General features: G+C 42.3%; 1 protein-coding gene across 1 annotated transcript; it reads left to right on the top strand.

Annotated features, from left to right (window-relative positions):
* The first annotated feature begins 30197 nt into the window (after positions 1 to 30197).
* LOC121715654 (GDNF family receptor alpha-2-like) lies at positions 30198 to 127095 on the top strand. Its single transcript, XM_042101530.1, has 10 exons — positions 30198 to 30364; positions 37806 to 37831; positions 40635 to 40964; positions 68810 to 68878; positions 87717 to 88101; positions 107026 to 107135; positions 107872 to 108012; positions 110632 to 110810; positions 124075 to 124113; positions 126802 to 127095. The coding sequence occupies exons 1-10, from the start codon at positions 30198 to 30200 to the stop codon at positions 126910 to 126912; spliced, it is 1557 nt and encodes a 518-aa protein (XP_041957464.1). The 3' UTR covers positions 126913 to 127095.
* The last annotated feature ends 17084 nt before the right edge of the window (positions 127096 to 144179 follow it).

Raw genomic sequence — 144179 nt, 5'->3', positions numbered from 1 at the left:
CAAAATAGGAGAATGGAAATTAGAGTACACATTATTTGCAGAGGATCCTGCTAAAACGGCAATTCGAGTCAGCAATCAATGTGACTGATGGCGTGACTAGATGGGCTGAAATCACATGGACACGCAGAGACCCGTTGTGTCTAAAGAGAGTGCATGAAGGGCGCGGCGTTGGCCTGAAGGAGACTTGAGTCTGCCAGTGATGATGGACCGCTCCGTTTGACCTGCGAGAAGGAAGGAGTGGTTAGACAGGCGACATGTAGCATCGTCATCGGTAAAAGAACCGCCAACGGCTACGTTGGTAGTCGTGATCAACGAACTTCCAGCATAGGCCACCACTTAAACCACAACTAGCGAAATGTAAAATTGCCGACATAATCATGAACAGCCGGTAACCATTAACACCAATATATGGAGTGCTGAAGCGACCCACTGGTGGGCAGTGAGCAAAGTGAGGCCGGCCATAGAATTCCTAGGAACCCAATACACGATACAGAATCAGAAAATACATTTTAAACATACAAAAGACGCTAGAAGGATATGTTACATACACAAATGACACAGCTTCTTAATTAAAAGCTCAACCATGTGGGCATGAGCCCACACTGGTGTCAGCTCATGAACACTGACATAATACGGGCATTGAAAAGAAAACACCTATTATTGCCTAGATAATAGCTTGTGTGACATACTGGCAATTGATGACCATGGGCCGGCGTGCCGTCATTTTGGTTCGAGCTTTGGTGTAAGACCCCCCAAAATTGAGAACCCAGATAGCCGAGAACGTCGGGGACGTCACGGCATACCTGGGACATGACAGATCAGCGGTAGCTTAGAGTAGTTTGAGCAACGGCAAGTGCATGCAGAGAATCACCCGAGGAAGGCCGTGTAGACTTCCTACCAGAAGGTATGGGACGCAATCCCAGATGATTAAACGAATGCAACGATGAACTGGCTTCCCGCAGCCATGCACAAGGAGTGATACCTGAACCGAAGGTCCAGCAGACGAGTAGCCTAGCCTAAGCCTATGCAGCCCAACGAGCAGCGAGGCAAATTAAGAGGCTACACAAAAAGACAACTGGTTTGACGACGCTCAACCAAGGTAGACATCGAGATAACCACAGTGAGTGTAGAACATCAATTAAACAGGTCTTAATACAGGGTTGGGTTCAACGGCAGCGTGGTGCAGGCCAGCAATTTACAGCACAAATCGCAAGGATTATAAAATCAGCAGGAATTATGTAAGGAGGCTTAAGTGAAAGTTAAACCGTGTCAGACAAGTCAGTTTGTTTGCTGCCCGCCGAATATCGTTGGCAAGCAGGTTGCATGACTGTGGGTAGAGTGTAGCCCAGCTCGAGGAGCTTGGGAAGAGAGAGCACGATAACCTTACCAACCAGACACTGAAGCTTGAGAAATTGTTGCCGAAAACGACATGGGCCTGCAACAGAGTTGCGCGAGGACGGCGATCGTAGGTTATCGTGAATTGAAGGCTGCAACAGCGTGAGCGTGACTGGCTCCGATATGCAGAGATTAGCGATGAAGCGACATGCAGTGGCCCTGACTGAAGGACGCACAGGTCTGAACAGCGCAGCAAACGAGCGCGGTAGGATTGTAACAAGTAACGCCACTGAGGGCAGAAGGGGGAATGTAAAAATGCAGAGAGCCCAGGTCCACGCGGAAGCCTGAGCTAGGACGTCAAAGTCAGCGTACTGAGAAGCAGAAGCAGTGTTAGGTGGAACATATTTAAGGAGCCCACTGAATTCCTATAGGCTAGCGTTGATTGAATGAGTGAATGATCAGATTGCGGGGCTTTCCCGAAAGTAGGCAGTTAAGATTGGCTCTGTGTAAGCATGGGAGGAGTAAGGCTACACTACGAGTCTTCCTAGTAGAACTTTCGCTGAAGCTATCATAGCTGAATGCATAGCACAGTGCTTTCATGTTGTTTCAAGATTTTCAGCTAAAAAAGGAGTCAGCTGCAGAAGAGAGAGACAAAAAGAAAAAGAAAAAAGACAAAAACAAACACGATAAAAGAGAAGAAAGAGAAGAAGCAGGGGGGGGGGGGCGTCATCAGAATCCCCTGATGGTTTTCAGGCATAGACACCCCGCCTCATACCCACGGTTACATACAGTCTCATACAGTACGATAGCCCTGTAATTAAGACTGAATGGAAATTAAGCAGCAGTAACATATTTGATGTTTTAAATGAATGTGGGAGGAGAAGGCCTGGGGATCACTATGCTGCTACTCTGCACTGCTCAGTATTTATACACTGTTCTCCACATACTTACATACACACATACGTTGTGTGCGTTTAGGTGGATGTTTTGGTTTGTATGAGGAGAGAAAACAGAATAACTCTCACTAATTCATTACAAGACACTGCAGGGTTCTGGAATCACACTTTCTTACACAGATTCTATTGTGACGCTGACAAAGTCACATTTTGCTGCAGGCTCTGTAAAGATAACTCTAAAAACGAATCTGTAATTAATTGCATGTTATGTTACTGGGGTGTGTTAGTTCATTTATTTATTTTATAGAGCAGAAATAGCTTAAATCAAAGACTTTGAGTTTTCAGAAGGTTACTGATAAATTACAATTATTCTTGGCATATGTTGACTGGAGAGCACCCGTTTTCTTTTCATTGGACACTTAGTACAAATGAGCATATAGTTTCAGAAGCATCTGAAGAGAAAAGTTTTAGTCTTCCTCCAAGGGTCCAAGGGGGTCAAATTCATACAACAGTGCAGGTAAAGACCATGACTGTCCAGTCCCAGTGGGAGTGGGAGTGGGCTTGACGTGCCGCCAACGCATCCTCTCCTCTCCTCAATCCTCTCTGCTTCAGCTGCTCCAGCACTGTCTTTAAAGGTGTCTCTAATCCAATACACTTGTTTTTGTGAAACTCAGTGAACTGTTCCACCCTTCCACTCCATACCTTGGTGCACATTCTTTGTGTCTGCACTCTGCACAGTCCTGGCTCTGTCGAAGAGAAACAAAGACACAGACCAAGCCATGCACAGTTTCAGGCAACCAACACCTTGCTTCCGGAGTACGGAAGGGAATCGTACAGTTTGATAGGCTAAATGGACTGCTTTTCTACTCCTTGGAGCACTCAAAATGCTTTACAATTTTAATACCTCGCATTCACTCAACATACATTCTTTGGTAACACTTTACTTGACAGTATCGACATAAGAGTGACATGACACTGTTATGAACACATGACACTGTCATGACACATGAACCCTAATCCTAACCCTTACCCTAAACCTAACCCTAATCCTAACCCTAACATGTTATGACAAAAACCGAATAACACTTAATGAAATGTTCATGACTTGTTTATGACATTCATGACAGTGTCATGTCACTCTTATGTCGATGTCTACTGTCAACTAAAGTGTAACCCATTCTTTTACCAGTGTCGGAGGCTGCCATGCAAGATACCAACCTGCATATCGGGAGCAATTTGTGGTTCACTAGCTTGCTCAAGGCTCAAGGACACTTTGAAAAGGTCAGGAAGAGCCAGGCTTATACCAACAACCTACTGGTTGCCCAACAACTTCTTTGCCTCCATCGTCCCCATGAGCGATGAACTGAAACAACCTTCTGCCCGAAATACGGACTGCACCTTTGTATATCTGACTACAGAAACTCCCCCTGTGCTCTCTGGGACAAGGGCTTGGCTGAGGGGAGTCGCTCAAAGGCCGCAGGAGGTGCCAGCAGCTCCACAGTTCACCAGTGACTCCCATGTTCACTACAGTACTTACTCACTTACAGATAAATTGGCTGGAACGCACTGTGGGTATAAGACCGCAGACCACGGCCCCGGAGCAATCTATCACTCTGTCTGGCTGGTAGTAAAAATGTGCACCATGACAGAGCCAGATGTCAAAATGTGAACGTGCGCCCTGCCCCCATTCTTCCAGTCCCGATCAAAACCCCCAAGGAAGCCAATAAAAGCATGTAGAAGGCACGTGCATACATACAAACAACGAAACAAACACATTCATGGATCAATAAATAATAGTGTTATGTGGCTTTGGTGACAGTGTTCCTAAAAATACACCCTGCGGACCACTTGCAATGTAATGTGTTGAGCACCACTCACTATGCTGTAGCGATTAGCGTTTTGACTGCAATATGCTACTTGCAGATGTGATTGTTTGCTTTCAAAACAAATCCCCCAAAATATCTAAATATTTTTCAACACCCATTTTTTCATGACAATCATTGCATTCCACACCAACTGTTGCACAGTAAGAAATACAGAAAGCTTTTATGAGCGTTGAGCTTTGACTTTGCCCCTACACTCGGGTCATTGCGATCCTCTGTAATAATTGCAAACCTAATCCTGTCGAGCGAAATCCACTCATCTGGGCATGGTGTGAATAACGTTTTTTTGAGTGAAATTAAAAAAATATTACATTTTTGAGTGAAAAGTAGCCAAAAAAAGTAGAACAGAAATGGCGCAATGAAGTTTGTCATTGCCAGGATTTCAGATGGGTGAGCAGCTGAGAGTCAAGCAAGACTGAGCGGCTGCAATCTAGGAGAAGTGAGATTGGGAGGTGGGGGGCAAAGGATGGATAGATAGATAGATAGATAGATAGATAGATACTTTATTGATCCCCAGGGGAAATTCAAGGTCTCAGCAGCATACATACAAGACAAACACATTCTTTAACAGCAGAAGAGTAATTAAAGTATATAATATAAAAACACAACTAAGCAGTAAGGACAGTAGAAGATAAAGAATATGCTAAATATACTAAATACAAATTATACTAACACTTAATACAATATATAAAAATATACTAAAATACAAATAACAAAATTACAAATTATACTAACACTTAATCTAAATCAATTCTAAAAACAGTATCCACATAGTGGTGATTGATAAATCAGAGGCGCTTGCAATGACTGAGGCAGGGACTGAGCCTGTGATTCTCTGTGCATAGTAAGGTATGGTAAGGTGCTCTAAGGTGCTCTGTGTGAATGAGTGTCATGGTGGTAGTGCAATGGTGATAGTGGTCATGGTGATGAATGCAAATGAGTAAGTCAACAGTGCAACAATGCAGAAATAAAGTAAAGTAAAGTCTATATATCTATATATTTAACTATTTAAGAAATTGTATAAGTGTTGCCACAGTTTGGCTGTGGCATGGAGGGGGGGGGGTTATGCATATGTGCTAATGTGCTAATATAGCACGCAAACAGTGAGGAATAAAGACAGTGGTACAAGTGGCTAGTGGACAGACAGTACCAAACATGGAGGGGATGAAGAGGCAGACAGACTATGCAGACAGACATATACTATACAGGATATACTATGCAATGGCTCTGGAGCTGCAGCACTTTGGTTAGCCCGCAGGGATTAGGGTCAGCTCGGGACGCACTGCCTCGTCCTATGCAGTCAACAGGTGAGCCGGTACATATCAGGACTCTGGACTGTAATTTCTTCGGAGCAGGTTATGTACTCTAGTGGAAATATCATTTAATACACCACCCCCAACCAACACACACACACACACACACACACACCTCCCCCAGATAGCGGAAGACTCCGGAGAACGCCTGTCCTCGATGCTGTGCAGATCCGTGTCGGCTCTGTGGCAGTTCCGTTCCTCAGTGATCTGCCGTCTGGGCCTCAAATCTTGCCTGTATCTTATTACCCCCGTCCCCTCCCAACTGCCCTCTAAACACTATTTTGCACATGCATATTACCATGAAAATGTAGAGGAGGCAGGGGCTCATTGCGGGCCAAAATATAGGCCAGTGAATGTGGACGGAGCATTGTGTGTTTGTGTGTGTGTGTGTGTGTGTGTGTGTGTTTGTGTGTGTGTGTGTGTGTGTGTGTCCAGCAGTGACATGCATTATGCAGTAGCAATGCAAGAAACAGGGCCAAGCACGCAGGCATTTACATGTCTTTAGATCTCGTTAACGCCAGTCAGTGAACAATGCACGTAATCCCACGCAGGCGTGCTATGCATTCTATTACATGAAAAGCCTACCCCCCCCCCACCCCCACCCCCCCACACACACCAAACAACATTGGATCTGAGAGAGAAAATTACAAACATCCACAGTGAACAATAGGGAGACGCCAGAGAAGCAGCTTGCACAGCAGTCTTACAATCTGTTGTTTGTATCTATACTTGGGACAAGCTCTCTGCGTAATGATGTATAATGAAAGAAGAGCATGCTTGCACAGGAGAGAGAAAATAATCAGTTTATATTATGATAATATTGACACGGTCTATTCTGACAAACAGCAATCTACTTTCCGCAAAAAAAGAAGCATCTGCTAGCAGCCACATGAGTTGTCCTCGCTGTTTTTCCTGCAGTAGTGTAGTCAGTAATGAGGCAGTAAGATGTAGTCTAGGACTTGCATAAACAAAAGCTCAGCTTATGTTACGCTTGCCCAGCAGGTGGTTCAGCTTTTGATTCAGAAACGCAGAGGCGGTAAGCCTAGCCTCTTTGCACCCGACCCCACCAGACTCTTAGAGCCAGACTCATGGGGCTAGGCTGCTGAGGCGCTTTGTCAGTTGTAATTGCATTAAGGAGAAATTCGATGAAACAACGCGGTTTGCTCCAGAGGAGGGTATTGATCAGGTTGTAGAACCAGGAAACATACCAACTGCATAGACATGAAGTGGTACTTCCTTAAAATAAGCTTTGTGTGTGCTGTCTGTCCACACCCTATAGTAGAGAGAGAAACAGTGTGGAAGATGAAAAACTGAGAGAGAGAGAGACAGAGAGAGAGAGAGAGACAGAGAGATACTGATACTGGACCCAATCAATCCTTATAGTTTCAATATAAATATTGTAAGTGTGCATGACTTAACTACTAATGAAATAACTACAGCAGAAGTAGAGAAGTGCCCTAAGACACACATCACTATTACTGTAATTCAGTTAAGTCAGCTAATTTGAAGGAAAGGATCATTTACTGTAATACATTCTGATAGTTTCACAGAGACTTCAAGTTCCTTTCTGTCTGCTGTCCACTGGAACACAAGACTTTTCCTGAGATTACCTCAGAATAAACCATAAAACATGGGTTTCAAATAACAAAATATTGCTTTGGATATCTCACTAAAGCAGCCTGACAATTTGCAAAACAAACTACATAATGTGCAAATATATATTTAATCCACAAAGAGTATTCTTTTCACCTATTTCTCCTACGGTCTCCTGACTTTCCTAAGAACCCAGCTAGAGTATCACAGGGGCTAAGGTTGCAGAGGATGGCTGTTTCCATGTACCATATTGCCACCTTCCTTCCCCCTCTGCTGTCAGTCAAGGGGTCTGATTCATACAGTCTGCGTAATTCAAGTCTCAGAGTGTTGTTGTTGTCTGTCACATTATCAATATCTGTCAGTCATTTTGACGTGTGGGAGGTGAGTACCCTCATTAGGCTGAATGTATCAGGGCATTTCTTTCTCCTTTTTTTTTTTGCCAAACCGTACACCAGGACACATAAACACATTCATAAGCAAACAAATGCAAATATACATTTGACCCTATTTGTTCAGGGAACTTGAAAGTAACCTTTTAAAAGGTCAGGAATATACACTGTCTGACACAACTCTCTTGCTTGGAGAGTGTCCAGGTTACATTTTGTATTCATGTCCACCACCTAGAGATGATTTTGTACTGGAGTAGGGTAAATATCTACTGATCTGTATTTTGCCACTGGTTAGATATCTTTATATTTGTGTCATAATCGCTCGAATGGTTGATTAGGTTACTTCTGTGAATTGAACCAGAGATGGTTTGATTGAACTAAGATTGCTTATATTACATCATTAGTGGTTGTGATTGGCTGAGTGACATTCTAATGAGAACCATTTATTTGATGGCAGCATTCTAACCTTATAACAGTAATCATCGCTCCACTTTATGAAGCATTTTGTTCTGTAAATAAGCAACCACAGCTCATCTCAAGCTCATCTCATCTTGCTTGCTGGACCGGGAGTCAGGTAGAGCAGCTGGGTCAGGACAATTCTCTTACTGTAACAGAGACATCTCCTTTATGCATGCACTACTTTACAGGTAACAACTAGGTGGCTGAAATAAGATGCCTTAGCAGTCTTACACCTGCTACAAATATGTTTCCTCTGAAATGTAATCTGTTACATTAACAGATTTTGTAAGAATTATATTCAGTGCTAAAAACTTGAAAACTTGGCTTGACTGTAATTTAATTGTAAGGGTATGCTTGAGGGCTTGGTTTGGCCTATATGGTGGATGGATAGATTAGATTACATTACATTACATTTAGCAGACACTTCTTGACCAAAGTGACTTACATATGTCAGCTATATTAGGCTACAAGGGATCACATTGTCCCCAGAGCAACTTGGGGTTAAGTGCCTTACTCAAGGGCACAACGGTGGAAGCCAGGAATTGAACAACTACTTTCAGGCTACTGCACGCTAGCTACTTAACCACTACACTACCACCGCCCCCGGATGGATGGATAGATAGATAGATAGATAGATAGATAGATAGATAGATAGATAGATAGACAGACAGATGGATAGATACTGTAGGTTCTGTATTTTTTCTATGTGGGTTTTTCACTAGAAAGCAGGTATTTTCTAGCTTCCTGTTCCAGGTTTCCTGGCCAAAACAGTCTCTCCTCCAGGATCACTGCCAGTCTGACGCCACTTCAAATGGCCGGATGGAAGTTGAGGTCTGCAATTGGCACGCTCCACTCCCGCACAGCATATGCAATCACTCTCTGCCAGAATCCACAGTGTCAGATGTTCACACTTTGTGTTCCTGTGTGCTAACTCTGTCGCCTAGATCGATCCAGCACTGATGGTTTAATGGGCAAGCTCTCACGCGTAACCTCAACACAAGGCTCATGTTTCAGGGAAAAATGTGATTATGCTGACCGCAGGATGGGCCCATCCTTGTGCTCACCTTTGGAGAAGTGGTGTCTGTGCAACACCCTTTGCCCCCTCCCCTCCCCACCCCACATCTCTCTACTCCCCAGCCTTCCTTCTCTTTTGTTTACCATCAGCTTAGAAGAGACCGGAACACAGCAAAGTGAAACTGGCAGCCTACCTGGGACAGGCTGTTCCTGTGTTAAAATGATAATTGTTTTATCTGAAATTGAATTATGGGGGATTTTATTATTTTATTTTTTTCTCTTTTTCTTTTCTACTTAGCTTAAATGCTTTCCGTCAGTCCTGTTATGCCCTATACATTTCATTCGTCAAAATGTTGTGCGTTGATAGCACCTCTTGATGCAAAGTATACATCATGTGATGCAAACTCGGGTAATCAGCTGCGTACAAAGTGCTGAAAGAAAAAAAAAAACACATCACCATTTAATTTTCTTTAATTAATTTAAAAATCTAGATTTCTTTTTGTCTTGATGTATCGTTATTGACTTATCAACTGATATATTGTGCTATTTAAAACTATTTCCTCTTAAAGTCACTCAAACATTTTATAAGTATCACTTGTCATGTCTTATAGGTTTGAGTGATGCGATGACACCCTCATTCCGATGAAATAAAAGCCTTGTTGAACATGAAGAGCAGTTCTCTCTCCCAAGCCAAGATTTCAAGTTAAAGATCCATTCCCATTCTCTATTATGGATACATCAACATGGACACATGTTGAGAAGCCTTTCTGAAAGTGAACATTCTGTGTTCTGACATTCTGAGTGCATTCTGACCAGCATGTAGAGACAAAGAATCACCATCATCTCTTCACCCGTGAGTAATGCAGAGAGCATTTGCATAATGCATTTGTTTGTCTGTATTTATGTGTGTGTGTGTGTGTGTGTGTGTGTGTGTGTGTGTGTGTGTGTGTGTGTCTGTTTGTGTGTATATTGGTGTGTGTGTGTGTGTGTGTGTGTGTGTGAGAATTGTGAGAGTTGCAATCATGTCAGTTTGGACAGATAAACATGCCAAACATAGTCTCTCAAAAGATGAGCCAGTTTCTTAGTGATGTATCAATCAAACAAATACATGCAAGCACAAACATATTTTAAAGAAAAAATATGTTATTCTACTACTCTTTCTTTTCATTTGAAGGCGTGTTGGACTGGCACAACATGTTGGTTATGTTGCCAATGGCAGAAATTTGTTCACTCTAGTGACCTGCAATTTTTCAGCACCATGGATAGCTATTATTCAGCACGCAGTAGCAGTCTGGTAAGGACAGCTATGGAAATAGAACAATGATTGGTTAAAGCCATCTGTATTTAATATGTTTGTTAGAACCATTTGGGTCACATTTTATACTTTCTTTTTTATACTTATATAAACTTATATATACGTATATATACTTATATGTATACTAGTTAATTAGTGAAACAACAGGGAACTTCAGACAGAGAACACAGTATTATCTGCTTGCAGCCTGCCCAGTTTCCTGATATCGGCCTGCACATAAAGCATAAATGGAGATGGCTCAGCAGTCTGTAGTAGATATAGTTTGCTAATGAATAGTGGGAGATAAGCTCCAAAATCTCTTTTCTCACCAACGAACAAGGTGACTTTGTGCTCAATTTCTACATTACCTCATCCAGATAAAAAAAAAACAATCCAAACTCCACAACTCTCTAAGTGGAGCCATGTCATTGCATTGGTTGGGTTTGGGCAAAATGATAACTTCCTTTTTTCACCACCTAAGCGGTATTGGTTTGCCAGAAATGTGGTGGACCAAGGTCTTCTCAATCGAGAGTTTCCAGACAGCAGTACCTGCCAGAAGCCAGATGAGATGTTCTAAGTCAGTGTCAGACCAGTCATCTGGCACTCTGGACATCAGCCCATGGTTGGCTTCCTCTCTTGTTTCATCTTCTCTTAGTCCTCCTCTCTCTTCATTTCTTTTTCCTCCCTTTATCTCTCTCTCTCTCTCTCTTCATTTCTTTTTCCTCTCTCTCTCTCTCTCTTTCCCTTGGCATCTCTGTTTTCAATCTCATTCTCTGTTTTCCCTTCTCCCCCTTTCTCTCTGTCTATCTCTCACTTCTGACTACCCTCCCTCTCCTCTGTCTCTCTCTCTCTCTCTCTTCCTGTTTCTCTGCTCATGCCCCCCCCCCCCCCCCTAAGCCCTGGACTCATTCCCTGTGTTCCAGCGTGAGTCTCCGCCATCGGTGTTAGACGACCTTCATGGCGGCCTCCAGCCCAGAGTTTCCCTCTGCTCTCTTCCTCCTAAAACCCACTGCGTTTCATCCACTCCGCTCCAGAGCTGTGACAACAAGCACAACCACAACATCGGCTTGTCTCTCCATCGCCAGCTGGCTGGCATACCCCGGGTCTTATACAAACATCATCAGAGAGAGATTAATGGAGGACCCGTCAAAGACGTACAGCAGACATTCATATTTTATGGGAGTGGAATGTGTGAAGTGTTGGTGGCGGTGACGCAGAGCGGCATTGTGGGATGTGGCGGTGAAGGGTGAGGGGTGATGAGGAGTTAGTCGGTTAGTGGGGAATGAGATATGACACATATGGTGTGGGGGATGCACACAGCCACAGAGCTGTCGGTGATGGATTGCGTTGTGCTGTCGGCTCTGACCTTACTGTTGACAATGAACACCTGCTTAAAAAGAGACTCTCTCTCTTTCTCTCTCTCTCTCTCTCCTGCAGCTGGGGAATTCCTGACACGGTTGTCTTTTATGACACTCTCTGCTGCATCTTGCGCTGTGTGAGGATGTTGACAGGTGGCTGGGGGTAGGCCTACTCGTCCCTTTCCAGAGTTTACATAATCCACTAACTGCAAGACAGAATGTGTCATATTCAGTGCTTAATCGTGGTGCTCTCTCACACATACATAGGGGCCTGAGGTCAGGGTCATAACCAGAGCGATTCTAAGATCAGACCTTTGGGGGGGGCTCAGGATCTGTCTGAATGTCAGATGCTAAATAACAAGTTGTACACGTAGACACCCACATGAGAAAATTTCAATCACACCATTTTTCATTCGGTTGTATTTAGCTTTTTGGTTCTGAATGTGAACAAATTTTGCAGGTTTGAACCTTGGTTCATGCTACGGCCGTGGGAAGAGCCTGAGTGACTGAGGTGAAAGCAGCTCCTCTTTTTCCCATTCTGTTTCTCTCCATGTCTTCAATGTGTCAAAAACCATATGATTTATGATGTTATTATTTTTAACTAAGTACTTTACTTTGTTTCATATGATCTATTTATATTAGGTAAATGTTATAGAATCTGTGACAACCCCAAAATGTCAAACATACTTGCTGTGGAGGGGAAAACATTTTATTGTTTTTTCTAACGTGCCAATCATCCAGTAAGGACAACAAAACTTAATCCTGCTAAAATGTTTTAAATTTGATTTATCCATTGGAAAAAAAACAATAGTTTTTCTCGGACGTCTAAAATCCATTACCCTCCCATCAAAACAACAACAAAAAATGTATTGAATAAGACTAAACACTCCCATTTGCTCCCTACTGAAAGCCTCTGTTAACTAATGGAAATGTAATTTGTCTTTTTTTCTGCCGCGCATTAAGTGCTGAGTTCCCTTCTGAATAGAAAGCATCTGATGTTATACAATGCGCCTCATTACTCCGAAGGGTTACAGACCATTCTCCAGCTATGGAACACACTTCCGTCCATTTCTGTTGATGACAGCCATTCTCACCTGCTGACAAATCAGACAGCTGCCACCTTCTTCCCATTTCAGTAACACTTTGGTAGAGACAGTTGACATCAGGTCTTTGCATGAAAATTAATGTAATGATATTACGTCCAGACATACAGTATGCTCATGCTAGAGTAAAATGCAAAAACTTGGGGGTAAGTTTCAAATGAATGGACAGCTAAGGATTCAAAATGAAGATAACTATGATGTGCTGATTGTACTTAAATGAGTAGGTTGATAGTAAAGAGGCTACATGCCTTAATGAGAGAGACAGAGAGAGAGAGAGAGAGAGAGAGAGAGAAAGAGAGAGAGAGTCAGGGAAGTATACCATAATAGAAACATTGCATAAAGAAAATACAGATAAATGAATAAACACTTTACTTGACAGTATCGACATAAGAGTGACATGACACTGTCCCGATACTTCATCACACGTGAATTTTTTTTTCAACATTTGGTGTATTTCTGCTTCAATTTGTGCAAAACTATGGCCCGCATCGCTTCCGCGTTATGGAGGAAATGCACGCCTTCTTCGTGTGTTTCTCGCGTGTTTCTCCTGTGCTTCCTGAACATTTTGAAAAAAAAGGTTGAGCTTGAATCGAAGCTCTGGGTGTCTGCCAACTAGTGGTGGAGAGTACAAATGAGATTTGTCACCGTACATGGATCTATCGTCTGTTTTAATCAGTGACGTTGTTTGTCGCAATTTTGCGACTTTGGCGGGTAAAGGGTTAAGATCGAAGTCAGCACTTTATATAAACTTCCTGGGTTTTTACCTGACTTTTTCAAGTTGGCCGAGAGAGATCCTCCGAGATTCGAACCCAAACAACGAATCTTCACGGAGATGCTGGAGGAAGAAACATCGCGGAAAACGGGCCGGTGTCTGAAACAGACTAAGGACTAGTGCACACCGACCACCCTTGCTTAGTGTGCTCCTAACAAACAGGGTTCGTACATTTTGAAAAAAACCTGGGAAAGTTATTGGAATTTGAAAATTGCAATTTCCAGGCCTGGAAAAGTTTTGGAAAATGAAAAACACCCCGAAAGGTTTGGAAAAGTCATGGAAATTTGCGTGACCCGTTGCAATTCAACTGAGAAATGTATTGCGTTTTGGCAGATCATGTCGCATTAGGGGTTTGCACGGCGTGTCATCAGATTTGGACGTTGCCATATTGGAGATACTCGCCTCATTAGAAAGCACTGAAGTAAATCCCTAACATCATCAAGGAAAATGGTTAATTATTGCCGTGTTTTAGGTCGTACCAATAGGTCAGACTGAGAAAAACATCTGGTGTAGGTATCAACTTCCAAAAGTTATTAGAAAACCAGGGAGAAAGGAGAATAATGCCAGAAGTTATCAGAGGAAGGGGGGCGCTTGTGGTTGAACTTGGTACTTCGTCTCCCTCACCCAACTCATATGGATCTGCGCTGCCAATAAACTGTAATTTCTCGAAACATCGTGCATTTTCTTGTGGTCCAAGTCCTGCCCTATATGCCTTTGCATCTTAGCCGCATTTTGATGAACTTTTTTGTTGTTTAGACATGGCTACAATCACGTAAGATATCCAAAGTGCATAATACTCCATTGTACTTCATTCACCGAGTATCGCCAATATGGCCGCACGTGCTGGCTTACCATGGTTACCGGCCAGAACGTGACGTCCGTGTAAACCCCTAATAGCCTACTTCCTTGTGTCTGTCTCGCGGAGACCAGAGATCGGCCTTTTCTAAAAGGAGTTACTCTGTAACGCATTCGACTCGCTTTATCCATTGCCGTAGAACACACAAACAAACTGTGGAAGGAAGTAGGGAGTGGGCGGAAAGCCTAATTGTCTTCGGTTGCATTTTTAAATTCGACGTTGTAGGCCTATATATGTGCTATGCCAGGAAAAAAGGCTATTCATTTAATCACGTCTAGCTTTACTTGGATAAATAAAACAGTTTTTTTTGTTATAATTGTCAGCTTACGTTTGGTGCATTAGCCTTTTAATCCGTTGTTTAGTCATGCAAGGACCGACAATATTTTAGTCAATGTCATGCACACCGATGTTGCCTATTCCATGTTGTTTGCATTGAGATTATCTATTTTGTGAAGATTCAGAAACGTGGATGAGTTGCCGTCAGCATGCATGTCATGAAATGTCAGTAGTGAGTGTGCCAACAAATTATGTAGGCGCAGGTTTGCAGCTGGATGGCATTTTGCTTTCGGGGCCCTGTTACTTCAGCATTGCATCTTACTAGCCAGTGTGTGCGGCGCTACAAAGCTGTGTGAATTAAACACGCAAGTGGTCATGATGAACTGACAGAGTTAAAGAAGAGCTGATTAGTAATTGATCAGGCTATTACATTAATCAGGATTTCAATGTGTGGAGGGTATTTGTCTACAGTAGGCGATCACATAAAGTTAAATGCACAACTTTGCTTAATGTAGGTCTGAAATAGGCTATAGCCTTACGTGCCTGCTGGTGTGTCAGTGTTGGCCTACATTTTGTATGTATTAGAAATACATAGATAAACCTTCATTTTAATTCAAATTTCCCAAGGACTGTTTCGAAAGAATGGATTTCTATTTCCGTAGGATAGTTGATGTTTTAGGGAATATAAGGTCATGGAAATTTGTCAAAAAATCATGGAAAAGTCATGGAAAAGTCATGGGAATTCTCTGGTGGAAATGTGTATGAACCCTGAACAAATGTTCAATCCTTGGACAACAAGCTTGATGACATCATGGCCCGAGTTTGCTTCCAGAGGGATGTAAGAGACTGCAACATAATGTGTTTCACGGAGACCTGGTTAACTTCAGAGGTCCCGGACCATGCGATTCCACCAGATGACACATTCTCCATCTTTCGGGCGGACAGGACAGAAGAGTCAGGAAAGTCCAAAGGAGAAGGTGTGAGCTTCATGACTAACAGCTGGTGTAATCCAAGAAATAAATCCATCACGTCGCGCTTCTGCTCAGCTGATCTGGAACATCTGGCGATTCTGTGCCGTCCATTCTACCTGCCCCGTAAGTTTTCTGCTATAATCACCATTGCAGTCTACATCCCACCACAGGCAGATACAGTCACTGCTCTGTCAGCTCTTCATGACACAATAATCAGACACCTTGCAGTGCATCCAACACATCTCCTGTCCAACTAGGGGTGAAAACACACTGGACCACTGCTACTCTCCATTTAAAGATGGATACAAAGCCACCCGTGTCCCAGCGTTTGGGAAGTCCGACCACGCTGCCATCCTTCTTCTCCCGAAGTATTAAACAACGTCTAAAGCAGGAAGCTCCGGCTGTGAGAGAAGTGAGACGGTGGACTGACGCAATCAAAGGTCAAGACGCGTTGATGTTGACTAGGACATGTTCAGGATGAGCTCTGACAACATCGATGAGTTCACCGATATTGTGACAAGTTTCATTTCGCAGCTGGCTGATGAAATTAACCCCAAGGTAACTGAAAGTGTACCCAAATCAAAAACCTTGGGTTGATAGATCTATCCGAGAGGCTTTGAACGCACGAACATCTGCATACAACAATGGCCTGTCATCTGGTGACATGACATCCTACAAAGTGGCCTCCTACCAACTGCGTAAAGCAGTGAAAGCGGCGAAGAAGCGGTACAGAGAGAAGGTGGAGACGCACTTAGGAAATCGCGACATCAGGAGTGTCTGGCAGGGACTGAAGTTGATGACTGACTACAGAGGATGATTGGCCACCTCGACAGGTGTGGACCCTACACTGGTAAATGACTTGAACTTATTTTACGCACGCTTTGAGGTCAGTGACGAACATTCTCACAACTACACTCTTAGCCCTGCAGCCAGCTTTAACAACGGTGCTACGTGGGATCTGCCCGAAGACCAGTCAATCTCCGTCTCTGAGCATGACGTGAGAAGAGCACTTAGAGGAGTGAACAGCAGAAAGGCCCCTGGCCCAGATGGCATTCCTGGGCGGTTGTTAAAATCATGTGCTGACCAGCTTGCACCAGTGTTAACAACAATCTTCAATCTGTCTCTGTAGTTCCTAGGTGCCTAAAAAGATCCACCATTATTCCTGTGCCCAAGAAGACCAACCCAGTCAGCTTAAATGATTACCGCACTATAGTCTTGACGTCAGTGGTGATTGAATGTTTTGAGAGACTGGTAAAAGATTTTATATGCTCATCAACACCTGGGGCCTCATTTATAAAAGTGTTGCGTAGAAATCATACTTCATTTGCTCTTAGATCATTTCTGAAATGATTGTACGTGTGATTCAGAGAAAACGAACCTATGCACAAAAAAACGTGCGTACGCCACCCTTCCAGATGTGCCCATTATAAATCACAAATTAACATCAACTTGTGCGCAGCCGGATGGTTTTAGGTCTCCGCCTTGTAAACACCCCCTCATCAATATAATTAGCATATGTTTTAATGAAATCAATGGCCTAAAAGCTGTAGCCTATGTAAAATTATATATTGAAAACATTAGTATAGGCCTAGCCTATGCCATTTGATGTTAACTAGCCTATATGCGTCAGTTCGAATAGCTTAAATTATGTTTTTTTCCAGCGAAGCTTTCTGGAAAGAGATCGTATGCATTATGTCCATTGTCCTCTGCTCGCTTTCATTCCTTTTGCTTGCAGTAATGTGAATAAACAACATTTAGTATGTTTAGGCCTACTTTGTAGAAAAAAAATTGGGTAGGCCTACCTTATGAAGGAAAGACCTCTAGGCCTACAGCATAATCCTATACTTATGGTACAGTAGGCTACTGTACGTTTCCAATATGACCCAGGGTAATATGCTGATTTAGCCTACAAAACAGAGGACTAAATTATAAGCGTGATATGTCATGTAGGCTTAACGTTTCTTTTAGGATAGGCTATGTTTTCGCCGGTCATTATTAATTCATTCTGCATATCTTTGCTATTGTTTTCTTTCAATAATGTCCAATGGCTTAAACATTGTCCTTTATTGTTTGCTTAAAGCCTACCTTTATATTTTAGCCTACATTGTCCAACTCACGTATTGTCATCTGATCTTGGGCACTGCCAGTCAAAAAAAGCAGGTGCGCGCTCTGCACCTCTTTACGCAACTCCGACGCAACACTAAATATGAAGATGCCCTGCTTTCAGAGGATAACTTCCGCCCCTTGGTTGTGTAGGCTATATATGATATAAAATATCTATAGCCTACATTGTATAGCTTACATTCAAATATTACCTTTCTGTTACGGAGCTGGGAATAGGCCTATGAGCGCTGCGCTAAGTGGGCTGTAGTTCTCATTAGCAGTTTTATGCCAAACCATGAAACATTAAGCTGCGTCCAAAAACGTCTTTAAAAATCTTCTGATATTGATCATGCATATGGCAAAGAAAGACATGAGATCGTCGGTCTTGGAATTTTGAAAATGCATCGCACTTAGACCTCAGATTACTTGCAGTACCCCGGCATTACCACAAGGAAATGGTCGTACGTCAAGTTTGAACCTGACGTGGAGATAAGCACTTTTCCACGTCAAAGACGGTTTTTATAAATCTGAGCGTTGGCATGGATTTGAGCATACGCACGGTCTAAGATCGTCATGTGCGTAAGAACACTTTATAAATGAGGCCCCTGGCTCATTAGACCCCCATCAGTGTGCCTATCGACCCAATAGGAGTACTGATGACGCCATATCCCATGTTCTCCACACCACTCTCTCCCACCTGGACAAAGGAAAGGGGAATTACGCACGCCTGCTGTTCATTGACTATAGCTCAGCCTTCAACACCATTGTGCCAAACATTTTAGTCACCAAGCTCAAACATCTAGGACTTAATACATCTCTCTGCTCCTGGGTTCTCAGATTTTTGATGGACAGGCCACAGGCGGTGAAGATTGGGCTGTATGTCAAATACAGTCTCCCTCAACATTGGTGCCCCCAATGATGTTTTAAAGTCCCCTGCTTTATTCCCTATACACCCATGATTGTACAGCCATTTACAGCTCCAACTCCATTGTCAAATTAGCGGATGACTCAGTAGTGACTCATCTCCAACAACGATAAGACAGCCTACCTTAATGAAATTAAGATGCTGACATCATAGTGCAATGACAACAGCCTTGTACTAAACATTGCCAAAACCAAGGAATTGGTGCTTGACTTCAGAAAGGAAAAGCAGAGGCTACATCACACACCACTGAACATCCATGGCGCCCTGGTGGAGACAGTGAGCCACTTTAAATATCTTGGAGTAGTCATCTCTGAGGACCTTTCATGGACATCACACATCTCCAACCAAGTGAAAAAAGCAAGACAGCTTTGTACCATCTTAGAAAGCTGAACAAATTCAGAATATCGAAATAGCTGCAGAAAACATTCTACTCAGCAACAATATAGTCTGTTATTTCTGGAAATATCACAACCTGGTACGGAAATAGCAACTTTCAGGGTAAGAAGGCCTTGCATAGAGTTATCAGGTGTGCAGAGAAAATCACCAGCACTGCACTTCCTGGACTTCAGGACATCTACACTACTGTAGGCGCTGCCTGTTAAGGGCCAGGAGGATTTTAAAGGACTGCCATCACCCTGGCCATAAAATGTTTCAATGGTTGCCGGCTTCGATCTCAAAAGGCCAGAACAGAAAGACTAAGAAGAAGTTTTTTCCCCCAAGCCATACGGACAATGAATGCATAATTCCCCCCTCTTCATAATCTTTTTAAATTTTATTTTATTTAATCACCACCCCCCTTCTGTTTTCTATCTTCTTACTTTTCTATTATTATTAAACTTTGCACAGCTGGGAGTTGCAGTCGCAATCCCCATTTCACTGCTTTTTGTTCCACAAATTATGCATGTGACAAATACATTCTTGAATCTTGAATCTTGAATGTTTACACACAGTTAAAAATGGTTTGTTCATAGAAAACACGCATATCTATATTATATTTTTGAATTGACTGCTGTAATAACCACTGGGCAGAGATAGTGTAGTGGATAAGGAGCCGGGTTAGCATGCAGTAACCCATAAAGTTGGGGGTTCAAGCCCTGGACTCCACCAATGTGCCCTTGCCCTTTAATTTCATTGACATGTGTAAGTCGCTTTGGGTGAAAGTGTCTGCTAAATGAATAAATGCAAATGTAAACTTTCTAACTCATTTGTAAATGTGTTGCCAGGCATAAAACATCCTCACTTTAGAGGAGCTCAATATCATTAACTAACCACTTGTAACTCCTGAATTAATCATAAATTATAGTATTAGGAAGTAGTTTATAAAATATGTATCCTCACCCTAACTAATAATTAGTACATGTGTATGTAACAACTGTTAAAAAATGGAAATATTACTTCATCAAAAACATATTATTGCATCATTTATTAAGTATTAACAATAATGTATAAAAATATTTTAGATATAGGCTTATTTACTACCATTATAACTGTGTGAACAAATGCTTTACTGATGATAAATTATGAACAATAAATTACTAATGATGAACAAACCATTAACTAATAAGTAACAAAGGCTTAATAAATGATGAATTGTGTGTAGTTATTATAAAGTGTTACCCAATATGTTTCCCCATGCACAGCCATGTTCCATATTGAGCTGATTAAAGAGGGCCCTCTGGTGCGGCAACCACAAGTGAGCCGCTCTGTCAGGAACACCACGGCACACTGCTGTCACTCACGCTTGGAGCGTTTCAAGAGTTTGCTTATCTTTTTATTTCAATATGTTTTTATTTTATTTATTTTTTATCACACACAGCTACAGATTGTTTGACTGATTGTATCTGCTTCCTCTCTTCTGATGAAAGCTGTGGGAGGCACTGGATGAGGTAGAGGGCGTATATGGTGAATGACTGTTGTGTGTGTGTGTGTGTGTGTGTGTGTGTGTGTGTGTGTGTGTGTGTGTGTGTGCGTGTGTGTGTGTGTGTTTGTGTGTGTGTGTGTGTTTGTGTTTGTGTGTGTGCGTGTGTGTGTTTGTGTGTGTGTGTGTTTGTGTGTGTTTGTGTATGTGTGTGCGTGTGCGTGCGTGCGTGCGTGCGTGCGTGCGTGCGTGCGTGCGTGAGTGTGTGTGTGTGTGTGTGTATTTGTGTGTGTGTGTGTGTGCGTGTGAGTGCGTGCGTGCATGCGTGTGTGAGTGTGTGCGTGTGTGAACGCACGCTGGCTTTTTTGTGTGCCTGTGTGTGCTGGGGAATTGTTTGGTACGTTAGATCACAAGATCTGCCCGATAAACAGCAGCAGACACCTCATTCATCTCTGGGCCAGGCCAAGGAAAAGAAGCCCCAGAGCTCCACTTGAGGAGCACATACTTCTCCTCAACATTCTCTTTGTGAATCTCATAAAAAAGAGAGGATGTGTCAGAAGCAGGGGAGACATTAAGCAACATGACCCCCAACAACCTGGGTTGGTTCCTCTCTAGAATGAGTATTGTGAGAATATATGCAAAGTAACCTTAGCCCTAGACTAATAAAATATGAAACATTCACCAGGACACAAATATGTAAGCTGTAATTTAATGAACTTCAAACAACCATCACATCACATTTGTTCAGCTCAATCAACAATAATTGACAAATGATTGATCCTTTTTTTAACAAGCTCAACTGTCACACTGAACACCAGATCAATAGTGCAACAATCAATAGAACATGGAGAAGGGGACATGTTGTTTACAACTGAGACTGAAAAAAAACCCGGAAACAACACACACTGATTTATGCCTCATAACTAAGCCTATTGAGTTCCATTCACCATTATTGCGCTATTGTTATATTTCTATATGTTGCCATTGTACAGACCCAATGGTAAGGCTTTATTGCCATGGCAATGTTTGTAAATACAGTACCAAGGCCAGATGGATGTTTTGACAGATAGACTCAGTCCCGCGCTGGCTCTCCCTGCCTCTGGTGACTTTGCTCTGAAGGACAGGCATCAAGGGCTGCTATGGCTTCAGACTTGTGTGATTGAGCAGCCGAATGCTAACAAGCCCAGCTCGAGACCTCAGGAACACCCTCAAACACACTTGAATAGATAAACAACCTGTTATGGTTCATTGCCATTTTATTTCATGTGTCGGTGGTGATTATATGTCTTATTTATTGTACTGTTATCTCACAACTTTTTTCATATTGCTTTTATCAAGACTATGAATGCATAAATTAATAAATGAATGAATGAATGTAGCAATTAGTGAACAAATAAACAAACAAGCAAATAAATACATAAATAGTGAGTTTAAAAAACAGTGTGATTAAACTCAAAATTCCCCTTTTTTGTTTTGTTTTATGCTTGAACATCTCCTCAGAAGAGAGAGGATGCCTGAGGCCATCTTGTTCTAGTGGAAATTGAATCCCACTGTGTGAATTATTGGGAGGTTATTGGATGCCAACCCATAAATCCATGAAAGAAGTCCTAAGAATGCACAAGGAGAGAGAGGGTAAAAAAAAACAAAAAAATGAGAAAAGAATTTGTGCCATGTGTAAAATAAACAGACATGTTTCAAATATTTAAGACCTCAGGTCTCTTGTCCAAACTACCTCAGAAAAGTTTGCAAAGCACAGGTAAGAACAGAAGAATTGCACTCTGAAAGTTCTCTTTTGCCTGTTCTACTCCAGGGCATGTAGATCTGCAATGTCACAGTGATAAAGTAAAAGAGAAAAAAAAAAACATCTCTCCTTATCATTGTTTTTCTCCCCTTCTGTCGGGCCTTTTCATTTGTGTATTCTCGTCTGATCTGATAGCCAGCAAACCCTTTTTGGTCAGACACATCATCTGCTCAGAAGCCGGCATCTCTTCCAGCATGGATTAGGGCCTTATCATAACTTCCAAACTTGCATGTTATTTTGATGACAAACAACCCCCCACCCCCCTTAGGTTTGGCTTTCCAGGTCATTCTTTTATGCATGTCTGTGGGTGGGGGTTGGGCTGTCCCCATAGTCTCTGCTCGGATTAATGGTGCCCTGACTCGCTTGATTCCAGGAGGGAGAGCCTTGCCTAGACCCGAGCTTTGCAGTGCCGGAGCTTACATTTATTATCACAGGGTGTACTCTCTGTTCCGCGGTCTGTCTCTCCGGCTCTGGTTTTATGCTCGTCTAATGAAAGGTTAAAATCACAGCTGGCTCAGTAAGAGCAGCTCTTAATTTAGGTTTGTGACTGGCGTAAACATGAACAAACGTGTGATAAAAAATGAGTGGGGTCTGGGACCTTCTGGATATTAGGAAACGTGTGTAAAGGAATAATAATAATTTCAAAATCTGCAGGTGTGCTGTGTGTGTGTGTGCGTGTGTGCATGTGCGCGTGTGCGTGTGTGTGTGTGTGTGTGTGTGATTGAGTGTGTTTTTGTAGTTCTCCTTGACTTACACATGCATTGCATGCCGATGTAAATGGGTTTGTTTGCAGTATGTGTGTGGTCTGTGTGACTGTGTGTATGTCTGTGTGTGTGTGTGTGTGTGTGTGTGTGTGTGTGTGTGTGCACGTGTCTGTGTGTGCACACGTGTGTAATTGTTCATATTTGCATGCTAAAACAGCCAACGGTAATTAGCCATTGTTTTTCAGCGCCTATATCTCCCATGGGTTTTTCTATGGGAAATATCTTGAATGAAAATAGAATCTCCTCTCCATTCCTCCACTATATCTCACGGCAGTTCAGGGACAACATCAGCCAACCATGTTTCCCTCATTGCGTGCAATTAAGTTCTGTTTGTTCAGCCGTGGTTTTTAACGACCCAGCTTTATTCTGGTAATGACGCACAGCTTAGAGGGCCGCTTCGTTGTTACAAGTATTAAAGAATACATCTCGATTAGGCGTCGCTTCACATGCACACTGGCCTCTTTTTTCTTCTCCGCTCTAATCATAATGATATTATAATGAGCCCCTGTATGATGCAGAACATCTGTTTTGTCAACACTTTATTCCCTTTCTGATATAATTCTTCGGGAAATCACCCTCCCACTTAATAAAGACACAATCAACGTTGACAACGTTAATGCAAAACATCCTCAATCATATACAGGGGCTACAGTGACCTCTTCTCTGCCCACTGGCCATGAAAGGGTAAGTGTGATGATCCTTCAAAGAGAGCTGGGATAACTCTAATAACCATTTTACCGCTGTTGACACCCTGGCATAATTAAGGTGTATGTAACACAAGCCTTCACTGAGTGGCTGAAACATTGGAATGATGCTGGTCTAATGTATCCTTACCAGAGCCTCTCACTTTAAACGTGTCAAACAGTACATCAGCATAGGGGTCATATAACGTGCTCATAATAGGACATAATTGCTGGCAATTACAAGGTCCATTATAGGAAATAATGAAGTCCATTCATCATCATTTCAGACAGATTTGAATGGAAGGGATTTAAGAATTGTCACATATGGTTAAAGCCACAGCCTTTATTACTCAATACTAGTGGCTCATATTTGGCTCTACAGTCTCTTTCTCTCCCTCTCTTTCCCTCACTGCTCGTATAAAAATGAGATCTACCCAGCTACCAATGTTTTTTTATGCATTACTGTGGAAGCGCACACAAAGACACACACACACACACACACACACCTATATACACACACATGTACACGAATTCTGCTAAATATTACTATTTCACTTGTTTAAAGTTGACTCCAACAACCATGGCTCTCTCTTACAGTATTATTTGTTGTATTTGTCAACACAATAGCACTTCTATAGTAAGCCCAACCCACCCCAAACACTCATGTTGTCTACACACATGCCCTCTAGCTATCAACACTCTCAATAACAAACTCAGTCATCCTTAACAAATACACACACACACACACACACATACACACACACACACACACACACACACACACACACACACACACACACACACACAAAAACACACACACACACACACATTTGCCTTTGCTGTGTTGTCCTGCACGAGGTCACTCAGGAGCTCATTAATTAGCTGGGGCCTTCAGAGGCACATTGATTTGCCTTTTATTGTGATGAATTATCCGTGTGGCCTGTTGGTGTCACACTGTCACGCTCATCTGCCTGTCACACACACACACACACACACACACACACACACACACACACACATACACACACACACACACACACACACAGACACACACACACACACACACACACACACACACACACACACACACACACACACACACATATATGCATGCACATATATGTACACTTTGGTTGCACTGATTACACTGATTGCATGCATACATAAATATACTTTACACGATGTGTGTGGTTTCACTACGTATTGATGATGTCCAATGGCTCTCTGGCCTGTGTTTCCAAGGGGATTGAGGGACTAACGACTCACAGGATTGCATCTCTCAAATACTGCAGTAGCCAGTGTGTTATGAGCTGCGCGGCGGTCATATAGGTTTAGTCAGATTTTTTTTTTCTTTTTCGCATGTCCAAATTTCTGTCAAGGATTCCCGGGACACTGTAAGACCGGGGTACACGAAACTTGGTGGGCATGTAACCCCACATGGATAGCATGGAACCATCATTTTTCGTTTTGATCTGTGGCCCCCCCGCTGGACTGGACCCCCCAAAAGGAGGGTAGGGCAGACACAGTTTTCTGTGAATATCTCGAGAACCGTAGGGTTTAGGAGGACCATTTTTTTTGTATGTTGATCTCAAGGGGCCATGTCAACCCATTCCATAACCACTCATTTCATGTATAGCGCCACCTAGTTAAACACAAAAAAGTAAAAATGAGGTGTTGTAATCGCAGGTATCTGTGACCTAACATAGTCAAAACTGCACGAAATTGGAAGTGTATGATCATTATGACACCCTTTGAATGCACGCCAAGTTTCGTGGAATTCCGTTCATGGGGGGCCACACAATAAATTAATTTATGTTACTATACACCAACTGGCCTGTAGGTGGCCGGAGACAGTTTTCTGTGAATATCTCGAGAACCGTAGGGCCTAGGAGGTCCACCTTTTTTTGTATGTAGGTCTTAAGGGGGCATGTCAACCCATCCCATTACCACTTATTTCATGTATAGCGCCACCTAGTTAAAAATTAAAAAGCAAAAAATTAGGTGTTTTCATCACAATATCTCTGGCTGACATGGTCAAAACTGCACGAAATTGAAAGTGTAGGATCATTATGACACCTTCCGAATGCATGCCAAGTTTTCTGAACTTTCGTTCATGGGGGGCCTTACAATAAAATAATTTATGTGTACATTTAGTGAACATACACCAACAAGGATTCCCGGGATACTGAAAGACCGGAGTACACGAAACTTGGTGGGCATGTAACCCCACATGGATAGCATGGAACCGTCGTTTTTCGTTTTGATCTTTAGCCCCCCCACTGGACTGGACCCCCCTGAAAGGAGGGTAGGGCAGACACAGTTTTCTGTGAATATCTTGAGAACCGTAGGGCCTAGGATGACCAATTTTTTCCGTATGTTTGCCTCTAGGGGTCATGTTAACCCATCCCATGTGCACACATGTGCATAAACAGATACACACGCACACACATACATTCACAGTAATCATACGTATGACACATACTCACACAGTAGACAAATGTACGCATGCATGCATAATGCACAAACACTTATACACAGACAAACACACAAGCACGCACACACACACACACACCCACACACATAAACATAAACGTGTGCACGCACACATGCACACAATTCAAGAATTTCTCAGAATTATGAACAGGCAAGATGGGGGTGGGGTTGTATAAAATTAATTTTACATGTGAAATCTATGAACTAATCATGTTTTGGTACTTGTTGTCTAGCAGATACCAGTGAGAATTGAGTGTGGATAATGCAATTTAGTGAGACAGTTAGAATCATATAGGCCTTTCAGCGTGATTTATTTTTGCGAAAAAAATGTGCTGGACTGGGCTGCGGTCATATTTTGTACCGCTCTGCGGTACATCTAGTTGTAGCTAGAGTTGGTGTATCCACAGAGGTGTACAAGAATAGTATACTACTACTACTGATATACCAGAATAATGAACATATGTGTTCTAATTTTGTGACATCTTTATATTGATGTAAAGAGCACAGAACTAGAGAAGAGCAACAAGTAAAGGCCGTCACACACGGTCGACGACAGTCGAACGTGACGGTGGAATTCCGGTAATCGCTTTACTACACACACTGCTGGCAACACGATCACCCATTGATTCAGTGGAGATACACTGACCAGACAGCTGTGTTCTATTATGACGTATCAGAATCGCCCTGAGAAATAGAAAGGGGCCGATTAGAGTGACGTGGCGGCGGCGGTCGCCCCGTCGTTCCGTGTGTGTTGCCCCATTCACTTCAACAGCTTCTATTACATTTGGCCAGTCGTCTGTTAGAAATCACCGTTGCGTTGCTGGCCGTGTGTAGGACTTTTGAAACAGAGGTCTGGGAATCGCGTGTGAAGTACATGTACAGTTTGCGATGCATCAGTAAGCAACATTAGTGGTTGACGGTACATGATTACTGGTTATCATATGGTTATTAAATTCAGATCAGATATTAAATTCTGATCTAATGTCAATTGCATTAACATTGTGCCCCTAACCTCTCTTATGTATGAGGTAATCAAAGACATTTAGTTCATTGCGACAGTAAATGCAGTGAGCTACTGTTATGGAAACGCCATGCCAAACATGACCTCATATTCCTCTCAAGCTGTCACAACTCTGCTGAGTTTATTGGGCATTCATTCATTTAAAATGAAAATATGAAATGATCAATCATCCTCCATATCTTACACAAGTGTGTGTGTATACTATATGTTTGTATGCTCCTACTCACACCCACGTGTGTGTGTGTCTGTGTGTGTGTGTGTGTCTATGTGTGTACATGTGCTACGTACGCACTCACTGTCCCTGTAAACCTGTCTGAATCCTGCAGAAGTGTAGGTGATAAATGAAGGTTAAATGATAGCTCATCTCTCTCACAGCTGTCACGCACGCTGGATGTCATTCACGGCGCCTCACTGATGGGTGGTGAAATGAGCTGCATCATTAGGGGAGTGTAAGTCTGTGATGCTTTTCCCCTCATTTCCATGAAAAAATCGTTTTTTATTTCTCTCAGCCCATGCTGACGTTTGGCATTTCACTTGGTGTGTGTATCTGTGTGTATTTGTGTATATGTCTCTCTCTCTTTGTGTGTGTGTGTGTGTGTGTGTGTGTGTGTGTTTCTGTCGTCATCTGAGCTAACAGCTTACTATTGTGGCTGATATCTGTTGTGATGATACACCGTGGAGCTTGCCTCAGCATCTGTGGTCGTGCATAAGCGCTGAGGTAGATCATCCATCAAAGCCCCATTGATTCAGATAGCATTTTATTAGCAAACGATAAGAGTCATGTTTCTTCATTGATAAAGACATCATAGCGAGCAAGCGAGACTTTGATCAGCTGTCAGATATCATGGGTAATGTGATAATGATCAAAGCCTGATCCCAGCGCAGGTCAAAGGCTTGCCTTGGCAAGTGCGAGGAGCAATGCCAGTATGCCTGGGGCAAGTTTAAAGTGGGACAATGCAGGTAGCAGCGGCTCTTAGAGCAACGACTGTCACCGTTCAATAGGTTCTCTGCAGATAAAAAGGAATCGAGGAAAGAGAGAGAGAGTCAAAGACTTTGGGTCAGGTGAGAACTCTGAAGTTCTTCCAACTTTTGTCTGGGGTGCTGTTAGAACTGTGAACTGATTGCAAAATGGATAGTTCTTCTGGTCCTTGAATATGATTGACTGAGTCACGTTTGAAAAATTATGTTCTCTAAGTGCTTGATGCTTAAATATAATATAGGATCCCCCCATAATAACAATGGTGGTAAATATGTTCTATGGGGACCCCCTGTCAGTGCATGGGCATTGGAATCCTCCTAGTCCCCCCGCCACCCCCCACATCCTACAGGGCCAGATGTGAACAGGCATTTAGGGATAGAAGGAACATTTCCTCTAAGAAGGAAAATGTCCACACATATAAATAGTTGTTACCAATTTAACACAGTGAGGAATAGAGGGTTAATATAAAAGTGTATATAAAAAAATGTTATGTAACATTAAGGATAAACCAAGTGGAGTTTGTAGGGGCTTGTGTGGCCGATGCTAGTTATAAAGTAGGCGGTATCAGTCAAATGAAATGCTTTATTTGGGTTGGTGGAAGAGGTGGAGAGGAAATTCCTCATCTAGGAAAAGCATAACACATGTCTATATTCTTGGGCACAGTGGAGTCCTATTGCACAAGTAAGTTGGTCTGGGCTTCCACATGTAAACACTGTGCTCTGAGTTTGTTGCTCCAGGTTTTTGGCAAGATGGGATTGTTTACACCATTATCCATGAAACGGCAGCGCTGAAACTCCACACTTTGAGTTGAGTGTACAACGTCCTACGGTCCATTACAGGATCTATTCTGCTGTTCATGAGGAACAACAGGAAATGAAGCAGAACAGTGAAACACAAAACAGAAAGAGAAAATAAACACAATTAGCAAGTTGCTGTAAGAGGACCTCTGTTAAGAGGCCTCTGTTTGAAAGGCGACCTTAAGATGGAAAAACAGACTAGATAAATAGGTGACGCTCCCTTGGGCCACGGAGTGGAACCTCTCGCCCACACATTCACAAAACTCAGGATCTCCAGGAACACTCGAGGGACTACTGAGAAAACAGACACAAGTCGGATCACACAAAACACACGCGCACGACACGCGCGCACGCACACACACACACACACACACACACACACACACACACACACAGACAAACAAACTAACTATATATGCAGAAGAATACACTGAGCCTCAGGATGTCATGCTGGAAGTTGTGCAGGGTAGAGCATGACAGTGATACTGCCCCTAGACATGCTGGCTTTACTATCCTCACACACACACGCACATACCACACACAAACACACACACCCACACACACACACACACACACATATGCAGACACATACGCCATCACACACAACATCACACCATCGTGATCACTCTCACTCTGAAACATTCAATCATTTTCAGCAAATAACCTATTTAAGGTGACATATAATTCTGTGTGGGGATGGGAAAATGAAATGGAAATGATCAAGAGACAGTCACCCAGAGAAGAGAGAGAGAGAGAGAGAGAGAGAGAGAGAGAGAGAGAGAGAGAGAGAGAGAGATAGATTTGTCCATCATCTAACCAACTCTTTTTGATTTGGTCTGTGCACACGTCTTTACCCTGGATAACCTCAGCTACTTGTTGCGACCAATGCAATGCAAAAATGGCAAAGCATCAAGTACTCCACCCACAGGAAAAGCAAAACAAAAATAACAAATAAAAAATGAATGCGAGGAGGATATTTAAACACTAATGTCATTACGGTGACTACAGAGCTTAATCACATGCAACCCCCTGAGACAGCAGTTCCTCTCATTTAACCCCCCCCCCCCACACACACACACACCCCACCACCACCAAACAAACAAACACACACACAGACACACACACACACACCACCACCACCATCCACCCACACCCACACCCACGCACACACACACACAAACACACAGATATAACCCCTGGGGGCCTACATCAGCACAGTTTCATATATCTGATGTTATCCAGTCTGATAGTGGAGTACGCGATGTGCTGCAGACTGGGGCTCTGGCTCTGCTGCATGGGCCCTGGGGCCCCAGGGGCTGATCCCCGACAGGGAGCCCAAAACAGCCCTGCTGGCCGGGCCAGTGGGCCGGGAGGATGGGGGGCGGTGGGCCCGAGTGACTTTGTCAGCAGTTATCAGCAGATATCAAAGTGACGTCTGATGCCCTGGAACAACATGGGGCCAATAACACCACCCTCTCAACCACACACACACACACACACACACACACACACACACACACAAACACAAACACACACACCCATTCCATGCCCTGCCTCTGACCCCATGGCTGGCAAGGCAGGGTTGATGATGAAGGGATTTTGGTGTGCCAAATCCTTCACCTTAAGTGAACACTAGAGGAGGAAGAGGTCAGTTCTGCTATACAGTGATATGTATAACTTACAAACAAACAAACACACAAACAAACAAACATACACACAAACAAACACACAAACAAGCAAACACACAAACAAACAAACACACAAACAAGGAGGGAAATGTGTTTTTGGGATGCTGTTGTTTGTTTGTTTTTCAGAGATTGTGATGTGTTTGACAAGATAAGGGAACTCAATTACGTCATCAAATATGTCCAGGTTTGAGACAATCTGCAATGCAAATAAATAAATGATATTAGATTAGTGGACAATACTGTAAAAAGCACACTCTATGAGATTGATCACTGACATTGGCAACGCACGCACGTTCACACACACACACACACACACACACACACACACACACACACACACACACACACACACACATACAAATAAATAAACAAACAAATACACTTACTCTAGAGACAAACTCCACTCCTGGACTCCTCCACAGTGCTTGTCATTGTGAATCAGGCTGCTACTTTTCTGACTGGCTGGAAAAATTTACATTAACAGGAACAATGCATGACTCAGATCACTAGACAAGCAGTCAGGCGCACTGGAACGGAAACTCCATTTTGCCTGTTGGAGCCAGTGTGCGCATCTGTGTGTGTGTGTGTGTGTGTGTGTGTGTGTGTGTGTGTGTGTGTGTGTGTGTGTGTATGTGTGTATGTGTGTATGATATGGTGTGTGTGTGTGTGTGTGTGTGTGTTTGTTTGTACAGTATGTTTGTGGCTCGTGTGTGTCTGTGTGTGGCTTTTGCATGTGTGTTTATGTATGTGTGTGTGTGTGTGTGTGTGTGTGTGTGTGTGTGTGTGTATATTTGTGTGTGATTTCTCATGCTGTTTAAAATAGGTTTCCCCAACAACCTCATCATTAAGGAAGGAAGATAACTGACAGAATAAAACACAAAAACAGTGAAAGAATGGCTCATCACTCTGTATCAAAGAATAGATTTTGTCACTTTATCATTCCTGTCAACATAAAGTACAGTAGTAGCCACAGAATACTGGCTCAGTTAAATGAAACATACTGTAATACTACAAGCTCTCTGACAAGTAAGATAATTCTCCATGCAAGAGTACGTTCTCTTCAGTCAAGAGTTAGACTGCAACAGGTCAATGCCTTCCTTGAATTGATCCAAAGTCTGTTTCGGCTGCAACAAAATGGACTCCAACACTGCTGCAGCTTTGCCTATGAAATCACATGGGAATATATTAGAGACTGGGGTTCTGTTAGTTTTAACTGAAGTCTAAGCATGCATTATGAATAACTACACGAAATTATTCACCACAACTAAGAGAGCTTGTCTGCTCACTGCAAGTGCCGCACTCTAACACAGACTCACCAGAAGTGACACACACACTGTCTGCACTTGTCAGGATATTTGATCAAAAGATATAACTTGCTGTTTGGCTTTCTGTGCATGTTAACTCTCTTTCTGCATCTCGCTCTCTCTCTCTCTCTCTGTCTCTCTCCCTCTCTCTGTCAACTTGACATTTGTTTTATTCTGGCAGTCATGATAATCAGGGCACTGACTTCTTCCAGGAATCTACTGAGGCTCTGAACTTTGAATCAATAGCAGCGTCTTAGACATGCTCTTTATGATCCAACACACTTTACGTTAAGCAGAAGGGTAAAGGGGTTCTTTGACTGGTCCCTACAAAATTGAGAAGTCCTTGCTGTCGGATCTGATTCACTGGCAAAATGCCCCGCTGTGCAGGTACAAAGTCTGTGCATATGTACACACACACACACACACACACACACACACACACACACACAGAAAGAGACAGACTCACACACACACACACACACACACACAGAGAGACAGACACACACACACACACACACACACACACACACACACACTGATTCCCTCTTACCTCTCTGAGACCATATGGGGAAATTTTAAGCATTTCAGATGAACAAAAAATTAGGCAGCGATATAGTTTTATGACAGTGAGAGGAGATGAAAACTACATGGAGTTCTATATTCAGTACAGGATTGTCTTTGCTCGTGTGGATAGAGATGAAATACAAAAAAAGGGGGTGGGGGGTATGGAGATGGAGAGAGCAAGAGAAAGTGATAGAGAGAGAGAGAGAGAGAGAGAGAGAGAGAGAGAGAGAGAGAGAGAGAGAGAGAGAGAGAGAGATGATTTGTTGAGTGGATACTTTTCTGTTCTGGAAGAGAGGTTTTTCAAGTACTATTATTTATCCCAATTAATAAATACTATTATAAATCAACACAGCTCACTGTCTCTGTCTATCCAGTGCTGCTCCTGCCTTGGTGGCATCAAAAACATTGGCCTATCCCAGGCCTGTTTCCATTGCTCCGGAGATGATAGATAACTCCATTTTGACACAGCACAAAGTGAAGAGACTTCCTGCTGTTTTGATTTACGGTAATACAATTCCCTCCCTTTTGAATGAATGATGCTGCAGAAAGGATTATGAAATTATATGATGAATTAGGCCAGAGCTGAGCTCTGTCTGCCCTGATGGGCCATCCATTTAGGAGCGACGTTGCCGTGGAACATCCATCGCGGCAGCATTACCGCTGCCAACCACACCCTCGCAGAGTTCATGAAGTTCAGCTTTGCTTCTCTTTAAGCTCAATTACAGCCAAGCATATCGTCCAAATCAGTATAGAAGCAAGTAAACAAATAACACAAACAAGCATATCAATTAACTACTTAAGAATATGTGTTATTATTTGCTAATGACTTATTTATGAATTCGATAGAGTTGATAATAATGAGTGCGGTCATTAGTCGGGGATGATGATAATTATGAAAATCGGGATGATATAATGAGTGATGATGATGATGGTGATGATGAGGAACACAAATCTGACAGAACACAGAAGATGGACAGGCACGGAAGCCCTGGAGACGAGAGACGAGAGAAAGCGAGGGGAAGCGAGAGGGGGGAAATGAGAGACTAGTGAATGGAGATCCCAGAATAGGCTTGAGAAACAAGATCTGCTCATTTGTCTGACTGCTGACATTAGACGAGGTGATCTGCTGCTGAGGATAGAGAGAGCTCGGGCGGAGCGCCGAAGCCGCAGCTTTAGACAGGACGGAGAAAGAGAGCGCTCTAAATATAGCCCACGGTACTCCACGTTCCGCATGGCCCAGACACAGACACTTTGGTTCTCTGATGTTGCAGTGTACATCACTAATGTGCACACTGAGCCCCCCCCCCCCTCTGTCTTTCTCTCTCTCTCCCTCTCTCTCTCTTTCGCGTGCTCAAAGATATGCCATTGAGCAAAATGAGAAATATTAAGTATGTTCTGCTGGGGTTATCTTTATGCTAAAACGCTCTTTTGCTCTCATCAATTTACTGTGCAGGCAGTCAGAACGAGTATGGCTGTAGGATATTTTGTGAATTTATTCAGACTTTTCCACCCCCACTGCACACACACACGCACGCACGCACGCACGCACGCACGCACACACACACACACACACACACACACAAATATACATACACCCCCATCGTAAAACGTGCTACAATTTAACTAATGTGACTCTGTTTCCCGAGGCCTGCGTTTCAGCACCATCATAGTTTGCGCTCATTCCCTGGAAGATCTGGTGCTCAAGGATCTGATCTGGATGCTATTTTTGGACGTATAATAAGCCGCCATGGTAGCGGCCCCCTGCCCCACAAGTCTAAATTTGGCCCGGGTGCGTTTTTTAAATCCAGCAGATGCTGCAAGGCACCACACTGGCTAAACTCTCCTGCTGCCATACCATGCAGACGGGGCAACAAAAAAAAATCCACCTCCAAAATCCAAACCCCCCTTCCTCCTCCCCAACCCACTCCTACCTCTCCTCTCCCCCAGTCTGCCCTCCACCCTACCACCCCCGTACTCCAGCCAAGGTCAGACTCAGACAGACAGCAGGCACATATGTGTGGTGTGCAGATCGAGAGAGAGAGAGAGAGAGAGAGAGAGAGAGAGAGAGAGAGAGAGAGAGAGAGAGAGAGAGAGAGAGGGAGCTGCAGAGGCTGAGTGAAAAGTTGTTGCAGGCCTCCATGGAAGCTTTGCGGTACTACACCACTGTCACACTTGAGAAACACTGAGATTAAATTGGGAGGCGGTGGGTGTGGTGGTGGTGGAGTGGGCCGGGGGTGTTGACATCCATCTCGTCTGCCATGGTCAAGCAAAGAACAGTTGTCTCTCTGGGAGGAATGCACTCTTGGTTAATTAAACTCTTCCTCTCTTACTCCCTTTTTCATTCTCTCTCCCTCTGTCTGTCTCTCTCTCTCTCTCTTCCTGTCTCCCTTCCCATGAACAATAAAGTCTGTCAGGTTTTTAACATGCTCTCCACACCCTACAATGCCACGTGGTCTTTCTAACGCCCCCCTCTCAGATCCCTCTCTGTCTTCCAGCCCCATTGTCTCACAGTGGGGGTGCTGGCTCATAGATTTATGTGGAGCCTGGCATTCAGACAGGCAGCCGCTCAGACGCCCCACTGCTGGGTGCACGCTGGCAGACCCCAGCGCATTCTGACATGAGAGCCACTCTAGGTATGACTGATGCTTCCAACGGGCGCCTGCCACTGCTCCTGCATGCTGTAATGTGTAACATTATCTAGCCAATACAGTCTTTCTCCATAATGCATATGCCCAAAGCACCTTATGTGGCCATGAGGACTGCAGTGAAAGGGGGTAGGGGGGTGCCCTCAAAAGCGTGCACATTCATGTTCACTATCCTGCACAGAAAAAAAGTTTGTTGCTGGAAAATGCTTGCATCAGTTTCATCCTTATTGTTATGTTTTTACTGAACCTCCTGAGCAGAACTTTAGCGAGTATAGGGATACCCTCTACTACAAGGCCACAAGCTAACTTAAACGACAAGATCTGCTAAATATGCCTACAAAACATGTTCTTATTTTTTCCACAGATGGTAAAGAACCACGTGACTGACACCACTGATAGCCAATGAACTATGGACGTAGCTTACAGTACATACCATACATATATGTTCTGAATTCAGTAAACTCAAGGATCCGTTTTCTTTCCTATCAAACGCAAATTATAATGCATTCACTATACCTCTGGAAAAATCTCTAGCTTTTTCTCTTGTCCAACTTGCTCCCGAACAAGACCACAACCTGGTGTACTTAGCCCCGCGTCACGGCGCACAATATGACTAATTTCGCCGCTGACACTAAAAAGTCAGAGAACCCGCTCAAGCCTGGTGAGTAGTGGCCATTGCCGCGGGCTCCCCTTCGTCAGACCGCCGATGACAAATGGCTGAGGGACGTGTGTCTTCTATCGGCGTATGGAGACGCATATAAACCACATCAATATTGCCGTACTTTCTGCTGTGGTCCAGTGCAGACGTGGCGAGGGTCGCAAGTGTCTCATTGCATCTCAATCACGGATGTTAAACATAATGTAACTAACACCCACGAATAATTTGCCTGCCATTTAAAAGCAGGACAAGCTTTTGAATGTGCTTGTAAAGGACAATTCATGGTTAATGTGCATGACCACAACAGTGTTACACACTTTCATTTAATGCACAGCGTGTCTATATGAATTAGTTTCTTTTGAAATAGAAATAGAAAGCCAGATGTTGTGGAAGTTTCAAATGTTCTATACGCTTCCCATGAATAGACTACATTCTGTCCACTTCTGCGTTAAAACATCTTGTAAATTCGGTAAGTAGGCTATGTATTTGTAAACTATACAACATAGACCATTTTGCACAGTACCATACCCTACGCACACCCTCCACTTAAATCTCGCATGTGGTGTGTAATGCCAAGATAGCTTAAAAGTATACTCCTTCCCAAGCGCAACCCACCAACAGCTATCTGCACTCCATAAACAGACTCGCTTTTTAATCAGTTTAACGGTCACCAGATAGAAGATCTCCATTGGAAATTTAGTCGGGTAACGCAGTTCTTATTTGTTTATTAACCCTTTTCAATTAACTCATCCGCTGCCAAATCATTGTATGGGATGCCCGCTTGCAGCGTTTCAACCTTTCACAGGCGCACCCCATACAGGAAACTGTTCCGCTAAATCGTGCACGCCCTCAGTGATCACTGGCTAAAACGCACCACTCTCCTACCCGTGCAAAGTTGACCGTCGTTGGAATATCTGCGGGGGAATTTAACGGAAGTCGTTGGATGTGGTGGAATATCACCTTGGACCGCGACGCAGCCCCGGATCACTGAGCGGCACATGTGAACGCTGCGTCTTCGCTTGCGTTCTGTTGATACGGCAACCGCATTTGGAAAGATGAGTCTGTCAGCACGGCATCCAGAATAACGTTACAGCAACGTTTCAACTTTTGGGTTGAATTCCTGTATCTCATTTTGGAATTTAGAAAGTTTTGATTACCTTTTAAGACAGTGGATGATTTATGTTTGGTGTTTGGCAAGGTTTGGAGTTATGCTTGGATATTTTACAATTCAATGCGTCGAGACCACCTTGGAGGGCTAACGAGCAACAAGGGAAAGAAATAAATTTGTTTGGACGGAAGAAATTGCATTGGAGCAGCATTATTTTCAGCTCCTTAAGGATACCTTGTTAGATTTACCAGGATGTATTTCTATATGTACGGTTTACTGCTGTTGTTTGGTAAGTAAAGTTTCCCATTCCCTTCTCCTTTTCACCGATACATCGAATTAAATGTAATGGAATGTAGTTTCCAAATGGAAGCTAAAACGGGTTCTATTTTTAAATCATATGTGGATGTATTTCATTCTTTATTTTAATATATCTGTTTATAAAGGTGACATGAAATACACATGTTTGCTACTAACATAGACGTGTTCACAAAGCTTTCTGTTTTGTTTGGTCTGATGGTTATTTTAAACAGTTTCTAAGTGATTGCCTTTTGTTATATTTCTGTGTAGGACAACGAGTTGATTGACTGTACATGCCAGTGCTCAAAGTCACATTATATGTGCGGACATCAAATTATGCAAGAGAATGGATTGAGCGCAGTGCCTCTAGCAATTCTGTATATTCACAGATACACGTAGAGATGTTCATCTGCATTTCCTCAACAAAATCACAAATCTCTTGCCTTTTGAAGGTCTCTGGTTGATTTTGTTGTTTTTTTATGTTGGTGTCTTTAAATACGATTCCTTCAAACACAGTGTGATTGGTTAAAGTTAATGATCTGGAATGATGTCAGGGCAGTCAGATAGTTGTTCTCAGGAACTGAGCGAAGGTGAAAACCTTCAAGGTCACAGGCACTGCGCACCGGCAGAGGTAAGACTTCGAAAGTCTCAAGACATAGACCTTACTGCATTATCTCGGTCAATGGCATAGCCCCACAAAATAAACACAAAATACATTTGCACCCTCTCTCTCTCTCTCTCTCTCTCTCTCTGACTGCTTTGCATACAACACAGCAGCCTATATAATTTCACCAGTTCTGAGTTCGACTCAGTGTTTTGCAATTTAGTGTTTTTTTTGTATTGTACCCATACACAGTGAGCTAATAAAGCCACGAAAGAAAGTGTACGACAATGAACAAGATAATATGCACGTTTGGATAGTGTGGCTAGCAGTTTTTTCAATTCAGAGTTGGTGTAAGGGTCATGAGTTTGGTCTCGCACGGGTTCATGCTGTTTACTCGAGCCCGCTTTAGCCACGAGTCCACTCATACCTGTAGGTGTCACTGGTGACCAGCCCCACACGTCTAGTCTTGTTCAGTCTAGAATTTAGACAACAATCCTACTTAGCTACTGATGAGCTGCTTATGTTCTTCCTAAACAATTTAAAACGCTTGTTTGGAGTTTTCAGAATAAATCATTTTGTATGGGGCATGTTGTCTAGTCTTGAACCTGACATTCAATCAATCTTAATTAATAATTAATCGTGTTGTACTTTTGACAGCACATTCCTTGTTTGTTTACTCAAACCTGGTCAATAAAGCTGATTCGGATTCGGATTAAACACTTTATAATTGGGTTTTCAAAATTATGCTTCAATTGCAACAGCTTTAAGTAAATCCTTTTCTGACTAAATTGACAGCCATTTCTGGCATTTAATTCCGCATTTGAAGAAACCACGTCGTAATGACATTGCATCATCTGCCACATACATCAGTTTGGCCCTTTCCAAATTAATCCTGATATAGTCCCCCACTGAAATGATTTGTAGCATTGGAAACAAATCTCTTTTCTACAATCTTAGACTGCAGTCTACCAATGTCTGTCTTTAACATAGATTATTTGCTCTGTCAGTCTGGGCCATGAATGGGGGAAAGACATGGCACAAAAGTTTCGTATTTTGGGGTGAGAGTGTGTCACTTTCTAAGACAGAACACAACTACAATGGCTCAGTTCATCTATGCCACTTCCTATACCCCAGTTTGACATAGCCTATCTGACATTTGGCTCATGGGGCACCGTTCTCTGCCACTCTGAGACTGTGAGCTATGCACTGGGCCATCATTAAAAAGCCAGGCTTACTCATGCAAGCGATTCTCAGCCAACAGATTACACAAATGAGCTGTTCTTCTCTGCCGGAGAGAGAGAAAAAACCTGGCATATAACAGTGAGATAGCTGTAGTTCTAGTCACTGATGAGACAGACACACCCGCTCGACTTCCTGGATTTGGTTTAAGCGACAAACGAGAGAATGTCTGTTTTTAGCTCAATGAGAGCTCAGAGTGTTGTTGTTTTGCTGGTTTGTCTGTTTGTCTGTCCATATATTGCGTAGTGCCTGTGATATTTGACATTGTTGTACATGTCTGCACGTCCTGCAATGTAAAGTGTAAATGTTAATCAGGTTTCTAGGATAAGTATACTTGCGTATACAGGGAATTTGGTCTCTGCATTTATCCCATCCGTGATTTAGTGTACACACAGTGAGGTGAAGCACACACTAACCCGGAGCAGTGAGCTGCCTTGCTGCAGCAGTGCTCGGGGGGAGGTGAGGGGTTAGGTGCCTTGCTCAAGGGCACTTCAGCCATTCCTACTGGTCGGGGATCGAACAAGCAACCCTTGCCATTTGAAGCCCGATGCCCTAACCAGTAGGCCACGACTGCCCAACACAGTGTGATGATGATCACAAATAATACCTACAGTGGACCATTTCCTTTAGCTTAGGGTTTATTTCATATGAAGCCAGTAGCAGTCTATTAGGAACCCATCCTCGCTGGCTCGTTTAATTCTGTGATTTACTCCATCTTATATTTTATACATTTCCAGCATTCCACAAGAGAAATAGGATAAGATATGTAAAGAAATAGAGCTTTAATCTTGCTGTTTTGGGAGTGTTGGTATGGTATGGCATACCCATCGTGATTTGAATAGTGGTCTGTCTTGTTTTTGCATGTTTGGTTATGCCCATTTTATGGCTGAACTATTTTTCTTGATGATGGCATGCTAAACAGTTGACGTAACACATTTCAATTTTCTCCTCTTTCTCCGTCCTCTTGTCTTCCCCCTCTCTTATCTCGCCTGCCTTTACCTCTCCACTCCCCCCTTCACATTTCACTTATTCCTGCCATTACCTCAACTGTCATGTCCTGTCTCTTCCTCCACCCATCATGTCTTTCTGTACCTCCATCCCACCACCCTCCTCTTCCCTCTCTCTTCTACTTCACTGTACCTTTCTTACCATTCTCTCTTCTCCCCTGTTCTCTTGACCCCCTCTGTGCTCATCTTGTCTCATCCCTGTCCCATCCCCTCTGCTCCTCTCTCTCCTCCATTTTTACTCCTTACCTCTCTACTCCTCTTATGTCTGTTCCATCCCCTCTTTTTTCTTTATCAATCTCTCTTGCACGTGCCATGTCCTTCCTATATTCCATCTTCTCTCTCTCTCTCTCTGCTTCACTCCTTCTCTCATCCTCTACCTCATCTGCTCTATTGGCATCTTCTCTCCTCTTTTTAATCATCATCTCTCCTTTCCTCTCCTGTCTTCATTCCTGTCCTCTTATCCCCTCTGCTGACCTCTTCCCCTCTCCCTCTCTCCTCTCCTCCTCCTTTCACCTTCCTCCTCGCCTTCTCCCTCTCTCCTCTCCTCCTCCTCTTCCTCCTCCTCCTCCTCCTCCTCCTCTCAGACAAAGTAGTGTTTTCCTCTGCTAGCTCCTCTGGCCTGCCGGTGCCCGTCGTCCAGGGCCTCGGCGTGGATGGGGACACTCCGGTGGACTGCCTCAAGGCCAACGACATGTGCAACACCAACCCGCAGTGCAGCTCCAGCTACCGCGTCATGCGCCAGTGCCTGGTGGGCCGCGACCGCACCAGCATGCTGGCCAACAAGCAGGAGTGCCAGTCCGCCATGGAGGTGCTGCATGACAGCGCCCTCTACAGCTGCCGCTGCAAGCGGGGCATGAAGAAGGAGCTGCAGTGCCTGCAGAGCTACTGGAGCATCCACATGGGCCAGAGCGAAGGTGAGCTGACGTCTTGTGCTGATGGAGGACGTTGGAGGTCTGTCCTTTACCCATAATGCTTTTCTGTGCCTTGTGGGTGTGGTGAAATGTTGATTAGCTTGCTTTGGATAAAAGCATCTGTTAGACATCAGTTACCTTTCACTCTCTTTTTCGATGTCTCGTCTCTGGTCTGCTCCTTTTTTCATGCTGTGGTGAGACACATCCGTGTCTCTGGTGTTCGACCTCTGTTGCTAATTTAACCACAACCTAGTGGCCCAGCTCAAAATGGCTGCGTTTGACCTTTCGGCCTCCCGCCTCCCGAGCTGAAAGCCGCCCTGCTCTCTTCTGAACAAGCTGAAGCCTGCTCATCTCCCCTGTCTGTGTGTGACACACACACACACACACACACACACACACACACACACACACACACACACATAATAATTGGCAGCCAGGTTTCCCCGTTTCTTTTGATGCTCTTTGGCTTGTTTAGATGGCCCAGACACACTATGTCCAAACTGCGTACATCTGGTAGAGCTACGCATCTCTTTTCTCATGGTGGTGGAGGGAGAGAGCACAAAGGAAAACAGCCGTGAGAAAGGGGCAGCAGCAAGCAGACTGATCTTGCTCAGTCCAGCAGATATGTAGGGCAATAGATCGATTGGACGGCCTATTGATTTTCAAGTTGTTGTTCTGTTGACCATAGTTAGACAAAGTAAATCATGGATACTGTGACAGCAAGATGAGGGGAAAGAGATTACGGATACATAAAGACTACACATGTGTTCATAAACCTGTGCCTGGGAGATGAATAGTTTCGTAAGAGCTTTGATACCTGCAAGATTAGTGCATAAATCTGATTTGAGAGTGCCCTTAACTTGTGCCCTGGACAAGTGGAGCATGCATTTCTAACATCAAACCACACAATGTTAATGGATGAGTTTTGTTTATTATTTATTAATAATTTCGCTAATGAGTCCTCTTGTTATAAAATAACATCTGATGTTTGAGTCCAGTGAAGTGGTTGCTATCGGTAATGTAAGAAAAGTAAGAACTAGATAAGTGCCTCACACAAATCAATGAGTTACACTTGAATGCTGTGGTTTTAAAATGCACAAATCCACATAAGTGAACATATTGAGTGGAAAGTATCACCTTTCCTGGCATACAGGCAGATGGTTTGACATGCGTTTAGAAAAATCGACATAACATGTTTGTTAGCCTGTGTATACTGTGCAATATTTGTGCGATACCTGCATCTTGGATTATTGCTCTCTTTGCAGTAGTGGCATGGCCAGAGGATGCAGTCTCATGTCCTAGTTTAGTATTGGTTGGAACGAAGGCTCTCTTATCGCTCTCTTTCTTGCTGAGTTACTTGTTCTTCTGTGTCTTCAGGCTATTTTTAAAGCCCTCTGCACAGACCAGTCAGAACAGAAGTGTTTGTTCTAAAAAAGATTTAATGAGAGCATAAAAAAAAAGCCGACATCTGCACCTCATAAGTCCTTTTAGGGGATGAGATTTGCTCAGTTTTTAGATGTATTATCTTGCTGCTAATCCATCCCTCTTGGGCATCTGCTGTTGTAAGCAGTCCTCGGACGTGGTTCAGATCTGGGCCACTTTCAGGCCATGCGTTCACCGGATCCTCTCAGATGTCGAGTCGCTCGTTGGCTGTCAGGGACACGTTGCTTAACCTAGATAAGGTGCTGGCCTTTGTGGTGTTGTGAACAGAGCGGTGTTGAGCACAACATGTTGCAACAGTCTCGTCTCTCAGCCTCCGCTTGCAGAATAGCGGTGGGTCTGAAGCCTTGACACAAAGTAATTGCCTCTCTCGATTTCTACTACAATGGACCGACAAAACACAACGGCATGGCCTGGTTTAGGAACAATATTAGTTTTCAGTCAAACAGCCACAAAACAACTCCTCAAGACTGCCGCTGGCTGAAAGCACCGGATACGAGTCAGTGTGGTTCTGAAAGCCTGCAATTCTCAAACCCTGTTCTCTACCCAGCACTGGCTAGACACTCCCACTCACAGGAAATTATGTAATACACAAACAGTCATGTATTTGCTCTCATTTTATTGTATTGTGGTGTTAGGCTGTGCTTTTGTGGTGCCAATTGCAAACCTGGTGATGCATTATAGTCAGGACTTACAGTTCTCTGGCACTGTTCTAGAATTTAAACATGGCGTTTAAGATTTGGAAGTGGATAATCATATCTAAAGGCTTCGAAAATTACTGATAACTTCAGGCACAGAAATTGTCCTAGCTATCAGCCCTTTGATGATGTGTTCTCAATACTTTGCTTCCTGATGTTACATGTAAGCAGAAATTCAGATATAAATCAGGTAGCTAATGAAAGAATACTGATCTGTAGGCCTAATGCTTTCATACATTCCTAGAGACACACACTTTATAAATATATATTTAATTTTTCTCTCTCTCTTTTGTTAGAACATTTAATAACTTAATTTAATTTATTTATGTATAAAGACAACACACATTCATTAAAAAAAAATTGTAAATCTACCAGTGTTAGTCAGCAGGCTAATTTTCAACTGCAATACCTTTTACCTAGACATTCTAGAAAGACTAGTTCGATTTGACATACCCATCAAATACAAACACTTTGTGGGTGATCTGCCTCAGATACACAGGACACATCTAAAACCTTTTACAGCTGCCTTGGCTTAAACAACAGTAGGGATCTGTAGAACATTTTGAGCTTCCCAGCTAAGATTACGAACAGATGTGTGAGTTTACTCTAACGCTCAATATGTCTAACGGATTTATGAGGATGTTTTGTTTGGAGGCCGGAGGTGCAGTTCAAAATGTCATATTGGACGTAAAATGACACTTTTGTTTGTTGAAGAAGTTTGGGATGTTTAGAGAAGTTAGTTAAAGACTGAGCTAAGCATTACACAGAGAATGGATAACACATGCAGAGACTCAAGAGCATTGAAATTAAAGTCACAGAAAGGCATTATACTGTATACTTAAGAGAGGCATTGATTAAGTACAGAACATCGAGTTCCCTCACTTGTTATAGTCATTGTAAATGTCTTTATGAAGTATGTACCCTTGAAGTTGATTGGTATAGCAGAGTATTCATAATGTGGTTCTTTTCAGTGAAGGCCACTGATTTTGATGCCTGTGGTTGAAGTGATGTCGGTCTCCATGGCTACATCATCACCTCTAACAGGACCATCTGGAAAGAAAGGGCCTTTGGAAAACATACGGTCATGGTCACATTCCCCTCAGGCCCCAAGCTCATCTCATGACCTCCTGACGTTAGTCCTCTATGAAGACAGCCTCCGCACACTCGCACGCACACACACACACACACACACACCGATCATAATCATTCAGTGGATGAGAAAGAGTGTTTCAGAACTCTGACTGATGATGTATGAGGGAGTGTATATCAAAGGACTCTCCCCCCCAGATTCTCATTTCATGTCAAACTGTCTCCTAGATACCCATTCTTATTCTTCTTTCTCTCAGTCATAACTGTTGAACTCGCGGCATGTTTCAGTAGAAACAGCATTATTAAACAAATACACATAATACAATTCACTGTAGCTTGTATTTCTGGACTTTGTTGGAAATTAATTGATTGGAATTGATTCAGATTCAGAACCCGGTCTTGTATTTGCAAGTATATGCGTTTAGTTGATTATTCATCAGGAGGAAACGAGCACACACACACATGGACAAGAGGCAATCAATCTGAGCTCATCAGCAGGGAGAGTGAGAGAGTGTGTGTTTTGTCTTTCACTGGCATGGCCTACTGGGCTCTCCAGCCAGACTCAGGAGGAGGGCAGGAACAGGAGGGAGTACTCTGAGTACCTAAAGTAATCAGTCTCAGGCATGTTTTGTTTTTAAAAGCCTTGTGTGGGAGTAGGAGAAGGAAACAGAGAAAGAGAGATTTTAGGAAGAGAGAGAGAGAGAGAGAGAGAGAGAGAGAGATTTGGAAGAGGGAGAAATATTTTAAGAGGAAAGAGAGAGAGACTTTAGGGAGTTGGCAAGAGATTTCAGGAAGACTTGATGAGGTAAGAGTGGTCAGAGGAGAGAAGAGAGATTAAGTAATGAAGAAAATGAAGTGGAGGGAGCAACAGACTGAAAAAGGAGAGACCGAGAAAAAAGACAAGGAAGTGGAAAAAATAAGATTGGCCGAAAAGAAATTCTGTTCCGTTCTATTCAGCACCTTCAGCAGTGGGCTTGTGACCCTGGTTAACACTGCCCTCAGCCCTGATCGGACGAGGAAAAAAAAAATCAGAAGGCATTGAACTCCACTCTTGGGTTGTCACGGCAACACTTCCTCCTCGCACCTGTCAAGGTGAAGAGGTGTAGAGGATTGCAGCAGGCGTGGTTAGTTTGGGTTCATGCTTGTCAAGGCCTCCGGAACAATCTTTTTGTGTTAGCACGGAGAGCATGAGGCAGTGATTCATGAAACCCAGACTGCATGGCTGACCCCGGGTCAGCTCCAGGCCCAGACCCCGTGTGGAAATCAGAGCAGAAGCTGATCCAGTCAGAGTCTATTTGGGGTAATTTCAAGGGTGTCGAGTGGACAGGGTGGAAAAGAAAGAATTCAAGAGCACCCCTTCACTTAAATCTATCATCCATAAACCTGGTATCCACAAAGTATATCACAATCACAAATGTTTATTAAGTATTCATGATGTTCATAAGCACAGCAACTGATATGCAGTTCAGAGCCGTTCACAACAAGAATGATAACTGTTACGATAATGGCATGATATCGTCGGGAATCACTTTCAGAGCAATTTTGAGAACGATAAAAAGCTAACAGCCAATCAGAATCCATCACATTTTAGCCATCACATTCATCAACACGAGGAGAGACTTTCCTTATCGTTGGTCAGTGGGGATGCTTTTATAGTTATAGATATAGTTATCTTTATAGTTCCTGGTGTAAACAGCCCTTTAGTCTGTAAAGAATGGACCTGTACATAAAGCAGTGTGATGTTCAAGTAAAGTGTACATTTCAACCCAAAAGCACAAAACACATCCAAGTTGTTTTAGAGAGCAGCAGGATTTAACCTGAGTTCCCCTCGGTCAACACGCCATACAGCAACTGCAAACAGCCATTCAAAAAATGAAATAATACAAAAAAATACCAAAGCCTGCAGGACCCCTGCAGTGGAGCCAAGCATCTACCAAGAAAACCACTGATGGTTTTAGAAGGATCTGCAGGAGCTGTGGGCATCCTCAGAACGCCTCTGGATGGGGTGGCCTAATGGCTCCCACACTGGGCTATGTGGTCTGCGCACAGCAGCCATAACTAGCGAGAGCCATGGCAGTTGTCTAAGGCTATTACCTTAGTCATCCAGCCCTTATGAAGATGCCTTTGCCACGGGCTGGTGACATCAGGATTGGTCCAGCGTTCATGTCCTCCCTCCCTGTGTTCTCACTCTCTCTCTCTCTCTCTCTCTCTCTCTCTCTCTCTCTCTCTCCTTCTTTCTCTCTCTCTCTCACTGTCTCTATGTCTCAATTCAATTAAATACAGCTTTATTGCTATGACAAAAAATCTCATTGTATTGCCAAAACATTTCTAATTTCTCAGGAAGGAAAATAAATAAGGGATAAAGGAAAGAAACCCCCCCTCTTTTCTGTCCCTCTTTACTCCCTCTCTTTCTTTTTCCTTCTGAAGACTTTCCCCTCATCATTGCCTGTAGATAAATTGTCCTCATAGTGGTAGTAGGAGGAGATCAATATTTGCAGACTGGTTCTGAAGAGGTTTCCAAACCACTCTCACATTTGTCCCCTCACCTATTCACTTCAGCACACACACACACACACACACACACGCACGCACACACACACACACATACATGCTCATGCACACACACTCACACACACACATAGAGACTACACACACACCACACCATACATATGCATACTACACATACAGACCACACACACACACACACACACATACACAAACATACACACACACACTTCCACTGGAGAGATATTCAGAGTGTGTACCGGAGAAGAAGAAATATGATGACACAAGAGGTCCTCCCACCTCCTCGTGAATACCTTTTTAATGATTTCCATTACTGTAAGCAGAGACCCTCACTAGAGATAGCAAAGAGATGAATGGCCTCTGCTGTAATGTGAACACTGCCACCGTGATGTAGCCTGGGTGGGGAGGCTGGGTGCCCTCGCTGCATGTCAGCTTCAGAAAATATGAAAGGAGGAGGGTTGTCCCGCAGTGGGAAATAAGTCATACAGTGACAATTCGGACTACTGGGTCTCTTCTATGTTTATAAAGGAGATCCGAAACTGTGGGCTTTTCACACAAGTTTTTTTTTTGTCTTTTTTTTTTTGTCGAGTTGTGCATTTCTGATGGTGGCATCGCCTCAGGATGGGAACACATAGGTTGTTGAGTTAATGTGTCTTTGATCCACATCCTCCCTCCAAAGTTTTGGGGGGCGTGACTTTTTTGTTTGTAGTGCACCACCACCACCTCCTCTCCTCCTAGTAGTGGTGATGCAACCCCTCTGAAAGAGCTCACGCACGGGTAGAAGCTTCCAGAAGCGAAATATCCCCTCAAGCGTCAACTTTGACGCTCCGAAAAATTCACAAAATTTAACCCGCTCAGTTTTAAAATGAAATAACATTTTCCCCAGTGAAAGAAACAGGGCGTGTTGTTCTCCTCTCCCTGGAGGTGAATCTCCATCGCATCCACCTCACTTTCTCTCCAACCGCCACCAGCTGCATCCAACAGTGTCAGCAGTACATTAGGCCAGAGTTAATATTTTAAAATGCGCCTTGAAGCCATAAAAGGCAAGTGATGCTAACAACATTGATGCTAATTTGTTTGAAGTGGTACACAAGATTAGGAAGGCTTTCATGTGTTGATCTTTGTATAGAGTTGATCCAACTGAGGTGCTTTGAGTTGAGTTTACATTGAAGTGAATACATACATTTACATAACTGCCACCTGTTCTGTGTGTGAGGGTATTGCTGTACTGTAGGATATTATGGCTTTGAGACATATTTCATTTCACTTGCACTCAGATAGGAATGTACTCTACATGCTATGGGCAAGAATGACCAGAGATTGATCCAGTCTGAAGATGAGGCTTTGTAGTAGTCAAAGCTTTCAGATTTCTTTACATTACAACTTAAACTTGTATCAAAGACAATTATTTAATTTATATATGTACAGTTTTTTTAGATGATTGACAATTTATAAGGATTAAATGTAATGTATGATTTCACACACACACACACACACACACACACACACACACACACACACACAAATAGGGTTGTTTACCCCTTTCATCTCCCTTAGCAAAAAAAGTGAAAGAGACAATGAAAATAGAGAGCAATTAATTTATCGTATACCACACAGAGGCCTCTCTGTGTCCCACTGGGATAAACAGAGAGGAAATAAATAAGAAGGACACAGCTATCTAACAAATAAACATACAGATGCAGAAGGCATGCAATATACATAGAGGTACACCTGAGTAATTGGCCATGTAGAACAGAATTGTTGTTGCTGAACGTGTCTGGGAGGTGGAATGTTTGTTGAGAGTTCCAAACACATTTAGATTTCACTCCTCGGATCTTCTCAATCCATCCATTATAAATAAGATAACACTGCATTTCATTTCATCTCATTATTGTCGTGTAATTTGAGATCTGCAGTCATATATGGTTAATGTAAAAATACTCTAACATCCTGCTGAGCAATGTTTTTCTGGCCTCATATCCTACCGTCATTGTTGACTTCAAATGGAATCAATGTTTCTTCAGGGAATAATTATTATGATCACAAACGTAATTTGCAAAGGCATGTCTCTAAATTTCTGATATCATTTCAGAGCACTCTGTGCCTTTAAGTATTTCCATACAGTTCTCATAATCTTAATATCTGTGCACACATATCAAACCTATGCCTTGAGCGTACTTGAAAAAAGAGTGAAATCAATCAAGATCCATGCAGTTTGACTACAGCTCCTTAAAACAAATCAACTTAATGACAGCTATTAAAATTGACTTTGCCTCCAGCCATAAGTATTTCCATAAGATGCGGGGAAATCCATATGACGTTTTCATCATCTTGGGAAATATTGAGTGTGTGCAACTCTCACAAAATGTGTGTGTGTGTGTGTGTGTGTGCACGTGTGCACATTTATGCACATTCCTGCATGTGTATGTGAATGATGCATTTTTATGTACACACACATGCATGGTCATACATATACCCTTACACAACCACTTACCCATAAATACTTGTCAGGTCTCTCTCTCTCCCTTCCTCTCTCTCCCTTTCTCTCTCTCTCTCTCTCTCTCTCTCTCTCTTTCTCTCTCACTAGAAAGAGAAATGAGCACTACTCATGAAACTCATAAACATGTGTCCTGTTTCATTTTTTTCTTCTCTAACTTCTGCACCTTTTTTCCATCGTCTCTTTCTCCCTTAAAAGCTATATTTTAACGGTGACCCAAAATTACCATGTGGGTGTTCGCAATATGGCAGTGGCAGTCTCATTCTAGAACGATAGGGAAGATACAATTATCAGTCCTGTTGGCCACCAGACTTTTCTGATCAGCGAGGCCCTGGGTGAGCTAACAAAGGACTAAAACTACTGAAAAGTTGTCTGAACGCTAATAATACACTAAAAATGCCCCAAAAGTTTGTAGATTCATCCTGCCACACACATGGGATGCACATTGAGCTCTTCCCTTTGAATGTGAGCTAACAAAGGGGGGTGTAATTTTGATCTGAGTATTTTGGAGATAAAATGGAGGTGTGGGAGGTGAAATTAATTCTGGGAATGGAACCCGAGGGTCCAGGGCTCACACTTGCAGGTGAGAGTGCAGCTTATTAGAGTACAGCCGAAGCAGAGTGAAATGAGGAGACTAGGGACAAGCTAAGGGTCTGTCCAGATTGATGAGCGGAACTTGACATTTTTTAGGTGGGGAGAGTGGGGGTGGGGAGCTTTCACTGGCACAGGTGAGGAAGTTCGGGTTGGATCATCCTGTCAAACCTCTTCCATTCCTTCCAACAAAAGTCAATTAAGGCAGCATGTGAAGATGGCCCATTCAAAAGCAGCCCTATTACCATGAACCGGGGTTTACATACAGCGCCTTACGTTTGTGTGGTCCCTGTAGCCCTGGTGGTGAGTATGGGGGGAAGTGTGCATATAAGGTGTAAATCCAGCTGCAGGGGAAGGTGGGCCGTGATCCTTGCTTGATGGGAATTTGAACACAGGAGTGCTGGCGTGTCCTTCAGAGCAGAAGTGAAAAGGCCAGTCTTCAGAGCCAGAAAGTCAAATGGCATCTTAATTATGAGGATAAGCTTTTAGCCGGTGGCAAATCATCTCACACCCAAAAATGTGAAGAATCTTTTTTTCATTATCATTATTTCATGAATACATAATTGCCAGATGGCTGTCAAACAGGCTGGTTGAGGAGATGAGGTGAGAAAAAAAAGTGAGAGAGAGAGTGTGAGAGAGAGAGAGAAGAAAGACATGATGAAAGTGGAAATTGAAATTTGAATGCACACCTCGGGCAGAATGAAGCCTTTTCATGTACCATTTGATTTTGTATCTGATTCTGAATATTGTGTCTGTGTGTGTGTGTGTGTGTGTGTGTATGTGTGTGTGTGTGTTTGTGTGTGTGTGTGTGTGGGTGTGTGTGTGTGTGTGTGTGTGTGTGTGTGTGTGTGTGTGTGTGTGTGTGTGTGTGTGTGTCAATGCTAAGGGAATAATTTGACTGTCAGTGCCAAATCTGATGGCAATTTAGTCAATAGCCGTGTGTCATTTGCTCTCCGAGTAAGCTGTTAAGAGCTTCAGTCAATGATAATGGCAACAATGTTATTAACGTCGCTATATGCCTTTCAGAATGAGTAATGAGACTCTATGCCCTGTCTTTAGAAGGAGATCTACTGTATAGCACAGGTGCTAGATTCGTGGAAATCAGGGATGGAATATTGAACGTTATCCAAGTATTGAATGGACCCAGCAAACAAATCCAGACATTTTGTCAATGACCAATTACCTACAAGATGGGTGCCTACAGTATATGGTATGGCCACCATATCACAGCTCAGGACGGAGTGAGAAGTATATTGTTAGCAGGAAAACTGGACTGAAATCCTCTGACTCAAGGTTGTCAAGGTTGTCAAGGTTGTCATTAACATGGCATCTATAGCGAGCGTACATGCTGTCGAAACTGCAGTTTAATTCTGAAAATCTGCTAAATTAAATGAAATGCAAATTCATGTTATGCAAACATTTCCACAACATGAGGCACGATCTATGAAAACCTGTCAGTGTGTGGCATCTGCCTTGAGGCTTAAATGATATGTTCATCTTCAGTAGTTCATACATTCAAATGACGATCTACAAGATAAATAAAACAAAACTTGAGCAAAACAGATATTTGACATGCACCACAGACTGTCTCCTTGCCTTGTTATCCTGGTTTTAATGTCTGCTTTTCAGGAGCTTTGAAAACACATTTCAACCTGCAACCTTATATCCAGTGTTTGTTCCAGTTATTTCTGCCTCAAAGCACCCTGTCTGGTACCCTTAAGCCTACACAGTCTCAGTGTAGTACCAAGGCTGTGCTTGTTTTTTATTAGATGCATCAAGGTTTTATAGTGAATATATATGTGGAGAGCCAATGTGGCCTCTTCAACAATTTGGTGGTCTTGACCTTTTGGTACACTTTTACCTTGGGTAGTGCAGCAGCATCATGAAGCAATTTACAAGCAATGCAGAGTCTGCAGCAACACCTTGCTGGCAGTCTGCATCTATAATGCATTATGGGAACATTCATAATGCATGACTTTTCAGTTACAGCACTTAGAAGCACTTTTGTGATATATAATAGCATATGGTATAGTGTAAATCTGTTGCATAGCACCTGGCACATATTGCTATGAGGGAGCTTTTGCTGATACATAATGCATAATAATCAACTTTTCTATTTATTTATTTATTTATTTATTTATTTATTTACAGAATTTGTTTGCCATGGGATTCAACGACAGCACTATCCTGTTTTCAGGGATTTTTCTGTTCTCAATTTTTCTATCGCATGTCACGTAATCCTATTACTGTGTATCGCAGATCTTACGACTCAATGAATAAATGGCCTTTAATATACCCCAGTGGGGGAGCAGGCCACTAAATCTGAGGGTTTTAAAAAGTCACTCCTCAGAAGTTGCTTCTTATCCGCTCAGCTAGATCAGGCAATCCACTACGTTTCCTCCACTCACACTCAGATAAGATGCAGAGCTTCTCCATATCGTTGCCAACTATACAGAACATTCTCAAAGAGTCAAAGTGTAACTCAAATGTGTGCGATGACACTTGCCTCATTTGAATCACATTAACACTGCAAAGTATACATTGGACTGTAGAAGTATTGCTTTTCATGGCTAGATAACCGTATATTTTTGTGGCAATAACAGGCACATACACTGTGACTGAACTATAGGGAGAGTCGCTGTTCTTGTTTAGGGTTGTTATGGCTTATGTATCCCAGACAGACGGTGGCTCAGGGGTGGATCTAGCTAGATGCTAAACCAGTCTCGAGTCGTAGGTGTTCTATCTGATATTAATCCTAATAGTAATATACTTATTCCCTGACACATTGGTTGGTCAAGATAATTACACAGCCAGCCTAATGGGCTTAAATGTAAATGTAAATCAGGTTTCTAGGCCAAGTATACTTGCGTATACAAGGAATTTGGTCTCTGCATTTATCCCATCCGTGAATTAGTGAACACACAGAGAATACAGTGAACACACAGTGAGGTTAAAAAACAGACTAACCCGGAGCAGTGAGCTGCCTTGCTACAGCGGCGCTCGGGGAGCAGTGAGGGGTTAGGCTTGCTCAAGGGCACTTCAGCCGTTCCCACTGGTTGGGGATCGAACCAGCAACCCTTTGGTTCCAAGCCCGAAGCCCTAACCAGTAGGCCACGACTGCCCTTAAGTGGTGTTTGGTTCTAGAACTTGTGCTGTTCACAATAAAAGTTCACAATAAAAGTGAATAATTAGTTTGAGATTAGGCAGTGGCTCTGAACTGGACCTCCAGCAGCCTTGGCGTAAAAGGGAAATCAGAGACTCTCTCTGTTCTGAGTCTGGACTCGACGTTGGACTTCATCTGTGCCACACAATAGCCAGATTTAATGCCGCCCAAATCTTAAATGAATACTTCCATCTGATCATGGTTAAATTCATCCATTGAGAAACGGCTGTTGATATCACAAAGTGGAGCTGTTCTAGAACCAGTCTTGAGTTGGATCAGTTTCAGATTCCTTTCTTATGCTCTTTGCAGATGATTTTGTCCTAAGTGACCCACATTGACATCAACAACTGGTACATTAACATAAAAAAAAAAACGAAAGTGTCAGCGGCCCCTCAGACTGTGTTCTGTGACTCGCGTGTCAAACAGAGGGAGGGGGAAATATGCTCAGACTGAAGGAAATGTCTCCCAGGTAACCATTGGCTGATTTAATTAATCAGCAGAAAGGATAACAAATGGGTGTTATTCCCACGGGGTGTGGATCGAGCAGGCTGGGCTAGTAAAACTAAATTAATTCAAATGTGTCGAGCAGGGGGAAGACTGATTGACGATATAGCTCACTTCTTTCACAAATCTTTCATTTGCTTCAATTAGCAGTGAATTGGAAAAAGAAACAATAAAGTGGGTTTTTAATTAAATTTATATCTCTTTGAGAAAAAGAGGCTAGTAGTGGGAAGACATAGTGCTGAATACTTGAGTCAGAATTAAAGTCTGAGTGTGTGTGTGTGTGTGTGTGTGTTTCATGGTATTAAGTTTCTTACGAAATTAATGGTATTCAAAGTATGCATGCATGCTTGAACTAAAGCAAAATAATGCAAAACCTATTTTGTTGAACTGCCACCTCCACATAATATCCTTCTCTAGCATTTTGTGAAAATATCACATTTTTCATCACAACAAAATAAAAATGTAGCCTTTTTGTTGAGATCAAGGGCTCAGTAATTGTTGACATTTACAGGAAAGACCATCTGAAACAACAGATACTGTACACCTTGTTTCTGATGTTTTGTTCAAAGGAACGTGACCTTTCCATTACAACACAATATGTATTGAATCAGATATCGTGATCATGAGTTGTTGAGAGGGTGGTGGCATCTCTATTCATAACCACAAGACAATGATCTTTTTGAGAAATTTCAGTCTGGATTTCACCCTAATCATAGCATAATGACCCTAATCACATCACAATAACCCTAATCACAGCAAAATGACCCTAATTACAATGATCCTAATCACAGCACAATGACCCTAATCATAGCACAATGACCCTAATCACAGTGACCCTAATCACAGCACAATGACCCTAATCACAGGACAATGACCCTACACAGTGCAATGACCCTAATCACAATGACCCTAATCACAGCACAATGACCCTAATCACAATGACCCTAATCACAGCACAATGACCCTAATCACAGCACAATGACCCTAATCACAATGACCCTAATCGCACCACAATGACCCTAATCACAGCACAATGACCCTAATCACAATAATTCTCGTTGTGCCTTGTGTGTTTCTCTGTGTGTTTCTCGCAGTGCCTCGTGTGTTTCTCGCAGTGCCTCGCATGTTTCTCGTTGTGCCTTGCGTTTCTCGCAGTGCCTTCTCCATAGCCTTAATTTACCCCGCCCACAGGCTAGGCTACCTTTGTCCACTTACAGAACATTGTAAGGCTACGCCCAGCCTTCACTCAGCACAGTGCAGAAGTCCTGGTCACTGCTTATGTTACATCCCATGTTACCTACTAGCCTGGCCTTGGCCTGTCTACGTACTTCCGGTCGATTTCTTTTCCCTACAGTACTCTGTCTGGAATAGGTTGATTCACGCTTGTTTACTTCGGCAGTTGGGCAGCCGACCAACCAGCGAACAGAGGGCGTCCCTGAGAGCGATTACGTACCCAGGCATGGTGTTTTAATTACTACGTCCCCGCCCCTGAAGCAGATTGCTTGGAATACATCAACGTAGGGAGCGAAAAGTACTTATGAAATCTTTGAGCAAATGTAAATAATAGTTTAGCCTATTAACAGGAGTGTCATGAACGAAGTCAGAGTGGAGTAGGATGTTATATCGTCAGCTAAACTTTAGTCATAGATTTTGTCACTTGAAATAGGCTACGAACGTACCCGAGTCAAACTGTAGTTTAGTAGGCTACATGGTCGGGTCAAAATCGCTTTTTTTCAAACACTAAGAAGGCTCGACATAACTTGAAACTTTGATCGAAGCATCATCAGTGTCTCTACATATGAACTTGAGCATTAAGAACATTGTTTGTGTACACATAGTTTACTAAAAAGAAAGATTTTGGACAACTCACTCCTTGCAAGATGGCAAGATGGCAGCGAGCAGAAAAAACAAGTGAGTTGTTCAAAACCTCTATTTTAGTAAACTCTGTGTACACCAACAATGTTCTCAATGCTCGAGTTCATGTGTAGAGACACTGATGATACTTCGATCAAAGTTTCATGTTGTGTCGAGCCTTCATAGTATTTGAAAAATAGCGATTTTGACGCGATTGTATCAAAAAAGTATATAGGAATCCCATTCAAAAGGTAATTTCACCCGAAAACGACAACGCATACAAGCTTAAAAGTGGCGCTTTGGACGTACTTATGCATTTATATGAAAGTTTGACTTGGGTACATTCACAAAACACTATATGATGCATTTTGGCGAGAGTTACGCAGATGAAACATGTGATTGTTTGCTGATAAGATGCACCCGTGCTTGTTATGGGCGTGCTGCAGAGAAACTTCTCTGTATGACGAAACGCCGGTTGTTAGTGATTGGTTCAAAGCGGTTCAAAGGAACTCCAATGATTTTAAACCTCAAACTGTGCCCTCCCACCCGGAAATAAACGAACGCCTATGGATCTAGGCCAGACTCTCTGCGAAGTCAGAGAGTCTGGTTTCCAGGCTAGTTACCTACTGTAACTGCTCCACCTTGTCTGGCATCCCAAATGAGCTACTCCACCATATCCAATTAATTCATAACTCTGCAGCAAGGATCATCACACACGCTCCAAATCCACAAGTCATAAAACACCAAAGCTCACCCAGCTTCATTGGCTTCCTGTTGCATACCGAATCCAATTCCAATTCTGCTGCTCACATACTGTATAAGGCCCTACATATTCATGCTCCCACTTCACTGACCTCCTGGATGAATACTCCCCTGCCTGCTCGCTGTGATACTTCTCAGTAGGTCTACGCAAAATACCAATCATCAACCTCAACACCATCGGAGAAAGAACATTCTGCCAAACTGCCCCTAAGTTCTGGAATTCACTTCCCCATCACATTAGTCATTGTGAATCCATTTCAGACCTTAAAAGCAGACTGAAAGCAAACATATTCATGTGATATGGTTTTATTGCGTTGGTTGTACCTGTACCTATATTTACCAACTTATGATTCTGATACCATCCTAGCAACATCCAAAATTTTAGGATGTCCAGGATATTGCTAGGGGACAGTGTCCAGAATGTTGCCAGGATGGTATCAGAATCTTAAATTGGTGAAATTTTACCAGAGATGGTTGAAACAGAGCAAAAATGAGGGATTTTTGAGTGCACCATATAAAGGGTTTTCCTAGATTGCATGACATGTCAATACTTCCTATTGGAAATTTGATCTCTATCAAGAACCTAAAGGTACAGTCCACAATACTAGCAAAAGATTGTTGGTATTTGAGCTCAACAGCCAGTCAAATTACTCCACTACCTTGGTCCTGAAGCACTGTGTTGATTAGCTGGAATAGTGTTAAGCTCGGTCTGAATCACTTTGTTGTTTTCTTATTTACTAAGCCAGAACTACAGACACACAGACCAGTTTCAAGAGCAAGACACTGAATTTCTCCAAAAAACATATTGGATAAGATTCATGAACTGTGTCTGTAAAATTGAAAACAACAGGCCTAGCTGGGCTAAACCCTTTTTTTTTATTATTATTACTGCCGACAGCAATACCCTGTGCATGTGAAATGGTTACGTGAGGTCTCGACTTCTCATCCCCACAGTTCACCATCACATCTTGAGATTGTTTCAGAAGTCGTACTCTTCTCCCCAGCACCTCATGAGGCAAGACCTTGTAATCCGACAAGAGCTGGGAAGGGAGTCTGAAAGCCATCACTCGTGTGCTACCATGAGCTCTCTCTATCTCTCTGTCTCTCTCTGTCTCTCTCTCTCTCTGTCTCTCTCTCTCTCTCTCTCTCTCTCTGAGTGAACTGCAGGGCTCAGTAAGGGGAGATTGTTTTCAGACTGATACACAGGGCGATGAATGGAGCACCTGTTGTGCACAAAGAGATCGGGCAGACAGCAGGGGATGATGGAGAAAAATGGGAGTTGAAGTCAGGGGAAGGCGGTGCTGAAATATGTAGTGCTGTGTTTGCCAAACACGGCGTCCATTACTGCATCTCAGCATTACAGTCCTGCTGATTGTATGCATTGTAAATGCCATCAACAAAAGCCATGATATCTTCTTGGCCATGGGGGGAAATATTATGAATTTAGCTTTCACACCATCTCTTTCTCTCTCTCTCTCTTTTCGAAGTAGTCTAACACGGTTCTGTCTTTTTGGGTTTGTAAGTATTTGCCTTAACCCACTCATTGAACCAGTAAATTGATGTGACAGATGCAGATTCATTCTAGTGAGTGCCTCAAAGCAAACGTTGGCAGACAACATTGCATCAAGCCAGTGCGCAGGCCGAAGACAGCAGCTCGTTTGCATCTGCCTAAGTCCAGAAGGATACAGAAATGAGTATAAATATGACACAGAAGAGGCAAAGAGAAGGAGGGAGAGAGAGGGAGGAAAGGAACAATAGAGAGCAGAGAGAATAGACAGACAGAGTGAGATAATGAGAAAGGAGAGAGAGAGAGAGAGAGAGAGAGCTTAAGACCCAAAAGCTCAACGCTGCCAAGATGATTAGCATTTTTAGATCTAATAAATCAAGCAACGGCTCTCTAGCAGTGACAACCATGACTCCCAGTGAAACAATACATCGAGCAATAGCCTTTTGTGCAGTAATTATATTGATATAAACAAAACAGTGAGCTAATTAAATGGATGTGTATTAGCTGCAGGTGAATGTCCAATAACACTCTGCATCAAAATAATGTGTTTGTGTCAGGGTAAGGGGAAAAGAAACTAACAGAACAAAAGCAAATAGGGTGAACAAGCAGACAAACATTTAGCTGGAAAGGAGAGAAGAATTGGGCTAGTTCCTCTATCCCCTGAAGGAGTCCCTTCTCTCTTGTCCCCAGTTAGCATTCTGATTTGCTGAGAAGAACGGCAGCAGGAGAAATTAGCTATGCTGTTTAGTAACACGTTCCTTGAACTCTCGGAGCCTAGAAGAACTGTTTTTATAAACACCTTCAAACTATTTCACAACTGTGTCCTCCCAAAGATACAACTGTCACATTATTGTTATGGGATATTGTCACTTACAGTACCCTCCAGAATTATTGGCACCTCTGCTAAAGTTGACTAAAAACCGGTATAAAAAAGAATCTGTTGGTGATTTATTGTAATCTCACAATGAAATTGATTGAACATTTTGAAATTAAAAAATATTTTGAGAAAAAGGATAATCACATAAAGAAATACATATTTTTAACTAAAACACGTTGCTCACAATTATTGGCACCCCTGAAAAATCTTATAAACAAAACCTAACAGAAGCATTTTGCTATCTAATTTCAATTTGTTTAAGTTAATCAGAGTGTCTCTGAACTTTCAGAAGTAGTTCATGACTTTCTTTTTCACTATGGTATGAAAATAAAGTCACACAGAGGCTAATGATAAAAAGGTTCTAATCATCCAGAAATGTGACAAACATTGGACAAAGACCCATTATTATCTTGCCCCCACATACAGTATGGAGGATGGTAAGATAGGCAAAAAATTCCATAAGAACCACTGTTGGAGAGTTACAGTCAAAGGTATCATCTTGGGGTCATCAAGTCCCTCAAAAAATCTTCAAAGGTGACCTAACTGCTAATAGATTATTTAGAGGGCGTGCCATGTAAAAGCCTGTCCAGTTACATTAATTACCAATGTAAACAGCAGGAGTTACTGAATGGTACAGTGACTTTGTCTGGAAGTGTAGTCTATTGTCAGATGAAATGAAAATTGCACTCTTTGGCTAGAAACACTTTAGGTGTGTTTGGCGACATAGAAGAAGTGCTTACAGTAGTTAGCATCCCCTGTAAAAGACAGAGAAAAGAGTAAGACACTTTGAATCCAAAATAGTCAGCTATTTAAATTGTATGTAGTACATTCCCTACATCTACTATGTATCCACAAGCACAAAACAGGTCACCCTTCACCCAGGCATTTGAAGCATATATCTATGAATAAATGTTTGGGTTAATAAGGACAGACATGCTGGAGGCTATACTAACTTTCACTCACTTTTTTTAATCAGTGCCACTTAGTATGATCCACAGTGTCTCATCTCCCACACAATATGACAGCAAGGCCAGCATCCAGCCAGCTGCTCCCCTGCCACTCCTGCTACATTTGCTGTTGGATGTAACCTAGCTGAGGGTGTTTGCACAGAATCACTACACTATCCTTGCCTTTGCATGGACTCCTTTGGAGACATTTTTGTCAGAAGCACCGACTTGCTTTGTGCAAAGCAGAAAATCTTGCAGATTCAGAACTTCAGCACTTGTGAAAACTCTATAGGGAGGCAGTGGGGGTTTTAAACAGAACACATCCTTTAGCTTTCTCACCCATTTTTCTTCCCTTTCTGTCTCTTCCGCTGTGTGTCTTTTGGCCCAGGATCAGGGTCCGTGCTATTTGTGTTTTTGGTTTAAGTAGGTCTGTCAGCGCTTGTAGTGTAGTGCTTACTTAAGCTTTCATTTCCCCACACTGGTGCTGACCTGCAGCATTTTAATAGGGTGACTGAGGACAATAAGAAGAGCCAATCTCTTGTACAACAATATCCGGCACAGTGACACACTATGAAAATATGAAGATGCTGGTTACTGTTTGACATTTTGTATATTTTGTAGAGACAATGAAGCTAAGCTTTGCTTGGGTCACAATTGTGTATGTTTTATTGTGACTTCAAAGCCTTTGCAATTTAAGGTCTAACCTTGATCCATAAGTCACTATAACAGCCAGCACACACACACGCAGGCACGCACACACACACACACACACACACACACACACACGCACACACACACACACACACACACACACACACACACACACACACACACACACACACACACACACACACACATACTAGGGTTGCCGCATATGCAGAACAATTGACATTGACCCCAACATATTGCATAATTGATTAAAGTAGAGGTTAAGCACTCTATAAAATCCTGACTTATGTGGACCAAGTTGATTTCTATAACTGATGTAATTCTAAATAAATCCAGTTCCTTTTTGTATGGACCATAGGGGATACAAGGCTGACACAATGTTATGCAATGAGTGATGACTCAAAATTGCAACTGCAGATAGATCGTCTGTAACTCTACCTATGTGTCCAAAAATAAGTGTTGCTTTGTTGAAACATTTTATTTTTGTTACCGTATGTTTACCAGCCAATTTGTACTGAGACCTTTATTTGTGATGATAAGTGATGATAAGTGATAAGTGTTACAAAGCAAAATGTTAGTGCTGGATTTAGCTTCAGAAGCACCTTTGATGTTTATAATTTGACCTAACGTACATATTTAAGAAAACTCCATTAACCTACCTGATACATAAATTGAAACTACCAGGGAGCAACTAGTATCCTGTGTACACAGGCAAAGCCCCTGTCTGGGCTTTTTCATCAAGTTATCCTTTACAGCATCTGTTCTTCTATCTTGATCGTTTTTTTGCATTGATTTGCATCATTGTGCATCTCAAACCACAACTGCCAGCTTAAATTAAGTAAGACTGAGTGATTCTCCTCAGAAACATTGGTCTTTATTCTAAGTGATTCTCCTCAGAAACATTGGTCTTTATTCTAAGTGATTCTCCTCAGAAACACTGGTCTTTATTCTAAGTGATTCTCCTCAGAAACACTGGTCTTTATTCAAATCAACTTTACTTGATAATACTCTCCCTCTTTTTCCTTTCCCCTCTTTCTCTTTCCTTTTCTATTTCATGTGAATAAGTGATTTCTTAAGCCCCCCCCCCCCCCCCCCCCCCACCCTTCCAACATTATGCCATATTTATTGGTTACGTGTTTATTCTGCGAGACAGCTGATGTGTAATATGTAAGAGGCTGTGAAGAGATCAGTTTTTATTGCCTCAGTATTATTCCAGACATCCATCAAAGTCAGACGCTGTCCCTCTGAGTGTACGCTGTGGATTTGTTATTTCCACTAACCTCAAGACTCCTATTTTCTTTTCTGTGCCTTTGTTATGAGCCAGGCTCAGTTCTCACTAAAAGAGAGAGAACGAAAGGAAATGACAGTGGAGATGTTGATGTTCTGCCTCTGAGATGTATGCATTTGGGAGAAATGAATATACATTAAGCATACATTCAAATCTCAGGATGACCTAAAAGCAGATGGTCAAGAGGACAGCACTTGCATTGACCTTTCTCACATACCATGACCCACTTGCAGGATGTGTGAGAGTTGCTGGTTAAGTTTGAGTGGGGCATAGAATACTAACTCTACCATGCCTATGTCATTGTAAGTGACTGGAGAACACATATGCTTTTTGCTAAGCTGGTTGAGTTAATTATGCAGTATGACACAAGTAGGAGTGGGGTTGAAAAGGGATATCATAGTGGTGTGATTCAGCTGCAGGCGTAAGGCACAGCTGTGAGGCCTAAGTATAGAAACCTGGTTGTGTTAATAATGATATCCATGCGCTTGCTCAACCCATATAGGGTATGTTTTCTGTATCATGCATGCTCTATGTAACTGTATTGAACATGTGTGTCACGTCATGAAATGCTGAACTTCACCTGTTATACAATACAGTTTTCCTGTCAACATTTCAGCTTCATCCATCAGCTAAAGGTATTGCTATTGTGTTCTCATAAAAATGGGTATGTGTCAGAGAGAAATGTTGCACATTGGTAAACATTTCCTTCACACATTGTTTTTTTTTTTAATTACATCCATGGTTACCATTCGCCTCTGCTCAGCAGGATATGAAACATTACTTGCAGTAGTCCTACCTCTGCAACATCCCTTAGTAAAGCCTTATAGCCAAACTAAACCAAACTTAAAACTAAGCCTTTGATGTCTCAGGTTTTAAATAAACGAAACATTGGTAGTGTGAGAAAAGGAGAGGAATAGTGTGTTGAAAGCCAGATTGTCTGCCACCTACAGTATTAGTGAGTACTATCAAATATACAGAGAGAAATGTATTGGCCAGTGTGATACACACACAGAAAGCCTCAGAAGCCTCCTGCTTTTCACCCATCCATCAGTGAACACACACACACATTCACATGCACACACACACACACACACACACACACACACACACACACACACACACACACACACACACACACACACACACACACACACACACACACACACACTAGGAGCATTGTGCACACTTATAGCACAAATAGACACACATAGAAGTGTGTTTAAATAAGGGTTTACAATTGTGATGCATTTAGAGGTAATGCATAATATTAAATGCCACAACTGGAGGTGAATGGTTACAATGAGTCATGGAATGATACCAGTATAATATATACAAGAAAGAAGAGATGAGAATAGAGACCATAAGAGGCTGGAGGAGACAAATAAACTGAGAGGACAGCAATCAAGTGAACGGATGAAAGGATAAGGAGAGAGATGTGCTGAGAAAATGAGGATTTCAGTGGAAGGGAGTAATAGTCCTTCATAGTTAATGACCGTCAGAGCTAAGCACATGTTTTAGACATTAATGACTGCCATTGCAGCACACAGATACCACGAAAAGGTGTGTGCGTGTTGGATGCATCACATCAATACACACTTTTACGGAGGAGATTGGAGATTACCTGTCATTATTAACAGCCTCTCGGAGTTTACATGTGAAAAACGCAGCCAGAAGACTCACAGCGAGGCCCGCGCTGGCAGGAGAACAACAGTAATTAAAAGGTCTGCGGCGCAAAGCGTGTACGTGGCGGCATCACTCTCTGATTAAATGTCACTTTCCATCGCCATCTCTTTTGTCACTCCTGTGTCGCCGTCACACGGACCAACGCGACAGACTGATTAATGAGAGGGTGGGCGAGAAAATTAAAGGACAAAAAAATCACACTTCTGATTTCTGGCAAAGTGCAGTTTTGAGTAACACAGAGGTGGCAAATCCGCTCATAATCACCAGCCGTTCATTGGTGTCTTTGCATATGAAGTCTGCGTTCTTCAACTCCGTGGGTTCTCTGTCTGTCGAGTTTGCTCTACATTGACCAATGGGAAGTTACTTTTGGATCATGAAACGGCTTGTGGTTTCCTTCAGAACCAAGGTTACATAGCCTTTACATTTTTTTGTTTGCCTTCCTGGCTCTGGAAAAGGGTTGTTGACTGGCAGCTGGGTAATGGCAGCTGGGTCAGGCATGGCAAATCCGCAGTCTTGCACTGAGACCCACCCGGTGCCCTGTTGGCAGATCAGGGATGGGGGGAGGGTGGTGGTGGTGGGGGTGTCTTGGCTCAGCTCGCTACAGGAGGGTTTTATGGCTGCTCCTTACCAGCCCCCTGATTGGACACAGCACCCCCCTTTCACTCTCAGAAATGCACACACACACACACACACACACACACACACACACACACACACACACCTTCCCTTACACTCACTGACAGACACACACTTTGCACCAGAAGTCCCTCACACACATCCTCTGCAGACCCCCCTGCGGTGGAAGAAGGGTCTTAACAGTCTCTGTGGGTGAGCTGGCCTCTAGTGCACAGCTGGCTGGGCTGTCACAAAGGTACACAGGTAGATTTAAAAGCCCTCACCCGCTGTCACTCAATATCTCCCCACAAAAACATATTGTTCAAATTGGGCAGGTTTATGGTATTTGTGTGTGTGTGTGTGTGTGTGTGTGTGTGTGTGTGTGTGTGTGTTAGAGTGACAGGAATTGAGGTTACAGAACATAAAAGAATTTGGTGTTTTCTTTTTTCTAGTTTAAACGTTTAAACACAACAACACACACACACATATATATATATATATAACATATATATATATGTTAATAATGACACACCTCTCTCTCTCTATAGAGAGAGAGAGAGAGAGAGAGTTATAATGTTCTAATTGTTTAATGTTCTAATTGTTATGCTGTTTTAATTGTGCTTTGGCAACACTGTACTTACTTACAGTCATGCTAACCTTGAATTGAAATTTAATTGAATTGAGAGAGAGAGAGAGAGAGAGAGAGAGAGAGAGAGAGAGAGAGAGAGAGAGAGAGAGAGAGAGAGAGAGAGAGAGAGAGAGAGAGAGAGAGAGATTTCTCATATGCCAACATATGCCAAACAATTTTCACAGGGGTTGAGGTGAGCTTTGTGATGTTTTATTGATGACATTTACTTTTGCTTCAGAGTGCAGGCACTGAATGCACAAGCACAGGGTCTGGCGTGCATTAGATAAAGCCTCGTTCTGCAGTCAACCTGATGAAACAGCAACATGACCAGCCTACAGGTTAGCAGTCAACTCGTAAGGGTGCAGTTCAAACAGAACTCATGTCGTACTCCTTGTGCTACAGAATGGGTAGAGGAATTGGGGAAGCAATGACATTCTGGAAGCTATACTGTGAGCAGTTCAGTGTTGACATAAGAGACAAGCTATGGAGATAACTTACAGTTTTTTACAACTGTTTACACACGTTTTCATAATTCTGTGTCTATTTTTCAAAACTCCACACACAAAACCAACAATCGCTCACACAAAATGCAAAATGCCTCAAATCTCCAGCAAAATGACACACAATGTTCAAAATGTCATAAACACATCTTTAAATCAAACATTCACCTCACATTACAAACACTTTTGTCCTAATATGACATTTTGGATACATCATGTACACACTGTTGCTCAAAAACTAACGCTCTTTCGTCTTTCATAGACTTTATGTATTTCCATACAAGAGTGAAAGTTACGGTATCTACAGAGAGAAGTTGAAATACACAGTAAAAATGCAAGCAATATTGAAACCAAAAAATAGTGATTTTTCCCAAATAATTTGCTGTTGCGAATACAGTATTTTACAGCCAACAAGAACAAAGCAAAGCAAAATACAATGACCACCAGATGTACATGGAGTTCTGAAAAAACTGATTTTGCCTAAGATGGAAATGACTGACTACTATCAAATTACTTTGCTTTTTCTAAAGAAAAGTGTGTGTGTGTGTGTGTGTGTGCATGTGTTTATGTGTGTGTGTGTCTGTATGTGTGTGTGTGTGTGTGTGTGTGTGTGTGTGTTGGGGGGGGGGGGGTGGTTATGTATGTATTCATAGACACAAAAATATAGTAAAAAAGATAAGTTTTACTGTACACAAAGTCGACGTTTTGTAGAACATTCCTTTCAAAGTATTATATCTGCATTGGTTCTGAACATTTCAACCGGAAATCCTCTAGGGCCAGATTGAAAGGGTCCATACCTACATATAGAGTATATCTACTGTATTCATAGGCCTATACTAAGGCAATGATTGGATGGTGTTCTGTAAAGTAATGAGTGTTTACACATGTGAAGAGAGAGAGTGAAGCACTGGTGATTTAGTGTGGCATTTTGATGGGTTGTGTTTAAAAAAACGAAATCAAGTTACTTCCTTACTTGTGTGTTAAGTAGAAAATTGTGTGTGTACATTGAAAACTGAGTCAAATATTGAGAATTAGTGTATGGTTTTGCAGATTTGGTGTGGGGTTATGATGTTTGGAAGACATGTTTGGAAAATTGTGTGACACGTAAAGATTTAGTGTGTAAGCAGTTGAAAAAAACTGTAATGGTTTGTGTAGGAGCCAGTAGTTCATATTCAAAGCAGATACCAAATCAAGTTAAGTAAACTTTTGTGTGTGCGTGTGTGTGTGCGTGTGCGTGTGCGTGTGCTGTGCGTGTGTGTGTGTCTGGCTGTCTTAAGATACACAGGGTTGATCAGGGGCATCTGCTTGCAGCCACAGAACCGCACAGACAGGGCGGCGGCGTGGACTCGGGCCGTGACTGGAGTCGCAAGGCGAGGCGAGAATGCAGATTGGATGTGCGAGCCAGGCGCGGGTGTGAGAGGGGGACTCGCTCTCGCTCACGCCACCTCTCATCACGTCACCGCGCCAACAGCGGTCTTGGGTGCTCATCGACCCATGATCTACGCTGACAGGCGGGATAAAGGCAGAGCCGGGCCAGAGTGAATCTGACACGGCCTAAGTGCAGACGTGCGGTGCCCATTTCCTGTCCACCAGCGCGCCTTACTCACCTCCTCAGCACACTTCCTCTCCCCTTGTGTTTCCTACCTTTTTTCTTCTGCTCATGTCAGGTTCACGTTCCTCAAAGTTATTTGATTTTCTTCTTGATGCTTTATGTTTGTTTTCAGTTCATCATATGGTTTATTCCCCATGTTGTCTCAGCAGGCTGTGATTGGAGAAGCCGTATGCTTTCCGTCTGAGGCAGCCCAGTTTTCTTTTCATGAGTGTGGCAAGGGAGAGACATGTCTATGTTCTCTGTGGATATCAGATTAGTAGAGAGAGAGGAAGACAGATAGAGAGAGAGAGAGAGAGAGAGAGAGAGAGAGAGAGAGAGAGAGAGAGAGATGCCCAAATCCTGAAATTACTCTGGCATGCAAAATGGCTCTACAAGAGCACAACTGTTGATGTGGTCTCCTCTCCGGATGGGTGGTTTATCCACGGCACGTGCAGGTTTTGTGTTCACTGCCAAGCTTGTTTTTGTTTTACTGCTGCCTGCCCACCCTCCATTACAATCACCCTAACCAGCACAGCACCACTAGCACCCTTTCTTTTTTTCTTTCTTTCTTTTTTTCTCTGCTGTTTTTTTTTTGTGGAAGGGATCAGAATGCAGAACCATCACACATGGGAGGGCTCGGCGGGAACCGACAGAATGGCTGTGAATTTTAAACGGTGGATTAGGGAGATCCTGTAAGAGGGTTGGGGTGTGTGTGTGTGTGTGTGTGTGTGTGTGTGTCTGTGTGTGTGTGTGTGTGTGTGTGTGCGTGTGTGCGCGTGTGTGCGTGTGCGTGTGTGCGTGTGTGTGTGTGTGTGTGTGTGTGTGTGTGTGCGTGTGTGCGTGTGCGCGTGTGCGTGTGTGCGTGTGTGTGTGTGTGTGTGTGTGTGTGTGTGTGCGTGTGTGTGTGTGTGTGTGTGTGTGTGTGTGTGTGTGTGTGTGTGTGTGTGTGGGAGGAATTGGGTGGAGGGAGAGTGGCTGGGCATAGCTAATTTGTATTTTTTTTTCTCTCCTCATAGCGTCTCAGTAGAGTTGTAGTAGTAAAAACTGATGCAGCACTTCCTCCATACTTTTCATCCATGTACTCAGTACATCAGTTGCAAATAGCAATTGCAAATGTGCCACTCTTGCCACAGTGCACTGTGTGTGCAGATCAATTCAAGCTACAAACGGATAAAGCACAGTTATGACTCTGTACTTTTTATGCTAAAAGCCGGCTATTAATATTAACATGCAAGCAATTTTGCTCAGGAGTATCAGACTTAGTAAACATGTGCATACAATGTACGCAATTGTGATATATTCTTGTCTCGGTCAAAATAAAAAAGCCTTTTATTTCGCCATTTTTTTTTTGCTAATCCTGCGTCACATGTTAGGCAGACAGTCGTGAGACTGAGAATGTGGGCGAGAAAATTAAAGGACAAAATCACACTTACAAAGTCTAGTTTTGAGTAACAGAGGTGGCTTATCTGCTCATAATCACCAGCTGTTCGTGGGTGTCTTTGAAGATAAAAATGGGAGCAATTCAACATTTTTTATTACCTTCCTGGCTCTGGAAAAGGGTCATGGCAGCTTGATAATGGCAGCTGGGTCAGGCATGGCAAATCCGCATGCCTTCATTGAGACTCATTTGGAGCCCTGTTGGTTGATCAGGGATGGGATGGGGGATTGGGAGAGTAACTAACTTAACATAGTTCATTAAAGTTCATTTTAAGATAATAGAAGCTCATAAATATCATACATCTAACTGTGGCCAATAATATAATGCATAGCGTTGCTTTAACAGTCCGATGTTGCCTGTAGTAGGGTTATATTGCCACAATAGGTATGGCAGTTGTGACTATCTTGAGGCCATGACATCTTGTGCTATCACATCTAATATTATGAGAGGTAGCATGATGATTACCAATAATGTCAACATGGCACAGTCTATGCCATTTGAAATCAACTGTCATGGTGATTTATAGCTCAAGACACAAATTATCTGACATGACAGGGTCATGCCAATCTTCAATTAAAGCCTAAAGTGAATTGAAGTGTGTTTTCTGAGGCCCTGTCCATAGATCTGTTATCAAACCTATAAAGCAATCATGGCAGCAGAGGTTGGGCCCTTTGCTGACAGCCCGATGGCATCAATCATCCATGCTGCGTTCTCATAGTAAGGGTCCTGAATGGTATTGACCTTTTAAGCAGCCAATATAACTCAATGTAGCTGTTTCTAGGCACAGGAGAGTCTTATAGGTCAGAAGAAAGCAAACGTCAGGCAGGTTTTTTCTTACTTTCCTTCTTTCTTTCTTTCTTTCTTTCTTTCTTTCTTCTTCTCCCCTCTCACCTGCCTTTCAGTTCAAATTAAGCTCAACATCATGGCTTTGCCGGAAAGCTTCATCATAGTGAATCCAGGTTGTCATTTTTGTCTTTACAGGTGAGGAGTTCTACGAGGCCTCGCCCTACGAGCCTGTGGATTCATTCCGTCTCGCCTCCATCCTCTCAGGTAAGGGGGGCTGCCCCTCCTCTCTGTCACTTCCGGTCACATCATCTCTCTAGTCTGCACTGAACAAAACCTCTCTTCCTGTGCCAGCCCTGTGGCATTGTCTGTGGCCTATGGTAACAGTAGTAGGACTTCCACACAGCAAGCAAAGTCTTGGTACCCCATCCTTGACCTATGGTAACATCAGGAAGACATCAATAATAGCAGACAACTGCAGTGTTGGTGGACTGATGAGCTATTTCCTAAGTGTGAGTGAATAAGGCATTAAGAGCAGGTGCGGTCTTATATTGATTTGGAGTAGCACAGTATGATTCACATAGAGTATGTCTACAGTATTTACGCCATCTGCGATTCAGTCTGTGTATAACTCTAGTACTCAGAGTATCTCTCTCACATCAAATTTCAAAATTCCAATCTGTATACTCAACATGTGCTGGTTATTAATGGACTTGAGCTTTTAAAGAGTGATTATAGGCTCATCCTCAGAAAATTACACATTTAGTCAGATTATTTATGTATGTTGACCTTTTATGTATGTTGAGTATGTTATATGCTCATTACTTTCCTTCCTATAAACCTTGACACTGTTGGGTGTTTGAAGAAGCACAGTTGATTGGTTCAAGAGGCAAATGTCAGTTAGTCTAGTGATGACCACTGAAGTTCAGTAAGGAGTAAGCTGATCATGGTGCACATGTTTTAGTGAACTAATCAACATACCCCCATATTTGGTTAGCCAAATTGAGTAAGCCAATTTACTAACCCAATAGTGCACTTTTTTTAAGTGAACCAATCAACTGTTAACACACAGCCATCTCTGGCTAATGTGACTCTCACTCAGTGACAAGGCTATGGTTTTGGTTATGCTGAGCAGACACTTTTTGTCCAAAGTGACTTACAAAATCAAAATAAATATAAACAAAAACAACAAACAATAACCAATGCATTGGAACATTGGAAAAAAATCAGTTATAGCAACCAATTAAAAAAGAATAAAAAAACAACCTAATAATGAAGAAGAACAGCCTAAGCCTAAACATGCAGCAGGTGATTCCTGGAGGGTTTCTACACACCTCACCTGCATACTCAACCTCATTACCTGTATCTCTGTGGGAGTCCATAAGGACCAGCTGTGCAAGAGCAGTGTGGTGTTAACGTTTGTTAATCATTGCAGTTAAATCACTCGCAGCCTGATATGGTCATCAACACCAAACACACTGACATGACATGGCAGTAAATCAGTTTATAAACAACATTTGGAGTTGTCCTGCCTGAAATATGTTAATGTCATTACATCTCCTCCACTCACACATTCCCATTTGCAGTCGTATCTGTCAAATCTGAAAATTCTAATCATAGCAACGTGTCACCGTCCCTTAGATAAATGGATGCACCGATGACCGGTGTATAACCGCAAACATTTTTAAAGCTGCTTGGTGAGAAAAAGTGAACCAGCCTAAGAAACAGCCCTACTTGCTTGCTCTCTTCCTCTCTACAGTGAGATTTGAAGAGATTTTAGCACAAATGCTATCATACCACACAGTTCATCTCTCTCACCGGCACGCTATTCTCCAGTAAAGCCCTGTGAATAGAATCTATGACGCCAAGGAAACTGCCGTGAAGTGGCAGCTTAGCATTTTCAGGCGACAAACTTACTGCTTGCTCCAGACAAGGTGTCTCAGTAGTACTTTGCTTGGCATCTGGTCAACAATAGATGAACATGCATACGGATGAATGGCTTTGTGTAGGCCTACTATGCGGCCAATGGATTAGCATAGTGCTTGGCTGGCTAGTTACGCTTCCTGCGTCACTGTGAATGCTTCAGTTGACAGGGAATCAGTGGTGTGGTGCAGTGGAGTGGTGCGAGAAAAATAAATATGTACCTCAATTCAGGAGCAAAATTATTACTTGGGTTAGCAAATTACTAACCAACATATACGTTTATGGAAATAAAGATAATTTGGATTAATACCTACCTCCCTCCTTAGGAAATGTATTTCTGTATGTGAACGGTTTTGTTGGCATTTGAGAGCAGTACCTCGACTAAAGTAATTGTTTGTGTTATGCAGATACCTTAAGCTCACTTTCTCATTCTTGGCACACAATCTTAGATTCTTTGGTTACAATGCAGTAGCTTTTTTCACCATCATTCTTTGGGATTTGGATTTGATGACAGGACTTCATTTTTTGGGGTTGGGTACACACACAGGCCTGCCTGTGTAGATGGTTGGATGGTTGTCACAGATGCAATTCAGATGTGATTGCGATGTGAATGATGTGTCAAAGCAACCAGTCTTTATCTCCGAAAGGAAGTGTGTCAATGCTGAATGCACTGGGTGCACTGCACACAATGCTGAAATAGTAAACAAATCAACCACAGACAGAGTCATGGAGAGCCAGGACAAAGCAGAATACTGACATGTCAACGTCACAGGTTGTTAGTCCATTTCTAGTGTATCCATTTCTAATTTCACACCAAGCACCCATGGGGAGCTTGAGGTTGGAGAGGGATAATAAAGGCTGGGTGATATGGCTGAAAAATATATCACAATACACTTATTCATATCAGTCTATATGGATAATTATCATTTGTAACAACCAACAAAATATTACCATATAGTTTCTTAAAGCCAAAGTGGCTGGTAGACGGTAGTTGGCATCATGTTACCTTCATGAGTAATGTTCGCTGGGTGGTTTGTGGTTCAGTGTGCTTGTTCGTTTATACAACTATCGTTATCAAACTATTTTCTTATTGCTATTGATAAATTGTCTATTGTGATACATATCACTATTGTTTTATCGCCAAGGCCAAAGGATAATATCAAGAGAGACATTCTTCTCCAGCATTTCCTAATAACTTCTGTCAGATTAAGTAACCATATTCACAGCTGCCATATTAAGTCCCCCCCCTGTTATCCTTGATCTGGCCTGCATTAAGCACAAAGCACACTTAGTGATGTATTCGTTGTTGGCTATGTTGCCTTGCTGTAGAAACCCCACGACTGAGATTCTGTTTAGATTCCTCAGAGCATCTCTCATTCTAAAATCAGATATAATAAATTCAGCTAACGTAACTATTTCCGAAATGGTAATATTTCTAGCAGTCTTCACATCAGGCTTAAATAATTTCATAAATGGGCCAGTTAATTGGGTTATGCTGCTGTGATAAACTGTGTGTAAACTGTGATGATCATGTATGGATTTTCATCCACAATTCTCTTTTGGCTTTATTTGCTCCCATTTCATTTGCTAATTGCACATCAATAGCTTATGAGACAGCCCACTCATCTGACACTTGACTTACAGATTATTATCTAAAAACAACATTAGTAACTGACATCAATCACGTTTGCACGTGTGTCCATACAGCACAGCGAGCAAACACACACACACACACACCCACCCACACCCACACCCACACAGCCACACACAGCCACACACACACACACACACACACACTCTCTCTCTCTCTCTCTCTCTCTCTCTCTCTCTCTCTCTCTCTCTCTCTCTCTGTGGGTGGATCACACCTCGGTCCATGGGTCTGGGCAGGAGGCTCATGGGGTTCATTCTGTGAGAGCGATGATGATAAAGCAAGCCGGTTTGAGCGGTATTGACTCCTGGACCATTACCACTCCTGCCGAGGCACTTTAAATGAGAATAACTCATATTTTTATGTCTTTGCCCCCGCAATAAGGCAAATCGGCTGGATGACAAAGCTTGTTGTTGCTTAGAGAGCCAGAATCTGATTACAGAGGAGTATTCCTGCCCCCCCCCCCCCCCCCCCCACACACACACACACTCTCCTTTTTCTTGCTGCGGTTGCTTGGCATCCTTAGATGCAAGCCTGCAGTGAGCTAGCATTGGCATCGTGTATTTGCATAATCTCCTTCATGCCTTATCCAAATAAAACTGAATGGTTGGAGGGCCCATGTGGCCTTAAATGAGAAAAAGAAGCTCCAACACCATGACCGGTTTCATTTTACTCCCAATTTAAATGCATACAGGTAAACGGAGGGATTTCTCTCTTCTTCAGTCAGAAAAAGTCAAATTGGATGAGGAGTTGGTTGAATCGTCCGTTGAATTTTACATGAATACACAGGATTGAAAATGTGCTTGGATCCTTTTTTGGAGGGTTTCTTTCTACGCTGTTTTCTTTTATGATCATTGAAGATTTTTCAGAGTAAAGTTTCATCATCAACAAACATTACATACAGTGTCCACTTTTGATACTGTAGTTCACCACTCCATGTTGGCAGTGGCTTGCATTGGGGTTGGAATTACAACTCGTTTGTAATACACACTGCATCTTAAAGCTGTATCACTGTATGTACTGTCCCCTCTTTCTTTTCAGTAGTGCGTCACCGTGCATGTCTTCCCAGACGGGGATATTAAGAGATAAATGATTCCCTGTGATAACAGGGGGAACCCACAGAGCCCTCCCCTGCCCGGTGTTGGGAGGGACCTGGTGACATATTGAGGCTAGTGTCCATGGCCTGGCAGTGCCAAATTACACACACACACACACACACACACACACGCACACACGCACACACCCTCAGTAGCAGCACAGTCTCACAGCACATTGTGTGCCAGTTCCAACTTCTGGAGATGTTAGTCACAGAGAGGCACTTGCATTGGGCCCGGGGAAGAGGAGCATGTGTGTGTGTGTGTGTATGTGTGTGTGTGTGTGTGTGTGTGTGTGTGAAAGAGAGAGAGAGAGAGAGAGAGAGCGAGAGAGAGAGAGAGAGAGAGAGAGAGTTGTGTGTGTGGGTATGAGATATATCTGACGGAGTGTGAGAGTTTGAAAGGTGAGCTACTGTAGTTGTGGTAGTGTGTGGCATAATTGTGTGGCATAATTGTGTAACTCTAGCAATAAAAGGTATAATTAACACACATAAAACACAAAATGCAAAACAATTTCATATTGCCAACTTTTATGATTTCCTATGATGCTATACTGGTTCCTCTTTAAGACATTATATCCTTCATGAAACAACCAGAAAAGAAGAATAATTGAAAACCAACATTCAAGCAACAGCACTTCAATAAAAGCCATGAAAAGTTACTATGTGACAGTTTACTGATCTGTTCATTTCAATGTCCCACTGAGGCCCATGAACGAGGGAGTGAGTCATCAGCCACAACAGATGATGAATTATTGGGCTGTCTGAGAGATGAGAAGACTTTTACGACGTGGCATAAGACCATTGTCATGGGTCATTACGCACACACATAAAGGCACTGTTAAAACCAAAATGCAATGTTTCTCTCTCTTTTTGACTCTAGTTCTAGGTGGACTAAGAATGGTCTTCATGCACAGTGTGCTGGCCAGCACAATTAGGCCAACTTTAAAAAGTAATTGGAAACTCCATCTTACAGGGGCAAAAAATTTAAGTCACACCTAATTTACTGGTGCACCTCACTGTTTGGCAGTAAACACAGATACACTACAAACAATAGCCCTGCCTGTGCATCTACTCTACTGCAATGACTAGGGAAATGGTTATTCAATACATGAATATAATGCTTAATTAAAGCCACAGCCAGATAGTGAACATGTGGAAAAGGCATACATACAGTACAAACATCCTCAGCTATCTGTCCATCCCCATGTAATAGGGATGGAACAATACAGTATATCAGTATCAGTATCATTTTGCATGGTGCTTGTGATGTATCTGATCAGCAGAGTTATCATCATCGAGACATTTGACTTACCAAAGTCACTATTTCATGACTTCTCATAATGGTGCTTATTAAATGTAAAGTCATCGCAGAATGTCTGTAAACTAAAGTCATGATACATCCATTATTGTGGGCAAAGTATTGTGATTTTATTGTATTGTGAGGCACTCTGATTCCCAGCGCTATTTCTGTAGCTGTGGATCTGAGGGGGGCTACAATGTAGTATGAGACCTATAGGTATTCCTCACACGCTGGGTCCTGGGGCGAAAGCAGGGTGTCAGAGCAGTGTGTTGACTCTGCCCAGCCTCCTAGATAGAGGAGAGAGCGTTGTAATAACACCATTATCCTCAGAGAGCGACTGAGTGGGGGAGAGTGCAACACTGTGTACACTGTACAGGAGGGGGGGGGGGGGGGGGGGGTAGGAGTGGTCCTCCGCCCGTGTGTATGCACAAACACGCATATGTTCACATACAGGCACAAACACACACACACACACACACCCACACAATACATGAAAGCTCTAGAAAAATATAGAGATATGCTCAAGGAATGTGAGTTATGCACGTTATCATGACAAATGTGATCATGTTGCATTTGAACTGTCTTAGATATCTGGATAACAGTCCTTGACTCTAATAAGCCTGGTGTTACTGACATATTCATCTCTCACGGAACTGGTAATTAGTGTCCCGATTTAAAAAAAAAAAAAAACACTAGATCTCATGCCAGTTCTTGCTATGAGAAAGCAAGAGCTGGCAGCAATTAAATGTCCCCTTAATTGTATGTGTGGTTATCAATAGCTTGCTCCAAAAACACCTGAAAGGGATTCTTACAGATATAACTCCTGTAGTTTATTTACACCTTTTATCTCAAATAATTCCTGAAGATTTTTTTTAACAAGGAAAGTGGAGTTCATTTTTCTCTGTGTGAGATTTAAAGATTTAAAGTGCATTAATCCATTTAATTGGATTGTTCTAATCGTATGAATAATTGAAACCAGGCTCGAATGGTAGTAGAATCCCAAGCAGCCTGGGTTTCTTTTGTGCTTCATTATATATGATCATAGCCCCCAGCTCTGGGTCTCATTCAATATTTCAGAGTCCACAGTAACCACTGTGTTGCTCTACACAAGAGGAGCAGGATGAAACAGGTAAAATAGTTGCATGCGTGTGTGAAATACAATGAAGAGAGTCCACCTTTGTTTCCACACTGCAAAGACGAAACATGTGGGATATGAACATATAAAAAACTTGGACTTTTCAGAAGAGAACGTAGTTTTTAAAGTGGCTCAGGAAAATCTGTCTTGTCAGTTCAATCAACTGTGTGGACTGAATTCTATATGGAAGGAATTATATATTATAATGGTTACGTTATAAAATATAATATACTGTAATGCAAATATATAATATTGTGGTTACACAACATATCAAACCAGTAAAGGAATCACTACTACCAATCCATACAGTGCAGTATCCGTATCCACATTTCAATGCACTTTCCAGTATATTCACATAGACATGATGGGACCAGCATGCACATACAGGCTCTTTGAAAGTATTATTATGGGAATGGTTCACTAAACCCAAGACTTATTTGCTGACATGTGATGTGCATATAACACAATAAGAATAATGATGTGTCAAACTGTTAAACTACATAAAAGTGTACATAAATTATCAGTGCAATTAAAAAATCTACCGCCTGTAACAGTTACCAACATCAGTGTACAATCTAGAAACTTCAGTTCCATTTAGTGCTGGCAATGTGTAACCCTCCGAGGGATTTCGTAATGAGTCTTTGTTTACGATGTAGCCTCCTAATCGCAAGAGACTCCCCTCGCAGTCAGCGTTATTCAAACACAGCGTTGCTGTATAGCGCATATGCATGGACAGGCAGAATACTCCGGCAGGCATGATCTCTCTAATTGCTTTTCTTTGTGTTTCCTTCCCCTTTCCCTGCAAAACAAGATCAGATGTGTGTGTGTGAATATCTCTGGTGAGATCCCAAGGTATAGAATTAACCCAGCTACTTTCAGACCACAGCATATTCCTGCTAAAATGAAATATTATGGCCTTGCATAATGAAGCCCTGTAAGCATATTATTATAATATTATTACATGTGTGGTTTAGGGGGGTGGTTGTAATAGTGGAAGCGGAAGAGTCTCCACCCCCCCCCCCCCGCCCCCCCCCCCACCCACACACTTTGCTTTACCGTCGCTAACACCTCTGATGGTTTCCTTTTTATAATGCACCACAACATGCAGTCACACACTTGCAGACTTACTCAAGCGTCCATGGAGTCCTTCTCCCTCTGTGTCTGCCCTGTCTGTGGGCTTCCTTCAAGCCTGCCCTCACACTTGAGTGATGTAAGATAATGAGGGATGGGGTGGGGAGAGGGGATGTGACACGCTCCTTAGGGTGTGGGCTAAAGACTTTTAAATAAGTGTGCGCACGCATGCATGCAGGCACAAACACACACACACACACACACACACACACACTCACACTTGAACGCACAGTCCAGTGCTGGATTCAATCAAAATGCTGGCACCACTCCTAATTACTCTCTACATGGCCTGTGCCAGGAACTTCTCATAACCTGACACGAACCCGCTGTTTCCAGCGATACCGCCGCACTCACACAATGCATTATTCATAGATGAGGAGGCAATTATTAAGATCAGATCCTGAGACTCCACCAGGAAGGTGTTGGGAGTCCACATCCCCGAGGTCCACAGAGGAGCCCTCTCTGGCAAAAAGAAGTTCAGATGAATCACACAGATGTGCTGAGTGTGTGTGCGTGTGTGTGTGTGCGTGTGTGTGTGTGTGTGTGTGTGTGTGTGTGTGTGTGTGTGTGTGTGTGTGTGTGTGTGTTTGTGTTTGAGAGAGAGAGAGAGTTAGAGAGAGTCTGACTGTTTTTGTTTGTCCTCATTGTGTGTGTGTGTGTGTGTGTGTGTGTGTGTGTGTGTGTGTGTGTGTGTGTGTGTGTGTGTGTGAGTGAGTGTGTGTGTGAGTGTGTGTGTGTGTGTGTGTGTGTGTGTGTGTGTGTGTGTGTGTGTGTGTGTGTGTGTGTGTATGTTTGTGTCTGTGTGTGTCTGTGTCTGTGTGTGTGCCACTCATTGTTCCCTTCTGTTTCTTTGAGCTCTCGTTCTCTTCAGTGGATAAGGCTCAAAGGCATCCTCTGTACAGCATTTCACATTCAAAGTCAGCACTGGCATCCATCTTAGCCTGTGAGAACTAGACAAATAAAACCTTTTACTATGCTGCAGAGCCCTCAGTCACTTTCACATCTTCAAAGCAAATGGCTACTTAATCTAGATCTGCATTTCATAACATGAAGTATGCCATCATTTTGATTATGCTGACTGGATGTTTCTGAACTGACACATGCTTTAAATCATTTGTGGTGAACCTCAGAGACTGAGACTGAGACCTCAGAGACTGAGACTGAGACCCCCCCCCCCCACACACACACACACACATGCATACGCACACGCACACACACACACACACACACACACACACACACACACACACACACACACGCACACGCACGCGCACAAACACACACAGCACTTCACAGTCACGGAAATGAGTCATACAACATCTGCCCTGTGCTCAAGGCAGACCAGCACGGTCCATCTGTGGCTATTACTGAGTGAGAATGGCCATCTAAATGAGCATGAGAATGCTGATGGTGTCTGTGGTGCCTGGTGGCTGAGGACTCCAGAGAAGTTTTGGGCAGACAGGGATGAGTACGAAGGTGTGTGTGTGTGTGTGTGTGTGTGTGTGATGAGGCCGGGTGGTGTGTGTGTGTGTGTGTGTGGAGGGGGGGGGGGGGGGGGGGTCAAGGTTATATGGAGTGAGAATCTGGGCCAGTAATGGACCCATTCCCCTGCGCCCAGTCCCTGGATGTTGACGGTGGCTGCTGACTTATGATCTGAGGGAGCAGAGAGGACATTGGTTTTCACTCTCCACAGGCTGTCCCCACATCCCCACCCCCGAGCTCACACCCCCTCCTTCCCCCCAGCCCATGGGCCCCTACCTCTTGTACAAAAGCTGGGAGGGTAGAGATGCAGAAAATGAAACAAACAGCATGCTAGAATGTTCCACAGTCAGTAGCCTATGTATGGAGAAATCAGAAGAGCCAATCAGAAGTGTTTTCTCTGACTTTTATATAAATATAAGGGAAAGAGATTCTACACTTACATTTTTTTTATTAATGCATTTTTTTGTTTGTTTTTTGGAAAGAAGTTGGCCAATTCCACGCAAAAATAATGCCAGCTAAATACCATGGCATTGTGTTGGCGTTATGGACGTGACAGTTTTGCATGGAATTGCCCAGTTTTACTATTTAGCTTTACATAAAAATCTTTACTTTGTATGTGTTTACAAACCCACGTACGTTGTATCTGGTCATTGTACATAACCACTGAAAAATGGAAAAATGATTTATACATCATGTCTGATAATGTGAATGACTCACAATTTTACAGCTGCTGGAAGCGGTTTCACAAGAACTATGTGTGAATTACGCTTCAGAATTTCAAATTAATCTTTGGAATCTCAGCTCTTTTTCTACATGTATTCACGTCCATGTTTTCAAATATATACTTATTTTGCTTATTTCTTATTCTAATTTATGTTACTTGCCCTTTGTATTGCTTTGATATTCCTGTGTAAGTAAACAGGCTTGATTATACTGTAAAATATTTGGCTATAATGGGTTAGTTGTAATAATGTGTACTTGCATGCTAACTACACAGTACTATTACCTGTCCTGAAGTACATTGTAATAATGGCACTTCATATAACATGGGACCAAATAGTATTACTCGCTGACTTGACCCCGCCACCGGTTTTACTCCATTTGCCCTTGCTGTGCCCCAAGGGCGGCACCCCATCATGTTCCTCTTTTTGAGAGGCCCGCAAAGGACAAAATCTCCACGCTCAGCCCCCTAACCTCAATCATCCTCATCACCCACTCCAAGTCCTGAGGCCCATGATGGGAGAGAAATGGAACGAGAGAGAGAGAGAGAGAGAGAGAGAAAAGTATTTTCCCACACTCTTCTTTCTCTTTCTCTCTCTCCCTCTCTGTCGCTTTCACTCTATATTTCTCTCTTTCCTTACCCCAAACCCCCCAGCGACTGAAATTAGTAGATCCAGATGGCCAGCGGAGATTAGGGACGTGTCATCTATCATGGGCTGCGAAACCTCAGGGCACTGAGCAGTGCGCAGCAGCAGAAGCAGGGCAGCAGGCTGTGGTTTGTTTTCCTGCTCATAGTCCTGTGGATGTGGATCTGGAAGCTGCAGCTGCTGCTGTTGGAGACGTTGGGCCTGACATCTCAGAGTCAGAGTCAGAGGCAGCACAGCAGCAGAAGAGAGGCAGCACAGCAGGCTGTGTGTTCAGTCCTGCTGGCCGGACTTTGTGCTGCTGCTGCTGCTTCTGCTGTTGGAGGCGTAGTCCTGTTGGAGGCGTAGGCCTGTTGATGACGTAGTCCTGTTGGTGACGTAGTCCTGTTGGAGGCGTAGTCCTGTTGGAGGCGTAGGCCTGTTGATGACGTAGTCCTGTTGGTGATGTAGTCCTGTTGGAGGCGTAGTCCTGTTGGAGGCGTAGGCCTGTTGGAGGCGTAGTCCTGTTGGAGGCGTAGGCCTGTTGGAGGCGCCTGAAACATCAGCATCAGAGGTAACAGCATCCGTATCCACGGCGACCAGCAGTAGGAGAGGGGAGTACGCACACCAGCCAGAGCCTACTGTCCTGCCCCTGGCTTTGGCTTCAGTCCCACTGGATGGAGTGTGTGCCCCTGCTGCTGCTGCTCCTGGGCCTGTGGATACGGCCTGTGGATGCTGATACGGATGCTGAAACGGATGCTGATGCGGCTGCCTGTGTTGCTGCTGAAGACGCTGGGCTGGGCTCTGCTGCTCAGGTCAGCACTCCTGCTAATCCCAGTGCCACAGTCCAGCTCTCCCAGTGGCCCCCTGTCTGCTTTCTCTCTACTCTCTCTCTCTCTCTCTCTCTCTCTCTCTCTCGCTCTCTCTCTCTCTCTCTGTCTTTCACCCTGAGGCGCATGGTTTCACTGCCAGCGTGCACAACACACACACACACACACACACACACACACACACACACACACACACACACAGATGTACACAAACAAAATACACACTCAGCATATTACACAAACACACACACACACACACACACACATGAACTATCTCTCTCTCGCTCTCTCTCTCTCCCTCTCTCTCTCAGTCTCTCTCTGGCACACACACACACAAACTGGTGTGAGTGCAACCAGACATGCCTTCAAGCACAACAATAACAGGTACACCTGGGTATTATATGCTCTCTCTCTCCTTCTCTCTCTCTCTCTCCATTTCTGGCTCTCCTTCCCCTCTCCACTGTTTTACAAAGCACACACACTTCATTTATTGAGTTGTACTTGTAGAGATAAGCATAGCTGTACACAGCCCTAAGTGCTAACACACATTAATTTAGTTTTGATGACACTGCTACCAGTAAGATATTAAGCAGCAAATTGCATTTGTCTGCCCAGGTCACGTTATGAGTCTGTGGCGTGTTCCAAGCTCTGCCTCTGCATGAAGGAAAGCATTATCTAATCGAATGTCCTCTTCCCGCGCATGCCATGGCCATCGAACCGGCAGCCCAAGCACCTCGCTGCGGCACTCGTAATCCGTATCGCCACAGCTTGAGACAACGACGCTTTGGCAATCAATTGTAAATGGATGTCTCTCTCTCACTGCCCCCCCCCCCCTCTTTCTCCATGCACCATGTTTTTTCCACCTCTCTCTTTCTCTCTTTTGCTCTGTATCTGTCACTATTGAGCCATCCATCTCTCTCCCACCTCCTCTCTTTTATTCCACTACTCTCTATCCTTCTCTCTCTCTCTCTCTCTCTCTCTCTCTCTCTCTCTCTCTCTCTCTACCTTTGTCTCTTTGCTGGGGACACGGGCAAAGATCGATCCACTCGGGTTAGATGGATCACGACTCGTATCAAACATCATTATCTGGAGATGGAGCAAGAGCGTGATTTTTGCCGCTTCCCAACGGATGTAATGGGGGATGAGGGGGATTGAACGAGGTAGTTTCCAAGCATTGTACTTTACATTTACACGTCCACTTATAGGAGCACTTGGCCTCCTCGGTTAAATTGGGGTGGGGGATGGGGGTACCGGGTTGGTATGTCGTTTATAGCCATGTAGGATGCTTTTAATGGTTGTGGTGAGATGTGCTTGGACATTTCTCTTGGAAATGGAAAGGATCTCATCAAAACCACTGCAAAAAAGTGCAATTTGACATTAACTATGCACCATATAAAATGTGACTGTGGCAACCCTGTACTCACTTACAAGATTGGATAGATGCTTTTTAAAATGGGAGATACCGCTTAACGGTATATTATAGAGGTTGGCACATTCATCAACTCTGATTAGAAATGTTATGGCTCTTCCAGTCTTATTTTGAGTGCATATCTGTATAAAGAATCACCTTTGCTCCAATCAATACCATTAACAGAAACCAGTATTTCTTGGAAATGTGCGTATTAAAAGGCAGTTTTTTCTTTTCAACTCAAATGTGTAATACACTTGTGTGTTTGTGTGTGTGTGTGTGTGTGTGTGGGGGGGGGGGGTCCAGGTCCTAATCAGGGGGGTCAGACCCCCCCCCCCCCCCCAAAAAAAAAAAAGAAAACATAATTCGAACTATATGAAAAACAGCTAAAGCAGTACTTTGCAGAATTTCACTCCCACCCCTCTAGTCTTTCCAAGTTTTAACTTACAGATGCATCCCGCATCGCTGGTGTTGCACATTCCCTTGACCTCCAGACAGTGGGTGGTGTTTTATGTACATACTTAACAACCAATTTCATACCTCATTTACGACCTCTCACCTGCTTGCGCTGGGCGAACGAGCCCTCCAACACAAATCTGCTCCCAGTTCACATTTGCCAGTCATCTCAGAATGCTCTCTTTAGCTGGTGATCAAGCCGTATGTGGAGAAAAACGGAGGATGGACGAAAGTGTGCCCTTTTTGTGCTTATAGAGAACGAGACTCCTCATCCTGCTTTTTTTTGTTTTGCTGCCGTTCACTGCAGAGAGTCAATAGAAGAACAATAAATACATAAAATCATAAAACCTTTTAGGTCTCTCCAAAGTTGAACGTAAAGGTGAAAAGGTGGAAATGATACATCATGAGGTTGAAAGCTATGGATGAAACTCCCACAAAAATTAGATTGGCAATATATAATTCCATTTAGTGTTTTTGAGTTTCCATCATTATGTGTCACTTATTTTTATACCCCTCTCAGGATCTATGATGATCAATTTCCCTTGACCCTTTTCTCTCTTAACATATGATTTAGCATTTTATCGTATTCCCGTAATGCACCACTCTCATATTTAGAAATGAATATACAAAAGCATTGACAAATGTCATTACAAGGCTATATTTATATGAGTATTTATACACTTATGGATCATAAGTTATATCTCAAGCAGATGCATTACACAGGTTTTGGAGGAACCTTTTTAGAGAGCCATTTGTGTGGCGTATCTTGAAAGCATGCATAGCATTAGCATCAAACAGTGTCCATTTTAGTGGTGTCCCCGGGGTCCCTGGTGGCCCTAACCTGTTCAGCAGTGCCATTAGTCGTCCTATTACAGGCCAGAGAGGCTCTCCGTGTTTGTAGTGATTATATTTTGAAAATTGATGTGAGCTAATCAATTGGGTTCTCGGGTCTCGGAGCAGCGGGTCCACCAGGACTGGCCAAGAGCTAATTAAAACTTCAGGCCCGGCGAACACGGGCAGAGAGAGGAGAGAGGGGGAAATCAATCCAGGGCAGGCTCAGAGGTGCCATTTTTACAGAGATGTGGCCGGCGCTTTTCTGATGCTCCGCTGCAAAGGTCAGGGGACCAGAGTGATGAATTGAGATAGAAAAAGAGAAATACAGAGAGAGGGAGAGAGAGAGAGAGTACTTTGCTTAACTCATAATGTGAATCTTCCATTGTGTTTATTGCCCCCTGAGCAGTTTGAAAACAGGTCATGTGGTACAATGTTCAATGACTGAAATGCACCAAAGGCTGACATTTTACAATCAATTGAATGTATTCAATTAGGGTACGTTCAGACTAAGCGTCTTTTTCTCAGCTGCCGGCGTCCGTTTTACATTATAACCCTATGGAGTAGACCGTGTTTTCAAAAAAGTCGTCGGCTTCTTTTAAAACGCGACTGCAACCGTCTTTTTCTGCAGCCCAGAACTTCTAGCGGAAAAACGCCATACGTCATGCTGTCTTTTTTACAGATGACCAATCACAAGCAGATTACCGAGACCTGTGGTTTCCCATGACAACCAAGTAAAAAATGGAGAAGGTGACAGAACACCACTCGTTTTGGTGTCTGAGCATAGAGAATTGTTTGACATGACTTCACAACTTTACCATAACATACCAAAAGCAATAGCCAACCTAAGTTTTCTCTTCCACAACATTTTGAACACACACGTAACATTAGGGGCAGCCGTGGCCCACTGGTTAGCACTTCGGACTTGTAACCGGAGGGTTGCCGGTTCGAGCCCCGACCAGTGGGCTGCGGCTGAAGTGCCCTTGAGCAAGGCACCTAACCCCTCACTGCTCCCCGAGCGCCGCTGTGGTTGCAGGCAGCTCACTGCCCCGGGATTAGTGTGTGCTTCACTTCACTGTGTGTGTGTTTCACTAATTCACGGATTGGGTTAAATGCAGAGACCAAATTTCCCTCACGGGATCAAAAGAGTATATATACTTATACATTAGTCACTTTGTCTATCGCAAAAAGACTCTTCCGGCTGCTTTTTGGAACAATACGATGGCCGCTTTTTTTTCAAACTGAAAAAGCGGTCAGCACAACTTCTTTTGTCAGAAAAAGACGCTTAGTCTGAACGTACCCTTATATTCACCACAATTTGTATTAGTGTTATTCTTGATAGCTTTAACACAATTGCCAGGCTTTTGAACTAAAATGTCAAAACAATCCACATTTCCCTAAATTATAAACTCTATTTTTTTGTTTTAACACATGATTAAAATGTGTTGTACTCTTAGAGGAAACTCTTCACAAAAAGGCCTTTATATCCTATGTCTACATTTTGTAGACATACTGTACTGTGTATGTTGTATACCAATCACACCTTTCTATGAGAGACTAGTTTGTTTCATTGCAATTGGCTGTTTTTCACATTCTTTATGTGTCATTTGCATGATTTCATTGTATATTCACAATACTCTAGGAATCATAATTTCAAGAAAAGTATTTAGGCAATCAAGAAAACCTATAACTGTTCTGTAAGTTCTCCATTGTGGTTGACTTACCGCATATCAGTGTTATGCATATAGGCCTTAATTATATTTCCATCACATGGCCTTGATAACATTATGCTTTATTCCATCCCTGTCAAAAAGAAAGTGATGGATTTAGCAGAAGTTAATGAACACCCCGATCCCTAACATACACTCCACCAACACAACTTACCTCGCATCATAAATAGATCTGTAACAAATGCACTCATTCTCAAGTGTACAACAAAGCTGTCTGATGGGCTGATATGAAGGGATGGACCTTGATTTCCTACTCAGCTGTGCTGTGCCCTGCACCTTAGCCTGACCTTTGAACACCTCCAAGTTGAAGAGCTGTTGCTACGGGGGCTGCTCACACTGCTGTGTGTATACATGAGCATGTGTTATTTGAGTAAAGTTTGGCAGGATGTGTATACACAGAGGCACTCACAGGCACAGCCATTACACTCAAACTGTAAACCAGCTGTCACTGTGGCCCAGATGTCACATAGAATGCCTTCCTCCAGTGTTATTCCTCCTGCTATAACTTATCATTCAACTTTTCAAACAAGTGCAGAAAGATTATCTAAATGTTCAGTTTCAGTTAGCAAGGTCATGGTAGACTTGAGTAGGGTTTATTTTCCAAGTGATTACTTTGCCTTTATGACAAATAGTAAATTCTGTTTGTCTCATTGTACCTGGCACACCTGCTGTCTCCTTAGATATCCAGAACTGAAGGTTGCAGTCAAGGAGTTTTTAAGATTTGAATGAATAAACTCTACATAACACCAATGAAATGTCAGAATTATAACTCTTGCATTACTTTATTTATATTGCTGGTGCTTTTATCCAAAGCACCTCACAGAGAGCAGTCGCAGGGACAGTCCCCTTAAGCAAAAGTGCCTTGTTCAGGAATTGAACCAATGACTTTTTGGCTACTGCACGCTAGCCCAGTTCCTTACTACAACTGTTCCTTTGGAGGCATTAAGTAACACTGTTGTATATTAGGTGAATACACTGCGAGAAAAAAGGGACTTGAATTCAACAACATGCTCCCTTTCACACTTAAAGTGCACTTAGATACACCTAGATATCTCAGAGCATGCTGATCTGTTACACAGTTCCCGGTTACGGCAGATTATGTACCAAACGTGGGGTCCCTGCATGTCAAGCATGCCTCTGTGCCTTTCCTGCTTCTTCAGCTGTAAACATCACATTGATAAACTTCTCTCTCTCCTCCTCTTTCTCCTCCCAGTCGCACATTCCACTGTTCATTGATAGTAAATATTTGTTTCCAGCTTATGTCTCAGAAACCTTTTTTATCATGCACTCCTCTAAGCCTCATCGGAAAATATGGAGATCAGTTGATGCGTTATAAACCATGTCTGGCAATCTATGTCTGGACAAATCTCTTTCTGGAGTCTCTCTCTCTCTCTCTCTCTCTCTCTCTCTCTCTACCTCTCTCTCTCTCTGTCTGTGTGTGTGTGTGTGTGTGTGTGTGTTAGGGGTTTCACATCTACTCATTTGTATTAGTTAACAAGTTTTTAATAACAGTCGTTAGTCGACAGTTGTCAATTAGTCGTACCTTGCTAACGTTACTGCAAGAGTTAGGTATTTCATATTTAGATGGTTAGACTGATCCATAGTAGACTTATTTTCATTGCAATTTCATACAGTTTTCCTCAGCTTACATCTCACTGTGGAACAGGTTTTCGATAGGAAACGTCAAGCCCATTAGGTTTTGCACAACTGCTGCCTACAGCAACGACAAGTGATTTTACAGTAATAGTAATTTAGTGACTAGTTGTTGAAGCTCCTCTAGTGAGAGTGGTTGTGTGTGTGTGTGTGTGTGTGTGTGTGTGTGTGTGTGTGTGGACATCCATCTGCTCTGGACCATACCATTCACACATGTGCAGGTACCTGTAGTGCTGAAACATGACAAGTACTGCAGCTTTTTAAATGTCTTCAAATGCTTCCGAAAACATGCTTGTGTTTTGAAAGACTGATTTGATATTGAACCTCACCATGTTTTGATAAAGTTAGCATATAAAGAGAAAGTGTGTGTGTTACATAGTATTTAATGAACATAATGTGGTTTTGAGCAGAGAATTAACTATGGGCAATTATGTTTAGAGTTTGGAAAAAGTGCTTTAGCTATAGGTACTAAAACTGTAATAGGGATGTTGGGTCATTTATGTTGGTTTGCGCTGCACTCTCACAAGGAGCCTGGTCAGCACATCGCCATGAGCCGTCCTGAGCCGTCCAAGTGAAAGCTCAAACATCCAAAGGGGGGTTTATTCATTTATACCAGTGTGAAAGCATGGCCAACTTTCAAGGCCCACTGTGCCTGCTGCCTTTTAGATAGAAGCTTGTCATCAAGGGAATTTTCCATTTGTCATCTCACACACAAGGAAAACAACATATCATCCACTCAGTCTCTGGACAATTTAAATGTGTTATATCGTTGCCATTGAAGTCAATTTTTATTCCAGTTTATTTTTTAATGTCTTAATGTGCTGTGGAAAATATAACTCTATTGGATACAGCGTGTATTGTGTGAAAGACTGTAATGTACTTTAAATGCAACGTTTTCAAGGGCATTCATTTTGTTCTCCATGGCAGTCTGAAGCCTTTAAGATTGGATGCTTTATATAGCCAAACCTCTTCTTCAGCAATCACTTAAAGACATAATAGTGCATTGTGGAGAGTCTTATGTAAAATCGTATCGTTTGCCATGATTTAACATGACACCTTGACACCTGTTATTTGATATCTATAGTTAGTTCTTTATCAGAGCATAACAATAAAAAAATGTCCTTTCCTCCTTGCCGTAGGGATGCACTCCTCCACCCTGCGGGCCACCACCCACTGCCTGGACTCCACCCGGCCCTGCAACCCCTGCCTGGACGCCACCAAGGCCTGCAACCTGAACGACACGTGCAAGCGCCAGCGCTCCGCCTACATCGCCACGTGCAACAAGTCCCCAGCGCCCGCTCCCGCCGACACCTGCAACCGCAAGCGCTGCCACAAGGCCCTGCGGCAGTTCTTCGACCGCGTGCAGACCGAGCACAGCTATGGCCTGCTCTTCTGCTCGTGCCGGGACAGCGCCTGCGCTGAGCGCCGCCGCCAGACCATCGTGCCCTCGTGCTCTTTCGAGGAGAAGGCAAAGCCCAACTGCCTGGAGCTGCGCAGGAATTGCCGCCTCGACCCGCTCTGCAGGTCAGTACTCCTATCGCTGCTTTTCTAACGTGCTTGTATGAGGGGGTGTGTGCGTATATACCTGTGTGTGTGTTTTTGAGTGGGTGTACAGTATGTGTGGGTTGTTGTATGTTTTTGAGTGAGATTTGGTATGTACAGGTGTGTGAGAGTGGTTGTGTGTATGTGTGTGGGTGACCAAGCTTATTTGTGTCTGTGTTTGTCCACTGTGGCCTCTCCCAGAAGAAGAAACCTTTCTGGGAGCAGTTCCAAGCCATTTCTCCCAAATTGTTGCACACAAAAACCTGTATTGTTACTTTATTCAAAATAAAGTATATGTTGCCCCAGGCTTCTAAGGTCAAATTCCCTGTTCTTGCACAAGAACTCTCTTATTGTGGTGTCTAGTGGAACGTCTCAGGTCTGTGTGGAGTGCTGTAGGATTTTTTCTGCATACCCTGCCTTTGAGAAAAGTCCAAGAAAACAGCCAATATAGCAAACAAAGCTTTTTCATGGAAGTGAATAAGTTTATGGCAAAGAAAGAGACGGAGTGCATGGGGGCGATGGATTTGTGTGGGTGTGCTCAGTTAAAATGACTGTGGTGTGGGTGGCTGCTTTGGTCCTTCCTGGGCTTATCTATTCATTCATAGCACATTCATGCATAGCACACTGAAGTACAATTGGAACATGGAACATCTTATTTCCTCTAAGCCTACACACTGTAGACTTGGTTTAAAAAGAGAGAACGTCATCATCATCTCTTGCATATATATTTTTGATAATTTTTCTCCTTTTTTTTCTTTTTCTGTGAAGCGATCTTGGGTGTCCTGAAAGGCGTTTTAAATCAAATGTATTTATTATTATTATCTATTGAACAGTATAGAATAGTAGCAGTTCTACCTGAAACCCTCATGTTTTTTCTCCACAAAGGTTCTTGGGCGGGGACTGAGATACATGTACAGTAGTTCTAGCCAAGCCACTGCTAATCAGCACCTTTGTGTGAAGCAGGAACATTCTAGATTTGTGAAGATCTATGTATTGAAGCTGCAAACCAGCTAGCTACAATACCTATCAAATGTTACTTTCTCCAGTTTTATTCTCCAGTGTTCCTTAACTTGTATCTAGGCAGTATACAGGCATGGGGGAAAAGAAGAAGAAGGTTGGTCATTAAAAAAGTAGAAAATGAGACAGAGAGCAGGAATTAGAATGGGAGTGGAAACTGGCTGCTTAATTGAGGGGGCTGTGTTCAATTATCCTGAACGGAACATTAGTAGATCACTTTCACTGTGTTTTTAGACCAATTTAACAGGCCACTGTTTAATTAACATGGCTAGATTCTGACATGGAGCCCGCCAACGCACAAGCTCACAGTGCTCTCTTGGCAGTTTGGTCAGGGATCCTATAGCAGACAGGTAAATCAGAGAAGCGTAATTATGGTATCTATGCTAACCCTAAAGTAGCACACATGTACTCTTGCCTGTACATCCCTGTGGCTCTGAAACGGCAGGAACTCAAACTAGCACTTCTACTTTTTGGACTTTGTAATAACAGTGAATGGTAGCTCGACTTTCACAAGCTGAATTGAAGACTGAAATTAGGCCTGGTTTGCCTAATTTAGTGGATACAATTAAATGTACACAGTTAAAATGAATATAGGCCTACACTGTCAAAATGACAACAATCACAAACATAAACACATAATAGTTGTGTTTGTTATGACAGAAATAAATGAAAAAGGCACCGTGACTATAAGATTAGCCTAACAGTCCTTTGGGAATTTCAGTTAAATGGAGAGAGCACATGTTCTCTATACAAAGTACCCATGGGACAATTATGTGAATTTTCCTTCAAAGGCTTTCTGTAAAGAAATTCTGCCTAAAGTGAACTCTCACCTCACCAATTGGTGAATCAAAAAAAAAATGCAAGGAAGAATATATATATATAGGCGAGGCAAGGCAAGGCAACCACCTGTACATGTTATGGAAAGGAGGTATCCATTTTGGTCATTGTTTCACACTGGGGGCTTACCGTATTACGAGGGATTTACATGTTCAAACAGCTCTGTGCCTCACTACCAGATTCCCACGCGCTTGCAGGAGATGATGGGAAAGAAAAAAGAAATCCCTGCAATTTATTAAACGTATTACAGCACGTATATGCAGTATAGGTGTATATATGGGCCCTGTTCAGTGGGTGGGTGGAGCAACCCTCACCCTGTACCCCGTCATCATCATTATCTCCATCACAACACCACCTTCGCCGCCCTGCCCGAAGACGGATGGGATTTTGGATACCAGTTATTTAGTGGAACGTTGCGCAGCGATCTCTCGCCTCCAAGCGTTCGCACCTGACGGGGGCCTGACGAGTAATGACTCAATTCCTCCACTGACATCCATTCCGGGAAATAATCCTCCTATGCAGTTCTGCCTGACCCACTTTGCAATGAAAATACCCTTAACGATAAGATCTCCGTCATTCAGCAGCACGCGTTGCAGCCGTAAAAAAAAAAAAAAAAAAGCCATCGTCTCTGCGCGGTGATTCATGATTGACTCGATAATGAGCGGGGGCTGTGTCGCAGCCTGGTGGATTTGGAGCTGTGGAGAGGCTCGCTGTGGGTGACCTCTCTGGGTCCTTCTCTGGCTCCACCCTTCCCTTACAACTTATTTGGGAGATTTTTCAGTGGCCAAAGGGAATCTCATTATGTGCAGGCTTGTCCTCCTTCATCTATTTTTTCTTTTTTTTTTTTTTTGGAGGGGTTCAATAATCCAGCGTCTTTTGAAGAGCAGCAGAGGTTTCTAATCAGATAAAAAAAGAGAGCAGTGAATGAGCTCAAACTGGCTGAGGATTGGCTTAATTTCCGTAGTAGTTTGCATGTAAAAAGAAGGACGTTGAGAACAAATACATTTATGAAATACATACACATACACACATAGACACACAGACAACACACACATACTCTGCCACACTCACAACATGATGTTTTTTTTTTTTCTGTGTCCAGATAGGAACATCACATTTGTTTTAAGAGTGCTGTAGGAATGAGATGATTGTGTATGTGGGGGCATTTTCACTGGATACAATGAGACGAGGATTTAGGACCATTTTCTGCTTGGTGGGCTACAGGATTTAGATAATACCCTGGTACAGTAATTACACCATACGCATCTTGACAGATATCAAAGCAAAGTTGCTCATAAAGGGTGGCTTTCACTATATCCGCCCGTATTAGTTGGCTAACCTTGGTTCCCTGCTTTCAGGATCGTCCTCATGAGGGAAATTGTGCAGGCCTTTCTCTGGCCCTTGGGAAAAAATGAGGGGCAGTTACAATGTTGTTTCAAGCTTCTGTGGACAAGCCTTTACAAACCCTTCAGTGGAATCATCAGGGGAGGCTAAACTCCCCTACTTAAAGGGCTTCTGTTGTAAACAGCTCGTTGATTTATTACTAGTCTCATTGAGAAAGGAGATGCACACAGAGAGCCTTTCAAGCTTTACCCCCAGACGTGTGCGTGCGTGTGTGTGTGTGTGTGTGTGTGTGTGTGTGTGTGTGTGTGTGCGTAAAGAGAGAGAGAGAAAAAGAGAGAGAGAGAGAGTTAGAGACAGAGCTATGTATAGAAAGACTATGCATGTAAAGACAATGTGAGACTGTATGAAAACAGTATGCCTAGTGTGTGAGGAGATGAGCGAGGGGATTGGAACCATGAAGATAGACAAAGATATCAAGAGAGGAAACTAGTACAAAAGTGCTGAGAGAGCTATGCATTAGTGTGTGTGTGTGAGTAAGAGTGAGAGAGAGAGAGAAAAAAAAGAAAGAGAGAATAGATGCGTGGTAGGTGTTAGGTAAAGGAGGATTTATCGATTCTCGAAATGCTAGAGAGGTGTGCTGGCGTCAGGCAGAGAGGCTCTATATTCCCCAGGTCTACCTGCGTCACACACACACACACACACACACACTTAATCCTTCCCTGACCATGTCGGTTCTGTCACCCTGTTGTGCTGCTTCCCACTATTTAGTATAAGAAAATCCAGGCCTTACCTAACCTAACATATCTCCCAGTTCTTGGCACAGACCTTGGTTATCTCACCTCAACTACTGTAACGCCTTCTTAACAGGCCTCCCGGCATGCGTGGTGAAGGGTGGAGAAGGGTGCGGCTAGTCGCCGGCATCAAATGCAAGTCACTAATGCTTGCCTATCAAGTGAATGCTTCCATTTAAATGCCCTCACTAAGGCTTATGCTACCCCACAGCCACTGTGCTGCGTTCCTCCACATCATCCGGTACTGCCATCCCTACATACTCGGCAATCCAGACTATTTTCATTTCTTGTTCCCCATTGGTGAAACGACCTACAGTACCAAGTGCTACCAGAGCAGGAGCAACCCTCTCTGTCTTCAAGAGCAGTTAGAGATGAAGCTCCTTCGAGAGTACCTCCTCTTCGAACACATCTAAAAACCCAACACACCTAACATGCATTTACCGTACACTTTCTTTCTTCCCTCCTTTCCACCTCAGTCTTCTACCACTCCTTTCTTTGGTAGTATTCTACCACTCTTTTCTTCGACTACACTTAAAACTAATACTTAAACTTCGCGACTCTCATCCTCTGGTATTTATTGTAGTAGTATTTTACAGTATTGTAGTTGTGTTTATTGTAGTAGTTATCAAAGTAGTATTTATTTTGTGTTACCTAAGGGCTCTGTTAGAGCCTCTGCCAAATGAATAAATGCCCTACATGTAAATGTAACCATCTCTGGGTAATTAATTTGGAGGTCACAATGACAGACAGCTCTAATCTCTCTCTCTCTCTCTCTCTCTCTCTCTCTCTCTCTCTCTCTCTCTCTCTCTGTCTCTCTTATGAAGAGCAATGCTGGTATTTGTTTGATTCAGGTGAGAGCGCACAGGAGTGCACAGAGGCACACTTATTTTGAGTGTCATTAGAAGACATCCCATGTTGAGCTCTCGCGGTAGATTTAGAACGAACAGCAGAATACGTGCACTTCTGATTTGTTTGCTTGGGGACTGAGATTTTCTGCCTTTCTAACACACACACACACACACACACACACACACACACACACACACACACACACACACACACACACACACACAAACTCACACACATTGATCGCCCGTGTGAGATCAATCAAATGTTTCCCCGACTTTGATTTGTCTCTTCCTCGCTTCTTTTCCCATCCTTCTGTCACTCAGTCTGTCTGTCTCTGTGACTGCTGTTTGGCCTGGAGGTGTGCTGGCCCCTCAGTCTCTCGCTCTCTAAGATGTGGCAGTGAGGGGTCCCTCTATGCCTGTAATGCCCTCACCCTCTTCTAGGCTCACATCCATGCCAGCGAGTGATTGACAGGCCGTCACTATAGATGGGAGGCTCTGTAGAGGATGGGACTGAAGCGATGTGAGGAGTGATCTCTGGGTTTCTGGGTGGGAGTGATTCAGAAATAACAACACAGCCGGCCTGGAGTTAGGAACTAGCAGTTGACAGAATAAAGCATTTTGCGATAGCATGTGATGGCATGATGCATTGTATTTTTAATAGTATTTCCTCCCATGGTAGACTGATGTTAAGATATCAAAATAAGCACCATGCTCTGACAATCCTCAAACAAGACATTGTTTTTGTCAGGACTGTGGAGTGTGACACCATAAGCCTTCATTTCAGCAAATTGCCTCATGCCTGTTTTGTGGATCCATGCAGGAATCTAGGGGTGGATCTTTGGTCTTGAAACCGTTCCAGTAACAATGTTGGCATGCTTAGTAAACATGTAAACAAGTAAAACATTTGTCTACACTTAAATCCTCATGTGTGAGCTAAAGGTCTCCCGAATGTGCTTTTATGAAAGAAACCATGCATTGAATTAGCCCTCTGTGGCACCTAAAGCTGATCCTCTTGGCTCTACTAGGCATCACTGCATGGAGAGCCTCTGTAATCCACGGATGGATACTATGCCAACTCAAGACATTTAAAATCTTACATAAAACTTCTGTTTTTTTCTTCTGTCTCTCTTTTACCTCCCTTTGTATTTTCACTTAATCCTAAACAAAAGGAATAAGTTGTTTGATTTCAGAATGAGCAAAGAAGTGTTAGCAATTCTGCTGCTGGGATCTGTCTTTTATGCTTGAGAGCCAGTAGTTGATACCCAGAGCTCTCGGCTGTAGGCTAGGCTAAAAGTTATCACAGCAATCCTTCAAACTTTATTACAAGGACTGCCAGAGGCAAGAAATCTTCACAGTCCCACACGTCTACATGTTTTTTTCCCCCACACAGTTGGTGTTGTTAAACACAAAGGAAATTAAACTACTGTTGACTTCTGTAGGCCTACTGCTCAATTAATTAGCCTTTTTTTTCTCCTCGGTTGTGTTGTCTTTTAGAGAAATGTATGCCCAACAGGGGTAGGCCTACTAGATTCACTCTGTATTTCATTGGAAATGTGATTAAGAATTGGATGAATTGAGGAACCTCATACTTATTACAGTGCATGAAAATGTTCTGTTATCCGAAGTCTTCTTCTTCTTCTTCTTCTTATTCTTCCCACCAAATTTCTGCGTCTAATTAAGCTTTAACCGTTTAACGTAGAAACTTCGTTCAAACTTTGTAACGTAGGTCTTAAAAAGGAGACTTGAGGAATGTGTTTTTCACTTTTGTAAACTTTATACTTTTTGAGATATTAATAAAAAACAAGCTTATTTTTCCCCATAGACTTTGTATGGGGACAATGACATCATAATGGGATAATTAACTTGATTTGCACCTGTATCAACTTCCAGCTGCTCAACTAGGTCCCATCAAAAAGCTAGTTAAACTGATTGCACCTGTATCAACTGCTTTCTGCTCAATTAGGCCAACTCTCTCTGTGTATCTCCATTCTACAAGGATATACAGTAAGGCACATTCCATCCAACTTTCTATCCATTCATTCTCTTCAAACCATTCACTCATCTACCCATTATACTATCCCATCAACATCCATTAAACAATCTGCCTATCAACATCCATTCAACTTTCTGTCTATCAACATCCATTACACTATCTACATTTAACTTTTTAAACTATATACTCTGGGCCAGATGTACGTACATTTGCGAACGTAGCGTTATCAGCGCCATGGATTGCGAGCGCTGTCAGACCCAAGTTTCCGTCGTATTTATCAATCGTTCAATCCTTAGTGTAAACTGCGCCTTTCTCTGCCCTTCTCCGCCCATAAACGCAATTTACGAACGTCCACAACTGAATGGCAGCGCCTACAAGCGCAGTTGAATGAAGTTAACTGATGACAACATTAAAAAGAATCAAACGTTTAGCGATCATGAAATAATACCATACATGATAAGATGTCAACAAGCAGGGAGATAATGAAGAAAAGTAGTTCTACTCATGTTCTACTTGTGCACGTAGGCTATGGAAGATTGGTCAAATCTAGCAAGTAGGAAACTTTAAGTGAATGACGTGAAAGTGAAAGTAAGACATGCGAAAGGCCAACGAAAAACTTTCACCACAAAAACTGGTGTTCTAAATAGCGATTATGTTGTCTTTGAAAGGTTCTCTTATTGACGCATTGAACTGCAATGTGGATTAACACCTGTTTTTACAAGGCGGAAGTATTTAGGCGCAGAATAGACGTGCGCTTTCAGGAGCAGTCTTTGTACATACCGCGGAATACATAACTAGGCGCTCTTTACTCTTCCCCTCCCATCTTTTTACGCTAAACTCCCACTTTCCCCTGGATCCTCCCATGAATGCATATGCATGACATGACAATCGCAATCTGCCACTTTCAGCTCCCGCGACAGGCAGTTTGCGCTTTTACATCATTGCGGCCTGTTTGTACATACCTCGCAATGATTTTACACGCACATTGCGAAACAAATACGCCTGAAATGGGTGCAAAAGCGTTAGTACATCTGGCCCTCTGTCTCAGGCTTTAAACATACAATCTGGCTCTACAGATCCTGTTCAACTATTTCCTCTGCCCACAACTGTTTCAAAATAAAAGTCCTCACTACAATAATTCACTATTAAATAATTTAACTATTTAAACTACTCAACTATTAAACTGTTCAGCCATTTCAACTGTCAGTTGTTATCAACTATGACTTCTGCCAACTGTTATCAAATAAAAGTTTGTTTGGCATTTTATGTTAATATACAGTATGTTTATATTTTCATGCACTGGTAATTTCCTCGAAATTACATTTTCTAGTTCTCTTTGATGATCCAATAGCCCTCCTTGCGTATAATGAATTAAAAATTAGGGTGTAGAAAATCTGGATTACGGAAGCATTGTTGGAAGATACATTGCAACAGCACATACAGTAGTTACATTACACTGTCAGCTGTTACCGTGCTTTACCACCTGTAGGTTAGTGGTAACCTACATTCACCCAAAAATTTACCCTAAATGAGAAATAACTGGAATCAAGTACAGTTGCAGTCCTGATTAATAGCCAGTAGGTGTGAGTTTCCGTGCCCTACATATTAGCATAACATGCATGTAAACAGATTTTTCATTGTTTGAGAGAGGGCATGTCTTTATGAACCACTGTGCAGGTTAATTACCAGTTTGCCACAGCCTCCCATTTTGTCTTCCTCCCGTTCCATTAGCATTAACTTTTTGAACTTCCTCAGCTGTCAGCTGAGTTTTCACTGAAGGCGTTGTTTATGCAGATGCAACACTGCACACAGCCTACCACACTCTCTTATGTCTCTACTAATCTCCTGTTAAGCCCTGAGATGGCATTAGAGGTTTTCAGGTCGTATGTGATCAATAATTAATCTTCAATGAGAAGCAACTGGAACAAACACACAAAGGACGTGGTGTCTTGCCACAGACTGCCAAATGACTAAGTCTACTTTTGAGGCCAGCCAATTTCAGAAAAAAAAGAAAACTTGTTGAAATATACACAGACACATTTTGAGTTCTAAAGCTTTGCGATTGCATTTTTTATTTTCATATATATATTTACTTATCTTTTTTTGTTTGCCAGTAAAAGCAAACACACTAGCTTGCCTGAGGGCTTGCCATATACTTGAACGCTAGCATCTCAATAAACAATTGATGGAACAACCATGTGCTTGTGCACGCATTGTGGTTTTCTATATTGTATTGTCAAGCAAGTCACCTAGGACCGAACAGGCCAGAACTTCTTAAAGTGCTATAGCAGGGCTCTCAAGTTTTGAAGTTTGCAAGGAGTGAGACTTTGTTTCTCAGGGGGAGGGGGCGTGGCATTGGCACAGTGCCACGCCCCCTCCCCCCTGATCGAAGTACACGAAAGTCCTACAAGTCTGCTTGAACTACTCTACTACTACCCCCCTCCCCCCGATCAACAGACCCACCCTCCCCATGTCCCATCGACCCAGCTTCATGAGAGAGCACAAATTCCATTATTTCAAACACACTGTTTTATTTATTCTACAACCCTATAGTAAATAATAATAAATAATAATAACATAAATTATAATAATAATTTCACCCAAATGGGCCCTTTGAACAGCAGTGGCTCATTCTGCTCTAAACAAACAGAAAACAACCAAATGAGAAAAAGCACATTTAGCCCCAAAATGGTCTTTTGAACAGTGGTGGTTCTGTCTGTGTGTGTGTGTGTGTTTATGAGTGATGTTGTGTGTTGTAAGTGTTTGTGGCAGATTTTGATGCCTTGATGACTGATACTGGGGGCTCCCATTTAAAGCACTGTGGTTCAATGTCAGCCATTTTCACAGTCATGAGGCCATCCTTAAAAATATTCTTGTTTGCAGTAACAGCTAAAAAATTTTAAAAAAAGTACAATTTTGGTCATGGTGATTACGTAGGTATGAATTTAAACAAATGTGCATATTGTGACGTAACTGACTGGGTCCTCAACCCGTGCCTTCAGGCACATCACTGCAAACCTCAATCTGATGCAGGTTATGCAGACCAGCCTTTCTCAAACTTCTTTGACCTGAGGCCCAGTCATTTCAGACTTTGGGGTCATAGGGCTCATCTACACGTACCCAACCCCACTCACTCCAAATCAAATTGTCATTATCATTATCACAATCATTATTATGCCTATATTGTTATACATGCACTTTCACTTAAAGGAACCGTATGTAAGAAATTAATTTCAATTAATCATAAAATGGCCCTGATATGTCACTAGACATTAAGAAATCATGTTCATTTCAAATACTTATATCGCTGACAACAGTAGTCCGGCCAGGATATTGTCATTTTTTTCAAAGTGAAGTTGCAGCCCTCAACTGATGTTGATGTTGTGTTTTGTCATGTCATGTTGTGTTTTGGCCTGATGCGCCACCCTCCACTTATCTACTAATCACAAAGTCAGTAGTGTTTCGGCATCTGGGTTGGCAACCTCGAGTCAGGGGGGAGGGGGAGGGGATACACCTCTCTACAGTAATTTGAAAGTGATTGCAGTAACAGTTTTGGCCACAATCTTACATATGGTTCCTTTAAATGTTTTGTGACATGCAAATCAGAGGGCTGCTTTACTAATGTAAGATATAATTAGTTTCATTGCTTTTGCATGGTTGCATGATGCTTGCATAAGAAAAGAAATACCAAAACAGCAACAATTATATGGGTGCTATTGTTTTGGGATGTTTCCCTCATGCAAGCATCATACATTGGTAGGAAATAGAGAAACAAATACATGTTTTTTAATGAAGTTTAATTTGAATGCCTGAAGGATTCAGGGATCACAATACCAGCTTTTTTGGCGAGCAGATAGGCATAAATCACTGATCTGTTGATCTTTAACAGATAGAAAGAAGGCTACAATAGCTTTTGGCCACGTTATATTCAAATTTGACTATACAATACTCAGTGCTATACAGTGTATTATACAGTCTCTGCTCTGTTTCTATGGAAGTTCCAAAAATCAACGTTGTTGTCAAGTGTCGTTAAACAATTAAATAGCATTCAACAGGTTGAAGCGGAGCTTTGATACCAACGTTATCGATTAGTTTCAGTTTCTCTCGCGCAGGCGCCTGCACTGAATGAACGCTCATGCCACCACTTTATTGTATGGCTCCATGTTTAATGACATCGATAGCAGAAACGTTTGTTTTCTTTTTTGTCGGTCCGCGGTATCTTGATCAACTGCGCAGCAAATTATCAGACGAAGCGCTGGGCCTAATTTCACTCCACGACTTGCGGACCAGCAGTCTCCACGTTGCGGACCCACATCAAAACAAAACTAGGCCTATTACCTGATTGGTAGAGAAATCCTATTTTCTGATTGGCCGATAGGTTAGTAACTGAACAGCAGCTCTCTGAGCTGAATGAGCGCACAGACAGCAACGTTGTGTGACACGTTTGTAAAATATAGCCCTTAGAAATTTCTGTGCGGTCAAGTTAATAATTTCTCGGAGTGAGAAATGCCATGTGTGGCGTTAGAGCGTGTGAAGTCATTGAAATGCGTGTGTCTCACGCTCAATGCGTGAGACTTAAGAGGTCTGCCGCTATAGCTTTGATGTGCCAGTTCGGCTGACTTAGCCTCTGGCTAACCCTGGTTTAGCCTCAGGCCAATAGTGTGCTTCACCATAGATGATGATCAGTGGTCATTCTGTTGGATATGCAGTGAGTCCATTATTTATATCTGTGTCTGCTTAGATGAGAGTTTAGCCACAAATGAAGGACTATGTATAGACTAGTAATGTGAAAAAAAAAAAACACTTTCCAAAGAAATGGGTGCTCAAAAGTCAGCATTTGTAAGCAGCATAATTGTTTTTGTATTTTAAATAATGCAACCAACTTGAGTGGTGAAAAGGGGCGTAAGAGGATTTTCATGAATCATATTCATGAAGTATATTTTGAGAACCAGAACTAGAACATAACCACTTGTCTTTTTATTGATGATACATTTCTACATAGTTACTTTCTCTCTGTTTAACTTTAACTTAAGCGAGAGGGGCAGATGTACTGACATGTTAATGCCAGCGTTTGGTGTATGTTCATCACAACCTTTGCCTAAAGCATAGCGTGGTTTGAATTAACAGACCACATTATGTTGCAAACTGACGTCTGCATGCAGAAAAACTGCAGGATGAAAAGTAGGTGTCTTCTTTCTTATATATGTATTCATGGCAGGGTCCTGGGGACAAGGGACAGTTTGGGCTATGAGGCTCTATGAGAGGAGATCTGCAAAGAGCGAGTTATTGTATGAAAAATAGTGGGAAGACTGCACAAATCTGTTTTTTGCCTTTTAAAAGTGGGGTTTATCACAAGTAAGTGTAGCTGCAATTAAGTTTAGTACATTCAACATGAAAATATAGTGAAAATATATATAAAAATATAATAAATAGTATATTTGTTATGCTGCACATTTCAACCTACAGTACGTGCCCATGGCCTGACTGGTCTCTTATGGGGTTTTGCCCATACCCAGTGGGGAGAATTCCCCCCATAACCATCAAATCTAGCTGGTGATCGGACATGCTATCACACATGCACATGCTATCAAATACTGCAGACCATTTTGGTTAGCATACACAACCTCGTTAGTACCGCACCATATTTGCAGACAATGTTCAGACAGTGGTAAGAGGCCCCTATCTTCATTACTGCAATGGATTATAAAAAAGTTGTAGGTCTAATTTTGGATGTGGATTTGGATTTAAAAATATCACTACACACTACTAATTTGCTCTAACAGGATAATTGCCCATTTCTCTACTTGCAGTTGCATGTTTCTGAATTGGGTAATTGGCTTTGGGCACACCCTGAGTAACAGTGGACGCACCCACATAAAGAAGATACTTTTCTGCTAGAATACTGTAGTGTCACATTTATGCAAAATTGTGCACAAAAACGCACTCATCCCTACTCATACTGTACATGGCTTTGTATTGCCCAAGATGCACGAGGGGGGGGGGGGGGGTACTGCATTATAGGGCAGTGTGGGAATGTCATGCAGAATTGTGTCACAATGAGTTGATTCAGATGAGGGGAGGATGTGTCTCTCTGTGTCACTGTGACTTCAGCTGTGCAGGGGCGACAGGACTTAAATGCAGATGCTTCAGGCCAGTGAGCAGCACTGGAGGTGCATGGGAGGAAAGAATGCTGAAATGGCAGCTGGGAGTGTGTGTGTGTTGGGGGGGGGAGGGCTGGGGGGTAGTGCTGCAGTTTGTGTGTGTGTGGATGAGTAAATGTCTTTTTCAGTTAGATTTGAAGATACATGTAGTCACTTGTATAGATGTCAAGGTAGCCCCAGATCCACGGAAAACAGTTTTTTTTAACAAGTTGGTGTGAACATGATTAAAAATTGGTCTTGAAATTGAGAATTGATTTCATTTTTTAAATCCTCTGTTCAGTTGATCACAAAGTTTAAGGAATGACTTTACAACATGTATTTATCACAAGGTGTAGGCTATGCTTAATGAAGCAGTATGATGTTGTGGAGTTATATATAGCTTGGCATTGCTCTGTGAGCAGAATCTTGGTGGATCAAGTTAAAAACTGCAACGAATGTCTCAAAGCAACATTGTCATTATTCACCAGAAATGATAATAATATTGTCAGTGCTCCCTGACAAATCAGTAGAAACTTTCATTAATTTGTAGCTTATTCTAAAAAAGGGGTTTAACAAAAAAAAAAAAAAAACAATGCAAGTGATAGCCCTTCCAGCGGCCACACACTCTCACACCACACAACAACAGCACCATAAACATCATATTTTGCTTGTTCCAGATGAATGTGCTTTTCAGGGGCTCTTATGCCACTGCACTCCTCAGAGCAGAGTGTCCAAATGCCTGAGTGGGAGACAGCATGTAATTTTAACAGCGTGCGGCTAGCGCAGGTATAATGGGAGAGAGGCTCGTGGAGAGCAGTCGAATGGGCTTCATCCCCGACGTCGGAAAGCTCTTTGTACAAACAGTCCCCGACAACCTTTTCTAAACCTCAAGTGAGCGGCAAATTGCTGCAGTTATATAGTTCTCGTTTTTTTTAAAAGCAGAGAGAGAAAGAGAGAGAGAGAGCGCTTGTTTCAGGCTTTCATTTTCATCCATTCGTTATGTTCCCCTTTAAGCTTGGACGAGAACAGCTAGGTTCTCTGTGACCTATCCACTTTCATGGACTTGACAAGTGTACTCCTCAGTAGTTTAAGCTTCCATAAAAGAGATAACGGTAGTTGATTAAATGAAAAAAAAAAAATACAAATACAAGACAGACGAACACTAGTCTCCAAAGTACAGATGGCGACGATGTGATATCTCAAAGGGAACAAGCAAACAAATAAGAAATCAGTTTCTGCCTCATTAGATGAGCAATGGGCCACAGACAGATGTAATTAGAGTCCGGTGAAGTGCCTGTGGTCTTAATTCATCTGGATAGTCCTGATTCATCTGATTCTGAAAGAGATGGGGCTGCGCCTTCATTCTCTTCTCTGTCTGTTTTGTCCGTTTGATTTCGCTAAAGTGTCCGGGGGCATGGTCCTTGAGGCTGTAATGTCTGCAAAGCTCCTCTAGCTCTGTCTGTCTCAGACAGGCAAAAAATGACTACCGGTATGTACTGATTCTGAGCTCCTTCAACCATCGAGTCTGTCAACATGTTCATACAAAAATGAAAGCAAATCAGACTGAACCCACTTTGACCCTCCATGCTTTTCCACAAACCCCATAGCACAAATACTTGGGATTTGGCTACTTAGTGTGGATTACCGGTGCTCAGACAGGGTCTATTCACAGGCTGCGTCCGCAGTTCCATCTTGAGGCCTTGCCCGTTCCTGCTGCATGGGCAGGAAAGCTGTTATTAAGCATGTAAATCAGGCAGGGGTCCTGCACATGAGCCTAATTAAAAACTCCATCTCTTATGCTTGGAGAGGGATGTTATTAATAAGACAAAAAAACCTACACAGCTTGCTTTTACAGAGCAACACTCCCCACTGGTCCTTCTCGCTGTCTTTTTCTATTGCTCTCCAGGTAATACAAGTCACCCTTGAGTCTCTGCTCAAGTTGTTAGCAATCTTTCAGAGTAAAACAATAACGATGATGAAGTCTGTGATGGCAAATATGCATTTCCTGGCAGGGGGGAATCAGAGAGAGAGAGAGAGAGAGAGAGAGAGAGAGAGAGAGAGAGAGAGAGAGAGAGAGAGAATGGCATGATTATGTCAAAGATCCTTTATTACTAACCGCTTCAACCCTCTCTGGTTATGTTGCTGCTTTATGGCTGAGCTTTATGATTTGTCATTATCCCCCACCTGTGGAGGAGTATTAGACTGAGATCCTTAATGGCAGTCACAGAAGAACAGATAATTGGGAGAAATTGGCGTGTCAGTCATCTAGTGAAGTAGCTATATGTCTTGTTCTACCGCTTGTCCAAGAGTGAACTTGAGTACACTCTTTTTGATTTTGTATGACGGGTTGGAGGGGTGGTGAGTGTGAGTGTCTGTTCTCTGTTCTCTGCTCTCTCTCTCTCTCTGACTTGGCTCCAAATGCCTTTCTTTTAATTGAAAGAGCATTGTTAGTTTCCCATCGTTATTTCACAATTGTGAAATCTACCAAGTGAGAAGGGAAATCATAATTGGAGCCACACTGATACCAGGAAAGTGCAGCTATGGTGTGAAAATATTGGCTTATGGAAGTGCCTTTTGTAATTGTTTCTTTTCTCTTAGAGGAGACGGGTGGCTTTGTCAAGGGCAGCTGTTTAGTCTGTCCAGGGATACGCCAGGAACAGACGGAGGTGTGTTTCTGCTTCGGTGGGCATGCAAAGGCCAACGAGCACTGGCAGTAGTGAAGGTGTGCACTGGCCTTTCAGATGGACAAGCAGCGGCTCTATGTGCTGGCAGCGGCACGGGGATCAGGGCAGAACGGGCCGCTCTGCTTGTCCTCCTCCCCTCCCTGTACTCAAAACAATACCCATTTTTGAGTGGGTAATCGTTTTGAAAGTTCTGTTTTTTTATTATTGGAAATGTATATAGATTTGTAGCCTCATATAGAATCCTGTTGGAGTGCAAATATGTAAGAGGTCTATGTAAGCAGAGATAGTTCCTCTGAAACTGCACACACAGAACCTGTTGACACGCTTTTGTCAATAAATCTCAAAGGTGGACATCCCAGTCCTGCCATATATTTTTTTTACCTGTGCACACAGGTGATATCACTAATTATCTGATCTACCTGGCGGCTAATTAGGATGAGCTGGTTTACTAAATGGTTGGATCAAATACTTGGCAGGACTTTTGTGTTGTGCATTCTCAAAACCAGACAATCTGACCTTTAGGGGAAACTCAGGCCTTTACCATGGAGACCTCATGACCATAGGCTCAGCAAAAGAGCAAGGGGAGGTTCCACGGCACTCGAGAGTACACCGTTTTGAGTTTCACCTCCGACGGAGACAGCAGAGGGGCGGGAGAGTGAGAGACAAAACACTTTCTGAGGTCCACAAATTATCCCCACACCCCCTTAGAACGAGATGAATACCAGTGTGGAAAATGGGAGGAAGAACATTCCGAGAGAGAGAGAAAGAGAAAGGGAAAAGAATATAGAGAGCACTGTCCACACATAAAGTGCCTTCTCTTAGATGAAGTTGTGGCTGCAGGACACAGCCATTAGTCATGGGAGAGTATTGCAGGATGGAGATAGCAGCTCTGACAGCCTGTCATTTGCCACTCAGAACAAAAGGGCAAGACAAATGAGAAACAGAGACAGAGGGATGGAGGGGAAGAGAATGTGTTGAGCAGTGGGAGAGGATGGAATTAAACCCAATATATGTACTTTTGAGGCCATCCAGGCTGCAGGACAGGCTGTCCAGAAACTGAGCTGCGGTCATTGTTCGGAATGGACACTGGTACTCATGATAAGCTGACACGCAATGCACCAGTTTCGACTGAGAGAGTGTTATTGGCTCATACACTATACTCTAGGGAGAGTGTGTGTGTGAGAAAGTGAAAAGTTGAACATGATATTGATAGCTGATGTGTGGTCTTCTTGACGTGTGGGAGGTTGGTTGTATGTGTGTGTGTGTGTGTGTGTGTGTGTGTGTGTGTGTGTGTGTGTGTGTGTGTGTGTGTGGATGGGGAGTTTTGTGTGCTGTTTAGAAGCAGATGTCTTGGCATGGAGAAGTGAGCCTGGTGAATTGAGAAAAAATAAACAACTAACGTTATATAAAAACAAAAGGAGGCTTGAGAGAAGAGTGTGAGAGAGTAAGAGGAGGACTCATTGTGGAATTTCAGAAGGTGCACATGTGAAGTGCAGCACACACTGCAGCTCACATACACTTGTTACCAAGAGTGCTGAAGGAATCATCAGGAGAGAAAGGCTGCTGGCAGATATTCGCAACATCACTTGTGATGTGTACATGTTGCCTCTTCCAATGATTAATATAGAATTCACCTATTTTTTACCCTCCAAGAGGGACTGTGAGCTGGGTCAAGCGGATAAAGCTACATCACGTGTGATGCTTACATGTTGCCTCTTCCTATGATCGATACAGAATTCACCCATTTTTCACCCACCACTGATGAGGTGTTATTAGTGCAATGCTAATGTGTCTCAGTGTGAGACGAACCACGGGAAAAGAGGCAGGACCTGTGAGCCGTTTGCTGCTGCTGCTGTTGTCGTTGTTGCTGTTGCTATGCAATGATTAGCTGGCTGGGTGCATCTCTCAAAATTACCACGGGAAAAAAAGCTACACACAGCACAGAGAGAGAGAGAGAGAGATGAGAGAGAGAGGGATGAGAGAGATGAGAGAGAGAAAGAGTGAAACAGAGAGAGAGAGAGAGAGAGAGAGAGAGAGAGAAACACCTGCCTCTGTGACGTAGGGACTGAGGCTTTGGCCCCTCTGCCTGGTCAGGCAGCCTGCGGAAGGAAGCCTTACAGTGGGCAAATGCCTGTAGAAATTCCCTTTGAACTGCAGACATGGGGAGGTCAGGCCAGTGATCTATCAATAAGTAATAGATTGAGAAAGAGAGAGAGAGAGAGAGAGAGATGCAAAAGGAGAGAGTAGGCAGTAAAGGCAGAAACATATGCAGCAGTTTTATGAAGACAAAAAGCGATGAGAGTGTAACCAAGTGGAAAGGGAGAAAGGGAGAGAGCAAGGAAGGAGAGAGAGATGGAGGTGGGGGGCCACAAGGCAGAGGAGGAGGAGGTGGGGGGGCACAAGGCAGAGGAGGAGGAGGTGGGGTGGGGGGGCACAAGGCAGAGGAGGAGGAGGTGGGGGGGCACAAGGCAGAGGAGGAGGAGGTGGGGGGGCACAAGGCAGAGGAGGAGGAGGTGGGGGGGCACAAGGCAGAGGAGGAGGAGGTGGGCGTAAGAAAGGGGGGAGAAAGGAAGAGGAAAGCAAAGATGGTGATTCAGTCCATCTTCGGAGGCAGCAGTGATCCGTGAAGGCAAGGTTGCCTCTGTGCACATACACGCTCAACTCTGCCCTGACTGGATTAGCCACTAGCCTCCGCAGGCATCAACACGCCAACACACACACACACACACACACACACACACAGTCTGATCTCCCAAACACGATCCTTACACACACACATACACACACTCACGCAGTGCAGTACACACAGTCTGATCTCCCAAACATGATCCTTTACAAATACGCACCGCCAGCACACACACACAAGCACACACAAAGATATTCGTGTGACAAAACATTTTAGTTCCAGACAGAGAGGAATTTGACATTTGAGACACACAGCAAAACATGGCAAGATAAATATGAAATTTTGCAATTTGAAACAAAACGCTGTTCTTTCAACTGAAAAAAATAAATAAATATTCAGATATTCTGACACATTTTCACAGCCATTGCTCAGCATCTATGAGAGCCTCAGGAGATACTGCCATACACATAATCCCTCAGACCAGCATTATTTAAATGATGAAGATGCCTCAGATACGACGACAACAACAATCTGTTGATGCAGTTAGGCAAATGTGTAACAGGAAGAAAGTTTCTGATGTACAGCCGACTCACAATGCAACTGTGGTTTCTGTTTGTCTAAAGGTCCAGACTGGCTGACTTCCACACAAACTGTCAGATGAGCTCGGAGTCCACCAACAGCTGCCCCAATGAGGACTACCAGGCCTGCCTTGCTTCATATGTGGGCCTCATTGGTGAGTGGGGCGATGCAGGATATCCAAACATAACTGAGAACCACAATGACATACAATAATTAGATATTGGACTGTTACAGTTTTTCTCGATTGCTTTAATGCTTCTGTCAATTCTAACATCACGTTTTCAAAACAATTATAGTTTGTACATATTGCTTAGACCTGCTTAAACAAACTGGTATCTACTTCATCATTAACACCTCCTTTGCACAGCAGAAGTCATCTCTTGCGAATGTGTTCACATATTTTCATTGGGTTCACACATTTCTCATACCCTTTTGCAAAACAGTTAACACAGACAGTTAACACCCCAAACTCTATTGGTTTCCCTGTGCTAAAGAAAAGGAAAACATATTTTCACAGGTGGTAGAGATTCCTTGCATAAGTCTGAATCTCTGATACACCTGTGTGAAACTCCTTTGCACAATTCTTCAATCAGCAATCATTCATTATCCATAAGAGATGCCATGTCTTAACTGTTAACTGTTTTGCAAAAGGGTATGAGTACTGTGTGAACCCAATGAAAATTTGTGAACACATTCACAAGAGATGACTTCTGCTGTGGAAAGAAAGTGTTCATGAAGAGCAGGTCTTAAGCAGGTCAAAGCAATCGAGAAAAACTGTATGTCTGCTCGTGCCAGTAATAGACATAATTAGGTTTGAGAATGTGTCAATACATGTTGTGTTTTGTTTGTTTACTGTTTCTTTCTCTGTTTCTCTGTTTATGTGTATGTAGGGACCGACATGACCCCCAACTACATGGACTCCACTCCCGTTAACTTCACCATCTCACCCGGGTGCACTTGCCGTGGCAGCGGCAACCATGAGGAAGAGTGCGAGAGGTTCCTGCAGGACTTCAGAGAGAACACCTGCCTACGTAAGTCACGGATAGAGAGAACAAAGTCTAAACAAAAAAAGGGGAAAAAAGATTGCAAAAGTTTGAGAAAGAAGAATAAATAGGTAGGGTGACCTGACAAAACAAAACCGACAACAAAGGAAGGAGAATGAGCCTACAAAAAGGGAGATAAAAAGCAAGACGGAAAGATTGAGACCAAAGAGTGAGAAAGGGAAACAGACAGACGTGTGAAGTTGTGAAGCACAGGTCCTGTCAGCTGTCTCCATGGGTCTCTTCACAGTGAGGTGATAGTGCAGCTTTGAAGCACTTCCTCAAGCACACTTAGCCAATCACCTGAAACAATGCGTTATACCCTGAAGACACATGCTCGCACTGGCTTTTCTTTCGAGGATTCATTGTGCCCGTGCTTCCTGAAACACAGGGATCTCCATCATCATGAGTAGACTGAAGACACAAAACCGGCACAATTCTTCACAGGCCGCCTTTTTTTTTAAAGATGGGTTAGAGAGAGACACACTCCAGCTCTCAGCATTTTCCCCAGTTCAGGACAGCTCCCTACGCTTCCATCCTTTCGTCTTTACTCTCTCTCTCTCTCTCTTTCTCTCTCTCTCTCTCTCTATAGCACAGCTTTCTGTGTCATTTAAAGAACATAAGGCCGACATGACGGGAATATGTTTCTTTCTGTCTGGGTGACGCCAGGAGACAGTCTCAATAGATTGCGGCGGTGTATTTTTTCCGGCTTTATAATTCATTTTGTTTCTTTTTGGGCTGAGTATGCAGAAACAGGCTTGGGGTATGGGGAAACACGTTATCCTGAAGATGCCGCTGTCAGGAGACATTTGTCATTTGAGAATTGAGTAGAAGAGTAGAGGCTATAGAATACTAAATGTGACGCTTTCTCTTTGAAGGTATTTCTGTGGGCTTGTGTGCTTTTGAGTGTAAAAGAGAACAAGGGAGTGTGGAAAAGAAAGAGTGTGTGTGTGGAGGGGGAGAGAAGGAGAGAGAGTGAGAGAATGGGAGAGAGACAGTCAGAGGGTTTTTTTCTATCTCTGGGGTGTTTACCTTTGTTTTTAAAACACCAGTGTTACTCTGAAAGCTCCAGAGTGTTGTTGAATCACACAAATGAAGACAGCATCACTGCAGATGCCTTTAAAGAGACGTCTCCATGGCCCTCTGATGGTGCTCCTTGTGGGGCTTGTCTCTGGATTACCCTGTGATTATCTAATGCAGGCTGACACAAACCAGAGGCAGCAAGGCAACAATGGAACCTACATGTAATATGGCGCAGCTTGTGTTTGACATTAGGGCACGTCTCTCGTGAGACATGATTTCATTTAAGGTGAACTGTTAAGAAAAGAAGAAACAGTCGAAGTATGCCTGAAGAAACACAAACAGTTTTTTTTGTTCTTAACATTTGAAAAAATTCAAATTAAAACGGTGTGTACTCTTTGTAAGTATAATTAACTTTTGTCTCTCTCATTTCTCATATACCATGGTATGTTAAATTGCACAGAACTCTATTAATGAGTCAGAATATGTCTAAACAGATTCTACATACAGCACAGTAGAGTATAATTGGATGACATTGTCACAAATGTCTTAAGCACATTAAAGATACCTATAACAATGAAGATAAGAATAATGTAATAATATAATCTTAAATGGCAGGTGATCAGTACTGTATGTGCATAGTGTAAACAGTGCATACTTCATTATAAAATATGCAGACTCTCTTCATGGACATGATGGCTTGACCACGTTCAGCCTCAGTGCTTGATTCTGCTCAACTACTGTACATCAGCTTACCCTGACACTCCCTTCATTTAAGTCCCAACCTTTCTTTAAATCCTTCCTCTCTTGTCCTGATGTAAGTACCAATCCAAAAAGTATTATATTGTTGTGGTGGAGTTTGAAGTTCTAACTTTTCAATATCATGAAGTTTGTTGAGGTCAGTGCTTAATATATTCGAATAAGGGATTAAACCCATCAACTGTCTCAAGCCCTGAAAGGCTGAAGCACCAATGGGCTTCGGCAACAATGCAGCATTAGCATAATGATCCCTTTTCAATGTAGTCGCCACCACAGATGACTACGGAGGCTCTCTCTCTCTCTCAAAGACATCCTTGCCACTTTAAGAATGTCTTTGTACAAAGTGTCCTTCTCCCGGATTAAAACTCATCTCCGAGAGACAACACTTATCTGAGGCCTCTCCACTGGCCCATAATTAGTGAAGACACTATACTAATATATTGCTTGTATGTTGTATCACTGTGATGCACAGGCTAAACAAGTGGCGATGAAAGCATACTGTTTTTGTGCATGCAGTTATGGATGCAGTTTGACAGCAATGATAGACGAGTCCTGAGTAATTACAGGGAAAGTAGGGCTGCAAGGTGCAGAGCAACACATCTAGTCAGATAGACAAAGCAACAAGATGCACCTTCAAGGGTGCTCTTTATGTAGAAGCATTACGCATCTGTGTGTGTGTGTGTGTGTGTGTGTGTGTGTGTGTGTGTGTGTGTGTGTGTGTGTGTGTGTGTGTGTGTGTGTGTTCTGCAAGACTTGGCTATGTCACTGGACCATGTTGCAAAGACACAGAAACTAGTCTTAAAGCATCCTTCCTCTTCATGCTCTCTGCAGGAAATGCCATCCAGGTGTTTGGTTATGGTACCGACCGGCCCAAGCCTGCCACTGTTCCACCCACCACCTCCACAAAGCCAGACCAGGAAGTGAACGTGCGCGTCACCAAGCCAACGCTTAATACAAGTGAGATGAAGCCAGATGAGGACCCATGTGCTTATCCCATCTGTAATGACCTGGTGAGTTGGTTCATACAAACCACATACTGTACGTTTGCATTATATATGCAGGAGAATTCTTCAACTAAACATGAAATAGGTCAGATATGTGGTTGAGGTTAGATAGGCCAACCATATGGCACTTGGCAATATCAGACAGGCCAATGCATACAGATCCCAATTCTCACATCACTTTCTCACACAATCCATTGTGTTTGTGTTGCTTTGAGGTTTACAGTCAGACACACATGCACACACACCCTTCACATGAGGAAACTAATAGAGAACTCAGTGCCATATCAGTCACCTGGATTCTGAATTTCTGCCATGTGCCTTTTTTCAAGATAATTATTACATAAATGTCAGCGTGCGATTTGGCCAGCCTGTGTGATGGTTGTGAGTGGGTGATTGTGTGTCCCTTTATGTGTACTATATAATGTTAAAATAAAAGCGGACCCATACAGGGCACTAATCTATAATACCGATCTGAAAATCATTCAAGCCAAAGTGTATTGTATTAACTCTGACACATTTTACACAGAAACTCCCGATATAATTAAAGTTTTGAAAGCACTTTAAAGGTACACTATGCAGGTTTAGGTATTTTTGGCGAGTTTAGAGCTCCCTCTAGAGTCGCAATGTATTTATATGTCACACCCCCCCCGTACACAATGCAAATGCCTTTGTTGTGGAGGTGAAGGATTAATAACAAGCAAAATCTCCAAAGAGCTATTTCTAGGTAATGTTTCACGATTCTTGCGAGTTTTGGCGGGGCGCCGCTCTTGGAAGTTGCATGGCTGGCTTTCTCGGTAGGGACTCGCTACGTCTATGCTGTATAGCTATGCTAGGTGAACGATTTGCCTATTACATGTTTGTTTACCATCAAATTGGCTTTGTAAAGGTGAAAATCTTGCATAGTGTGCCTTTAAATGTTTGTTTCAAACATTAAAGGTGTGTGTGCGTGTGCATGTGTGTGTGTGTGTGTGTGTGTTTGTGTGTGTGTGTGTGCGTGCGTGTAGTATTTGCGTGTAGTGTGTGAAAATGAGTAAGAAGGAGGGAGAGAAAGAAGACTGGAGGGGGGAAAAAGGCCAGGCGTGTGGAAAAATGCTAATTCAGCCGAGCATAGCGGAGACCCGGCAAAGCTGCTCACTGAGAGCGAAAATAAATTAGGTGACAACGTGTACCTGAACACCGTACTGTCTTAGGCTCCAGCTCCATGGCTTATTGAATGGTCATCCGTTATAGTGTGTCATTTCCCTGCCTTGTAAACAACTCTCCCGAGACGCTGATGGGCTGCTAATTAACCAAACAATGAGTGTGAGAGCGGGCGGCCGGGCTGGCTGGCGGGCGAGCGACCGAGCGGGGCTTCTCGAGAACGACGCATTGGGTGGGAGACGAGACGAGACGAGACGAGTGCATGTCCTTCTGCTCTCCCTAAGGAGCCTCCAAACTGCATGTCAATATTGATTCAGGGCTGCAGTGGTGTGGGGGGAGACATTATACATGCGTGTGTGTGTATGTGTGTGTGCCTCTCTTTCTCTCTGTTTGTGTATAGGTGTGTACACACATGTCTTTGTGTGTGTGTGTGTGTGTGCGCGCGTGTGTGCGTGTGTGCACTGTACTGTTCATGTCCCAGCCTCCTCGGTGCAATGCTCAATTTATTGTAAAAATGGTAATTAGAGGAGCCAGGACATATGATTACTCAAGCAGGGAGTTTATAATTAGCGCGTGCCTTGGGGGAACATGGCCGGGCCCTCACCGTCTCCTCTGACAATGCCTGGCAATTAAAACTTGTCAAACTTGCATCAGAGATTGAGAGCAGAGCCTTAATGCATCTCTTCCTGCCTCAGAGAGATGCTGGTGAAAGAGGAAGAGAAAAATGAAAGGGTGGGTGGCTTTGAGCCAGTGGGTTTATTGTCTTTATTTTTTTGGCTTGAGTAACATATGCAGGGGAAGTTTTTGTAACACATTCAGAGGGAGGTTTGGAGGTTTGAGGATGTAGAATACACAGGGAGATCCCTTCCATTCCATGTGTCTCCTTTGAGAGGAAACTCCCTTTGATGAGACAAGTGTGAAGTCAACGGTGATGATATCATAATCTTGAAAGCATACATAAGATGCCAGAAGATTTGAACATTGAAGGGGGGCAAAGAGCAGGCTGACGCATTATTTAACCCCCCTTTACCCCTACCCCAACACACACAAACGCACGCACGCACGCGCACACACACACACACACACACACACACACACACACACACACACACACACGCACAAACGCACAAACACACAGCAGTGCTGGTTATGACACAGGGGTAACAAAATCTATTGTACTGCACATGTTGGCAGCATCTGACCAATACCAGGATAGCTGTTGAGACTATACTATTGACATTTGTTACATAAGCCTGAAACACTCAATACTGATTGGTAGGTGGATTGCATTCAGAAGTCAATTATTTCCTATTATCTTCTGAGTGACCATAGCCTTAGGCAACCAGTGTTTGCTACAGTATATCAGTTGCTATGCATTTCTGCTGGATAACGCAGAGTCAAATAGCCATATGAATGCAGTAATAAAGCTGTCCTTAAAAGACCTCCCTCAGTGATATTACCTGTTAATACCTGTTTCCGCATGTCTGTCACCAAACTTCTTTAGCAAACATACTTTTAAGGTCGATGTTATTTCTTAGAATTGTAACATAAGGAACAGCATATGGTGTTCACACACCTTTTGAAGGTCAGGTCTGTTCCATCAGATGGTGGAAAGAGCATCATAAATGCTGAAAGAATGCCTGGGAACAGACTATTAAGACTTGGAAGATGTAGAAGCACGGACAGGATGAATGCCAGTGGTGTGAATGACATTTGGACACTTTGTTGCCCACTTATTTTCATCTCAAGACCCTTTTAAAAATTCGTCCTTCAATATTTCAGACATTAAATAAGGGGAGACATAATCCACAAATCTCAAACAGATTTTTTACTTAAGCTATCAAGCTGGTGCACTACAAAGTATATCCACGAAATATAACCATATCTAAACAAACAGTATGAATATGTAAATGAACAAATAAATCATTTGACTCTCACAAAAAGCTCCAGGACTGCGCTACGAATTGCCATTTCTCAAAGCCAGCATTTCAGAACAGAAATGTCCTTGAAGCCTTAAATATGTGCATATTAATGAGAACACGAGGAGTTAGACGAGCTCGCGTAGAGCTAGCAGCTCACATTAGTTTACCCCGTCTCCAGTTCAACAATTACTGACATTATCTGATTTTGCCTTTATATGCTTGAATTCATGTATTCCAGCTTGGCCCATCTGCAAGAGCCTAATGGAAGTGGGAGAGGCACGTCTTGACATGATTGAATCTTTTTTGAATAAGAGAAACGCATCATAATCGAGTTAAGCGAGGAGGGCGGGTGAAGTAGGCCAGTGTGTGAGTGCTCGGTTCTGTCGTTTTCAAAAAAAGAACAGAAAAAAAGGGGGGTTGGGGGGTGAATATTTCAGTAGTGATATGGGATTGAATGTGTGTGTGTGTGTGTATACATACATGTATGCTCTCATTTGGAACAGCACAGTATCTGCCTATCTGTGCATATGCCTTTGATTCTCTCATTTTTGGATGCCACTATGTGTGTGTGTTTGTGTGTGTGTGTGTGTGTGTGTGTGTGTGTGTGTTCTTGTGTTTCACATGTATGTGTGTATGTGTGTGTGTGTGTGTGTGTGTGTGTGAGTCCCTGTGAGTGATAACAGTCCAAGCACTGTCTGGACAGTGATCTGGACACATGTCAACAGGCTGCCTGTGCACATGGCTGCCGGCCTTAATGAATTGGATTTCAGCGGTGCTCTGCAGATTCCCCATCACCTCGTGGCTACTCTGGAAACCACATTCATCAAAGCCAGCAGCCGGCAAGACCAAAAGTACAAATATGGGAAACCAAAAAGCCTACATGTGCTCAGTGCTCTGAAAACACAAGCATCCAGTTGGTCTACTGAAAAATAGATGTAAATGGATGACGCATAAAGCTTTAGGGTGATTTCTTTGTGAAGAGAACTTAATGGTATGTGGCAGTAATAACTTGTTTAAATGCAAACCTGTCATCTAAATTAGAGGGTGCAAGTTAATTAAAGGGTAGAATACCAGCTTTTCTACCATTAACAAATGAAAGGCAAAAGGCAAATCATCACTTATTTATTTTTTAGCAAACAGACAAACAAACACACACACACACACATTTTTAATGTTTCAGGTATGTTTCTCTCATCCATGTACACTCTTTACAATTCCCCTTGATCACCGCTGCTACAAGTTTTGTGTTTTAATTAGGAGCAAAACCAACAGGTCAGGATGGTTTCGCTGCGTGGTCACACACCTTTGGCCTGCTGTAGTGCATGCAGTCCACCCAGAGTGGGGCAGCTCCTAGCCCTCGATAACCCTGTCTGATTAGATAGCGGTCCTCTGTCTTTTCCCGGACTCGAGTCATTAGCCGTTAGAGTTCTTTGGGGGACCCTTGAGGTAACAGAGGCCGAGGATTCCACAGCTGCACCCCCGTCTCAAGAGTGGTATCACCACTTTAACAGCTTTATCTGAGGCTCATTTAATCATGTGGACACAGTAATGGGGGAGTTGTTTGCCGGCCACCGCATGGGGTTATAAGCATGTGATATTGTGTATCTACCGATGTGCAAATGTGTAGGCCTGTTTGGATTTCTAAACAGGAGGAGGAGAAGGAACATATAGTTCGGAATGTGGTTGACATAAGGTTTGATGGATTGAGCCGTTTTGGACTGAATTACACTTTAATGAATAGAGAAACGGAGGAGGCTGTGCCTAATTTTGTTTGACTCATGAATAAAGACGATAGGAGTCCTGTTTCGAAATGGGGTTGAAGAACGAGTGGGAGGGGAAAGAAGTCACAAAATGAATTCATACCTCTTTTATCACCCTACCAACTGCTTATGAACAGGCAAATTTGGGTAATTCATCAACCTGCTTCCCAGGGAGGCATGGGCAATAACAAAAGAACCTCCTGGAAGAATCAGCTTTGTGCTGGGCTTGAATAAACCAACAAATGAAAAAACCCATAAATATTGAAACTGTTGAATCAGACTCCCAACCTACCTCAGCTCTTGCCTGTCCATTTTCTCCAGTCACAATGATGGATTCCAGTAAGGCTCTAATATGAGAGTGAGGTTTATGTCATCATTTTGATCACATCAAGCAGGGGAACATAATTCATCAAAGCGGAGGTGTGAGCGACAGTGCTGCGCTCCTCTGTGTGTAGCTCCCCCCTCCTTGACTCATTCCCAACTACGTGAGCACTAAATGACACACCAAAATGACATGATTGAAATCTTTAGTCTTATAATCCAGAATGACCTCATAACCACTGCTCTCAAGGTCATTATGTCAGGGCATCCATCATTTTTTTTTCTTTATGACTTACTGTAGTAATGTCCCATTTTGTCCTGTACTGAGTTGCAAATTTCCACATTTAAACATTCTTTGACACAAGTGCACACCATATTTTATGCCAGCTAATGAATTAGGCTTGACTTGATACATTATTTAAGGGTTTTTGTCTCCCTCGGGTTAACATGAACATATGGAATATGGAATAACTGCAACAGTAAAGTTTTCATGGATATTATTAAGGATAATTGATTTAATGATGGATGAATTACTGCAGTGGTTCTCAAACTTTTTGCATCACTCCCCACATTGGAGGTGGGGAATTTTCAAGCCCCACCTGACCCCATCACCCCAGCAAAATTGTAACGTTGAAATATTATTTTCACATTCTGGTTCCACATAACATTTCCCATATCGGTCTGCTGGATCAAATGTTATTTTAATTAATATGTTAGCCTAGCCTGACATTGTCATACTCAAATTCTAGTCAGAATATGAGTCTGATACTGCTCCATTGGGATGTAATTATGGGGCATGTTTCAACCGATACGGGGTGGGGGGTGGGGGGTGCCTCTGCACTCAATTGGATAGACCTAACCAATCAGGGGGTCGTTTCTAGAAAAGTTAGCAACGACGTTGCTCAACCACCATGGTACGACGCAACTTGCGATAAACAACAACATTATTACACCTGTTTCCAGAAAGCATCCTACCTGTGTCGCAATTCGCTACCTCCGACGTTCGAACATCGTAGTTCCAACAACGTTGTTGATGATGCAGCGATACATATCATTGGTGGAAACAGTGGCAATGTGTAATACCCCACCCCCTAGAAATTCTCTGCCACAGCCTATGTCGACATTTTTCTAATTTAAACCGAGTGATTAATGCTGGCATTGTCATTGTCATCTGCAAAAACCTAAACTTATTGCAAGTATATAAAACATTTTACTGATGCCGACCAATATGTGCCATTATTTGTGTTAAATATCTGTTGGAAAAAAAAATATAGCCTGGACCAATGTCTGGGTATAGCAAATGTTATCAACTGTCTCGTGGCTTAACGGCAGCACGTCAGTGCTCGGCCGGAGTTCGCATCCTATCTATTCTTTTCACCTCTGAGTAAGAGTAGGCCTACGAGACACAACAATAGGTTTTGTCAATACATATTTATGTATATAGTTACTCTACATCGAGAGACCATAGGTACAAGACATCAGTCAAAAACAATTGAATCTACGTGTCACACTAGTTCACCTGCAGATAGCGAGAAGCAAGAGGACAATCTCACATCATAATTTACAGTAGTTTAGTTTAGTTTATTAGTTTTGTTTGACAGGGACCATGCATAGAATAGCTTCTATACCAGGGTTAGCTAAATAGCATTGCACCTGTAGTCCCTGGGCAGGATGTTCTAGCACAGTAAAAACATAAACAAACACAGACATGAAAAGAAAACAAGATAAACATTACAAATAGAAGAAAAACTAAATGAAAAACAAAGATCAATGATCACAAGCTTGATTGTCCTTCAGCCATGTCTTCAAAGTCTTTTTAAAACGTTAAACTTAAAGAGTCTCTGATATGGAGTGGGATTGAATTACATTTACTAGTTGCTTGATATGAAAATGCTGATTGGCCAAAAGTGGTCTTTTTGAATGTAGTGTAACAGTCTCCTCTCATTGCAGCCCTAGATTGTCTCTACAGAATGACACACATTGCTTAAGTGGTGGTGGTGCAAGATCATGGGTCAATTTGTACATCAGGCGCATGTCAGAGAACCAAATAAAACTGTCAAATGTTAACAGGCTATGTTTTTTTATAATAGTACAGTGGTAATAATTTCTTGTTTTTTTATCAAGCACTTTCACAGCCTGTTTGTATAGAGAGTATAAGGGTTTCAGAGTGGTCACACCTGCCTGGGACCAGCTTGTAGCACAATAAGACAAATGGCAGAAAATCATTGAGTGCATAAACAGTTTAGCAGCATGTAAGGGTAATTGATGTCTAATATGTCTAAAAGTAATCAAACTCGCTCTAACATTTCTAGATATCTTCTTAATATGCTTTCTGAAATTTAAATTGGAATCAATGATTATGCCCAGGTATTTAAAGTTGTTAACAATTTTGATCACCTCTCCTTTGACCAAGATGTCAGGTTGTTGCTGTGTATTTCCTTTTTTAGAGAAATACATAGCAACAGTTTTACTTACATTGAGAGTCAGACAGCTACTAGTTAGCCAATCTAACACTTCATTTAGGACTGCAGTAAGTTTTAAAGCAGCCTGTTCTCTATCTTTGGCATGCGTATAGATTGCTGTATCGTCCGCATACATTTGGATATTGACATCAGGGAGGTCATTAATATATAAACTAAATAAAATTGGTCCTAAAATTGATCCCTGTGGGACTCCAATGGAACTGTTGGCAAAGGACGAGCATACATCAATAATTCTGGTGCACTGCTTCCTTGAATCTAAATAAGACTCTATCCATGTCAGAGCTTTAGTGGAAAAATTAAACTTAGAAAACTTTGACAACAGAACATTATGATTTACGGTGTCAAAAGCTTTTCTGAAATCAAGGAAAACAGCACCAACAACACCCCCATTATCAAGGCTGGATTTAATTTGCTCAATAAAGTAACTGAGCTGTCTCAGTTGAGTGGTTCTTTCTAAAACCAAATTGCATAGGAATTGCAATCATAAGAAAATCAAACCTACAACGCTGGGATACCAAGTCGCCTGCTTTAGCCACTACACCATTTATAACTGTGCTGATTTTAAGAGTCTGTGAAGATTATAATACTAGTTTATCAAAAAGCAAGGCAATACTAAAATTAACATAAATACCAAGAATGAGCCAAGTAGGCGAGGGAGGGCCAGATGTACTAACACTTTTGCGCCCACTTCAGGCGTATTTGTTTCGCAATGTGCGTGTAAAATCATTGCGAGGTATGTATGTAAACAGGCCGCAATGATGTAAAAGCGCAAACTGCCTGTCTCGGCAGCTGAAAGTGGCAGATTGCGTTTGTCATGTCATGCATATGCATTCATGGGAGGATCCAGGGGAAAGTAGGAGTTTAGCGTAAACAGATGGGAGGGGAAGAGTAAAGAGCGCCTAGTTATGTATTCCGCGGTATGTACAAAGACTGCTCCTGAAAGCGCACGTCTATTCTGCGCCTAAATACTTCCGCCTTGTAAAAGCAGGTGTTAATCCAAATTGCAGTTCAATGTGTCAATAAGAGAACCTTTCAAAGACAACAGAATCGCTATTTAGAGCACCAGTTTTTGTGGTGAAAGTATTTGTACTACCAAAAGCAACCTAAACTTTCGTTGGTCTTTCGAATGTCTTACTTTCACTTTCACGTCATTCACTTAAACTTTCCTACTTGCTAGATTTGACCAATCTTCCATAGCCTACGTGCACAAGGAGTTTGAGTAGAACTACTGATCTTCATTATCTCCCTGCTTGTTTACATCTTATCATGTATGTATGGTATTATTTTAATGATCGCTAAATGTTTGATCCTTTTCAAAGTTGTCATCAGTTAACTTCATTCAACTGCGCTTGTATGTAGGCGCTGCCATTCAGTTGTGGACGTTCGTAAATTGCTTTTATGGGCGGAGAAAGTCAGAGAAAGGCGCAGTTTACACTAAGGATTGAACGATTGATAAATACGACTGAAACTTGGGTCTGACAGCGTTCGCAATCTGCGGTGTGTCCATGACGCTGATAACGCTACGTTCGCAAATGTACGTACATCTGGCCATCAGTCTCTTAATCAAAATAAAGCTACAGGATAGATCAATCATTGAGTCACGAGATCCACTTCACAATTTTTGGTTAGGCAGTTGTGATTTTTGGTTAGGCGCTCCGGACACCAACTGGAACTAGAAAATGTAATTTCGAGGAAATTACCAGTGCATGAAAATATAAACATACTGTATATTAACATAAAATGCCAAACAAACTTTTATTTGGAAACAGTTGGCAGGAGTCATAGTTGATAACAACTGACAGTTGAAATGGCTGAACAGTTAAATAGTTGAGTAGTTTAAATAGTTAAATTATTTAATAGTGAATTATTGTAGTGAGGACATTTATTTTGAAACAGTTGTGGGCAGAGGAAATAGTCTTAAGAGAGCCAGATTGTATGCTTAAAGCCTGAGACAGAGTATATAGTTTAAAAGTTTAATGTAGATAGTGTAATGGATGTTGATAGACAGAAAGTTGAATGGATGTTGATAGGCAGATTGTTTAATGGATGTTGATGGATAGTTTAATGGGTGGATGAGTGAATGGTTTGAAGAGGATGAATGGATAGAAAGTTGGATGGAATGTGCCTTATATCCTTGTAGAATGGAGAGACACAGAGAGAGTTGGCCTAGTTAAGCAGAAAGCAGTTGATACAGGTGCAATCAGTTTAACTGGCCCTTTGATGGCTCCTAATAGTGAGCAGCTGGAAGTTGATACAGGTGCAAATCAAGTTAATTAGTCCATTGTGATGTCATAGTGCTAATGCAAAGTTAGCTAAAGCTTGTGTTTTATTAATATCTCAAAAAGTATAAAGTTTACACAAGTGAAAAATACATTCACCACGTGTCCTTTTCAAGACCTACGTTACAAAGTTTGAACGGAGTTTATATGTTAAACGGTTAAAGCTGAATTAGACGCAGAAATTTGGTGGGAAGAATAACTAGAAAACGCAATTCCAGGGAATTACCAGTGCATGAAAATGCAAAACATATGGTGTGAAATATATTGTTAAAACAGATGATGTGTTAATTGGCAACCAACATGATGAGGTTTAATATAGTTGGAATGACTGAACTAAGTAGATGAGGTTTAATATAGTTGGACTGACTGAACAGTTAAATAGGTGGATAGTTTAAAAGGTTTAATTATTTGCTAGGTCGATGAGGTTTAATGTAGTTGGAATGACTGAACTAGGTAGATGATGTTTAATATAGTTGGAATGACAGAACTAGGTAGATGAGGTTTAATATAGTTGGAATGTCTGAACAGTTAAATAGGTGGATAGTTTAAAAGGTTAAATTATTTGCTAGGTAGCCTAGATGATGTTTAATATAGTTGGAATGACTGAACTAGGTAGATGAGGTTTAATATAGTTGGAATAGGAATGACTGAACAGTTAAATAGGTGGTGTGTTTAAAAGGTTAAATTATTTGCTAGGTAGATGAGGTTTAATATGTTTGGCATGACTGAACAGTTAAATAGGTGGATAGTTTAAATGGTTAAATTATTTAATAGGGAATTATTGTAGCAAGGACTTTTATTTTGAAACAGTTGTGGACAGATGAAACAGTTGAACAGCATGTGTATTCTTAAGGGAATAAGACTGTATGCTTAAAGCCTGAGAAACTGACAGTTGATCCAGGTGGCCTGGCTACCTGGCAGAAGATTCTAATTGCTGTTGGAATGACTGAACTAGGTAGATGAGGTTTAATATAGTTGGAATGACTGAACAGATAGGTGGATAGTTTAAAAGGTTAAATTACTTGCTAGGTAGACGAGGTTTAATATAGTTGGAAAGACTGGACAGTTAAATAGGTGGATAGTTTAAATGGTTAAATTATTTGCTAGGTAGATGAGGTTTAATATAGTTGGAATGACTGAACTAGGTAGATAAGGTTTGATATATTTGGAATGACTGAACAGTTAAATAGGTGGATAGTTTAAAAGGTTAAATTATTTGCTAGGTAGATGAGGTTTAATAGTTGGAATGACTGAACTAGTTAGATGAGGTTTAATATAGCCTGGCCACCTGGCCTAGGATTCTAATTGCTTAACGGCAGTCTTAATAGAGCCATATTGTATGCTTAAAACCTGAGACAGAGTATATAGTTTAAAAAATGTAGATAGTGTAATGGATGTTGATAGACAGAAAGTTGAATGGATGTTGATAGGCAGATTGTTTAATGGATGTTGATGGATAGTTTAATGGGTGGATGAGTGAATGGTTTGAAGAGGATGAATGGATAGAAAGTTGGATGAAATGTGCCTTATATCCTTGTAGAATGGAGAGACACAGAGAGAGTTGGCCTAGTTCAGCAGAAAGCAGTTGATACAGGTGCAATCAGTTGAACTGATTCTTTGATGGGGTCTAGATGAGCAGCTGGAAGTTGATACAGGTGCAAATCAAGTTAATTAGTCCATTGTGATGTCATCAGCCTAATGTTAAGTCTATGGGGATTTTATAAAAGTTAATAATTAATAGTTTAAAAAGTTACAAAGATGAAAAATACAAAGCCCCCATGTCCTAAGTAAGACCTACGCAACATAGTTTGAATGAAGTTTCTACGTTAAACGGTTGAAGCTGCATTAACTGCGTTAGAAGAAGACGAATAATAAGAAGAAGAAGAAGAAGAAGAAGCCTAGGAAGAACAGTACAGTGCATTTTCATGCACTGTAATAAGAAGACTTGGAAGAACAATATAGTGCATTTTCATGCACTATAATAAGAATAAGAAGACTTGGAAGAACAATATAGTGCATTTTCATGCACTATAATAATAATAAGAAGAAGAAGAAAAAGAAGAAGAAGACTTCGGATAACAGAACAGTGCATTTTCATGCAATGTAACTACTGTACCAAGGAACGACACAAGTGTGACTGCCCAGGGGGAGTAGTTCAAGCGACCAAACTTTGCGTCCTTGTTTGTAAATGAGAGTTCGAACTACCCTTTCTAGAAACACCAAATCCAAGAACGATGGAGCGAACTACAAAGGTTGCGATGCAAGTTAGCAAACAACGCTTTCTAGAAACGAGCCGCAGAGCAATGAAACATCTTACAAACAGCCATCCTTCTTCTCCACAAATGCCTTAACATTGTTTTCTGATCTTTTGTAAAAGTTATTGTGCCGTCAATATCTCCTACAACTCTCATTAGCGAAATCTAAGAGATACATAGCAGGGTAGGCTATTAGGAAAAACTGATATTTCCCTTCCGTTTTTAAAAATAATTCCGTTGAACACCAATATGCTACAAACATGTTATAAACAGCTGGGGAAGGCTGTCGCAAATCCCTCCAATAGGTGGTCAATCAGAGATTTCAAATGAACAAGGGAACATGTCACAATGCAACACGCTGTTTTCCCTTCATGAAGAGAAACCATGAGTTTTCCCACATCTCAACTTTTGCCAAAGTTTTCATAAATAATCATTTTCAGTGATAAAAACCTCATTGAAATAATATGCATTTATCCATATGGGGTCTTAGAAGCCATCTGTCTCCTTCTAACCACAGCTTTTTGGTTGCAAACAAAATCAACCTAAGCCTGCTCAGATGACATGATAGACGAGGCGCTGTTGCTCACCTGTCCATCATCGTAAAGCCCGATTTAATTAGTCCCAACAGCTCTGGTTCGAGCATAGTTGCTCCACAACGGAGCAATGCCAGACCAGAGTTCCCGACCTCAAATGTTGTGGGCGGGGCTAAGTTTGGCTGGCACCCAGGCTAATGTTTATGACTCATGTTTGTGTGCGGCTATTTTGTTCTGAATCTATGATATTCCTCCTAAAAAAAGAAAGGCATTATTAAAGATAGGCACTAAAAACAAATGTCCTCCTGTTCATCTCGCCCCACCTGTCATGTCTCTATTCCCCACTGGTAGGGCCCGCCCCACACTTTAAGAACCACTGAATTAATGAAAACAGATAATGAATGTGTGTTTATAGGCCAGGCTACACTTGTATCATGCCAGTATATTCAAGTGAGATCTCAGATTGCCATCAGGTAGAAGTTCTCAAAGGTTTTCTAGGATCATTTTCTAGGATAAACTCATGCCATGTGTTGATGAAAAGATGGCTGAAAAGATCATGTGTGTTTGTCATCCACAGGAGTATGGAGAAAAATGCAATCCAAGTTGTGGAAGCAAGGTGAGACATAATGTGATTGTTTATGTTAATGTGTTTCAATAGAGTCTCCTCTTATTTTTGGGACATCCACTCTCCCAAAGGGATCTAAAGAAATATCTAAACTTGATTAAACAAACAAACTCGAACAAAAAAAAGTCGAATACACTTCCGACTTCCAAAAACTTGGCCTGTGCCTGTCACACTTTATTCAAGCTACCGCTGAGCCAGCATGGCTGTCTACAGATAACATTCCCTCAGACCTCCTCAGACATGCTCATATGGCATCAAAGGAACACAACTGGACAGAGCTGTAGCAGTTACATCACACAAAAAAATAATAATAACCATTTTGACCCACCAGAAGGAAAAAAGTTGTCTGATCGGTAGCCCCGCAGCCATTCGCTGTCTAATATCGGCGGACCCCCCCACCAGCACCAACCCACTACCAAAACATACTAATGTATGAAGAATAAATCATTTTCACACTGCATGAAGGGGCAATGAGGGAAGAACATGCATACGCTAACAATGTAGCCTACTATGCTGTGATATTGACATGATGGAATACCATTACCTTATCCCATTGCATTTAACTATCAAATGCATGCATTTCTAATATTAGAAATGTCTTAATGCCGCTTCAGAATTTTCTCATTTATTTCACTTTAAAAGTATGTAATGACACTAGCAACTCTGGCCAAAGTAATCTAGCATTAAGTAGTGTCTAGTTGTCATATTTAGCACAGCCTACACATTATTATGACCGCCGCGCAGCGAAGCGGCATATAGGGTCAGTCAGATTTTGTTTTTTTTTTCTTTTTCACATGGCCAAATTTCCGTCAAGGATTCCCGGGACACTGAAAGACCGGTTCACGAAACTTGGTGGGCATGTAACCCCACATGGATAGCATGAACCATCGTTTTTCATTTTGATCTGTAGCCCCCCCACTGGACTGGACCCCTTGAAAGGAGGGTAGGGCAGACAGTTTTCTGTGAATATCTCAAGAACCGTAGGGTTTAGGAGGACCACCTTTTTTGTATGTTGATCTCAAGGGGCCATGTCAACCCATTCCATAACCACTCATTTCATGTATAGCGCCACCTAGTTAAACACAAAAAAGGAAAAATGAGGTGTTGTAATCGCAGGTATCTGTGACCTAACAAAGTCAAAACTGCACGAAATTAGAAGTGTAGGATCATTATAACACCCTCTGAATGCACGCCAAGTTTTGTGGAATTCCGTTCATGGGGGGCCACATAATAAATTAATTTATGTTACTATACACCAACTGGCCTGTAGGTGGCCGGAGACAGTTTTGTGTGAATATCTCGAGAACCGTAGGGTCTAGGAGGACCACCTTTTTTTGTAAGTTGGTCTTAACCCTTAAAGGAGTACCGTCACACTGGTGTGACGGGAATGTTGGGAAATTAACATTCTAAAGAATATCTGGGTTCATTGAATTCAACATAGAATTTTAGAACCTTCAATTGTTGCGGAACTTAGAACGTTCAAAAACCTACACCTTTAAGGGTTAAGGGGCCATGTCAACCCATCCCATTACCACTTTTTTCATGTATAGCGCCACCTAGTTAAAAATTAAAAAGCAAAATATTACAGTAGGTGTTTTCATCACAATATCTCTGGCTGACATGGTCAAAACTGCACGAAATTGAAAGTGTAGGATCATTATGACACCCTCTGAATGCATGCCAAGTTTCATAAACTTTGGTTCAAGGGGGGCCTTACAATAAAATAATTTATGTGTACATTTAGTGACCGTACACCAACAGAGTTTTCTGTGAATATCTTGAGAACCGTAGGGCCTAGGATGACCAATTTTTTCGTATGTTTCGTATGCATAAACAGATACACACGCACACACATACATTCACAGTAATCATATGTATGACACATACTCACACAGTAGACATATGTACGCATGCATGCACATTCACACACACAGGCACATACACAGGCACACACACACATCCACACACATAAACATAAACATAAACATGTACACGCAGACAAGAATTTCTCAGAATTATGAACAGGCAAATGGGGGTGGGGTTGTATAAAATTAATTTTACATGTGAAATCTATGAACTAATCATGTTTTGGTCTAGCAGATACCAGTGAGAATTGAGTGTGCATAATGCAATTTAGTGAGACAGTTAGAATCATATATGCCTTTCAGCGTGATTTATTTTTGTGGAAAAAATGTGCTGGACTGGGCGCGGGTCATATTTTGTACCACTCTGCGGTACATCTAGTTTATTACTGAAAATGGAAACATGGAAATGGAAATGTTTTTCCATTGTATTGGTTGATTGCTATGCCTGTAACAAACACTGTTTTATGTGCTGGCTGATGCCTGTGCTAAAACCATGAATCTATTTGTATGATATTTATATTTGGGTTCTACAGCGTAGGTCAAGATGGTCTGTGTTGCTTGCTGTAGCCTAATATGTATGATTACTCAATGCGGTCTTAAATGTAATGTAGCTGACTCGTAATGTGGGCTACGCTTAGAGTGGTGGGGTATTGCTTATGCTAAAAGCTATGTTTCACATATGTTGCTACCGCATGTCGAGGTCTTTTTTTGTCCCAAAATACATGAAAGTTGTGAGCAAATTCCTCCGGTAATAGACCTACATTTTTTCTATACCTCCTTTTTACATACCCCCCTCTCTCTTCTCGTGCAATAGGACCCCTGGATGGAGATCATAGAACCAGAGAGTGGCTCCCTCAGCCTCAAAGCCCATGCCTGGATGTGGATCACCTGCCTCACCCCTCTACTGGGCCTCCTCACTCTGTAAATAAATAAATAATAATTACAAAATTAAGCAAGAAAACTTATAGTCAAGGACCAGGGAATGTTTTGTATGGGCCAGACAGCAGCAAGAGGACATAGGAAGAATAAAGCCACACACACACACACACACACACACACACACACACACACACACACACACACACACACACACACACACACACACACACACACACAAGCCCCAACTCCACCCCTCACCCCAACTCTACTCCCTCACCTCGCCCTCCTCAGAGGGGACTCTCCGACACCAAACAGACTCTTCATCTCCTCTGTGCTGCCTCAGCTTCCCTTCTTCCCTCCTTTCTTTCTTTTAATTGACCAAGATGATGGATGGAGAGAGGCAGACGGACTGACGGACTGTCTGTGGAGGAAGCCCCTTGTGTTACATATCGAAGACTTGCTGTAGCCCAGCTATGAGCGCTGAAAGAATGAATGTGTGAGAGACAGAGAGAGACATTGTGAGTGATTTTAGAGGAGAGTGAAAGCCACACCAAAATAGTGTGAACAAGAGGGAAAGAAGGAGAGAGTGACATGTTGGGGAAGCAAGAGCAAGCAAAACTGAGAACCGACCGGAGGATTGAATGAATGAATTAATGAACGATTGAGCAACTGTGTAAATTGAAGAGGGTTGAAGATAAGCAAAGAATAGTCATTGTCCATGCCATCTCTTAGATTCCAAAGTGGAGGGAGGCCTTGGGTTATCTTGACTCTAAGCGAGAGAGAGAGAGAGAGAGAGAGAGAGAGGCTTAATGTCCTCTGCTACCTAGCAGACCTCTTACTGACAGACTTATGGTGTCCCGCTAGCGGACTCCACTAACACAGTATTCTGTCTCCCAAACTGCCGATACAGGAACACCTCCAAGTCTCCAGTCCCTCTTCAACAACCTCTTCATTTCTCAATCCCCACCTTTTTTACAGTTGGTTGACTTCTGGAATCTTCTTTTTATTTTTGCCACCACTCTTGCCTCAAGTCACTTGTGGATCTTTCCCCTGGATTACATTTTCTCATCAATACCAAGGCTATACCAAGTTAATCAAGCTTCTATGACTTTGTTACTTTTTTATTAAGTTATTTATTTTTATTCCAGAGCTACAGTGGATAATCTTTTTTTTAAGTCTTTTTGAAAAGGAAATGTACTTGACATTTAAATCTGGGCCCTTATTGAACTTACTTAATGACGGGCCTAGCTGCTCCATTTTAGTGCTGTATTGTGCCAGATTATTTAAAGAAAAAAGAGGAAGAAACACGTAATTAAAAATCTATATTGGTCAAAGGGACTATGTAAAAAAAAACAGAACCTCACTTGTTAAGCTGTCCTTGTTAGAAATAAGTGGGTGAAGGATTCATACAGCCACCCACAGATGTATAATTTTGTTTTTCTTTTCTGTGACTATAGAACATTTCTTTCCTTCTTGTACAAATGTTAAATATTATGTACTGTCTTTAATGATCAATTGCAGTGTAAAAGATATTGGTTTTAGGTCAAGCACTTTGGGAACAAATCTTGATATAAAAGGAAACAAAATGTTTATATTGGAGGTGTTCATGGAAACCATACTTGGGCAGCCATTTTGAATATTCTCACCCACCATCTTTAAAAAAAAAGGATATACAGAAAGGAGATAGCTTTTTAAAAAAAGAACACCATTCTGTGAAATCCTAATTGTCAGTGTGTAAATATAGTGTGCAATTTCTCATGTGGCCTTACTATATCCCAACCCAAGAATTTCCAGTGTGAAGACAGTCAGCACCTACAGTCAAAAAAGTGGGGAGAGCCATAGAAAACAAGATGGATGACCAACTAATGAGAAAAAAAAAAGACTTTGTTGTTTTGAAATGTTCTAAATCAATGTTTCAAGAATAGTGTATCTTGCTTCACTAACAGCATCAGTAAATGCACTAGATATAACTCCTGTATTAACATTCCAACACTGAACTCAAGTCAAGTGGTGGGCACTGCAGAGTAACATTGGGGTGTGTAAGTGAAAGAGAACGGAGGATTTTTTGTGAATGGTGTGGGAGCACTATTTACTGTTTGTGTCTCTGGCTTGCTCAGCTTGCATAGGCTACTGACCCCATTAAAGCCAAGCAAAACGCACTTCAATAAATGCCAATTACTGACATGTTCATCGACAGAGTTTTTTGATTAAAAAAAAAAGAAAAAAGAAAGAGTGTACTCTGCTGGTGGTGTGAGGTGAGGTTAAATTTTAAACCACAAAATGATTGTACGGTTCATTGTAAATTTATTGATTATATGATGCAGCTGATTACATAAATATATCATTCCACAAAGGGTTTTTCCTTCTTTGGAATGTCTTTGTTGTGAGCCTTTTCAGCTCTGTGAGATTCACATTACTAGGCCATTGATCATCTAAACTGGTTTCAGTGTGGTAGGAGGCCTGGAACAGCAGAAGATTGAATTCTTCTTGAGGAAGAGTCTTATCGAGGAGAAAATGTGTTGCAGGATTTCAGAATGTAATGACCAAAACCCTAATAGCCCAAAATATAAGAAAAAGGTAAATAACAGGATTTTTCCAATCACGTTACATGAATGTATCTTTACCCTACCAGACTAACAAGATCATGCCACAAACACTGGGAATTTCAGGGAGCAAATATGACACAAACATGTCACAACTACATGAATCCTAGCATTATTTCTGACATACTCAATATCAACACATGAAAACAAGTATCAACTAACAGTGAAAATCCTATATTCACCTTTATCTGTGTTGTAAAAAAAAAAAAAAGAAAGTGATACAAATCCAGTGAAAGCTGTCTCGGACAGAATAATCACTGTGCAAGTAAAGGCAGTGGGTCTTGATACAAAGGTAAACAAAAAGTATTTGACTTGAGTATTTGCCCACTCTCTATAAGGTGGAACTGTCAAGGTTACGAGGATAGGCGCAAGCGCAAGACTCCTCCAGGTATTACAGACAAACACTCTTTATTGTTAACTACAAAACTTACAGAATTCCAAACATCTAGGACTTCAAGACAGAAAGATGATCCAACAAAGAACAGAGAAACAGGGGCAGACATACACAGACTAATTAACAGAAAGACAGAGGACTGGACTAGACCAACAAGACAATAATTGGGAACAGGTGTGAGCAGAAACGGAGGGAAATTGACGAGACAGGAAGTGCAGACCATATAATTGAAAAGGGGTGGAGACAGTCACATGACAGCAGACAGGTGAACAGAGCACATGGGGAACAGGCAAAAGCAAACACAGGACAATACACAAAATGGCCACCAGGGTGGCACAAAGTCATCAGTCCTGACAGGATCCTGACAGGAACAGTTAAAACATAATCTTCAGTTGCTTCAAGCAACACAGAGAACATAGTTCATTGTGTGGTGTATAAGAAAGTCAGATCCAACTGAAGTGTCTTTGAGGTTTTGTGTTTTGATTGTCAAAAACTAAATAATGTTGGTGAACAAACTGATTCAATTGCATACTGGAAAATCAAACATGTTCATTTGCATTCCATATTGTTGAAGAGATTATATAAGAGAAGAGTTCATTTCTAGCCTAGAAATCTAGACGCACCCTAGCGGCAGCAAATTAATTTGCTCAGCCAGTACGTCTAGTAGCAAACCATAGGGATTTCTATTGGCTGACGCCGTGGACGTCATCCAATCACAGCGCTCTATTTTGTTAGAGAGTCTTAAGGCGGGCTTAACAGGATGACGACAGTCCTGCGACGGTGAACAACAAGGAAGGTGGCTGTGGCGAACGAAGAGCGGTTGTTTGTTGTTGTTTTTCTTTGCAAGTTGAGCAACACAATGCACTTAAGTCATTCCTTTCGAAGAAAGATGTATTAGCCGTTTTGCCGACCGGATACGGATATGGTCGTAGCGCTGGCCTATTGCATGCCTAGGCAGTTTGAAAGACAATTCTCTGCCCGCCCCTTGGATTAAACGAGTGAGTGAATGGGTCGATTCCAGACTATACATTTCGATGATATAGGATGGCCCGCCAGGCTAGTTCATTTCAGGTCCACAGAATAATGTCGTATAGCATAACAACGGCCATTTTCCATTTATTTGTTTAGATGAACTGATGTGTAATCTTGTCACTGTGGGCGCTGAACAGAGCCACAGAGAAAGAGATAGATAGACAGACTGTCACACAGACAGACAGGTCCTAGTATAGATCCTAGTACATCCCAAACAAATGATGTCTTGGGTATAATTGGGATATAATCACCCTGTCATGCTCCAGTGTGGCACATTCTGATATATATATATCACTCTTTTACATGACACTCCACAGCTTCCAGCCTTTCCCTTTATCTTTTTATTGGCATTTTTCTTGATCTAGGTTCTTCCTAGATGTGGAAGTGAAATAACCTGAGCAGGATGAACATTTTTTTTTTAGTTCTATTTACCACACCTTAAAGGTACACTATGCAAGATTTTCACCTTAATATAACCTTTACAAAGCCAATTTGATGGTAAACAAACGTATAAAAGGCGAATCGCCTAGTTCATTTTAGTATTACATATGACAGCACAACCTTTCACAATTAGATAGGTGAAAAAAAAGTCAGAGACTGCTACTTAGCTGAGTGCTAACACTAGGTAATGTTACTAGCCATCTGTTGTCCCGTAGGAATAATATAGGTTTCTCCGGATCTGCCCTGCACATTGTCAATGTGTGGGAACACAGTGGCAAGGTGTGTGTAACTCGGTCTCAAAGTTAGCATTTCTGTGTAAGAAAGTAAGAAAAGGGGTCTTCATTTTTTAAAGAGAGGTTTGAATGTGATAGCTTTGCAATTTTTGGTTTATTCTCTAATTCATATTTGACTGAATTGTCTTAAGTGGTTATATTTCCCAAGAGTATCATAGTTCCACAGTACAGTGTATTACAAGCGTATCCACACTACAGGTCCCACAGCTACTGTGTGTGTATATTCATTTATTCATACATTTATCCATGTTTTCTCTCTTTTTATGATTTTTGATACAGCAGGGAGTCTTCTTGATTTGAATGCAGAATGGGCCTGAGACACACTGACTAAAATGTTCTCTCAGTAAGATGGACGATCCCATTTGGTTCAGAGACAAACTGTCAGAAAGACAATAAGGTCTTAATCTCCAAACTAGACAAGCGTCTCCCACATGTCTTGTCCTCAGCAGCTTCTCAAACACTTCAGTCTATTGGAGCAAGTCCTCTGAGGTTTGTTTGCCTGTGTGGGTGTCTGTGCATACATACATCTCATGTACTTACTGTATGTGTGTGTGTGTGTGTGTGTGTGTGTGTGTGTGTGTGTGTGTATGTGTGTGTATTGAACTCTTTGCTCTACAGATCCACCCACAACCTTGGGGAAATATGTTAAGCATGTAGAGGGGAATACCATATCAGTTGTACAAAGATGGTGTCCATACACTGTGACTGTGTCTTCTGTCCGGTCTAGACTTAGCAATTCAATTCAGTTCAGTTTATTTGCTAGCCTGACAAGCCAGACCCACATTAAAATGTAGGGTCTGGGCACTCACCGTTCGCAGTGCTCAGTCCGAGGGGCGGGATAATCGGTTGTCTTTCAAATTCCCTCTGCACGCAATAGGACAGCGCTGAGTCCCATGCATTTTCCCACCAGCGGAGCTAGTTGGCTAGTTCAATCTTTTGCCATCTTAAAACAAGCTTAACTCGTGTCACACTGTTGGCCAACAGCAACATGCATCTTCTTTGTTTTCAAGTAGCAGGGAATTCAAGCCAAACTGTTGCAACTCTGCCATCAATCATTATGTTAAGCCCGACTAACAACTCTATACACAATTTGATTGGCCTGATAGAAGTTTAATTTTTAATGTAATTTGCTGCCGCTAGGGTGCGTCTAGATTTCTAGGCTATTTATTTGCCAGACTCATGTCCAAAAGCTACGCAAGACAGAACAGATAAAGACAAACAAAACAAAACAAGCAGACAAACAAGAAGAAAAACAAATACAACAATTAAAATACATACAGACATTTCAGCCAATGCACTCTCAGACTGGGTGTGTACCTGGAGCAGCTCACAGATGGATTTGAGAGTGCCACCATAATACTGTTGGTGGACTCATCCAGACGTTGCATGAACTTAAACATCAAATTTCTTAAAAGTGCTTTCAGTGTGCTTACTCCTGCAGATACAAACATCTGACTAGCACTCCCTCCTCTGGGAACCTTGAGTAAAATTTGCATTGCATCATTGTAGGCAACTTGTAACTTCTGCATACTGGATTTTTTGTAAGAAGACCACAGATGGGCAGTATAGAGTGGTGTGCAGTAAGCTTTGAACAGAGCCACTTTAACTTGACTGGAACATTACTGTAGCTGAACTTACGTGCTATGGTGTTTGCCTGTGCATATAACTTACAACACTGTCTGTATATGTCATCATCATTCATATCATCTGTAATAAAATGACCAAGGTATTTAATCTTTTTGCAGACCTCAAGACAATTATTGGCTAGTTTGAACACAGGGAAATTAAGCCATTTATCCTGTTTCGTTCTGCAGCACTTTTGCTGGAATTATATTTTATGTCAAATTCCACACCATAGCCAGAGCATATATTAAGAAGCTCCTGCTGCCCAGCACTACTTGGACTAAGAGTTACAAGGTTATCTGCATACATAAGATGATTCACCAGCATGCCACCAATCATACAGCCAGTGTTGCAACCATTCAGTCTCCTAGACAATTCATCCATATATAAATTAAATAAGACAGAATTATCCATCTGAGCGGTGAACAAAGGTCATTTCATCCTTTTAAAGTTTGACATAACTGGACACAAGCTGAGACGAACGTTCAAATATGTCAAAACTGTGAAGTTATGCAAAGACAAACATTAGCAGCTAGTGCCCTATATTTGCACTGCCATTATGTGTGGTGTTAGACTCCGAGGTTTAAGTGGAAAGTAATTCAGTGACTAAGATGTGACCTTGTCCTGGAAAAGCACCAGTGTGATAACTGGATTGAAGAGAAGGAGGACGTTGCTCCGAATACAATTTATCTAGTTTTATTGTCAAATAAATGGCAATCTTATATTGCATATTATTGAACAAGCCTTCAGAATGTTTATGCTATGTGCATTGTAACTGGCTTATATGGGTGATACGTACATATCTTATTGAGGTTAGACTAACATAAATGCTATCTTTATTACTAGCTACCACCACATGGCTACAGTTAATGCAAAATGCGGTTGAAGAGAAACAGATCGTATACTGTTAGGACTCACACCCTCTAACCTCATAGACAGATATTTCCCATTTTAGAGTCAGAGCAGATTAAACATCCATGTTTTCAACATAATGTGATCTACTGACCTTTGCTGCAACTGCACCTTGATTACAGAGAAACAAAAATCTCCATTACAATCACAACATTATGAAACACAGACCAATTGTGTAGCACTGACATAAAATGAATCATTCATCATAAATGCGTGTGAATGCGTGCTGTGATTTTTATGCTGTTGAACCATAGCTTCCTGTTGACCTTGCGGACAAGAAACTCACCTTCCTATATAAGATTCTTGGTGCAATGGCTCTGCAGCCCCATAAGGTGACCAGGGATGATGACTCTAAGTCTCTGTCCCTCTGAAGCTCAGAGATAAGCCTGTGGAGACTCAGATAACACTGTGCACTTGGCTTTAGGACAGGGAGATAGGCAGCCCAACTTAATGTCAGGATTCCTTTGGGCACTATGTATTTAATGCTTAATTAAATGATAAAGTACAATGCACTGTTGTGCATCACTGCGTGTTGTTATATGATATGCAACTTGTGGTTAGAGGTTTAGTGACAGGGATAGCCATGCAATATTTACTTACATAGGAAGTACATAGTATTATTAAGGACCCCTAACACAATCTTGAACTAGTAAGTCATAAGCGCTTGGTCTCTTGGCAGTAAAACAAACTCAAAACACCGAGCCCACATCCTCAAAATGACTGAGTCACACAATGCCTGGTCTAACGCACAATTAGCCGGTCTAATGAGACTGAATCAGAGGTTAATGAAACAGGGCACTGACAGTACAATACAGTGTGGAATTCACCTTTCTCTTTGGCTAAAAACACTTATAGTTCTAAATCAGTGTTTCTCAAACTTTTTCAGACCAAGGACCACTTAATCAATAAAAAAAAAAACTCACACACACACACACACACACATACAGTCGTATACAGTACATAGTCTAGTGCAGTGTTTCTAAAATGATGTGCCGCTGATTGGTCTGTTTGCAACAAAAAAGTTGATGTTATGCTTTCTGACATTGAAACACAAAAATCATGGTATGTGGGTGGACCCTACCACCCTAAACTCTGTAATGAGAGATGTTTGGTGTTTTAAGCCCCCAATGTCGTCTTTCAGGCAGCACTGCATGGAAGACACATAGGGTTATGCAAGGGTTAGGGTTAAGCTTAAGGTTAGGGTTACGTACCCCGAAGTCGACGGTCGTAGCGTTGCCTTGAAGTCGACGGTGGGGGCTTAAAACACCATCGAGCGAAATGAGAGGTCCTCAGAACAAGGGTGTTTGGTAAAGGCTGGTATAGCATACCTCGGCAAGGCCCTACATTTCTAATGTGTACATCACAGGCATGCTGGCAATCAAATTGTATTGGTGACGTTTGGGTCAGCGTATTGATCCGCACTGATGTATCGTTATGCTCCTAGTAGATTTAGTTGTGCTCATGACACACTACTGGAGTCAAGGCCTAAGAGGTGATACAGGTGAGAGATTGCTGACACAGAGACAGCTGTGAAGTATGAGATCCTTGAGGAGGGAAAGCCTTCTGCCTAGTTTTCTTTTCTCAAGCGGACACATGTGCATGCTGTGTGTGCTGTCGGAGAATGTGAGGGAATGAATTTATGAGGTACACTGGTGGTGGTGGTGGTGTGTCTGTGTGTGTTTGTATGCGTGTGTGCGTGTGTGCGTGTGTGTGTGTGTGTGTGTGTGTGTGTGCGTGTGTGTGAGAGAAAAGTTGGGGGATTCATATTAGATACAGCTTTGGGACAGATACTGTCAATATTTCTAATTAAGTACCAAAACTCTTCTCAAATCCACACCAGATTAACCCTTCCTGATTTTAATTAAACTGGAATAAAGGCATCCAGGGAATTAATTAAATATCCCCTGTTTACCATACAAACTCTTAAACTTAAAAAGTACACACAAGGCAAATATTAACCAACAGATGGATAGGGAAGTGCTTTACACAGAAGTATCTTGTGTGATACTGTGACCCAGATGAAGACAAGATAAGTAGCAGATATAGGTAGGATATAACTTTATATATTTTCATACATTTTAGTTTCTAGTTTATTGTATAGTTCTGAAATTAACCACATCAAAGTTCTGACATAGTTGAACAGTACTATTGATGATATTGAATAGAGTTTGTTTTAGTAAAGAATAGGCTATCAGTTTGGTTCAAGATTTGTTTTGTTTTCATTAAAGGTTGTTGACACTTCTCCCTGCAGTGCTCCTGAAACACCTTGCTGATTGGCTGTTATTGTTTACGGCTTGGTCCAAGCCACTATATGTGTTTCCCATTTACAGAACCGGGGTTGTAGCTCAAACACTGAGTGGGCAGCTAGAGGACAACTCAACTCCACGGACCACAATCAAAGCAGTTAAATATGTGAGAAGTAATCATCAGAGTAAGAAGTAGGCACATTCAGCAACAAGATTAAATGTATTAGATGTATTACTTTACATTACATTACATTACATTTGGCTGACACATTTTTACAACAACATGGTAAACAGTTTAAGTTTTAAAGCAATTCTCTCAACAAAGTATTGAAATGCATATCTTGCTGAGATCAACTCATAGGAAGCTGAGATCAACTTATGGGTCCCAGGGTAGTCATATTTACCATTTGATACATGGCATTTTTGGAATGTGTTTGTGGTGACATAAGTGGTGGAATAGGAGACTATTAAGGAGAATAAGGGTTCTCTCTAAATACCACATCGTTGGATAGCTAGGGATATTGAGGCTGTTGGTGAACAGCCTTTTCCTAGACTTCCCACCAGACTTGTCCTAATCTGAACGCTCTCTGAGTGTGTGACCCATGGGGTCTCAATGCCCTTACGACACACTGGGCAGCCTCCAGCAGGCTTGACTTCCTGCCTGCTCATTCTGATGGACCGGTTGTCTTCATTGCCAGATCCCAACCGTAGTCCACCTGAACTCCTTTCCTAGATGAGTTTCTTCAAAAAACTGTAAAACTGAAACTGCAATACATTGTTTTGTTTTGAAGGGTTGTGTGTTGCATAAACCGTGGTCGGGGGTGGGGTCATATTTAGATGACAGTGGGACAGATTCAAATAGTGTAGCGAATATACAAGATTAACACAACCCATAAGGTCTGTGTGATGAGAGTTTGCCATTCTTTGGCAACAACTCATGCATATGTGTATAAATTTCCACAAAAGAATAGAGAAACAAGAATGGCTTCAAAAAGACCTTCTTCAAATGCTGTCAATATCTGGCTTAATATCAAGCTTTCTTGTCCAGACATCCATTGACAAACCCAAACGGTATCCAACATGGTTTAAATGACTTGAGAAAGTTAATGTTAAAATGAACCGTGATGTTTCATAGTGTCAAACAGACACATAATGGAAGGTGGCGATATGAATAGGTCAATAGATTCTGGTCGTTATTGTTCAGCGTCTATTATGGGAAATATTCATCAAATGGACCAGACACAGTGGAGGGAAGAGACAGAGGAAATCTAATTACCATTACTTAGATAAGATTTTTATGCCTTCGCTCGCTTTCTCCAAATGTAATTAAAAGTGTTGGTTCTTTTGACTTTATCTGGCCAAAGAAAATGTCACTTCCAGTGAGGGTGCAGGGCACAAAATGATAGGAGAGAGAGAGAGAGATGGAATGGAAAGCATAATCACTCCATTATTAAATCACTAAACCATGTAGGTACACTTCTTAACCAGCTTATCCTTAAACACACACATTTTGCATGTGCCTCAGCAATCTTGCTGGCATCAGTACAACAGGGGTTGCCCTCAGTACAACATGGTTTGTTGTGTTATTTATTTTTTAATTGATATGTTATTTCATATGCTCTGTAGGTTTCCATACCACTACCACCCAAACACTAAAGAAACTTGATCACTAAACGTTTTAACTCAAGGTAGGAAGAAATTGTATTTAAAACACATAGTGCAGCTTATCAATTTGATATTATTTTACTACTATTGATAATTCATTTGTTTTACTCTCTAATTTTGTCTAACTCTCGCCTTGAGTGCTATATAGTTTGTCCTCCAGTAAACATAAATCTCACAGAGTGCTTCGTTTCATTGAATACACCCAGATATGTTCTGTTGGAAGGCTGAAAAGAAAAAGGGATTTCATGCGATCTGCACTGCAGAATAAGGCAGTCTGGGCATGATCACACTGTCTTGAAACAGAGAACAGTGAACTAATTTCTAACTATTATTATATGTATTGCAGAGTCACAGAATATTTTCTGTGGCTGCGCTCAGAGTCACACACCATCTGCTTGCTTCAGGCTTCAATGAGTAGATGTACAGTATGTAGGCCTTAACTGACATAATGTTAGTATAATGTAATCACTAGCAAGGTAAGAGTGTGGTTCATTCATGGTAAGACTATGTGATTGGTTGCAAAGACCTGCAAAGTAATTGAGAGAGATAGTTCAATGGTTTTGACCATCAACATATGCAAAAATACTAAAAATACATTTCACCTAAAAGTCTTAGAATGATTGCTTTGTGCCATGTTTACAACAAAAATGAAATAAAACAATGACTGAAGAGCACATGCATTACATAATCTTTCAGAGGGCAAAGCATGCATTTAGAGGGACTACTAATAATCATACCCTAATGAAGAATAAAAAGTATGTAATTAACATGTAATAAAGCCTATAATAATCATAATGCAGCTGAATGTTGCATTGAACTGAATATACCATTAGAATAGACCTCTTCAGGATGACCCTCAACATTTTTAAACTGGTAAATGATCCCTTACTTACTGTAATATGAATGAAACATCTTTGAAACCATATGATGTTCAGCCAATTACATTCCACACCACTTTTTTTGTGGCTGTAAAAAGTAAAAATTCTAAAACATGATGCCAAAGCGTAGAGTTATTCAACTTTCAAGATGAAGATAAGGGAATTAATCATTGGCTGGCTCTGTTTCACTATGGTCCACTAATAAGGTCCATCCAGCCCAGGCTATCAGGGAATGCATGTTTAAACTCCTGCTTGCAACAGCTTGTTTGGAGCAGATTTCAAAGTGAGACACAGTGTACCGTCTGTTGCCAGCGAAACAGTTTTTTTTTTTAATGGTTGCGAGCATGATAGTTTATGCTGTGGTTGAAAAAAAACTTTTTTTCTTGATATAATTTTGTTGGGTTGTCTTGAAAAGCAATTTCTGTTATTTTTAGCAACATTCTTTTATAATTTTCAAGTCTAAACTGGATATGAACGTTTTAATCATTCTGAACAGTGAATAGTGAATAGCAGCACTGTTTGTAATAGACTAGCACTCACCATAACCACAAACACACATAATTGCCATGTTATGCTATATTAGCAATCTGGCAGGTTTTTTGTGTGTGGATTATCAGGATTTGTTTCTGTGCAGCCTTGCACTGCCTCTAAATGGAATTAGAATTGTCCCCCACAAGGTGAATCTCTTGTCTGACTTGTCAAAGAGCTGTCACATGTGATAGCACAGCTGGGATTTAAAAAAAAAAAAATAGTTTCTGTTCTTGTATTTTTTTTTTTCATTTTCCTTTTTTTTTCAAAAGTGTTTTGAAAACTGCACCTGGAAGTGTGACATCCACCTGTGAAGATGCGGTGCCACAGATATTGCGCCTGGATAACCCATCACCACGGGAAGCGATTCACCAAAGATGAGGGGGAGACGGGCACTGCCACTTGTGCGATCTGCGTGGTGACAGGATCAGGGAGCGTGCCAGGGCGGCTGCCATCTGCCACAGCCGAGAGTTGGTGGGCATGAAACCCTTTGATGTGCATGAGCTCCACACAGTTGTGTTTGTAGCCAATCACGTCATGTATGTGTAACTGCATATGACACAGCTCACACAGGCATACACAAATACAAACACACACACACACACACACACACACCACACACACACACACAGAGACATGCATATATTCGCACAAAATACACATGGATACATACAGACATACAGATGCCACCCATGTTTGTGAAAGAAAAAGAGACAAACTTCTACATGTAGACACACTAACACCAACAAGGTTCGATAACACAGAGAACAAACAACTATGGTACCAGGCAGGACAGGGCCATATCAGAGGCATGACTGGAAACAGAAGAGCCGAGATAAAAGCAAAGAAAATGAAATATGCGCTGAGTAACCACAAACCAGATACGGCTTATCTCCACCAGCATAAATGCCTCTTAGTCACCGCAGACTGAAGCCGCAGACTTACATAACTGATACCTTCTCCAGCAGAGAGCTCTGAATCCCTCGTGCTCTTAACTCGAAGGTATAAGCTTCACTTATGGGATTGAGATGGTACCTCTCCCTGCGTACTTTTAAGGAGCATTAATTGTTAATTATTGATGGCAGAAAAAAAGAGAGAGACACCAGGCTGGTAGTGGATGTAGTACTGTCTGTGTGGCTTTTGTTGTTGTCAAAGCAACACTACTTTGTAGACAACACTGTTTTGTAGACTTTGTTTTTCATCTAGCATGTGCAATGAAGTGTCAGAAAAGCATAGCGGCAGTTGAATGTCACGTTTTTGGTGGTGGTGGTGATGTGTGTGTGTGTGTGTGTGTGTGTGTGTGTGTGTGTGTGTGTGTGTGTGTGTGTGTGTGTGTGTGTGGTGGAAGGGAGGGTGTTGGCTTCATCCTTCAAAAATCCTCTCTGATTTGCATTTATTAGCATACTGCCTACATTTTTTATGCTGGTGGTTCCTTTGCTGATGCTGTGATCCAGTTGTGGGGCAGATGCCAACGCTACAAAACAAATCTCCCCTGCCAAATTTATATGGATCTGAGGGTTTATGGCTCTTATGCAGAGGGAATTGTTATATCAATGACAAACATACTTTAGCCACTAGGGAACATGTTTTGACAACCGTTGTTACAAGGACTGTTCATGATGCATCATGGGGAATTTGATGTTGATTTTTACATTCACGCTCAGTAACAATCATCACAAGTACATGCATCATAATATGTGGTGTGGATGTATAGGACATCACAATGAGCAATCTGTAGCAATTATAATAACATAATAATTAAAATAATACGAGAATGCACTTCATATGATGCCTGTCAGATGTTGCAGGCTGCGTGTGTGTATGTGTGTGTGTGTGTGTTTGTGTGTTTGTGTGTGTGTGTGTGTGTGTTCTATTCTGGGACATTGAAACATTTGTTCCATGCTGAGAGACAGGCAGGCAGTACACACATGTGGAAAACATTTTGATTTACTGTTTGAATAGTTATGCAAATTATCATAATAAGACACACACTATTTGCCAACTTATCTCCATGAAAACAGAGTGGTTAAAGGGTGGGGCAATTCAAACATCAGTCTTCAGGTTGTCATAACACAGGGATCTACATGAGAGACATATATTTTCCACACAAATAAGAAAAAGTCAGGCTTCTTATTTTGTTTTTTCTATATATATTATGCACATTCTGTGTGTCATTTTCCATGTAAATAGCTGATGGGACCTAAAGGAAAACATGGAGCAACTGGTTTCTACATTTGTAAATCATAAATGTAAATCAGGTTTCTAGGCCAAGTATACTTGCGTATACAAGGAATTTGGTCTCTGCATGTATCCCATCCATGAATTAGTGAACACACAGTGAGGTGAAGCACACACTTTCCCGGAGCAGTGAGCTGCCGTGTTACAGTGGCGATCGGGGAGCGGTGAGGGGTTAGGTGCCTTGCTCAAGGGCACTTCAGCTGTTCTGGTTGGGGATCAAACCGGCAACCCTTCGGTTACAAGCCCAAAGCCTTAACCAGTAGGCCGCGACTGCCCCTTTGAATGAAATACCAGTTCAGCTCAACAACAAGTGTCTCCCAATACATGCATACCAATACCCATGCATACCAATACCCATACATACTAAAACCCATGCATACTAATACCCATGCATACTAAAACCCATGCATACTAATACCCATGCATAACAATCCCTATACAGCAACACAGTGTACATTTTCTACCTTAAAATAATAACTTCAAACTCATTTTGATTCTGCACTGGCTTATAATAAGGTGTATGGAGTCAACATGTTCCCAGAATGCCTGGTATTACGCTATGTGACATTGTTGTGGGTAGGCGCATGACCCTTTTCGTCAGTTTTAGACAAATTGGGTAATGCCTCTGTGCTAAAGTGGTATCCAGTATTGACAATATCATTGACGAAAAGGGGAATTCCTTTGTTGTGTTACTTTAAAAGCCTCAAAATCACAGGGAGAAACGGGAAGCCAAGAATGCTGTAGCTGGGTTGAATGTGGATATTGACAGCATACACAACACATGTACAATTTGTTTGGTCTCCCAAAGCATTTTCTTCACTAAATGCACTTTCACAGTGAGGGGGATAACAATATACCTTCCAATTGCTCTGTCCACTATCCTCTCACCACCTTTTGAGACTGCTGATATCAGTTTGATGACCATTGATTTGTCAGACCTTTTTCTAGTTTACACAGGAAGCCAGCATGTAATACTGTTAAAGTGATGCTGAAACACATAAACAGATGACTTTTAAAAACAATCGGGAAACATCATTTTTTATCCTTATGTCTTAGGTGCCAGTAATGTCTATGAACTTGACTTGCAGTAACACTCTTACAGAACAACCTAATAAGCTAAGACAATCTAATAACATAATCTTGAATAAAAAAATCACACCTAAATCACCAGTATAAAATATTTGTATAAAAATAAATAAATAACTGTATTAGTGAGACGTGTGTATCAAGTGCACACGCATGAACTGCTGATTGGCTCTCTGCCATTTATTTCCAGCAAGTAACACCACACTAACAGGCATGTAGGAACAACAACATAGCTGTAGTACAGCCTTTTTTATGAAGGCTCAGTACATGAACACGGTGATAATGGGAGGGACCACACTTAACTAAGAACCTGACGTAGGCTATACCCACCACCCAAATACATCCCCCAACACCCGCACTCTACAAATGCATTCATCCATGCCACATAGCCCCCACCAGGTGGGTTACATGTCTCCATCAACCCAACCCTGCAGAACAAAGTCCCTGAGGTGTGCAGGTAGTTGATGTTGACGGTGGTTTTGGCTGGCCTGGCAGTGCCGGAGTCACAAGTGGAGAAGGCGCTGAAGTAACATAAGATGACAGTTCCCCAATGTCCTCAACACCCACATTTCCCCCACTAGCGCAAGCTAAAGGCTGGTAGGGCGCTAGCCGGTCACGGTGGAGGACCACCGTCCTCCTCCGCCCTGTTAACTGCACACAGACACCTCTGGTTTCAGTGGGCCGATCACCAGGTCTACTGGCGTCCAAAGCTCGCGGCCAAACATGCGGGCTGCGGGCGTGGATTTTAGTGGACTCCTGAATGGCACTCCGATAAGCCCACAGGACCAGGGGAATGTACATGTCCTAATCCTTCTGCCGGTGGCTGGTGAGAACAGACAGCTGCTCAGCCAGAGTTCGATTTAAATGTTCCACAAGTCCATTGCTCTGGGGGGATGCTGTGGGGTTGTCCGTGTTTTCTTAACTCCGAGCAGACCTCACGAAACACATCCACTTTGAAGTTTCTCCACTGGTCGCTGTGCAACTTCTCGGTGCACCAAAACAGGAGAACAGGTACTCCGCCATCGTTGTAGCACCCCCTGCTGGCTGCTTACTGTTGTTGACACCTGTCTGAGTGGGCAGCGTTTTTGTCGTACCGAGCTGCTGGCTTGGCGACCGTTGTACTCTCTCCTTGTTGCGCTCACACTGCCATCATTGCACGCTCTCACGTGGCCGCCCAGACAGGGCATCTGCGTTAGCATGCAGTTTGCCAGCTCGATGGCGGATCTCTAAGTCATAAACCTGTGTTTTGAGTGTTTTGAGCACTGAGCTAGTTGCCGTTCCAGCTCACGAAAGTTCAGCAGCCAGGTGAGTGAGGTATGATCTGTACGCAAATTTTTGCTGGTGAGTGGTGCGCTAGTTCTGAACCCTGCGAGA

This window comes from Alosa sapidissima, chromosome 8 (assembly GCF_018492685.1).
Source record: "Alosa sapidissima isolate fAloSap1 chromosome 8, fAloSap1.pri, whole genome shotgun sequence".
NCBI lineage: Eukaryota > Metazoa > Chordata > Actinopteri > Clupeiformes > Clupeidae > Alosa > Alosa sapidissima.
This window is presented reverse-complemented; position numbering and strand designations above follow the sequence as displayed.

What these genes read in the sequence shown, in the direction of transcription:
- LOC121715654 (XM_042101530.1), top strand. Translation starts at nt 30,198, where the DNA reads ATGTGCTGCAGACTGGGGCTCTGGCTCTGCTGCATGGGCCCTGGGGCC. An exon ending in AGTTATCAGCAGATATCAAA is followed by an intron (nt 30,365 to 37,805) that starts GTGACGTCTGAT and finishes AAAACCTTCAAG; the next exon opens with GTCACAGGCACTGCGCACCG. An exon ending in ATCCCATCTGTAATGACCTG is followed by an intron (nt 110,811 to 124,074) that starts GTGAGTTGGTTC and finishes TGTCATCCACAG; the next exon opens with GAGTATGGAGAAAAATGCAA.